Source organism: Cornus florida, unplaced genomic scaffold (assembly GCF_030987335.1).
Source record: "Cornus florida cultivar Cherokee Brave unplaced genomic scaffold, ASM3098733v1 CherokeeBrave_3.0.0_Hap2_Chr08, whole genome shotgun sequence".
Lineage (NCBI taxonomy): Eukaryota > Viridiplantae > Streptophyta > Magnoliopsida > Cornales > Cornaceae > Cornus > Cornus florida.
This window is the reverse complement of record NW_026775578.1, coordinates 71,369,386-71,513,564: the sequence shown is the minus strand read 5'-3', so window position 1 is coordinate 71,513,564 and position 144,179 is coordinate 71,369,386. Positions and strand designations below refer to the sequence as shown.

At 37.8% G+C, this 144,179-nt stretch overlaps 1 protein-coding gene across 1 annotated transcript; it reads right to left on the bottom strand.

Moving 5' to 3' along the window:
* Nucleotides 1-43,231: 43,231 nt before the first annotated feature.
* Nucleotides 43,232-115,372, bottom strand: LOC132268110 (probable serine/threonine protein kinase IRE). The gene is made up of 17 exons (XM_059768845.1): nt 114,471-115,372; nt 114,096-114,157; nt 113,804-113,980; nt 112,297-113,664; nt 84,960-85,132; nt 84,431-84,680; nt 68,905-68,997; nt 68,670-68,810; nt 68,479-68,571; nt 66,972-67,176; nt 66,770-66,855; nt 65,193-65,281; nt 44,994-45,045; nt 44,850-44,906; nt 44,596-44,766; nt 44,118-44,195; nt 43,232-43,653 (listed from the first exon to the last, which is right to left on the bottom strand). The coding sequence occupies exons 1-17, from the start codon at nt 115,012-115,014 to the stop codon at nt 43,564-43,566; spliced, it is 3,729 nt and encodes a 1,242-aa protein (XP_059624828.1). The 5' UTR covers nt 115,015-115,372; the 3' UTR covers nt 43,232-43,563.
* Nucleotides 115,373-144,179: the final 28,807 nt, after the last annotated feature.

Below are 144,179 nucleotides of genomic sequence, written 5' to 3'. Positions count from 1 at the left end.
TAATGATTAGATATGAGACAACTTTTAATGACCTGGAATTTGGAATTTTCTCAGGATTTGGGAAGTTCGATTGATTAAACTTGAGGTGAGATCGATCGAACATGGCTGAGATCTATCGAATTGAAGTTGGATCGATCCTCAATGGCGGTGCCTTTTTGGATAAAAACAAATCTGAAATATTTTGAAGATGTTTTAGGGAAAAGGACAAAAGTGGTTGGTAGGGTGGTACAGCTAGATAAGATCTGGCATGTGGATAAAGACAAGAAAGTTCAATCGATCAGAGAATGATGTTGGATCGATCAAACTTTTGGGATCTTTGAAGATGACATCATGGCCTGGATCTACCTTGAAGTGCTGAGATCGATGGAAGTTGGATCAATCAAACTTTTTTTGAGATCGATCGAAGTTGCTAAAATTCCACCTTTTGCTTCCTTTTGCTCTACTTTGGTCCTTTCTTTGATTCATCCCAGAATTGATTCAATTATGCTCTTATTTGGCTGAGTTAGCTTATTTTGGGGATAAGTACCTGAAAGTGGAAATAACACGAAATCAATACAAAACGGGGAAAATAAGATAGATAAAGGTTCTAGAATACCAAAGCTTAAGGGGTTTAAATACGCACTTTTTAGCGCTCATCACACCCCCAAACTTAAATATTACTAGTCCCTAGCAATGAACTAGAAAGTAAAGGAATGAAATGAAATGAACAACTATACAACTACGAACTAGAAAGCAATAAATGAATAACGCCACTTTCGTAGGGAACACGATTACATTTAGCATATGCAACAAGCCTTTTAAACCCCTAGGTTACCCCTAGTGGACGAGTGAAGTCTCATGAGGATTTCCATAAATGATACCCACAAACATTAAGCTCATTTTTTCAAAAGAGGCACCAATATTGCAAACAAGCATTGGGAGAAAACTACCTCAAGTATGCAATTTTTCAAACATTTCTAAGCAATCTCCCAAAATCTCAACATCAAGCAAGCAAGTATGGTCCTCAACATATCAAGAAAAATGATCATGCAAATTAAAACAACTCTAGAATCCTTTTTGAGTGGACCGGCATCAAGTGTGTTGCTATCTTAGCCAACTAAAGAATTAATCATATCCTCACCCTCAAACTAGCACACAAATTTAGTACTGATCATCAAGACAAAAAGTGGACCTTTTATTAAAACTTTATTGTTCTAGGTGTGCTTATTCTTTTCACTCAATTTTTTTTTTTTTTTTTTTTTTTTTTTTTTTTTTTTTTTAGGATTAAAGATGGAAGTATGGTGCAATGTGTTGATCTATTAAGCTTTCTAGCGATCTATGAGGTCAAGCGTTAGGTCAATGACTCCCAAACCAGATGGCTTTAGGACACTAAGTGTTCAAACACCCCAAAGGACTTGCAAGCTCAAATCAACTAGGCTACAAATCAAAACAACCTCCATCTAATCATTTCCCACTTCTCACCTTTTGGGAGAAGTCCTCACTTTTAATTGCTTTTGCAACTTTTTCTTCTTCTTTTTTTTCTTTTTTTTTATTGAATTTAATTATTAACCTAGAGTTTGGGCCCTCCACCTTTTGGCATGAGAAGTTCAGTGCTTGATGAGGCTAGAATCCCTGCTACTTAGTGAAAAGGGGTTGTTATCTACCTTTATCAAGAATGAAAGCTTTCAATGCACTACTAGCCCAATTGGGATATAACCAATTCAATAATCAACAAAGCATGTACCCCACAAATGAATGCTAGTGTGCGCTTGTGCTAGTGTAGAATCCTAGAGTGAATCTCAAAACAATCACAAAATTAGGATGATGTGGATCACAAATATAAATAAGATTTCAATTTTTTGAAAAATTTACACATAAATGGCATCCACAAGGCATACAAGGAGTATTGGACTCTCAAGTCAAGCAATTTTTAAATTTTAAGCAATATAGTCCTCAAAAGATCAAAATCATAGCTAACATGGATCTGAAATCTCAATCATGCATTTAAAGCACAACTTTAAGTAGAATGCAACAAAGACATCTTACCCCCAAACTTAAACCGCACATTGTCCTCAATGTGCAATGAGAACAATTGAAAAGATGGAAAGAGTATACCGTGGTGATGCAGACATGAAGCTCGACAGTGACCAAATTTGAAAGACGTCTCCCCCAAACTCGGAATCAACAACCTACTTGAATAACCATACTAGCAAATTCACATTAAATCTCAAGTGGGATAAGAATGATCAGATTATGCATTCTAAAGTAATATAACACAAGATAAAAGAGATATATGAGATCAAGCCTGATAGAAAAGTAGCATAACTACACATAAGGGCACAAGATAGATTTTTTTTTTTTTTTTTTTAATAAACAAAAAGGAAGAAAGCATGAACAATGATTGCTGAGTTTAACATCTCTAGCTAGACGTAATACTACTTTGGAATAAATAAGTTTGAAATCCAAAAAGAGAAGAAAAAGGTCCAACCAAAATGCTCAGATCGATCAAGTTCCGATCGATCGCAAAAAATTTTTACCAATCGAACATGCATGAACTTGCAGAAAAATTCGAACGATGAGATAGAGAGGTCTTTGGATGCAGGTGGATGTAGGTTCAAAATTTTTCTAAGTGTTGGAACTGTAGATCGATCCAAGATAAATTTGGATTGATCGAAGAAGTTTAGATCGATCTAGGAACAAGTTCAAACGATGGGACAGAAAGTTGAAATATGCAGGTTTTGTTCGAATGATTGGACAGAGAGGGACTTGGATACAAGTTTGATGCAGGCATGATATTCGATCGATCGAACTTCCATTGAGATCGATCGAACAGGAAAAAACTCTTCCATTTGCATTGCATCCCTAGATATCTTCATTCACAGGGTCTATTAGATGGGCAGCTTCAGAATGTCTTTAGAAGACCTGTCCCTCAATGTAGGGTTTTAGTTTCTGTCCATTAACCTTGAAAATGTTCCCCTTTTTCAAATTTTGAATTTCAACCGCCCCATGCGGTGCAACAGAGATGACTTCATAAGGACCCTCCCATTTGGTTCTCAACTTCCCCGGAATGAGTTTCAGTCTAGAGTTGAAGAGCCAAACTTTTTGACCAGGTTTGAAAGACTTCTTCACAATATGTTTATCATGAAAATCTTTAGTTCTTTCTTTGTAGAGTTTGGCATTATCATAAGCATTATGTCTCAACTCCTCTAACTCACTCAATTGTAACAACCGGTTCTCTCTGACCTTATCAAGGTCAAGGTTGAGCTTCTTAACCGCCCACAAGGCTTTATGTTCCAACTCAATTGGAAGATGGCAAAGCTTTCCATATACAAGTCTATAAGGAGACATACCAATGGGAGTCTTATATGCCGTCCGGTAAGCCCATAAAGCATCATTTAACTTCCGTGACCAATCTTTCCGGGTGGTGTTAACCATCTTCTCAAGAATATGCTTAATTTCCCGATTAGATACTTCTACTTGCCCACTTGTTTGAGGATGGTAGGGAGTGGCCACTTTATGAGTAACGGAGTACTTAAGAAATAAATGCCTTAGGAATTGATTACAAAAATGCTTTCCTCCGTCACTTATCATAGCCCTAGGCATACCAAAACGAGCAAAGATATTAGATTTGATGAATTAAAAAACCACATAATGGTCATTTGTTTTGGTAGCACATGTTTCCACCCACTTGGAAACATAATTAACGGCAAAAAGGATGTATTAAAAACCATAGGACATAAGAAATGGACCCATAAAATCAATGCCCCATATGTCAAAGATTTCTACAACAAGAATGTTGGTCAAAGGCATCATATCTCTTTTTGACATTAAACCCATCTTTTGACATCTCTCACATGACTTGCAAAAATTGTAGGCATCTCTATGGATAGTGGGCCAAAAGAGCCCACTTTGAAGAACCTTCAAGGCGGTCTTCTTTGCACTAAAATGCCCACCACATGCAAGAGTGTGACAAAACACTAGAACACCTGGAATCTCGCTCTCCGGAATACATCTCCTCACAATTTGATCCGGACAATAATGGTACAAGATAGGATCTCCCCAATAGTAATTCCGGATGTTGGAAAAGAAACGATTATTTTTGTTCTTTGACCAAGAAGTTGGAAGTTTGCCAATTGCCAAATAATTCACAATGTCGGCAAACCAAGGCATTTGTCCATTAGAAACTTGAAAAAGTTGTTCATCCGGAAAAGAATCACGAATTGGTGGACTAGGAAAAGGTTCTATCGATAACCTAGAGAGATGATCGGCAACCACATTCTCGGTGCCTTTCTTGTCCTTGATTTCAAAATTGAATTCCTGAAGAAGTAAAATCCATCTAATCAATCTAGGTTTTGTTTCTCTCTTTGTCAAAAGATGTCTCAAGGCAGCATGATCGGAGTAAACAACCACCTTAGAACCTAAAAGATAGGATCGAAATTTATCAAAAGCATACACTACGGCAAGTAATTCTTTCTCAGTAGTAGAGTAATTCAATTAAGCTCCCGAGAAAGTTTTACTTGCATAGTATATGGCACAAGGAAGCTTTCCTACTCTTTGGCCACTCCCATGGCATAATCAGAAGCATCACACATAATTTTAAATGGCAATAACCAATTGGGAGGTTGCATGATAGGAGCAGATGACAATCACATAATTTATGAAAAGTGTCTAGGCGTGCTTGATCAAATATAAAAGGAGTTTCCTTGGCAAGGAGATTGCACAAGGGTCGAGCAATTTTGCTAAAGTCTTTTATGAATCGACGATAGAAGCCGGCATAACCTAGAAAGGAGTAAACCTCTCTCACCGTTGAAGGTGGTGGCAATTCAGCAATAAGCTCCACTTTCGCTTTATCTACCTCAATCCCCCTCCTTGAGATGATGTGACCCAAAATGATACCCTCTTGAACTATAAAATGGCTCTTTTCCCAACTAAGAACAAGGTTTGTTTCACGACATCTTTTAAGCACTAGATCCAAAATTTTAAGGCATGCATCAAATGAAAACCCAAAGACAGAAAAATCATCCATGAACACTTCTAGATACTCTTCCACCATGTCCGAGAAAATTGACATCATACACCTTTGGAATATGGCGGGGGCATTGCACAAACCAAAAGGCATCCGTCTATAAGCAAATGTGCCGAATGGACAAGTAAAGGTGGTTTTCTCTTGGTCCAATGGGTCAAGGGTTACTTGATTGTATCCTGAATAGCCATCAAGGAAGCAATAGTACTGTTGTCTGGCCAATCTTTCTAGAATTTGATCAATGAATGGCAAAGGGAAGTGATCTTTTCTAGTGGCAGTATTTAATTTGTGGTAATCAATGCATACACGCCATGAATTGGCGGTACGCTTAGAGATTTCCTCACCCTTTGCGTTCTCAACCACGGTAATCCCCGATTTCTTGGGAACTACTTAAGTTGGACTCACCCATTTGCTATCGGAGATTGGGTAAATGATCCCGGCATCTAAGAGCTTGACTACTTCCTTTTTTACTACCTCTTTCATGTATGGTTAAGTTTCCTTTGGGCATCCCTAAAGGGTTTTGTATCCTCTTCCATAAGTATGCGATGCATACAAATAGAATGGTCAATTCCCTTAAGATCTGCCACACTCCATCTTATGGCTTCCTTATTTTCTTTAAGCATACTTAAGAGAGCGTCTTCTTGGTCTTTATCAAGACTTGAAGAAATGATAACCAGAAGAGTCTCTTTTGGTCCTAGGAATGCATACTTGAGATTGGAAGGTAGAGTTTTAAGCTCAAGAGTTGGTGGAGAAACTAAAGATGAGACCAGTGGAGTGCTAGAGAGTGGAGGAAGACATTCTATTAGAGTTTTCCAAGATGGAAAATCCAAGCTTGCAACAGATTCCATAAGATTGCTTACTTACTTCATCCATTGATTTTTCATCATCAAACCCACAATTTCCATACATTTCAAGAAGATAAGAAGCAAGAGGATCATCAGATAGGAGAGATGAAAGGTTGTCCTCAATTGGTTGTTTCATGACCATGGTAGGAATTGATCCCTCAACAATCTTATCCAACACATCTACAAGATAACACTCGTCTTCATCTATGGGATGTCGACTTGCGTTAAAAACATTAAGTTTGACCATCATGTTACCAAATGAAAGGTTCATAACCCCGGATCTACAATTGATGGTTGCATTTGTGGTGGCAAGGAATGGCCTTCCCAAGATGATTAGGATGTGGTTGGTGGGATTGGCAATCGGTTCGGTATCAAGAACTACAAAATCAACCGGGAAGTAAAACTTATCAACTTTGATGAGGATGTCCTCAACCATGCTCCTAAGTGTTTTGACGGATCTATCGGCCAATTGAAGCACCACCGAGGTTGGCTTCAACTCATTCAAACCTAGTTGGACATACACGGAGTAAGGAATCAAATTAACACTTGCTCCTAAGTCAAGAAGAGCTCTACGAACTTCATAGTTCCCAATCACACATGAAATGGTCGGAGCACCGGGATCTTTGAACTTAGGTGGAGTGTTTTGTTGAATAATAGAGCTCACTTGCTCTGTGAGGAACACTTTTTTAGGGCTTGGTCCCTTGCTCTTCCTCTTTTGTGTGCAAAGATCTTTCAAGAATTTTGCATAAGGTGGAATTTGCTTAATGGCATCCAAAAGAGGAAGATTTATGTTGACTTGCTTAAAAACTTCCATCATGTCATGTATTTTCCCTTCTTGCCTCCCATAAGGCGAAGTTTCTTTTAAAGCATAAGGGAACGGAGCTTTTGGCTCATGAGACTTTGCAATTTGAGGAGATGATGAAGATGATTGAGAATTCCGGTTAGGAACATTTTCATTCAAGGAAGTTGGAATGGAATTGGGAATTGGATGGGTGACAACTTTAAGTTGTACCGATTCACTATCTTCCTTTGGTAGTTCAACCCTATTATCCACTTGTTTACCACTTCTCAAGGTGGTGATGGCTTACACTTGAGCTTGGGAAAAACACCCCGATGTAGGGTTTGCTTCCACATAAAATTGGGCTTTTGGATTCCTCTCGAGTTGACTAGGTAATTTCCCAATTTCTCTTGCATTCAATGCATTAGCTGTGGTCCCAATTTGGGATTCTAGCTTTGATATGGATTGAGAATGGGAATGCGACAAGTTGGTATTCATCTCTAAGCTACCCAAAGCTACCAAAACCTTATCTTCAAATGGAGAATTGCTAGAAATTGCATGAGGATAATGAGAGCAAATTTGTGAATCATACATTTAAGGATGTGAAAAGTGATTGGTTCTTTGATGAGATGAAGAAGAAACAAATCCTTGGGAACCTCCTTCCCTTTTATGAGGTGGAATATATTTGCCTTGAAACTTTTTAGCTTGATAGAAATTCAAATTTTCATTCCACATTCGAACATATGCACTTGAGTAAGGGTAAGCGAACATAGCATTGACTTGTTCAAAGTGTTCATTGAATGCATGTCCATAGGGACAATTGAAAGTGGTATGCAAAACACTTGAATATGTCATGCATGGCTCACTACGATGAGAAATATGATGAAAAGAAGGTGATTTTATAACCAGTTTTTGACTCAACAAGAATTGATCAAGTTTTTGAGAGAGAGTCTTAACCTCGGCTACAATCTCTAATGGATTCTCTACTTGACATACTTGTAAATCTCTCTTCTTTTGATTTGAACTATGGTCAAAACGAGAAGTATAATATTTTTGCAATGAGTTTTCACTCATTTTCTCAAAGAGGTGCCATATGTCATCTTCATGTTTTCCAAAATATGATCCTCCACATGACGTATCGACTATGTCCTTATGAATGTCGGATAGGCTCTTATAGAAATATTGAACCACTTGCCATTTTGGAATGCCATGATGTGGACATTTGCTTAGCAAGTCATTCAATCTTTCCCAAGCCTCGTGTAACCACTCCCCTTCCTTTTAAGAAAATTCTCTAATTGAAGCACGCATTACATTAGTCAAACTTACGGGGTAAAAAATTTTCAAAAATTCATTTTGCATTTGTGCCCAAGATGTTATTGAATTCGCCCCCAAAGTATTGAACCAATGCTTTGCTTTATTTTTGAGTGTGAAAGGGAAGAGAAGTAGCTTAAGAACTTCCTCCGGGACATCCATATATCTTACGGTGGAACATATTTCAAAGAATTCATTAAGATGTTTGTAAGGTTCCTCATTATCTAAGCCATAAAAGAGTGGACACATTTGAATAATCTCGGGATTAATTTCATATTGATTTGCTTCAAAATTAGGTAACACAATATAAGTAGGTGCATGATATGCATGAAGATCGTAATGATCGTGAAGGACCATTGGAGGAATTGGAGCTTGAACTCCAGGGCCATGTTGATTAAGAGGGGGGTTTTGCATGAAACGTGGGTCTAAGTAGCCAAGATTACCCTCTAGATTTTCCATGTGAATGCCTAGGACAAATGATATGATAAAGACTACCCAAGACTTCTAGCAACACACGAATCACAATAAACATAAGCAAGCACTTCTCCTTCACAACAAATCAACAATCAACAAACTTCCTCTACGTACAATGTTCCCATACTCCCATGCTTTAACAATATGCAAGAAAAGTAAATTGCCTCCACGTGGGCTCACGATTTATCTAAGAATTGATATACAAGCCTCCACGTTGGCTGACGATTTAACTAAGGGTTTGAGTAAGAAAAAGCTCACAAAGGTCCTTTAGCACTTCAACTCCAAATTTTTAGCTTTTAGCTTAGCAATTTTTTTTATTTATGATTTTAGCCTTTTTCCTTTGCTTGCTTAGCTTCTTTACTTAGAATACTCCTTTAGTCACCTTCTTAGCCCAATGCTCCTTATCAAACAAGAACAAACACAATAAGTAACAAAAATTGAAAACAAAGTAAAGACACAATCAAAAGAGTACTAATTCCTAATTGATTCCACAAATACGACGTTGTCAATCAATCAATCCCCAGCAACGGTGCCAAAAACTATGGTGTCTCTCCGAGCGTGTACACAAAATAATGCATAAAACTTTAAGTTTGGAAATTAGTGCCAAATGGGCACCATAATTTAAATTTATAAACCGCTTAACACCTATACTATGTAGTATGAGTAAAAAGGGATCGTCCCAAGGGATTGAGGTGTCGTACTAGGTTGAATAATCAAGATTAAGGTTAGTAGGTCGAGTGATCAAAGTAGTGGTTAGTTGGTTAAATTAAACTAAGCAATAATGCAATAAGGAGAATAAAAGAGAGAGAGATCTTGAGGTTTAGAGATCACCACTAAGCATAGCTTTTCTACACCTTTAATGAATGATTAATAAGGGGAAAAATATATATTGCAACAAAGTGTGTGTGTGTGGTTGTTTCAATAAGCATGGATGACAAATTAAGCATATATTGTCTAAACAACATGGTGGATAGCACAACATATCAAATTAAGCCATTAATCCTTTCTTTAAGATCACAATCCCAACACATCACAAGGTTAGAAATATATGTTACTTGCTTTCATAAGTATGGAACATCAACAACAAGCATGGATTGTGCACTCATTTAATAACTACACTACAACTAAGCGAATGACATGAAATTAAACTAATTAAACTAAGGAAGAGGTACAATCCATCAAGAAATGAGTATGAACCATCAAATAAACCACAAGAACATGCCATTAAGCACTATGTCTTGATAATCTCTATATCTATAGCATCAATACATATAGACATGCATCAATAACACAAGAAATAGAGACAAACATATGAACATCTATTCTAGCATACATAAACATATGGATAGAATGAAATGATCAATTGGAAGCATTAAACCACATAAATCATTAAATAAACAAGATCTATATGTATAAAAGTGTCAAGACATGAATCATAATACAAATCCCCTCAAAAATACATAAATTAAGAAGTAGAAAGCATGCTTAGGGCTAACTCTAGCCCCAAGAGGATGTCTAGCCACTCATGGATGATGTCCTCCAACTCTCAAGGGCAAGCTCCATGGAAGAAATCTGCTCCTTGGTTGATGAAGAGTCTCCAATGGTGTTTCCAGCCTCCTCCTCTCTTTTACTTCCTCACTAAGTATTATATTCTCTGAGTATGTGTATATGTGTAAAAGTGGCTCATATTCCTTATATAGGTAGGTCAAAAATCATCCCAAATGAGCTGGGCTCATACACCAATAATCCTCTAATGATTGGATATGAGACAATTTTTAATAAGCTGGAATTTAGAATTTTCTCGGGATTTGGGAAGTTCAATCGATCGAACTTGAGGTGAGATCGATCGAACATAACTGAGATCTATCAAATTGAAGTTGGATCGATCCTCAATGGCGGCGTCTTTTTGGATAAAAACAAATCTGAGATATTTTGAAGATATTTTTGGGAAAAGGACAAAAGTGGTTGGTAGGGTGGTACAGCTGGATAAGATCTGGCATGTGGATAAGGACAAGAGAGTTCGATCGATCAGAGAATGATGTTGGATCGATCGAACTTTTGGGATCTCTAAAGATGACATCATGGCTTGGATCTACCTTGAAGTGCTGAGATCGATGGAAGTTGGATCGATCGAACTTTCCTTGAGATCGATCGAAGTTGCTGAAATTCCACCTTTTACTTCCTTTTGCTCTACTTTGCTCCTTTCTTTGATTCATCCCAGAATTGCTTCAATTATGCTCTAATTTGGCTGAGTTAGCTTATTTTAGGGATAAGAACCTAAAAGTGGAAATAACACGAAATCAATACAAAACGGGAAAATAAGATAGATAAAGGTTCTAGAATACCTAAGCTTAAGGGGTTTAAATACGCACTTTTCAGCCGTCATCATAATTTAAGAGTGTGAGTGTGCAATGTGGCCAAGTTTTAAATTTATAAAAGCCACTACTACCTCTAACTAAAAATATAGCTAGGGTGAGTAGGGATCGTCCCAAGGGATTGTGGGTGCCTTTGCAATGGAAACAATATATAAGGTTAGTAGCTCGAGTGATCAAAGATTGGTTGGATTGATTAATTAAGCTATTATGCAAATGAAATTAAAGTAAACAAAATTCAATGATTAATAAAGTAGAGAAAGATATAGAGGGGAGGACTTGGGGTACTAGAGCTCCCACTAAGCTTGACATCACTAGACACTAGCCATTGTATATTAATGGGGAAATTGACTTGTAACTTGTGTGTGTGTGTGTGTGACATTAATTGAAACTAGGCATGGATGGCAAATAAGTATAAATTGTTAAGCCAAATCAAATGGAAAGCACAACCTATCAAATGAGACCAAAATCCATTCAATCAAACCACAATTTATGCACACACAACTATTTAGAAATATACACCTAATGCATTCATAAGTATGGAACACCAAGGAACAAGAGTAGATTGTCCACCTATCTATGAATTTAAAGTAACTACACTACATCTACACTAAAGACATGAAATTAAACTAAGTAAGCTAAAGGTGTTGTACAATCCATCAAGAAACAAGTGTGAAGCATCAAATAAATTGCAAGAGTGTTCAATTAAGCTTTATATTTTGGCCATCTCTAGATTAACTTCATCCATACACATAGACATGCATAAACTTCACTAAATCTAGAGAAAAACACATGAATCATCGATTCTAGCATACATAGACATATGGTTAGAAGTAAATAATTAATTAAAAATTTTAATCCATACACATCAAGTAGAAACCACAAGATATATATATAAATCCAAGATCAAAACATTTGTTACAAATGAATCCCCAAAAATATACAAAGAACTAAGTCTAGGAAGCAAACTTAGGGGTTACTCTAGCCCCAAGAAGATGTCTGGCCACTCATGGAAGTAGTCATCCAACCCTCAAGGGCTATCTCCATAGTAGGAATGACCTCCTTCTTGATGGAAACCCTAGAAGAATGGAAGAACTCCAAAAATGTGTAAAAACTCTCTAATCTCTAGCCTCCTCTCCAAGATATGAGAAAAAAAATGAATAATATATCCCCTACATGAATTATGCTCTAAAAGTGGCTCTCAATCCTTATATAGGTAGGTTAAATGTCACACCAATGGTCTGGATTCATGCATCAAGGTCCCTCCAATGATTGCACCATGAGCCAACTTTTAGTGAGCTGGAATTTGTCTTTTTTCGGACTTGAGGAAGTTCGATCGATCGATCATCCTTAGCAACGCCTTTTTGAATAAAGACAAATCTCTGAGATATTTTGGGATATTTTTGGGAAGAAGACAAAAGTGGTAGGTGGGTGGTAGGTGTGGATAAGATCGAATCATTTTGATCGATCTGGGAAATGTTGGATCGATCGAACTTGTTGGATTCTTTTAGATAAGGACAAGGGCTTAGATCCATCTTAAATTGTTTAGATTGATGAACTTTCGATCGATCGAAGAAATGCTGAGATCGATCGAACATGCTGAATTTCCATACTTTGCTTCATTTAGCTTCCACTTTGCTCCTTTCTTCCATTCAGCTTGAGTTAACTTCTTTAATGCTCTTATTTGGCTTAATTGACTTATTTTTGGGATAAGCACTTGAAAAGGGCAATAACATGAAATTAGAATAAAATGGGAAAATAAGATAAATAAGGTCCTAGAATACTCAAGCTTAAGGGGTTTAAATGCGCATTTTTCAGCGCTCATCATTCGGTCCTAACATATACATACTTAGGGGCTCGAATATGCATATATTCAGCGCTCATCAGTATACTCAACAAGCAGGCAAAGACTATGATGAAACCTTTACTCCAGTTGCTAGAATAAAGTCCATAAGAATATCCTATCCTTTGCTAGTCACAAACAAGTCAAGGTCTACCAAATGGATGTAACGTCTGCATTTTTTAATGGAGAGTTGAATGAAGAATTTTATCTAAAACAACATGAAGGATTTCAAGATTTACAACATGCCTCCCATGTGTTCAAACTAAATAAGGCATATAGGCTTAAACAAGCCCTTAAAGCTTGGTATGAAAAGCTGCATCACTTCTTAATTGAGCAAGGTTTTCACAGGGGTAAAGTGGATAGCACACTTTATGTCAAGCAACATTAGCATCGATTCCTAATTCTTCAAATCTATGTAAATGATAATATATTTTGTGGTTCAAACACTTCATTAACCTCTGAATTTTCAAATTTAATGAAGACAAGGTTTGAAATGTCACTACTAGGGACTTTGAGATACTTCTTAGGCCTTTAAATCAAACAAACAGTCAAAGAAATCTTCATCTCTCAACAAAAGTATGCTACTGAACTGCTCAACAAGTTCAACATGACTGTCTATCAACACCATTGTGCCTTAATACCAAGCTGACTCTTGAGTGTACCATAGAAGTTATTCCTTCAACTCTTTTAGGTCAATGATTCAAAGTCTGTTATACCTAACTACTTCAAGACCTGATATCATGTATTCTGTTGGATTAGTGGCCAGGTTTCAAAGTAATCTAAGGGCTTCTCATCTCCAAGCTGTCAAGAGGATCCTTAGATATGTCAAGGGGACTTTATCTTATGGCCTTCACTACTTATTTTCACCCATATTGTCCATCTCAACCTACTAAGATGCTGATTGGGGTGGATCTTTACCTGACAGAAAGAGCACATCTGGCTGTTTGTATCTCCTTGACGTAAATGCAGTCTCTTGGTTGAGCAAAAAGCAAGACACTATGTCATTATCTACCTCAGAAGCTAAATATAACTGCCTCTCATGCTGGATCACAACTTCTCTGGATGCATACAACATTAGCAGACCTTGGTCTTCAATTCTCAAGTCCTCCCAAGTCATTCTTTGATAACCGAAGTGCCATTGTTATTAGTAAGAATCCAACTTTCACTGGAAAAATAAACACATTAACATCATGTATCACTTTCTCATAGATAAAGTTTGAAAAGGTCTTATTGAAATCACATACTTGCCTACTGAGGATCAGCTTGCAGATATCATGACCAAACCTCTTCCTCCTTAAAGATTTACAGCCCTTAGAGATCGTCTCAAAGTTGTTCCATCTCCATACTGAACCTTTCATTGTTGGTCCTGCTCACCTTTTGTCCTTCAATGTCAAAAAGGGGGAGAAATTTACTAAAATAAGAAGGAGAGATCTTTCCTTTTTGTGTGTCGTGTTGGGGTCTACTATCTGCTGTTAACATTGTGTGTGTCACTAAGACTAATGCTTTTATATTTAGCACTTATTAGGTTCAAAAATTATTATAGAGGTTTTTGTGGTTTGAACAAGGCTCAAACAAGTTTGTTTGTGGTTTTTACATCTACAGGAGGTGCTCACTTGTACAAAGTTGAGCTAAAGTACAAGTGTTTTGACATAATTACCCTTGAAGAGCTTAAAAGCTAGGGTTTCGTGTATTAAGGTTGTAGTGAAATGAAAATGTGATAACTTGCTACCTGAAGTGTGTCTTTCATTTAAGTAAGTTTACTTGGTTGATACAAGTGCTTGGGAGGCATTTACAGGGCAAAACTGAAGCTGCATTATGTAGTTACCTTTATACCCTTGATTTTAGGTTTTTGTTCATTTAAATTATAAATCTATGTTACCTTCCTATAATCATTGACGAAGACATCTTTACAAGTGTACTCTGACTATAAAGAGCTGTGGAAGTTAATTACAGACTATTCTTAGGCTGCATTGTGAAGTTACCTCATTACCCTTGATTTTAGGGTTTTTGCCTTTGGAAGCTATTATTGATCTACCTTGCTTCTCTAGTTGTGTACTTCATTCAAGCAAGTTAGTGGTGTTATAAAAAAGGCTGTGGAAACCTAGTTTGAGCAAACTTTTGAAGCTGTATTGTAGTTTGACAGTGGTATCCTTCTTGTGAAGAATAGTGAAGCTAGGGTTTCACTTTATTGAGTGTTTAAAGCTGTATATTCAATCTAATCTTATGGTGATGTGATATGTGGTGTGTTGACGCCTTATTATAAATGGAAGTGAGGCTTTGATACCTCACCCCATTGTTGATTAAGCTAGTGAGAGTTTTTGGTCCAAGCAAGGGTGCTTAGGACAGTGGGAGTGTAGTGTGCACTTGGTGAACTAGTGTGTGTATTGGTTATGAAAACTAATGTCTATTTTTGTACTTGGGTGTATGCAAAGAGTGAGACAATTGAGTTTGTAACAAGATACATACAGCTAGTAGTGGATTGCATATTGGCTGAGGCAGGCCAAGAACCAAGGTTTTTCCCTATTTGAAAGGGTTTCCTTGTATACCTTGTGTTATATGTTTTATATATAGATTATTGGCTTTATTGTTAACAAGTAAAAGGTTAAATAAACCAATTCACCCCCCTCTTGGTCTAACACTTTCCTAAATACAACATCACATATATTACCTAACATATCCATATAAAATTTACTTTTGCACTACTATAATGCATTACCATTCATGCATTTATTTTCTAACATGTGGCATGTGTTGCCATAACAAATACATCTAACATACTTTAACTATACACTACATATGCAAACAATTGGTGGAAAACAAAATTTTCCAATCACAGCACAAGATTTATATAAGGATTAAGTGCAAAAAAAACCCCCTGATATATAGGGTTTGTGCAAAACTAGTCCCTACTTTTTAAAAATGTGCATGTTAATCCATAAAATTCAAAAAAGCTGCAAATAAGCACCTTTGACCACTTTTTGACAAAAACTAAATATGAAAACTCTATTTTACCCTTTTGATTCCCATTTTACCCCTCATCGATTAGTACACTGAATGGCTTGGCTTGTCGGAGATGTGACGAGATTCTTGCCGGCAAATTCGCCGGAATCGAATTTTCGCCGGAGAAGACGCGTAGGGCGCTTGTCAATATTGCTAACACCTGGGATCTCAATTGGGGACTCGAAGCTCATAAAAATCCCAGCAATAACCCTTTCCTTTGGATCCATGTCAAGAAAGTTCTCGCCTTTAAACACGACACTACCTCCTGTAACTTCATAATCTGGATGGCCAACCAAAACCTATAATTATAAGGACCTCAATGAGAATTGGTCAATTATTATGGAATTCCCGTGGTGCTTTATCTAGAAAAAGATAGATAAAAAAAAATTGTCAAAAAAAATATATATATCACACTGGAAAATGTTAAAGCTATTTGGGAGAAGAAAATAAGGGACTAGTCAGGAAAAGGGGCAGGGATGAATTTATATAAAGATGAAATAATTTGAGATTCTAACCCACCAAAATAAAATGATCCAATGCCTCTATACATCACAAAAACATTGAATATTCGTATGAATAGATAATTATCCAAAATAATTCATTCAGCACCAAGACACTTTTTTTTGGCTTTTAAACTACAATTTGAAAATTAGTAAAATAAAATAAAATAAAATAAAATAAAAATAAAAATAAAAATTCATATGCTAACCAAATTAGGTTTTTCATAATCGTGCCACTAATTAGTTAAACTGAAGAATATGCTAAACATAAAAATAATGAAGCTGATATGTGCAATTTGCACACACACACATATTGATATATGTAAATGCATCATATGAGAAGAAGAAATTGAGATTAGAGACCTCTCCTTCGTAGATAGTGAGGTTAATGCCCTTAAGTAGCTCTTTTTTTTATTCTGCAATCACGACCTTAAGGTCTTTAACCTTATGTAGAAGCTTCAGGGAATCTCCAGCGTGGTCAACGCCGAAATTCGGTAGAGATTGAACGGTGACATTATATTTCAACTTAAGAGAGAAACCGTTCTGTGGAAAACGGTGACGTCAAAGTCGAAGGGGGATGGCAGAGACTATAAAAAAAAGGGAATTAGAGGTTGAATTTTTGGATGGAATAAGAGAATTAGATCGAGGAAGTGTCTGAAATAACAGGAATGGAGGAGAACCATTAGTAACCTTCTGATTTCACTGAAAAGATGAAAATGGAAGTAGAGAAGGGAACCCTAATCTTCCTCTATGGACCATCCCCAAAACCCTAGCTGACTCCACCACGTTTCTTCAGTCCAATTACGATAAATTATTATTATTTTTTTATTTTTCTGATAAGTGGATAAAATGGTAATTTTACATTGCCTTTATTTATAGTTATTAATTTATTCAACTGAAGTGAGGGTATTATCGTCATTTTACACCACACAGGGACCTATTTATAGCAAATTGACAGTATAGGGGTGTTTTATACCACACAGGGACCGATATGCACTATATCGAAAGTAGAAGGGGGTTTTTTGCACTTAACCCTTTATATAAAATATGTCATCACTTTCATAAATACATCATCACATCTTTCACCTAGCATATCCACATAAAATTTACTTGTACATTACTATAATGCATTACCATTCATGCAAGCACTTTCTAACACGTACCATATGTTGACAGATCAAATATATCTAACATATTTCAAGTATACACTAGATATGCAAACAATTGGTGGCAAACATAATTTTACATTCACAGCACAACTTTTCTATAGCATATGTCAACATTCAGAAATACAATATCACATCTTTCACGTAACATATCCACAGAAAATTTAATTCTACACTACTATAATGCATTAACATTCAGGCAAGAACTTTATAACATGTGGCATATGTTTCCATAACAAATAAATCTAACATAATTCAAGTGTACACTACATATGCAAACAATTGGTGGCAAATATAATTTTACATTTATAGCACAACATTTCTATAACATATGTCACCAGTTTAATAAATATAGCATCACATATTTCACCTAACATATCCACAGAAAATTTAATTTTACACTACTATAATGCATTAACATTCAGGCAAGAACTTTGTAACATGTGGCATATGTTGCAATAACAAATAAATTTAACATAATTCAAGTATACACTAGATATGCAAACAATTAGTGGCAAATATAATTTTACATTCATAGCACAATCTTTCTATAACATATATCACCAGTTTTATAAATACAGCATCATATATTTCACCTAACATATCCACATAAAATCTACTACTATACTACTATAATTCATTACCATTCATGCATCCAGTTTCTAATATATGGCATATGTTGCTAGATCAAATACATATGATAAACGTAAAGTTCAAGTGTACACTAGATATGAAAACAATTAGTGCCAAACATAATTTCACATTCACAACACAACTTTCTATAACATATATCAATAGTTTCATAAATACAGCATCACATCTTTCACCTAACATATCAATTAAAAATTAATTTATACACTACTATAATGAATTACAATTCATGCAACCATTTTCTAACATGTGGCATATGTTGATATAACAAATACATCTAACATAATTCAAGTCTACATTAGATATGCAAACAATTGGTGACAAACATAATTTGACATTCACAACACAACTTTTCTATAGCATATATTAACAGTTTCATAAATACAGTATCACATATTTTACCTAACATATCCATATAAAATCTACTACTACACTACTATAATGCATTACCATTCATGCATCAATTTTATAATATGTGGCATATGTTGCCAGATCAAATACATATAATAAACTTCAACTGTACACTAAATATGAAAACAATTGGTGCCAAACATAATTTGATTTTCACACCATAACTTTTCTATAATATATATCAACAATTAAGTTCATAAATACAACATCACATATTTGACCTACCATTTTCATTAAAAATTAACTTCTACACTACTATAATGAATTACCATTCATTCAACCATTTTCTAATATGTGGCATATATTGCAATAACAAATACATCTAACATAATTCAAGTATGCGTTAGATATGCAAACAATTGATGACAATATAATGACCCGGTCATTTTCCTTCCTTTCTTTTTTCTCAAATTTTACGGATATTTTTTTCCGTTGAATTTTCTTTTCTGAATTTGGTTACTCATCACTTAGTGTCATCTTAAGTGTTCAGAAATAATTTCCAGACTCTTTCCTTTAGATTGACAACTTCCTTAGCGTCATTTCCACAATTTCATTTTTTAAACACTATGTAATTTTTGTCTTTTTCCCGTTTGTCACTTTGTTGGCACAACCTCACTTTCCGTGTTCAGAGTTCGATTTTAACTTCACGAGTTTTCATTCCAGTTGATTTTCTCGAAACGCGTAGCTTTACTTTTGGAGAAGAGCTCGCCGGTTGTTTCTTTCTCCCACAGGGGCATGGATGAAAGGATTCTTCAAAATCATTGATATTTCTTGGGGTGTTTTTTGTAAATATCTTTTGAAGATATTTTATTTAAGGAATTTTTAAGAAAATATCTTTTCATTCTAGGTAGTTTTGCAGTTATCCCTTTTTGTATGGGTGATCGGTTGATCGGTTGATCAACTAAACATCAACCTTCGCAATAACACGAATCATTGTAAAATAGGGCTATTGGTCGGGTAAGTCGAACCACTGGGACTGCGCTAGTCTATGGCAACCTAAGTGTCTAGAATTGTTCTTAGAATGATAATGGGTTTATAGAGGGTTTTGGTTGTTTGTCACTTAAACTTAGAACTTAGAATGCATAAAATAGTAGTGCAAGTAAATGAGAGTTAGAGATAATAAAAGGGGAAACTAGAGAAGTGAATCCACCTACGCCCTAAATACATGCTAAATCAAGACTAAATTGGGGATAAACACTATATAAGCAATGATCAAGAATTATGTAACAACACATAGTTGCTTCATAACCAATAAAAAGCTCATGAGATTAAAACAAGAATGGTCTATCAAAAGACAACACATTTGGACTACCTAGACTAGGGTGTAGTATCAAATACATTAACTTAAGCAAAAGACCATCAAGCATTCAATCAAATGATGAAGCACATGAAAGTAAGAATCAAGCATAGTCCATCAAAGGAGGTACCTAAGCAATGGAATATCAAGTTTCAAAATTAACATGCCTTGAAAACCATTCATAGTTAATATCTTCATTGTCACTATGAAAATAAAAGCAATAAGACTAATGTAAGAATCATCAAGACAAGCTAAATAACTCACATCAATCATTTAAACATGAATATTCATTACAAGAAGTAATAAGCTCTTAAACTATGAAAAGACCAAAGTTTATACATTATAATCCCCAAAATAGAACCTAATCTAGAACATGAACATAAGGGGAGGCTTCATCACCTCCCTAGATGAGGTTTAGTTACCCATGAGTGAGCTAGGAGAAGGAAGAAGCTTGCCCTTTTCCTCCATTTTCGAGCTCCCTTCCTTTTGCTCCAAGAACCCTCTTCTTCTTGCTCTCTTCTCTCTCCTTTATCTTGCTAAAAATCAAAGATTCCTAATGTGTGGCCCTTGGGTAGCTTTTTATGCTCCAACAACACCCTCTCTCCTCCAAGGAACACCTCCAACCACTTCATAAAGAAGGAAGATGGCATTGAGGAAACCAATGTGCAAGTGGGCTGAAATGAGCCATTTCCGAAGGGCATTCTGCCTGATTTTCGAGCACTCGCTTGGTGATCTCGAGCACTCTAACTTAGTGCAATGTGCAACGTGCTCCTCTTGCTCAGCGCTGACCTATTTTGGGAAAACTGCTATAACTTTGTGCCCCGAACTCCGAATGATGATCTGTTTGAAGATTTGGAGATCTGATTCAGTGCTTTAAAAACTTCATGTTTTGATGAAGACCCAATTCTCAAGTCTGGTTGGTCGAAAATGGGGAGAAAGGCAGTACATCAGTGCTGCCAGGCAGTTCTGCGCACCTCTGTTATGAAGATCATAACTATCTGCTCCGAACTCCGAATGATGAACCACTTGAATATTTGGAAAGCTGATTCAGAGATCTAAATCTTTCATGTTATGATGGAAGTCTAGTTCTTGAGTTTGCTAGGTCGAAAATGGTGACAAAAGTCAGGATCACTGCTGCCAGAAATTCAGAAATGGCATCCTTTTTGTTCAAAATTCCACAAGGCCTCATTTTTGCTTCCTTTTTGCACTTCAACCTGAAAATGCATAAAAACATGCAAATGGAGTTAATCTACATAAAATAATTAATAACTGGACTTTGTTAATGTAATTTAGGGCACTTGAATATACAATATTCGGCGCTTATCACACCCCCAAACTTACATTTTGCTAGTCCCTTAGCAAAACTACAATGAAAAACATAATGAAAAGACAACCATGGGCATGCTACTACAAAAATATCATCCATGGTAAAATGAGATAGATACATAGCTCAAATACAACTTGAAATAGACAAAAACTGGAGATGGGGTCATTGGGAAAACTACCTTGCATATATGAAGCATTGATACAAAAAATGGGAAAAACCATTTCAACATGCATGCATCAACATCATAGTCCATATAAATAATTCAATTGTCATCTCTTAAATGGAAATAACTCAAACTCCAGTGAAAGTGAATTGGATTCTCAACATGCGGCTTTTACTTTCTTGTCCAATTCCAAGGCACAAGTTTTCAAATCAATGAATTCCCTTTTACATGAAGTCCCTAAGGCATGATTTTATTTTCAAGACAACTTTTGTTTCTTGTTAACAATTTATTTCAACACATAAGCGAAACATAGAATGGTTGTGCAATGCTAAAGTCCCTTAAGCTTTCTAACCAACCTATGTAGCAAGCGTTAGGCCAACAACTCCCAAACCAGACGGCTTTAGGGTGTTAAGTGTAGAGACACTCCAAAGGACTTAATAGCTCAAGTTGGAAAGGCTACGAACTTCAGCTAACCATGTTTATTACAATTTTTTTTGAATGACCGTGCAATGTTTAAGTCCTTTAAGCTTTCTAACCAACCCTTGTAGCAAGCTTTAGGCCAACAACTCCCAAACCAGACGGCTTTAGGGTGTTAAGTGTAGAGACACTCCAAAGGGCTTAATAGCTCGAGTTGGAAAGGCTACGAACGTCAACTGGTCATTTTTCATTTTTTTTTTTTTTTTTTTTTTAATGACATAAATCATGCCAAAGATATTCATCTATCAGGTCCATCAAATCAGATTAACTAGGCCAAGGTCAAGGTTAATCAGCTGCATGCCTCACAGTTAAGTTTCCAATGTGCATCTGTGCATTGTGAAGCATATAAGAGTGTAAATCCAGCAAGAATCTAATTGAAACATTTATACAGACTAGTTTTAATCTACATGATCATTTCAACTCAAATTTTTCTTTATTTTCAAAAATTTCAATTGCTTCTATACACAAGGTATTAAACATATGTTTCATCTCCGACAAGTGTCAAGTTATACTATCATTGCTTAGCAAAAATTATGGAACCAAAAATATGCCAAGAATGCTTTGATGCACCCCCAAACTTAAACTACACAGTGTCCTCAATGTGGGACATGGATGCAAGTTAGAGACAGAAAGGACAAAGAGTCTAAAAGGAACAACAATACCCAGGGGGAGGGAACGGCATTTTGAGACAAAAACCCCCAAACTTGAATTGGACTGCGCAACCTGGAGAGCAACATGAAGAACAAAAAGAAACAACCACAAACAGCATTAATAGCACAAGCATAAATACAGAAAAAGAATGTAGCGAAAGTTAGCAGAACATAAAGAATTTGCATTGCAAAAAGAGTTTACATGATGACAAAAAGAGCTGTACAGGGATCATATCGACCAGAGCAACCTATACATAGCAAATTCTTACAGTTTAAAAGGAAAACAAAAGATACAAGAGAAATAGTTACAGATGAAACAAAAAGAGAAGGTCCACACTCGCAACAAGCTACTGTCCAGAAGGTAAACGGGCGAGGATGGAATGGAGGAGAGATTGAGTCTTACGCCGTTCAGCGGAAGCCAAACGACGGTCCTCAGCAGCGACACGGCGGTCTTCAGCAGCAAGACGACGATCTTCTTCAGCACGTGAAGAAGTCTCACACAGAGTCTGAGTGCACGCGGACAAAGAATTCTCAAAACGATCTAGTCGCTCATGAATACCGACAATGGAAGCCCGGATGAAAGCCTGGTCCTAGTGAGAGTCGACCGGAGGCTCTACCTTTGCAGCGGCTGCGGCAGTGGAAACCGCCTCAGAAGGAGGAGGAGGTGGAGCGTGGATGAACAGGGGGGCAGGAGGCGGAGGGGTACTAGAATGGCTCAGAACATTGATCCACTGGCGCTGGGTAAAAATTTTAATTTTGTCGCCTTTTGGTTCATGGGGAGGAACAACGAAACCCTTGTGCTGAAGGAGCCGAGTGATGAAAAACGGCAAAGGCAATTTCCGATTTTCAACTCGCGGAGCCCGTGTATTATGAGCATCATGCCAAAACTTCATAAATGTGGTCCAAATGAGCTCTGGGATGGAAAACCATTTGCCTTGGTCCATGGCATATAAGGCTTGCAGAAGGAGGCCCCGACGTTCGGTGCTATGCACCAAAGGGCAGACATTGTGCTTGAAGACAGTGTCAATGAACCATAGGCGTTCCGGAAGATTGGTTTTGCGGATAAAAGACCGGGGCCGAGTAGGATCGTCAATAGTGCAAATGGCAGCAGCAATCTGCGCCACAGTTAATGTATCCGGCTCCTCATATAAAGGGAGATTCTCACGATTGACAATGTCATCGGGGCACTCAATGGGGCAACCAGAAACCTGAATGATGTCAGTCATAGTGAAAGCATAGGCGGTGCCATCAATGGATGTAGTGAGAGAAATGGGTGGCTCTTCAAGGCATTGGAGATTCTGGTAGAAGAGGCGCACTACACGGGGGTAGGCAACCCTGGCAAGGGGCGCACAAATGTGCTGCAGACGCCGGTTAGTCAATTCGGCTACAGCCCACGAAGTAGTGGGTAGAATGTCAAAGGCATCCGTGAGCGGAAAAGAAAGCTCGTAGTTGAGTTGTTTGCCAACCCAAGGATCACGTGGTCGCTCACGATTGACAGCACGGGCACCCGCAGAGGGTCTAGGATGGCGAGAAGGACCGGCACGAGACATTTAGAGAGGTGGACTTGGTTCAGGAATTTCAGCGAACACCTGGCGTGCACCACAAAAAGGAGAAGGTGAAAGTGAGTGGGATGGAGGAGCAAACCCAAAAATTTTGGCAAGAAAACAAGCTCTAGCTACTCCCAAACAATCACAAATCTCCATTACATGCAAGCCCATCCTCCATTTATACCAAAAATGTGAAAGAGAATGATAAAGAAGAAACTTACCAAAAAATGGAGAACCAAAGGCCCTTTGTGCGTGGGATAAGTGGTGGTGATGGGTAGGAGGTGGGTGATGGTGCTTGGGTTTGAGAGTTGGGCTTGGTAAGGTGGTGGGTGGTGTGGTTTGAGGTGGTAGGTGTTGGTGGTCGAATGGGGTGGTGGTAAGGGTGGGTGGGGAGTTGGAGCCAAGAGTGAGAGATGAGGGTGGCCTGGGGTGGCTGGGGTGGTTTTTTTAAAAGAGAAGTGGCTTGGTTCGAGCACTCGAAGTATGCCTTCGAGTGCTCTAAAATGTGGCAGTGGGCTCGGGGGGTTATTGTGTGAGAACTTAAGCAATGGCGAGCACTCGAAGCTTGGCTTCGAGTGCTCTAGAATTTGGCAAAGAGGTCGGTTGTGGGTGGGTGTGGGTTTTGTAGTTGGTGTGGGTTAGATGGTGGGGTGGTTAAGTGTGGAGGAAGGAAGGTGGTGGTTTTGGGTGGTGGGGTGGTTAAGTGTGGAGGAAGGAAGGTGGTGGTTTTGGGTGGCATGCATGCAGGAAGGTGATTGTAGGGGTGGTGTATGGTGTGTGAAATTGAAGAGAGAGATAGAGTGAGTGTGGTGGGTTGGTTTGGAATGGTGGGGTGGTGTGGGTTGGTGATGTTGGGAAATTGGCTCGTGATGGGGTTAGATAGTTGTTGGTTTGTGGGTTGCATGGAGGGATGAGGATGGTTCGAGCAATAGGCATGGGGTGGCTGGTTGGGGTTATTTTGCCGAGAGTGGTTGTGTGTTAGGTTTAGGTGGGTTGTGGGTGGGTTGGAGGTTGGTGGAGAGGATAGGGTGAGGGTGAGTTGGTGAGGGAGTTTGGTTTTGCATGCATGCATGGAGCTTGCATGCATGCATGCATGTCGTGGGAGGAGAGTGGAGAGTGGAGAGTGGAGAAGTGGTTGGGGGGGGTTGGTTGAGGGGCATGCATGCATGGGCGTGCATGCATGCATGCAGAAGGGTTGAGGTTGGTTGCAAGTGGGCTGGAGTTTGAGGAGATGGGTTGGTTAAGTGGTTGGCATGGTTAGTTTGAGAGGGGTAAGAGGGGCATGCATGGGGTGGCTGAGAGAGGTGGTGCCGAGAGGTGAAGAGGTGGTGATAGCTAGAGAGAGATGGTAGCATGCATGTCTTGGGGATGGGTTGGGTTGGTTGAGAGGAGGAAGAAAGGTGGTAAGGTTGGTGGTTCAATGAATGGTGAAGATGGTTGGGTGGTGTGGCTTGGGTTGTGAGGGATGGTTGGGTTTGGATGGTTCAGGCAAGATGCCGAGAGGGTGATGTTTGTGGTAGCCGAGATTGGTTTGTGGTGGCACCTGCATGGTTGCATGCATGCATGGTGTGTGGTTAGGTTGCTTGGGTTGCATGAGGATTGCATGGTGAAGAGGGAAGAAGAAAGTTGGGTGGTGAGAGTGAAGTTGCGAGAGAGAGAAGGTGAGGGTTGGTTTGGTGAGATGTTGGAGAGGCTCGAGCACTCTAAATGGGAGCTGGAGTGCTCGAGCTCTGGGCAGTGAGATTGGCCAAGATGTGGTAGGAATGTCGAGCACTCGAAATGCCAATTCGAGTGCTCGAAATTGGATCAGTAAGCTCGGGGAAATGAGGAGGATTGTGGGATGAAATGTTGAGCACTTGGAATGGGTGCTAGAACTTTCGAGCACTCTAAATGGGTGCTAGAGCTCTCAAACTGGAGGCAGTGAGCAGGCTATTGACGCATTGAAATGGACTTATGCAACATTGAGATGGAAGTTGTAAAGTGAGGAACATTATGTAACATAGCAACATTATTCAAATTGGATGGAAATCTCAAAAATGAAATTTTCAAGCTTCAAAACATTGCAACCTTATGCAAACTGGATTGAATTTGCAAAAATGAAATTTTCATGCATAAAGAATTTTTGAAAATGTGTATGTCAGTCCTAAATTCAAGCCATGCATGGAAAATTTGAAACTTTGCACATTATTCCAATCCAATGCATGGATGGATTTTTAGAAAAATTTTGAAAACTTTTCAACTTCTTTACAATGCATGGGAAATTCTCAAACTTTTGAACTTCAATCCATTCTAATGCAAGGAGGGAAAAATTGAAATTGCATATCATCTTAAATGCATGGAAATTATTTTTTATTTTTTATTTTTTTTTTTTGAAAAAAAAAAAACTTTGCAATATCTAATGCATGGAAAAAAAAAAAAAAAAAATGCCAACTTTCAGAACATCACACAAAGCATGGGTGGATGTAAGAAAATTTTCAAACCTTTGCAACATCACACAATGCATGAATGAAATTTCTGGAGAAAATTTTTAAACTTGCAAATTCATTCCATTCCAATGCATGGGAAATTGTGAAAGTTTTGTTTTGAAACCTTGCAATTTTTTAACTTTTTAAACATCTCAAATGCATGAAGAATTTTGAGAAAATTTTCAAACTTTTTAGTAAAAATGAGAAAATATGCACATGAGTCGCATTTGAAAAATCAAATGAAATTGCTAGAAAGCGATGGAGACTTCCGGGAATGAAAATTAGAGTTGAGAAGGTCTAAGAAAAATCAAATTTTTGGCTTTTCTAAACCGTTTCCCAGAAAAAATTTTTAAGGCACGAGCAATTTCAAAGAGAAGGAAGCTTGGAACATCGAAAGAATTTATTCCCTTGCTTTGCTAAATTTAATGTCGATAGCTAGACCAAGCTAGAGCAGGCACTAATCCTCATAAATTGGATCCGTCAAGAGGACTTCCTCAACTTTTCGGGTTAGAATTGTGCCGTCAATGCAAGGCTTAAGCCTTTGGCCATTTACCTTGAAGAGTGATCCACTTGCAGGATCATGAAGTTCGATTGCTCCATGAGGAAAGACGGTAGTGACAATGTATGGACCATCCCATCTTGACCGGAGTTTACCGGGAAAGAGTTTCAAGCGGGAATTGAAAAGCCAGACCTTTTGTCCCGGGGCAAAAGACTTTTTGACGATGTGTTTGTCATGAAAAGCTTTAGTCTTTGCCTTGTAAATTTTTGCGTTTTCATACGCGTCATTACGCAATTCCTCAAGTTCATTTAATTGCAACGCACGATTAGAGCCGGCTTGTTTGAGATCAAAATTGAACCTTTTTATGGCCCAATAAGCACAATGCTCTAATTCTACCGGGAGATAACATACTTTGCCAAAGACAAGTCGATATGGTGACATGCCAATGGGTGTCTTATAAACTGTCCGGTAAGCCCACAGTGCATCGTTTAGCCTTAATGACCAATCTTTGCGGTCCGGTCTAACCGTTTTTTCTAAAATGTGCTTAATCTCCCGGTTAGAAATCTCTACTTGACCACTCGTTTGAGGGTGGTAAGGTGTAGCAACCTTATGAATGACTGAATACTTAGCAAGGACGGATTTGAGATAACGATTTCGGAAATGAGATCCGCCATCACTAATGATTGCTCGGGGCGTACCAAAACGACTAAAGATGTGAGATTGAATGAAATGGATCACGACTTTATGATCATCGGTTTTGGTAGCCGCGGCTTCAACCCATTTAGACACATAATCCACCGCTACAAGGATGTACTCATAGCCATAAGAAGATGGAAATGGTCCCATGAAGTCAATCCCCCACACATCAAAAATTTCAACAATTAAAATGTTGGTGAGGGGCATCATGTCTCTTCGGGACATGGATCCAAGTTTTTGACATCGTTCACACGATTTGCAAAAATTGTATGCATCCCGGAACAAGGTAGGCCAAAAGAATCCGCTTTGAAGGATTTTGTTAGCGGTCTTTTTGGCACTGAAATGGCCTCCACAAGCAAGAGTATGGCAAAAATTTAAAATGCTTGTGGCCTCGGTTTCAGGAATACATCGCCGGATGATTTGGTCCGGGCAATACTTGAATAGTTCCGGATCTTCCCAAAAGAAATGCTTGACTTGGGAGAAAAACCGGTCCCTCTCTTGTTTGGACCAATGAGCTGGAATTTTGCCAACCGCAAGATAATTGACAATATCCGCAAACCATGGAAGAGCAGAATGTGAAACTTGAAGAAGTTGCTCATCCGGAAAGGAATCACGGATGGCTGTAAATTCTGAAGATTTCTCAATAAGTAAGCGAGAGAGATGATCGGCGACAACATTGTCGGTCCCTTTTTTGTGCCGGATGTCAATGTCAAACTCTTGAAGTAAGAGGATCCATCAAATTAAGCGGGGTTTTGTCTCTTTTTTCGCTAACAAATGCCTAAGAGCGGCATGATCTGAAAAGACGATGACCTTGGAGCCAAGAAGATAAGAGCGAAATTTATCCAAGGCGTACACCACAGCTAGCAATTCTTTTTCAGTGGTGGTGTAGTTCAATTGGGCATCGCAGAGAGTTTTGCTAGCATAATAAATGACATGCGGAAGTTTATCCACACGTTGGCCCAAAACCGCCCCTAATGCATAGTCGGATGCATCACACATGATCTCAAAGGGAAGAGACCAATTAGGGGGTTTCATGATCGGGGCAGAGGAGAGGAGAATGCGAAGTTTGATGAAAGCTTCCATGCAAGCGTCATCAAAATTGAACAGAACATCCTTGGCTAAGAGATTACACAAGGGCCGTGAGATTTTGCTAAAATCTTTGATGAAGCGACGATAGAATCCGGCATGGCCAAGAAAAGAACGGATTTGACGGACGGAATTCGGAGGAGGAAGATTAGAGATTAACTCAACTTTGGCCTTGTCTACCTCGATTCCCCGCTTAGAAATGACATGTCCTAAAACAATGCCTTCTTGGACCATAAAGTGGCTTTTCTCCCAACTTAGAATGAGATTCGTCTCTTTGCATCTTTGGAGCACAAGAGATAAATTTTTGAGACACGAGTCAAAGGAGGAGCCAAATACGAAAAAATCATCCATGAAAACTTCCAAGAACCTTTCAACCATATCGGAGAATATGGACATCATGCACCTTTGGAACGTTGCCGGTGCATTGTATAGACCAAAAGGCATGCGTCGATAGGCAAAAGTACCAAAGGGACATGTGAATGTTGTTTTCTCTTGATCTTGGGGGGCGATGGCCACTTGGTTATAGCCGGAATAACCATCAAGAAAACAATAGAAGCTTTGGCCGGCTAACCTTTCTAGGATTTGATCAATAAATGGGAGTGGGAAATGATCCTTCCTAGTTGATGAGTTGAGTTTACGATAGTCAATACACACACGCCACCCGGTGGTGGTTCGTTGTGGCACGAGCTCGCCCGCTGAATTTTCAACAACGGTGAGCCCGGATTTCTTGGGGACAACTTGTGTGGGGCTTACCCACTTGCTATCAGAGATAGGATAGATGATTCCCGCATCTAGCAATTTGATCACCTCTTTCATAACCACTTCCTTCATGTTTGGATTTAACCGGCGCTGGACCTTTCTAGTAGGCTTTGCGTCATCCTCCATATGAATGCGGTGCATACAAATGGAGGGGTCAATTCCTTTCAAATCCGCCACTGTCCAACCAATAGCTTCTTTATGCTCTTGGAGCACCGCTAAAAGGTTGGTCTCTTGGTCTTTTTAAAGGTCCGAGGCAATAATGACCGGAAGGGTTTGCTTTGGACCAAGGAACACATACTTGAGATGGGCCGGGAGCGGCTTAAGCTCAAGTTGTGGCGGAGATAACAATGATGGGACCGGAGGAGTGGTGGAAAGTTGGGGAAGTGGTTCTTTTGGAATTTTCCAAAGAGGTACATCCATGATAGCATTAATATCAAGCAAGGAATTGACTTCTTGAATGGCTTGATCAACATCAAAGTTTGAGAAGTCAAAATGGGACATGCAAGTTTCAAGGGGATCTTTGCTTAGGATGAAGGGGAGAGATTCTTCGACCACTTCATCAATGACATCCACAAGAAAACAATCATCCTCATTGGAGGGATGTTGAGTTGCATGAAAGACGTGGAGTTTGATTTGCATGTTTCCAAAAGTAATGTCCATCACCCCGGTTCGGCAATTAATTGATGCATTAGCCATGGCTAAAAATGGCCTACCAAGGATCACGGGAATGTGCTGTTTTGGGTCATGGACTGGTTCCGTATCAAGAACCACAAAATCTACCGGGAAGTAGAATTTGTCCACTTTGATGATAACGTCCTCAAGAATACCTCGTGGATGCTTGACCGATCTATCGGCAAGTTGCAAAACCACGGAAGTCGGCTTAAGATCTCCCAAACCAAGTTGTAGGTAGACCGAGTATGGAATTAAATTCACACTAGCTCCTAAGTCAAGGAGGGCCCTCTCGATTTTGCTGTCACTAATGACGCACGAGATTGTGGGGGCACCCGGATCCTTATACTTCGGGGGAGTGCTGTGCTGAATGATAGCACTAACATTTTCAGTCAACCTCACTTTTTTTGGCAAATGATTTTTAGAAGTGCGCTTTTGAGTGCACAAATCTTTGAGAAATTTTGCATAGGGAGGGATTTGCTTGATAGCATCCAACAGGGGCAAGTTAATCTTCACTTGCTTGAAAACTTCCCACATGTCTTGAATTTTACAATTCTTGTTCCCAAAATGTGTCGACTCTTGAAGACGTTGAGGAAACGGAGCTTTTGGCTCATAAGTAGTTTCCACATTTGGGGAGACATGTGTGGGATTTCCGTGAATGGTATTGGGACAAGAATTTGGATTAGAAGAGCTTGAATTTGGATTTTTCAACGGAGAAACTTCCTCACTTTTGTCTCCATCGACCTTGTTGTCAACCACTCTACCACTCCGAAGGGTGGTGATAGCTTGAACTTGTTCATGAGTCGGCCCACTCGGAGGAGGGGTTTCGTCAATCACATGCATTCCTCTAGGATTTTCAAAAGGTTGAGAGGGAAGCTTGCCCTTGTCCTTTTGAAGCAATTGATTCACCGAGTTAGCTATTTGGCCCACTTGATTTTCGAGATTAGCTATGGATTGAGTATGAGAGTGAACCATTTGGAGAGTAGGCTACAAGGATGTCAAGAGTTGCTTGTTGGCATCCATTATTTGCTTATTTAATGATTCCATCATTTGCTTGTTTGCAGCTACTATCTCGTCAGTTGGACACACAGGAGGTTAATTGGAGACATTTGGATTGTAAGGAGGACGGTAGCTTGAAGAGGCTTGGAAAGGTCTACCTTGATATTGAGAAGAGGGCTGATTTTGCCGCCCTTGGTTTTGGAATTGGGAATTCTGTGGGGCTTGTTACCGCCACGAGAAATTTGGATGATCTCGCCAACCCGGATTGTAGGTGTTGGAATATGGATTGTTCCCGGGCCGCGAGAACATGGCATTAGCTTGCTCTTGGTTGGGACTAGGAAATTGCTCCGGTGTGGGGCAATCTTCCGAGAGATGGAATGGACTAGTACAGGAAGCACAAACTGAACTTGCCGAATTTTGAGACAATGAAGGAGGAAGATGTGGTGCCATCAATTGGTAGAATTTATGAGCGATGGCATCCACTTGAGATGATTCCTCCCGTATTGACTTTGGTTGACAAGGGTTGGTGTTGTTTGGAGTGGTTGCGGTCGGAGCCCTACGAGAATTGTGTTGAAGTGAATTTTCACTCAAATTCTCAAGTAAGGTCCAAGCCACATCCGCATTCTTGGACATGAACATCCCACCACAAGAAGAATCAACCATGAATCTATGGGTTTCGGTCAAGCCAGCATAGAAAGCTTGCACTAATTGCCATTTTGGGATCAAATGATGAGGACATTTTCGAAGAAGATCTTGTAGCCTTTTCCAAGTCTCGTGGAGTTATTCTCCATCAACTTGAGAAAAGCTTAGAATGGAACGCCTCATTTGGTTGGTTTTACTCACCGGATAGTACTTCTTAAGAAATTCTTGTTGCAATTGAGCCCAAGAAGTAATAGAGTTGGGAGCGAGGGAGTTCAACCAATATTTTGCCCTATCCTTTAGGGAGAATGGGAAAAGATGGAGATGAAGTGCATTGTCCGGAAAACCTCTCAACCGGATGGTCGAACAGATTTCAAGGAACTCATCAAGATGCTTATATGGATCTTCATTATCAAAGCCATGAAATGATGGAAGCATTTGAATGGTACTAGACTTGATCTCATATTGAGCTGCATCTATGTTTGGCATCACTATACAAGAAGGAGAAGCATAGGTGGTAGGAATGAAATGATCTCTAAGAGTCATTGGTTCTACATTAGGAATTTCAACGCGTTCATTCCCCGGATTTCCTACGTTATCCCCCATTATATTGAATTCAGTTTCAAGGTCCCTTGTAAGAGTGGGTTCCCTAATATTCCGTCTAAGAGTTCTTTCAAGTGAATTTATATCAATAGGCGAGTCAAGTGTGGGAAGAGAGAGTGACCTACGGCCAAACATCAACAATTCACAACAACAGCATCACAACAAATCTTTATCATCAACTCCACATACGATGTTCCCTTTCTCCTCAATTATCAAGACAGAAAATAAATGGCCATGACAAGGACCGATGCTTGAACACAAAATTAAAACAATAATATAGCCTCAACAAGGGCTTGCAAATAAATTAACTACTTCTAAGCTTAACACATGCACAAAATATAACCATGCGAAACTAAAAGGTCAAGAAGCTTACCTAGGGTATTCTAGACTTACACTTTGCTAGCGTTCCCACGGCGAGAGTCATGTCCCTAGAATCTTACAACATAAAAATGGTTAAACCACACGAGAAATATGCACAAAACACAATATTAACAATCACACTAAGTTTAACCCTAGAACTTTGGTCGCTAAACCGTTTGCAATCCCCGGCAACGGCGCCAAAAATTGATCGGTTGATCGGTTGATCAACTAAACATCAACCTTCGCAATAGCACGAATCATTGTAAAATAGGGCTATTGGTCAGGTAGGTCGAACCACTGGGACTGCGCTAGTCTATGGCAACCTAAGTGTCTAGAATTGTTCTTAGAATGATAATGGGTTTATAGAGGGTTTTGGTTGTTTGTCACTTAAACTTAGAACTTAGAATGCATAAAATAGTAGTGCAAGTAAATGAGAGTTAGAGATAATAAAAGGGGAAACTAGAGAAGTGAATCCACCTACGCCCTAAATACATGCTAAATCAAGACTAAATTGGGGATAAACACTATATAAGCAATGATCAAGAATTATGTAGCAACACATAGTTGCTTCATAACCAATAAAAAGTTCATGAGATTAAAACAAGAATGGTCTATCAAAAGACAACACATTTGGACTACCTAGACTAGGGTGTAGTATCAAATACATTAACTTAAGCAAAAGACCATCAAGCATTCAATCAAATGATGAAGCACATGAAAGTAAGAATCAAGCATAGTCCATCAAAGGAGGTACCTAAGCAATGGAATATCAAGTTTCAAAATTAACATGCCTTGAAAACCATTCATAGTTAATATCTTCATTGTCACTATGAAAATAAAAGCAATAAGACTAATGTAAGAATCATCAAGACAAGCTAAATAACTCACATCAATCATTTAAACATGAATATTCATTACAAGAAGTAATAAGCTCTTAAACTATGAAAAGACCAAAGTTTATACATTATAATCCCCAAAATAGAACCTAATCTAGAACATTAACATAAGGGGAGGCTTCATCACCTCCCTAGATGAGGTTTAGTTACCCATGAGTGAGCTAGGAGAAGGAAGAAGCTTGCCCTTTTCCTCCATTTTCGAGCTCCCTTCCTTTTGCTCCAAGAACCCTCTTCTTCTTGCTCTCTTCTCTCTCCTTTATCTTGCTAAAAATCAAAGATTCCTAATGTGTGGCCCTTGGGTAGCTTTTTATGCTCCAACAACACCCTCTCTCTTCCAAGGAACACCTCCAACCACTTCATAAAGAAGGAAGATGGCATTGAGGAAACCAATGTGCAAGTGGGCTGAAATGAGCCATTTCCGAAGGGCATTCTTCCTGATTTTCGAGCACTCGCTTGGTGATCTCGAGCACTCTAACTTAGTGCAATGTGCAACATGCTCCTCTTGCTCAGCGCTGACCTATTTTGGGAAAACTGCTATAACTTTGTGCCCCGAACTCCGAATGATGATCTGTTTGAAGATTTGGAGAGCTGATTCAGTGCTTTAAAAACTTCATGTTTTGATGAAGACCCAATTCTCAAGTATGGTTGGCCGAAAATGGGGAGAAAGGCAGTACATCAGTGCTGCCAGGCAGTTCTGCGCACCTCTGTTATGAAGATCATAACTCTCTGCTCCGAACTCGGAATGATGAACCACTTGAAGATTTGGAAAGCTGATTCAGAGATCTAAATCTTTCATGTTATGATGGAAGTCTAGTTCTTGAGTTTGCTAGGTCGAAAATGGCGACAAAAGTCAGGATCACTGCTGCCAGAAATTCAGAAATGGCATCCTTTTTGTTCAAAATTCCACAAGGCCTCATTTTTGCTTCCTTTTTACACTTTAACCTGAAAATGCATAAAAACATGCAAATGGAGTTAATCTACATAAAATAATTAATAACTAGACTTTGTTAATGTAATTTAGGGCACTTGAATATACAATATTCGGCTCTTATCAATGGGCCATTATGTAATTAACAAAAGTTATTACAAAATGCCTCATTTTGATCCTAGATCCTCATACAGGATTCATTTTCACTTGTCATTGAGTCACATACTCTTAGAATTTTCTTCTGGTCATTTTTCCCAGTTTTAGGGTTTTCGGCCTCGGTTGCCGTCGAACTTGTTCGGGGCATATCTTCTTGCATGGGACTCGATTTTCGATGCTGTTTCTTCTGTTGTTCTTTTTTTTTTTTTCATTTCGGTTCTTTTTTATTCACGAAGTTTTACCGTTTGAGCAAGTCTACGTAAATTTCACTTTTCCAAACCTGGCGGGGCACTTTTAGGGTTTTACTATAAATAGGGGGCTATAAAATTAAAAAGTCATCTTCCTCTTCGCACACTACTACAGATCAGCCATGGTAGCCCAAGGGGGGCTGCCACCCTTCTTCTCTCAAATCGACCTTCTTCCTCTTTGTAAAATGTCGTGGTACCTTAGTGTTTAGCATAAGCCTTGCCGAGGCGTTCCTTTCCCCCTTATTGGAAGACGATTCCAACCATTTTTGAGTTCGGGTTTTAAGTTCAGGTTTGGATTTTCATGGTGCCTCAAGGGTTATTGTTGCTTCCCTCGTTGTCTCCGACATAACCTAGGAGTATTGTCGGATTCGGAGCGGTTTCCTTCTGGTGGGGAAAGTGAGTTAGGGGATGTCTTAAGTTTACATAATTATTGTATTGATTATTTTATAAGCTTATACAACTTGTATGCATGCCTAGGTATTTTATCTAGAATTTAATTTAATTATTTTCTTTGTATAAGATTTAATTCTCATGGTTGTATATAGCTCGGAATTAAACTATCGCATGCTATTAAATTAGACCTTGGTATGCTTGTTAACATATATTAAATTGGAAACATTTGAATAAGTATTGAAACTTTTATTTAATATTTCACTTGTATGAAAATTAAATTCACATGGTTGTAACTAGCATGGAATCAACTTGTAATGTGATATTAAATTAGGCCATGGTATGTTCTTTAACATACGTGAATTTGAGAATATTCGGAGTTGTTTTAAAATCTAGAGAAAATTAATTAATTAGGTGAATTAATTTTATTTTAAATGTTCTACTCACTTAAGTGGATTTTTAACTTGATATTGTTGATGAGTTTGGCATGTTCTATCATATTCATTAAATTGAGAATAATTGAATAGGTTTTGAGACTTTTATTTAATTACTTTTTTTGTATGAAATTTAATTCACATGGTTGTACCTAGCTCGAATGAACTTACAATGTGATATTAAATTATGTCTCATTAACATATATGAAAATGAGAATATTTGAATGAGTGTAGAGAACTTTATGTAATTATTTTCTTGTATGAAGTTTAATTTACCTAGTTGTGAGTTAGGTAGAAATAGCTTGTAAAGTGTTATTAAACTAAGCCTTGCTGTGACCTTTGACTTATATTAGTTTTAGAATATTTGGAGTTACTATGTAATCTTGAGAATTTAGTTATTTAATTTAATTAAATTCCATTATATGCTTCCATTGAGGTAGTTAGGTATTGAAGTTGTTTTCATGCTTAACTTGTAAATTTGGAACTTATTGTATGATTACATTATAGTATTTCATGAGTAGAAGTTATAGTTTAACTTGCTTATATACACATTATATATTTGACATGTCATATGCCATTGTAACTTGAAGACATATGATGAATATTGTATGTTTTACTTGACTTGTTTGTGCATGGTAATTAACTAATATATTGTGTATATGTATTATACCACGATGCACAACTTGTTGATTTTAGAAAAGTTTACAAGGCATTGTAATATGTTACGGCTAGGGCATGGCTCTAGTACGGGGGATGAGAGCTCCCCCTATAACATTTAGTACGCATTGGGTGGTTCCCTGAGGGCTAGTAACCCTAAAACACAAATATACGGTTTGATTTCGAGTTTAGTGCGCACTAGGTAGTACCTTACAGGCTAGTAACCTGAGATCAGCTTGTTTAGTCATTGAGACCGTATATCCTTGTCTTTCTGCCATTACTTGATTTTATATTCAATTCAAGTTTTTTTAATATGGATTATTTATAGCTTGTGATTTGGTGTTTGACATTTCGATTAGGTGTAGTATACATGTGCTTAGTATACTTGCATGCCTTGTTTTTCAATACAAGTTAATAGCACTAATTTGTTATAACTTGTTGTTTCCGTATTTTAGATTTCAAGTTGTTAACTTTAATAATTTATGCCTTGATACGTTGTATTAGAAGTTCTAATGTTGGTTACAATTATATTGATATTGTAATTTGGGTATTAATTGTTTAATATAGCCTAGGATGATTCCTTATACTCATTTGGAATATAGACGTTAGGTGGCATAAACCGTTTCGGTTGTTTTCACATTATAGGTTGCAAGTTGATAACTTTAAATACCTATGTCTTGTTGTGTTATACTATATGCTCCTATGTTGTTAAAGTGCATGAATAATGTGGTTTATGCTAGAAATGCTCTAAGGTAGCTTAGGATGCTCCCTAAATCTTTGACATAGACGCTTAGTGGCATGACCGTATGAATTGATTTATAGCAACTTAATAACTTTGTAAAATGTTAGGTCTTTGCATGCTCATCTCCTACGAGTAGCATTATGTTACTCACCCATGTAGTGGGGACATTTTTTAGGTACATGATTCAAGACTTGGGGCTTTGCATTTTCTTTGGGATGTTATGTAGACTTAAAGTATTTATTTCATGAAAATGTTAGCATGAAATGCTATTTGTAGCTTTATATGTCAAAACTTATATATTTGGTTCTAAATATGTAATGAGCACTTAAGTGCGTCATTTGGGATGTATTTGACATGTATGTAATGAGGCCATGGGCCAAGGACTTTTATTTTGTATTCTAAGTACTTTTTATTTCTAAGTGATTTTATTGAAAAATAGAAAAACGACATGTTTTAACTTCACTACATTTGCATGGGATATGGGAAGTGCGCTTTAGCACTTCCATAGGGTCTCTTTATTTATGCATGAAGTGTAGCCAAGAGCCAAACGGCCTTTTAAAACCATTTTATAATTTTTAGTTTCAACTTTCTCTTTTTGGCAAAATTTTTGGTTTTTGGCAAAATTTGAGGTTTAATAGGTGATATTTTGTATTTAGCGACCATTGAAGCCGTAGGCCATTGGAATGCATGTAAATATGTATATTACGTTTGCGTAAATGCTCACCTTGCACAAAATATCACATTTGTATGAAATGTATGCTTATTGGTCTCAAGTTTTCCATTTAAGACATTTTCTTTGCATTTTGAGGTTCGGATAGGTCGTATTTTGCATCGAGCATTATTAGGAGCTGCGGACCATTCCCACGTGCTTAAAATCACTAAATACATTTGCGTGAATGATTGTTTTAGCACACAACACCATTTAGGGTCAAATGAACACTTGGGCAAAGTTGTTTATTTTTTTTCATCGTTTTTTACCTAATCTGATCTAGGGGCATTTTGGGAATTTCATTTAAAAAATAAATTCCGGCCTTGACATGGTAACATAGAAAACGTGATTTTAGGGGGGGTTTCTTCACAAAATTTTTCCAAAAAATGCCTTCTCGGTCTCGAAAACCCCGCGTCAAATCTAATTTCCTGTGCACACATGCATTTTTTGAAAAAGTCTGTTGTAAGGGTATTTTGGGGATTTCACTTCAAAAATAAAATTTTATTTTGACATGATCAGCTCGAAAAAATTATTTTAAGGGGATTTTCTTATTCGTGTTTTTCCAGAAAATATCGTTTAGTACCTCAAAACGGTACACGAATTTTAGCATTTTGCCCACGTTACTATTCATTACCATCAAAACACTATTCACGGCCTCGGCAATGTCAAAACTTTGTTTTGACTTTTCTCTTCCATCCAGACTCCGAATCAAGTAATTTTTAAGTCTAACTTAATTAATTTTTCACTTTCTTTCCAATAGTGTGCTCGGTAGCACTAAGATCTTGCTGAAAATTACTATTTTGCCCTTAGGGCTAAACTTGTCCAGTTTTTTTTAAAAAAAATTGCTTCTGCTATGCTTTCTTATGAGTTCCGTGACTTCACGGAAAGTCATGAATGTGTCTTGGGAATGATGTATATTTCCAGGGACGTTGCTTCCATGTAAGAAAACTATTTTGGCCTTGGGGGCTTATTTGGTCTTTTTTTTATCTTTTCTTCTGCGGTTCTCGTGTAGTTTCATGGCTTCATAAAAGGTCACTTTGGTGTCCTAGGGATGTTGTATATCCCTAGAGACTTGTTTTCTATTTTCGCTTCCGTATTTCAGATCCGTTAGTAGGTCAAACTACGGTTCATCACAGGACGCACTGGCTTGAAAAACCAGGGCCGTCACAGGCAAACATAATTTGACCTTCACAACACAACTTTTTTATAACATATGTCAACAGTTTCATAAATACAGTATCACGTCTTTCACCTAACATATCCACATAAAATTTACTTCTACACTACTATAATGCTTTTTCATTCATGCAACCATTTCCTAACATGTATTATATGTTAACAGATCAAATACATCTCAAATACGGCAACTGTACACTAGATATGGAAACAATTAGTGGCAAACATAAATTCACCTTCACAGCACAACACAACTTTTCTATAACATGAGTCAACACTTTCATAAATACAACATCACATATTTTACCTAATATATGCACATATAATTGACTTCTACACTACTATAATGCATTATCATTAATGCAACTGTTTTCTAACATGTGGCATATGTTGCCAGATCAAATACATCTAACATACTTCAACTGTACACTACATATGAAAACAATTGGTACAATACATATTTTGACCTTCACATCATAACTTTCTATAACATATGTCAACACTTTCATATATACAACATCACATCTTTCAATATCCGGGATATACAAAAACTATCCTACAATTTTATTCAAACTGAAAAGTATTAACATTATTTGAACAAGGCTAAAACAGATAAATATGAACATAACATAGGCACAAGAACAAGCTTCAAAATGGTATATGCATATACAATCCTAAAATTTTATTATAACTGATGACTAATAGGGTTCATTCACAAATAAAGTTATTTGAACAAGGCTAAAATAGATAAATATGAACATATCATAGGCACAAGAACAAGCTTCAAAATCTAGTATATGCATATACAATCCTAAAATTTTATTATAACTAATGACTAATAGGGTTCATTCAGAAATGAAGTTATTTGAGAACAAGGCTAAAACAAATAAATACGAACATAAAATAGGCACAAGAACAGGCTTCCCAATTCTTTGGCTGCCTGAAAATCTGGTGTTACAGATGAATTGATGCTCATCAGGACTAATAACCCAGCCTTTAGATTTTTGGATTGCCAATAATCACCACCGGATTTGATATATCATTATGAATAAAGTTACAAGAAATTCAAAATAACAACCTAATACTTATAATGATTAGAGCTTCAGCTTCTCGCCAGACTGGATGATCGAAGCTTCAGCTTCTCACCGGAATGGATGATCGCCGGACTGGAAGATCGGACCTTCAGCTTCTCACCGGAATGGATAATCGGAACTTCAGCTTCTCGCATGGTGATTTTTTCGAACGGAGCTTCTGAGCAGTGACCTTCGCTTCAAAAATCTTTATCTTTATGTGTCTAATGTCTTGGTTGCCTTGTTTCTCGGTTTCCATTTCCCTTGGATTTCAGTTTGGATGTTTGAGAAGAGAGTTCTCAGTTTCCCTTTAGAGAGAGATATTTCAGAATTTGTATATATATATATATGTATATATATATATCAGTTTTGGGGGCAAGCTTAATTTTTGTTTTAAGGGGTATTTTAAAATGAAAATGGAATACAAGTACAGAGTATTGACAAGTATGGATAGAGTATAAACAATTATGTACAGTTGGAAAAGGTATAAGACAAACTACAGCAGATACACATTTTACCACTTTTACCACATCAGCTGATTTACCCCTCACTGGAAGTTCGTGAGAGGCGCATTGGAAAGGATTCATTTCCCTCTTTTGGATGTGAGATGGATAAGATAAGAAGAGGTAGAACACAGTTTTAATTTCGAGAAAAGGAAAAAAAAATGTCGAACAAGAGTTTTAATTTCAAAATTTTCCTGTTGGTCATTTGCTTTTTATTTTTGCTTAAGCAGGAAGTATTTCACTTCATTATAGAGTTCCAATATTGTACTAGAAATAATTCTCAAAATCATCATAGGATTTATTTATGTCGCTTTTATTAGAGGAAATGTTGTTCTAAAAGCTAATTCCAAGCCCCAAATAAACGGGTATAGATAACAACAAAGGCAACAATCATCCAACCCTCCCCTAAACACACACAGTACAAGATTTTCTAATAGCAAGAGTTAGGATGGCAATGGGACGGACCGTTTAAAATATCTATCCCTATTTTTGTTTTAAAGTCGTTTATTCAACGGGGTGGGCGAGTTTTGTAAAATATTTTCGTAATTATAATACGAATTTAACAAAAGTAAATAATAAAATAATTTTTCAACTATAATAATATATATTTTTTTCTCTTATGCCGATAAAACTAAGATTCAATTTCTCAATTGAAATTAAGACTAAAATTATTGTTAGAAATATAAAATTTCTCAAATAAGAATAATACAAGAGAATATTTAGTAATTGAAATTAGGGGTGGCAAAAATCTCCAACCCGGTGGGGAACCGCCCCGCCCCGCCCCATTTAAAGCGGGTTTGGAGAACCGTTTACTTAAATAGGGTGGGGATGGGGGTTAAAAAAAAAAAAAAACCGGTCGGTTGCGGGGCGGGGGCGGGGGACTAAGATCCCCGCCCCCGCAACCGCCCCCTTTAATATGTTAAATTATTAATTTACCCACCCATGTTAATATATTTACTAAAGTAACCTTCACTATATATATATATATATATATATATATATAATGGAAACCCTACACTTCATTACTTCCACTTTGCTATTGAGGCGGCACTCACACAATTCTTCTGGTTATGCCTTTTCCTCTTGACTTACTATATTCCCCTATTCAATGATGGAGATGGAGTACTTGGGATCCGCCAAATTCTCAAACTACATGAAGAACATCTATTTGATTCACAACCGAACGATGATTTAATGATCTAAAGGTGATTCCCAGAGAGATGTCTTTCCTTGGAGTCTATTAAGAGATCCAAGAACCTAGCAGCTGTGCAACTTTAAGCTCTCTCTCAAACCCATCATTGAATATATGGGTTTTGGCCTTCTGATTCTTGTAGATTTTGTAGTTTGCAATTGTAGAGAGAGAGCGAGAGAGAGGTCAAGTTCAAAGTTGAGAATGAGAATAGAGATGGGGGCGATTAGGGAGGCTGAAATATATGGGTTTTGACCTTCTGATTCTTGTAGATTTTGTAGTTTGCAGTTGCTAAGAGAGAGAGAGAGGGCAAGTTCAGAGTTGAGAACAAGAAAAGAGATGGAGGCAATTAGGGAGGTTGAAATATATGGGTTTTGACCTTCTGATTCTTGTAGATTTTGTAGTTTGCAGTTGCAGAGAGAGAGAGAGAGAGAGAGAGAGAAAGGGTAAGTTTAGAGTTGAGAACAAGAATAGAGATGGAGGCGATTGGGGAGACTGAAATATATGGGTCTTGACCTTCTGATTCTTGTAGATTTTGTAGTTTGCAGTTGCAGAGAGAGCGAGAGAGAGGGCAAGTTCAGAGCTGAATGATTTTCCCTAATCGGTTATGGGGCGGGGGCGGGGGCGGGGGCGGGGGCGGGGGCGAGGCGGGATGGGGCGGGGACGGTTATGGGAATTGGAGGGAAATAGTGAACCGGTTATGGGGCGGTTTTGGGGGTACCAAAATTAAATGGGGGCGGGGATGGGGAATGAAAAACCCGCCCCATTACCATCCCTAATTGAAATAGAATAAATTAAGATTTACTTAATATATATCTAATATTATTGAATATAAAATAAAGTATAAGGACAAAATTATAATTTATCACTATAAACGAGCCGTGGCGGGAAACATTTCCCCATCCCAATCCCATAACGGTACGGGTTTTCAATCCTAACTCCCATCGCCATCCCTGCCCCCAAAATCATTTAACCCTCTCCATAGTCATTCTAAGCGGGGCGAGACGGGTACCCGACAGTATGGGGGTATTTTGCCATCTTTAGGCCAGAGGCTGTTCCAATCATTCCACAAACAAACTAATAAACAAGTTTCCATAAAAATAAAAATTAAAATTAAAAAAACAAAAACCTAAAAGAAATAAATAAAAGATATTGCTTAGGTAATCAACAATCTCGTAGTTGCCCTAAACTGAGGTAAAATTGGAATTTTCATTTTGAAGGAACATAGTAACATCAAAACCACGTTATAATGAATAATCAAGTGTAAAACAGAACATGAAGTTAGTTTCTTAGGGGCACAGGGCGTAATAGTATCTTCACTCTTTTTAGAGCGATAGATGGAGGATTAAAATCTCCACCAGAGCATAGTGAGAATTGTTTGCTAATATATATATATAGTTCCATTTGATCATTCTTTATGTAAAACCCAATTCTTCAGGAACAAAAACAAAACCATTTCTCAAATTGACCCATGAAAGTTATACCATAATAGTATCATTTATAAGCTCCTATACATCGTTAAACTAATGAAAAGAAGCAAAAGAGAGAGGAAAACAAAATTTCTACTACAGAAAGAGCATGTATGTATATACAGAAAAAAAAATGAAAATATGGTTGAAGTCAAAATGTACTGCTGATGAAATGACCTTCGATGAACACATCTTTCCATTAGCCGTAATTGCTAATCTAGAAATAAAAGCTAACAACAGCCACCGAACATCTTTCCTTAGTTTTCATGTCAATTGTAGTATTACTCTTCAATAACCAGATAGGAAACCGACAGAAATGTAGAAGCTAATCCGAGAGCAGAAAGAAGTGCAATGCTCGCATCAGGAGCACGAGTGAGTGGATAAATTTGCAGGAGCAACCACACAACTTATGGAACAGATGGTTTGGAGGCATCTGGTAACTCCTTTGCACTCCTTACAACCAAATCATAGTTGATAGAAGCCAGTTGAGGCAAGTTCTAAAAATAAAAAATAATAAAAATAAATAAATAAATTCCATGATCAGATTGCAATCTTTAAAATGGTAAGTTACATGTTAGAGACATATGGAAATGAAATCTTTCCACTGTCATCCATTTTCACAGTACATTTTGATGGATGGATGGATTTGCATTGAGAAAAATTGAGCTTAAATAATGTTCCATTTGGATTATGGAATTTAAAATAAATGAATTTGAGCTCAATTATTTAAGGACAACAATTTAAAATTTCATCAAATAATTGAACCAAGACCCATTCATCTTAAATTCTTCCTTCCAAACGGAGCCTCATGCTTAAAACTAATTTTTTAAGATAATTCATTCATTCACACCAGTAATTCCTCTCCATCCAAAAAAAGAAGATATAAACAAGTGAAAGGATTTCTTGTAACTAGTGTAACCTCCAAGTGTAACAGCAAATATCTAGTTTTTTCAAGTCTTACCTTAAATGAGAAATTACTAAAGCACTTCACGTCAAGGACTGGGCCACTGAACTCCGCCAAATTACCGCATTCATCCCCCTGCTTCCAAGACACAATGGTTAGTACAGCAATACATCCACAGGACTGTAAGTTTATCCAATATGATTTAAATACAAAAAAGAAAAAAGGTTTTTGGATTATTATCAGCTTTGTTCGCTTTAGATCCAAATCAGTAGTAACCTAGGCACCATGTCCACAGTCTTTGATAAGATTCAGGTGCCACTTAAACCTTCATACTTGTGTATAATAGTCTAGTTGATTTAAGGAAAAAAATCAAATCAATTCAATTCATCCATATGCAATTGGTTTTAAAAGCAACCAGTCAGAAAGCTAAATTTTCTACGCAAATTACTCAAATCATTTCAAATTTGGATCATGATCTGTTACATTTCGACATCATGCCTACAGACATCCACATATTATTGTAATGCATACTTACATCTTCATCCAGTATATTGCTACATGAACCACTGCTGCAAGAGCCACTGCCTGTTTCGGTCATGTCTTCAAAGTCACTACCTCCGGCTACATGTTCATCTTCTGGATTCCAAATATAACGGCTCATAAAATAACTAGTGTCGAGTGCTTCAGCTGAAGGTATGAACAGAGCCTACAGACAATGAGGGAACTTTTGTGAGTTCTGCAAATTCGGCTGCAATTAGAGAAATTAAAATAAAATTCATATGAAATTACCTTTTGCCTTGCAAGTGTGTTCCAGTTCATATCCTTGAAAAAAGGATGTTGCTTTACCTGCCAAAAATTATTTATAACTCTGCTTAATTCTTTTCTCATGATTATTTGAAATTAGCTATTCACTAAAGACACAAAACTGTGTACCTCTCTAGCCCCTGTTGCACCTAATCTTTGAACTGGATTTTCAATTAGCAACCTGAAATGAAGCAATACCTAATGAGATGAAGACAGGCACTACCTCTTTATATTCAAGGACCGGAATGAGTAGTAGCAAAACAGATATTGATGTGGTTGGCAGTTTTTGGTTGTTACAGGTAAACAATGATCTTGCCTTATAAAGTTGGAAGTTGTCATCTAGACCATGTTACCAGTACACAATTTGAGGGAGAATATATGCAATTTTATATCTTAATGAGATCAAAAGACATCACAAATGATCGGCTTTAGTTGACCTAATGAAAATGTTATCTGGAAAATAGTAATTGTAACACACCAGCAAAGCAAATGGGAATATGAAAATTCACTTTGGTAAATATTGCTCTCCCAAAGCTAGGGCTCGAACCTGCAGGATTTTGGTGGGATTGAAACCCTAACTCAAATCTTATGCAGAGCTTCAGCTAGCAGCAATTCTTGTACAGATCTTCAGCGCCAGCGACTTCCCCAAACCAGACCTCCAGCAATCTTCATCCTCATCTCTGCTTTACTAATACACTTATAAAACTGCCTATTTACTTGAGGTAATGTACACAATCAGGGCATATCCATAGAGGTTATTTACAAATCAGTATATAGCATTGCTCATTTACATAGACTGTAATTGAATTTATTGCTGAATATTTTTTTATATTTTTATATTGTCATATATACATTGTTGCATAGTTTCTAATTTTTATTGCTTAATACATACATATAATTTTTACATTGTCTTGTACATATTGCTGATTGCATTATTGATTATTATTACTGTTATTGAAGTAGTGGTTTCCTTGGTTGTGTGCATTTGTGAAACTGTTTTTCCTATTACCGTTAATCATAGGAATGAGGTAGGTATAGTGCTATACCAATATATAGGATGTAATGTTGTAGAAATTAGAAGACAATGAGCATTGAATGAGAATGCAAAAAGGATATTTTGGGAAACACTAGACGTAAATACAAAGTATACCAAGCCATGAAAGTATATTTATTGGTGGTGATTTTAATGGTTATGTAGTAGTTGAGAGAATAGGATATACATTAACCCATGCAGGATATGGTTTTGGGGTAAGAAATGAAAAAGGAGAAACACTTTTCAATTTTGCAAAATCATATGATTTAACTATAGTAAATACAATTTTTTTGATAAAAAAATAAAATAAAATAATGAAAACATTTCAAAGTGGTACAAATAAAACACGAATTAACTATAACATATATTAGTAGAAATACAATATAGAAGGAAAATGAGAGAATTGTGTAAAGGCTTGAATGAGATAATCACTCATTCACAACTCTAGTATTTATAGATAAAAAAGAGCACATGCTCATTTTACAAGAAAGGAAATCAAATCAAATCTAAATCAAAGAAAGGAAATCAAATCAAATCTAAAGTAGATCACAAAATATTCTATGGCATATTCTATAGCATAATCAGATCTATACTAATACGGTAAGTCATTCTATAAATCGTGACTATCCTATTTGCTAACACTCCCCCTCAAGTTGGTGCGTGGCTATCTGCGATGCCCAACTTGGACAATGCATCTTCAAACACGGTCTTGCTAGCACCCTTCTTCAGAATCTACAAGTTGCAGAGTCCAAATCTGACTAGCAATGATTTTCTCTCAAATGAAGTGCCGATCAATAAATCAAAAATGCCTCCTCAAACCGTAAACAACCAATCATACCTCCTCAGGCCATAAACAACTAGCAATGTCTCCTCAGACCATTTTCCTTCATACACATGTTTAAAACATGTAGATGGAAGAATCAACAATGTCTCCTGAGACCATTCCACTTCATACATATGTTTAAACAAAGTAAATGAAAGAATCAACAATGTCTCCTCAGACCAAAAAAAAGAAACAACTATGTCTCCTCAGACCATTTCTGAATAAGTGGTGTCAAACTCGCAACACCCTCATTGAGGTCAGATCACACTGCGTACCCGACACCTCTCGGATGGGTGATCTCACCTTAAACCATTCCCGAATGGGTGGTGCCGAACTCGCAATGCCCCCATTGTAGTCGGACCACCCTGGCTCTAATACAAAGTAAAAATACAATATAGAAGGAAAATGAGAGAATTGTGTAAAAGCTTGAATGAGATAATCACTCATTCATAACTCTAGTATTTATAGATAAAAAATAGCACATGCTCATATTACAAGAAAGGAAATAAAATCAAATCTAAATCAAATCACAAAATATTCTATGGCATATTCTATAGCATAATCAGATCTATACTAATACAGTAAGTCATTCTATAAATCGTGGCTATCATACTTGCTAATAATATTGAAGAGGGGAATGGAACTCACGTAACCAACACAAGCAATTAAAATTAGACTTGCCAATCAAAGGACTTGAAATTGAAAAGCAATAAGAGGCCAACAAACCATAAAGGGGAGAGAATTGAAAGGAGATAAAATGATGGCATATAGAAAGCAGCTAGTACAAGAGAAGCAATGGATTTGGAATGAAAATATAAATAATTTAGTATTGAGTAAGCAAGTTTTGATAACTCACTCTCATAAAGGGCGATTTCTAGAGTTCTAATACCTGCACTACGGTTTCGCGTGTAAGACAGCGTTCTTCTTGCATGGAGGAAGGTCAAACCTCCTCCTTGCCGACAAGGCTTTCTCCTTCCTGTACCCAGTCTACTCCGCGAATACCATGGAGAAATTTTTTCACTTCTGCATCGAAAAACTGAATGGTGAACCTTTCTTTTCTTCCTGATTGTAAGAATCTAAAGACGGTGCATATTGATGATGAAGACGTACAAGAGAAGATCGATTAGAGAACGTCTGTTGTTGGCTATGTGATGGGGAAGAAACCCTATTTTACTTTCCTCAAATCTTTCATCAATAAAAGATGGGGTTCGTCTATCAAGGTGGTCCAATTAAAAGATGGATTCTTCCAAGCCAGGTTTAATACTCTAGAGGACATGGATCTGGTGCTATAGAGAGTCCACACCTTTGAGGGGCGACCGATTATTCTCAAGAAATGGAAAAAAAATGTTCATTTAGAGAGAGATATGCTAGAATCGGTTCCAACATGGATGAAATTACATGGACTGCCAATACTTGTGAGAAGTAACATGGTGATTTCCAAGATCTGTTCTTATTCTCAAAGCCTCTACATATGGATAAAGCTTCTATGAACAGAGACAGAAGTATGCTTGTTATGGTTGAACTTGATGTTCATGGAGAGTATACAGATGAAGTGACAGCCTTTATCCATGGAGAAGAATGCAAGGTAGAGGTGGAATATGATTGGAAGCCGCAAGTATGCTCTCTCTGTAAAAGGGTGGATCATCTTGTGGACAAATGTCCACAACAATACAAACAAGCCAAGAATGTGAAGAAAACCACTGAAAAGTGGGTGATTAAGGAGGAGGGTAGATTAACTGAAGTTGATGAAGATACTGTGAGGCTGTCAAGGCTCCAGAAGCTGTTATGACTACCTCTCCAGTGGTTGAGGCGACCAATCCTTTTGATGTGTTACAACAAAACAATGAGGATATGGGAGCAGTTTCTGCAGCAGAAGAGGATGATGGGACAGACTCTTCAAGGATGAATTGTGGTTTTGAAAATCGTGTTAGTGAAGGAAGAGTATCTCTTGCCATTGATGGGGATTGTGTTACTGTGCAAAATGTACCTGAGCAAAATGCTGAGCTTGCAGAGTCAGGTGACAAAGAATTAATAAGCCAAGGGGGAAATGATAATGTAGGTGTTGCTGGATATTTGGAGGGTGAAATTGATGTGGATGTAGAGCAGATAGCTTCTATGGGTAATAAACAGCTTCACTCAAAGCTCAGGTGACGAAGAAGAAAGGCAAAGGGCAAGTGAAAGGAGCAACTTCTGGTAGAGTGACTAGAGGAATGGTAGCAGGTGGGGCAATCCCACCATCTCAGCTTTCTCAATGATTGGGAGCTGGAATGTAAGAGGCCTGAATAGGCCTAGAATGCAGACGGCTGTGAGTAAATGGATTAAAGATCATAACCTATGGATAGCCTATTTAGTTGAAACCAGAGTTCAAGTTCATAAATTTGATAGACTTACTAAGAAGTTGGGTAGAACTGGAAGTGGTTTGCAAATTATCAATCTCATCATGGTGGAAAGATTTGGATTGGATGGGATCCCTCTAAAGTTCATTTAAATGTGCTCAAGGAAGATGTTCAATCTACCTTGTCTGAAGTCAGAATTCTGCCGTCACAAAAGTACTTCTTCTTGACATATGTCTAGGCAGCTAATACTGTCAGAGAAAGGAAGCAATTATGGGAGAATTTACACTATCATGGCAGTGTGGTCTGCCCATGGCTGGCTATGGGGGATTGGAATGTGGTGAGATTTCATGGGGATAAGATAGGTGGATTGAAGATGCCTCACAGAATCATTGATGAATTTAACTCTACTATTAAATGTTGTGGGATTAGATTACTTGCCTATCGGTAATGGGGAGTGGACATGGTCAAACAGTCAGTTTAATACGAAGAGGATATGTGAAAAGTTGGACAGAGGGCCGTGCAATGCTCAATGGATCCAAGTTTTTAGAAACTATAAACTATTTCTTTCTATTCCAACCTTTTCTGATCACTATGCGATGGTGGTTCAGTATGATACCTTTTGTAGTATGGGAGCTAAACCTTTTAAATTCTTCAAAATTTGGTGCTTAGACCTAGAGGTGGAGCAGTTGGTGATGTCAATCTGGCAAGAGCATACTTTTGGCAACCCTATTCATAGATTTATGAAGAAGCTCAGACTAGTGAAGGAGAAAATCAAAGAGTAAAAGAATAAGGGCTCTATATTTGATCAGTTGGGGAAGGCATCTAAAAAGCTGGAGGAACTACAGATGACTTTGGGCCCAAAAGTCCAGTGTGCAGTGGCTCTCTGAAAATGATAAACGCTAAGTTTTTCCATCACAAAGTAAAGCAGAGAAGGGCTGTCAATTCCATCTTCAAACTTGAAGATGAGAAGGGGTCTTCAGATCAAGAAGTGATTAAGGAGTGGCTGGAGGAGTATTACAAGAACTTTTACTCTGGCATAGAGGGTGGAAGAGAGGATTTACAGCTACAGAAACCTAGAAATGTTCTAACTGAAGATCAACAGATGGATTTCGAATTTATGCCTACAGAAGAGGAAATCAATATGGTGGTGGTGAATTTTGCTCCTGATAAGTCCCCAGGTCCCGATGGATTTCCTGCCAGGTTCTATCAGAAGTTTTGGGGTATCATCAAGGATGATTTAATTCAATCAATCCACTACTGGTTTCAAAATGCTGTTATGCCTAAAGGTATGAATGCTACCTTCTTAACCTTAGTGCCAAAGAAGACTGGTAGTAGCAAGCTAACTTACTTCAGGCCCATCTCTTTGTGTAATACCTTGTATTAAAATGTTGCAAAAATCTTAGCTAACGGACTGGTGGGGGTGCTTGATAACCTAGTGGGCAAGGAACGGATGGCTTTTATTAAGGGAAGGAAGATTCAAGGGAATATCATCCTGGCTCATGACCTCCTCAAGGGTTTTCCAGCAAGAAGGGGGTGCATCTATGGCTTTGAAAATTGATCTACAGAAGGCATACGATTCCATTTCTTGGGATTTCTTATTTAAGGTTATGCAAAGTTATGGCTTTGGCAATCAATGGATTGACTGGATGAGGCATTGTGTAACCACAGCAAATTTTTCTGTCCTTGTCAATGTTGTCCCTGCAGGATTCTTTGCTGCTGGGAGGGGCATTAGGCAAGGATTTCCCTTGTCTCCATTGCTTTTTACCTTGGTGTCAGAGTATTTCTCTAATTTGATGCACAAGAAGGTGAATGAAGGCCACATTGAGCTATGTAAAGAGGTCAGTAAAGTTGGGTTGAAAATTAGACATTTTTTCTTCGCTTATGATTTGTTCATGATTGTGAAAGCCAGTCTGAGAAATGCTTGAGCTGTGGTGGATACTCTCCAAGAGTTTCAAGTAGCTTCTGGTCTTAGGATCAATACGGATAAGAGTCATGTATTCTTCTCAGGAGCAGTGAGAAGGAAGAGCAGTTTGATTAGAATAATTTAGTTCAAGCAGGCTGTATTTCCCATGAAACACTTAGGTCTCCCCCTAGTTGATAGAAACCTTAAGAGAAGCCATCGTGCTGCTCTCATTGATAAGGTTAATTCCAGATTGACGGCTTGGAACACTTTGAACTTATCTATGGCAGGTAGAGTTTCACTTACTACTGGTCTGTATTTAATCTTCCTCGAACTGTGAAAAAGGAGTTCTCTTCAAAGCTAAAGAGGTTTGTCTGGGGTTAAAGGACGCTGGCCAAAAGATGCATCTGATTAGCTGGAACAAAATTGATCTGCCTAGACAAGAGGGAGGTTTTGGTATTACAAGATTTGAAGACACTAACTTTGCAGCTCGATGCTCTCTTGTTTGGGATTTCATCCAGAATAAAGATTCTCTATGGGTTGCCTGGCTGAGAATGAAATATACCAACAAATCCAATTTCTGGAATTACATCCGTAGGCCTTCAGATTCATCAATCTGGAAACCAATGCTGCAGACCAGAGACTTTATGCTCAATAATGTTACTTTTTGTGTTAGAGACAGTGCTTTTAATTTCTTGATGGATCCATGGGTAAATGGCATTCCTTTAATTCAGCAGTACAGCTTCAGATTTTGGAGATCATGTGGTGTGGATAAATGAACGATGGTGAAGTCTTTCATTCAAAACAGACAATGGTCTATGCCTATTACTATTCCATCTTTTATAACTGATTTGCTGAAATCTAAAAGAATTAGTGCTGTTGGGGAGGACATCATTAAATGGAACCATGGCCCTTTCTCCTTCAAGTCTGCGTGGACATCCTGCAGAGCCAAAGCATTAACTATTCCTTGGTTTCCATTGGTAAAGAAGAATTGCAGACCCAGGGTGGCCCTCACTGCCTCTACTATTTTACAAAATGCCATTCCTTCTTATTCTAATCTAAAGAGAAGAGGGTTAATTTTGCCAGGTGTTCGTCACCTTTGCTGGTCTAATGAGGATGACACAGATCGCTTGTTTGTGAAGTGTAGTTATGCTGCCGCAGTGTGGGATTGGTGGTGTTCTTTGCTGCATATCTCTGTTCATAGGGTAAGCTCTATCCTGGACATGGCTGATTGGGTGAATCAAGTTGCCAGAGGCCAGTCACTCAGAGCTAAGATTATCAAGTCGTCTTTTGCTACTATACTTTGGAACATATGGATAGAAAGAAATAGTAGGGCCTTTGAAGATGCGCTCAGGGGTGCTTCCCAACTTGGCATTGATGCCATCATGGAGACTACTGCTCTAATGGTCTTGTCAGTTGAAACTTTTGTGGACCTATGTTTGTGAAGATGATTTGCTCTTTATGCTACACCTTTAATTCATTTTTGTACTGGAAATGGTATATTTCCATGAGCAGTAGATGTGACTATGGCTAATAGGGGGCTTGTCCCTATGTGATTCTTTTGTACTCTATTTCTATATGTTTTCATTTATAAAATCATCCAATTCAGGAAAAAATAAAATATCTATAATTTCTGGTCAAAAATCGTGGATCATGTTAGGAAGGTAGCGAAGGAGATTCTAGGAGAGACTAAGATAAGAAACTTATCAAGAAGGAAATTGGTGGTGGGGTGATGAAGTACAAATCATACAAAGTAAAGAAGAGCTTTAAAGAATGGCAAAAAAAAAAAAAAATGAGGATTTAGCAAAATAGAAAAAAATTAAAAAGTGAAGCAAAGAAGTTGGCAAATAAAGCTAGAGAAAATGCATTAACTAGTGTGTGTGTGTAAAATTGGGTTCATTTGTAGAAGGGTTTCCATTTTTTCAAATGAACGATGTGAACACCTATTGATTCTAACAACTGATTGCAGAGTTAATCATTCCGACCTTTCAATTCATGAATGTAGATCTCAGACCTATGAATGGGGATATTCTTTCAAGTAAGCAAAAAAGTAGAGATAGGATGGCTGGGGACATGTATAAAGTTAGATGCATTAAGGATATGGTCAAAAAATAATAGTGAAAGAAAAGGACATATTAGATATATGGAAAGAATATTTCCAACAGCTCTTGAATGAGGGAACATCCTTAAGAAAAAATTACATGTGATGGACATAATATAAGAATGATAAATAGGATTAATAATTGAAAAATAGAGGATGCACTTTAAAATGGGTAATAATAAAGCAATGAGACTTGACAACATACCAATAGAAGCTTGGAGAACTCTAGAAAACATAGGAATTAAATGGCTAACAAATTTATTCAATAAAATTCTAAAAGAAGGAAAGATACCTAATGAATATAGAAAAAGTATGACTGCCCCAATATATAAAATAAAAGTGATATACAAATTTGTAGTAATTATAGGGAAATTAATAACGAGTCATGCAATGAAATTGTGGGAAAGGGTTACTAAATAATGATTAAGAAATGAAAACCACTGTGTCTGAAACAATTTGGATTTATATCGTAGAGATCTACTATGGAGGTCATTTATTTACTTAAGAATTGATAGAAGAATGTAGAAGTAAACAAACACATCTACACATGGTTATCGTAGGATTAGAGAAGGCATAGGATAGAGTTCTAAGGAATATAATTTGGTGGGCTTTATTTAGTGTTGTACAGTATTGTATGAGTTGTCACATGTGTACAGTTTAGATTACATTGTCTACTAGGGTTTACTAGTATTTTTTGTATCCTGTAACAACCTTCACCTACCCCTCATTATAGCATTACCATGTACAGGATTTACTTGTTCTCCACTCACCTACTCCTGTTATGTAGCCGCTTTCACCTACCCCTCATTACCATATAGAGCATTACCATATATAGGGTTTACTTATTCTCCACTCACCTACTACTGTAACTTCTCCTATATAAACACCATTGTATTATTGCATTACTCACGCAATAAGATATACGTTTTCATATATTCTCTCTCAAAATGGTATCAGAGAGGAAATCAATCCCTCTTTAATTTTTATTTTTTTTATAGTCTTATTCAGAATCCGATCTTGATTCCATCTCGGCTTTCTCTCAACAATATCTTCTCGACGATCTCTCCTCGATGATCTCGGTTTTCATCTCGGCTTCATCTTGGTTCTCTCATCTCGGCTCCCTCACGCTACTTTTATCTCATTTGTTCGGCATCCCTCATTATAGATACCAAGGACTCTCATCTTCTCGGGTTAATTACCAGCACCAAACTGAAAGGCTCAAACTACCTTCAATGGTCTCGAGACGTAGAGGTGTTCTTACAGGCTCGAGGAAAACTGTCCTATCTTCAATCAACCAAACCCATCATTGATGAAAAGATTATTAAGGCTTAGGAAAAAGAAGATGCTCAAATTATAACTTGGTTACGGAATAACTTAGAGCCCGAGATCTTCAACGTGTCATTCCTAGAATTTGCCAAAGATATCTGGGAAAATCTCAGGGACATGTATTCTTCGGAGAAGAATATTTCTTGTATTTATCAGTTATACCAGGACAGTTTTAATCTCCAGTAGGGAGATCGTTCTGTTGAAGATTATTACTTAAAACTGAAGGGTATGTGGGAAGAATTGAATGTCTACTAACCATTGACTATACACGTAGAACAACAAAAATAGCACAAGCAGGAGTTTCGAGTGGCAAAAATTTTTTGATAAGTAAAAAATATATTAGAAAAATGTTCAAAAGGGGAATGCGTCCCTAATACACAAAAACGAAAGAGCAAAAGCCAAGCCTACGGACCAACAGAGTCCAATAGAACAAAAAAATCATCAATCGAGGAGCAAGCGCTACCTCTAACATAACAAAAAAGAGAGCGAAGAATAAGAGACTTTAGGTTTGCAAAAGACGATTCCTTTCCTTCAAAATTTCTGTTTTTTCTCTCTCTCCAAATACAGCACCAAACACAGTGTGGGGCGACCCTCCAAAAATCACGAGCATGACCAATAACAGGGTATCTTCTCCAAGCGTTAATTAATTGGAAAGAGTGCTTAGGCATTATCCACTGAACACCAAAAATACTGAATATGAGATCCCAACAATCAGATGCAACAGGACAATGCATAAGAAGATGGTCCACAGACTCACCATCAGTTTTACAGAGACAGCACCAGTTAACAATGGTATTACCTCTCTTACGCAGATTATCCAATGTTAGAATTTTTCCCTAGGTAGCAGTCTAAACAAAGAAGGCGACTCTAAGAGGAGCTTTAGAGCACCAAATACACTTCCATGGGAAACTATGTCCAATAAAATTAGACAAACACAAGAACATGGATTGAACTTCGTATCTACCATAAAGAGAGGGGGTCCACAAAATGTCATCACAACCTCTGCCAACATCCTTCTGTCTATACAATAGGTCCAAAAAGACGCAAACTTCTGCTATCTCCCAATCCTGAAAAGAACGCCTAAAACGCACATCCCACGTAACTCCACTGTTATCAAGATGATAACAGTCAATTACGCAAGCATGCTTATTCTCGGCAATGCAAAAGAGACGAGAAAAGGAAAGAGACAACAACTGATCACCACACCATATGTCTTCCCAAAATCTAACATTCATACCATTACAAACCTTGAACCGAATATGGGTCGAAAACACATCCCAACCTTTCCGAATGAACTTCCAAACGTCAACACCCCCAGTAATATAAACAGGACGAGAGGACCAACCTCCACTCTCCTCCCCAAAACAACACGAGATAACTCTTCTCCATTGTCGATGACGCTTTTTACCGAACCTCCATAACCACTTCCCCAATAAGGCTCTATTAAAAGGGACCAACTTTCGAATACCTAAATCGCCAAACTTCAAAGGTTTGCAAACCAGCTCCCAATTAACAAGATGAGACTTAAACTCCTCTCCTTTTCCACCCCAAAGAAAATCTCTCTGAATTTTTTCAATCCGTTCAGCAACAGAGCAAAGGATTTGAAACCCGAACTCGCTCCGATTAGTTCGCAGATTTTGTCTGGCAAGGAGATACCCACAGCTAGTGAGACTTTTGCTCGAGTTTGAAGAGCATCTATTCATGCCCTTGTGATTGAGAAGGAAAATCACTCTGCTCTTGTTTTTCCTACTGAGCGACATGATACTTTCCTCGGAAGATGAGGGGGAAGAGGTCCTTCCAACCCAGGCCGTGGTACTCGTGGCGGCAGAGGGGATTGCAGCAGCAAGAAGTGTACTCATTGTGGCCGAAACAATCACTCTGTTGACTTCTGCTGGGCTCTTCATGGGAAGCCAGCTTAGGCTAATCAAGCTTCGGTTTAGGAGGAGACTACTCCCACTCCTGCAAATGAACAAGTAGTTCTCTTCAAAGCCGAGTATGATTCTCTCGTAAAGTGTGAACTTGCAAATCAACCCTCCTCCTCCACCACTACTATTGTTACTTTAGGTAATACCTATCTCCATGCTTCATCTTCTGCCCTTGGATCATTGGTTCAAGGGCATCCGATCACATGACAGGTAAGCCATCTCTTCTTTCTAATATTTCTCATGTTTTATCACCATCAGTTGTTACTATAGCGAATGGAGCCAAATCACCTGTTCATGGAATTGGTACCTTTCGCACTTTGGGTCTCACTTTTTCATCAATTTTATATATCCCTCAATTTTCATTCAATTTATTGTCAGTTTACAAAATCATATCAGATTTAAATTGCTCAGTTAATTTTTCTCCTTCCCGCTATGTCTTTCAAGATCTCAAGATGAAGAAGACAATTGGTGGGGGGTTTGAGAAGGATGGTCTTTACTACTTCCAACAGACTCATGCTCTAATAGCTCTACATTCCACCTCCTCTTCAGTTTATCAGTGGCATTACCGCCTTGGACATCCCTCTTCAAATAGTCTTCGAGTCTTAGTCCCTTCTTTAGTTGAATTGTATTACTTGCGAACTTAGTAAACATCGTCGGGCTACTTTTAAGTCTTGTTTTGATAATAAGAGTATGGAACCTTTTGAGTTAGTACATTTGGACGTCTGGGGACCAATTCATACTACTGGTTTATTTGGTGCTTATTATTTTGTGTCATTTATTGATGATTATTCACGTTTAACTTGGGTTTATACTCTTAAAGATAGATCTCAAGTGTTCTATGTTTTTCAATCCTTTTATGTTGAAATTCAAAATCAGTTTGATGCAAAATTATTAGTTCTTAGAACTAACAATGCCCTTAAATAAAAAGTTAATATTTTTCAAAATTTTCTCAAGTCCAGGGGCATTATCCATCAAACATCTTGTGTTGATACTCCTCAACAAAATGAAATTGTTGAACGAAAGAATGGACCACTCCTAGCTATCGCTCGTGCCAATGCATGTTTCAAAACATTTTTGGGCAGATGTAGTTTTGGTTGCTACTTATCTTTTAAACCGCATGCCTTCTAGGGTCCTTTAAGGAAAATCACCCTTCCAAATGATGTATTTTGATAAAGACCCTTTTTCCATTCCTCCAAAGGTGTTTGGGTGTGTCTGCTTTATTCATAATTTAAGCCCGGGACGAGACAAACTTGATCCTCATGCCCACAAATGTATTTTCTTAGGTTATTCTCGCACTCAACAAGGATAAAAATGTTATAGTCCAACTCTTCGTAAACAATTTGTGTGTGCAGATGTAACTTTCTTTGACGATATTCCTTATTATTCCCAGGAAGGCAATCATTTGGAGGACTCTATTCTTTAAGAGTCTATTCTTCCAACTCTAGTTTTTTATTCTGACATCCCACCAACTCTTCGTGTCTATGCTTGTCGCCGAAAAAGAGTAGTTAATCATGTTCCAATGACTAAAGTAGTAAACACAACCTTGCCACTTCCACCAGTCGCTTCAACACCTAGAGATTCTTCCATCTCTCCAGACTTTGATCTTGATCAACCTATTACTATTCAGAAAGGTAAAAGGTCTTATACCAATCACCCAATCTCTAATTTTGTATTATATAATAAATTGTCCTCCTCCTCTCAAGCGTTTTCCTTTGTCGTTATCCTCTATCACTCTTCCTAAGTCCCATAGGGAGGCACTTTCTCATTCAGGTAGAAGAAAAGTTATGGAAGAAGAAATAAACACTTTAAAATTAATTCATACTTGGGAGCTTGTTCCTAAGCCTGCTGATACTCAGGTTGTTGGTTGTCGTTGGATTTCCACTATTATACAGAAGCCTGATGGTACTGTTGACCTTCTCAAAACTCGACTTGTTGCTAAAGGCTACACTCAAACTTATAACATTAATTACACTGAGACATTTTCTCCTGTGGCCAAACTGAATTATGTTTGTGCGATAATCTCTCTTACAACTAATCTAGACTAGCCACTTCATCAACTTGATATTAAAAATGCCTTCCTGCATGGTGACCTTACTGAGACAGCTCAACCACCTAGGTTTGAGTCTAAGGGGGAGTGTGTGTCATCTAAATAAGTGTATCTATGGCCTCAAACAATCCTCTCATACATGGTTTGATAAGTTCAATGAAGTAGTGGTAACTCATGGTATGATCAGAAGCCAAGTTGATCACTCTCTTTTTTAAGAAAACGAAACATGGAATTGTGATTCTTGTAGTGTATGTAGATGATATCGTTATCACCGACAGTAACAGAGATGGAATACAAGTTTTAATCCACCACTTGAGTTCTAGCTTCCCTACTAAGGGTTTGGGCAAACTTTGGTATTTTCTCGGAATTGAGGTGGCTCGGTCAAAACAAGGCATTACTCAGAGGAAGTATGCTCTTGATCTCTTACAGGGTATTGGATATCTTGGTTCAAAACCTATAGCTAAACCCATAGAGACTAATATATAAAACTTAAGATGGATGATGGTGACCCACTCGATGATCCAGAGATGTATTGAAGACTTGTAGGTAAACTTATTTACCTCACAATCACTCATCCACACATCTCCTATGCAGTTAGTGTTATGAGCCAATTCATGACCAGTCCTTGGGTACCCCATATGGAGGCAGTTGTATGCGTCTTGAAGTATCTCAAGAGTGCTTTGGGATGTTGTCTGCTTTATCGATCTTTTGGACATCTTCGGATTGAGGGATACACAGATGCAGATTGGCCGGTTCTCCTTCTGACTGACAATCCACCACGAGTTACTGCACCTTCATAAGATGAAATCTAGTAACTTGGGAGTAAGAAATAGTCAGTTGTGGCTCATTCTAGTGCTGAAGCAAAGTATTGAAGATTTTAATGGGGGAATCAATGGAGGAAAATCTCAGTAATTGATGTTGTTTCCTATTATTGAAGATTTAGTGTTACTAGATGAATCAGTGGAGAAAAAACCTCCTTGTTTCCTATTTTCTATCTCTTTCCATTCTCATAAATTCTTCTCCTATATAAAGGAGCCTCCACCATTGTATTGTGTATGATTTGAGAGAGTATTATAAAAGTGATGTAACCATTTGGGCTCTTTGTGCCGTGGATGTAGGCCTTAGTGGCTGAACCACATAATCTCTATATGTTCTACTTGTTTTATTTATCTCTTCACTTCCGTTTTATGCTTTACAACCCAAAGTATCGTGCCATGGTGCACAGTGCCTATAAACTTATTTGATTGAAGACTCTTTTACAAGAACTTAACTCGAATGAGATTGTTACACCTTTTGTTCCTTCTGGCAAATAGCTGGCAAACATCTTCACTTAGGCACTTCCCAAGAACTCTATTGATTCCATATATAGCAAGCTGGGAGTTGTTGACAATTATTCTTCAGCTTGAGGGGGAGTGTTGTACAGTATTGTATGAGCTGTCACACGTGTACAATTAGATTACATTGTATACTAGGGTTTACTAGTATTTTTTGTATTTTGTAGTCACCTTCACCTACCCCTCATTACCATATATAGCATTATCGTGTATATGGTTTACTTGTTCTCCACTCACCTAATCATGTTCTGTAGCCGCCTTCACCTACCCCTCATTACCATATATAGCATTACCATGTATAGGGTTTCCTTGTTCTCCACTCACCTACTTTTATAGCTTCTCCCATATAAACACCATTGTATTATTGTATTACTCACTGAATAAGATATACATTTTCATATATATACTCTCTCTCTCTCTCTCTCTCTCTCTCAACATTTAGAAAGCGAGTCCCTTTAAATCTTAGAAAGTTTATCAGAGCAATACTATGACAACCAACCCCCCACCCACGAGGTTCTTCCTTATTATCTATTAGAATGTATATGGGGTATTTATATTTCTTGTGCGGCATATTAGTCATTTGTCGAAATATCAATTCTCCTATATAAACAAGGGAGAGTAGAGCGTAGAGGAACTCTCAAATAGAATTTTAACATGGTATTAGAGCAGTGATCAAATCCCTAGATCGAGGGTTGTCGTCGTTGCGCCTAAGTCTTCCTCGTCACTGTGTGTGCAGTGGTCATCGTCACTGTGTATTGGCAGTCACTGATCTTCGTCTTGATGCCGATAGTGTTGTTTGTTATCAAGTCTCAGACTGTGTTGGTCGTTTCTGATTGCCGTCAAGTTATCGACTATGTTGTGGCTTGGATTTTGGATTTTCTATTGTCGTCATGCCTATGTGTTGGCTTCGTCATCACTAAGAGAGTGAGTTGCTTTCAGATCGTCATCTTCTGTACCCAAACGACCAGTGTTGGTCGCATTTGTCATCATTAGGGTTCGTCGTTGACCATTGTTCTTCGTTGTCGTCAGAGCCGTTGGAATCGTCACAGTGGCTAAGTCTCGCTCCATCATTGTTGCACACAAGACGCAGTTGTCATTTCTCTTCAAGCCCTAAATATCAAACAGGACTTTGAAGAAGACAAGGGCTGTTTGGTTGTGAAGGTTAGTTGTTCCAAGTCAGTTCGACCTGGTATCTAACCCGAACCTTCTGAAGTAACCTGATTTGACCCGATTGGGACGACCCAGTTGTTTTGGCTCGATTGAACCCATCCAGAGCATTGTTGACCCAGTTTGAATAACTTTTTCAGATCACGTCAATTACAGATCAGTGCTGTTCAGTTTGGTTTTTTGTTTCTTTCATCTCTTCTCAGTCAGTCCAACCAGCTGGGTTCAGACCAGTCAGCTTACGATCAACCAGGATCCGGCAAGACAGTTTTGTATCTACTAGCAGTCAACTTCTGGTAACTCAGTTTTGGGCGAACTAGCTTCCATCCAATTTCTTCTGTCTACTGTTTGATACTCTTCTCTTCATCTTGTATGGCTGCAACTGATGTGTAAAAGTACAAGGCAATTCATGTTCAGATGAGGAGAGGACAAGATCAAAGTAGAAAACCATGGAATGGGGAGATTGTTAGGATTAGAACTTATTGTTGGCAAATTTCGTAACAAAAGCCGGAGTTTGTATTTTTATTTTTAGATTTTGATTAGAATTTAAATGGTAAAATCACATATTCAATAGCTGATTCACTATTTAATGTTTCATGATCATGCATTCTCATTTTAAGCACAATGCACACATTTTGATTCATGAAAAAGACATTTTGACTGCATGAAATTATTTCTGGAATACATATATCTAAACAGGAACTTTTCACAAAAACAGTATGCCTTGACCGATACATCCGTTGATTAAAATTTTCCATGAAAATTATATCAAAGATGAGAATGGTTCAATCAAATGCTCAATCGATCAAACCAGTGCTAGTGTAGCTCGATAAATAGGTTGTTCGATTAAACTGTGTGGGAACAGTTTGTAAAAACTTCTCTAAGACATAACACAAGGTTTAGGTTCCTTTTTCTTATTACAACTAAGTAATCCTGATTCTTTTGGACTCAAAGCACTATATAAAGACTTCTAGGCTCTCATAAACACATAAAAAGATATGCTGAGAATCTCTACACTCATTATTGAGAGGTCATAAATTTTAGAGAGCATATTTTTGTTCTTGTCATGTACATCTTACATTAGATGGTGAGTTATTATCCAGAGTGTTGATCATCATATTGTGGAGTTTACATCGTTATCAAAACCAAAGTGTTTTTGATGACTAGTGGCTGAGATCGAATGACTAGAGAAGCAGGTTTATGAAGAGTTAACGCTGTTGACGAGCGCAAGAGAACTTATCACAAAATTTTAAATACTTAAAACATACTTTCTCTTATTTTGTCAGTAGTATGTGTAACTCATAATTTCTCCCTAATATATTAATTATTCATCTATCTTTTCCAGTTTCTCCTATAATCCATCTAAACATCCTTTCCAAATACATAGGCCTTATAACTGTAACTACAGAATTCTCTTTTTAACTTATTTGATATTCCCTCATCAAATTCGTCGGTCCTTTTCAAAAATCCCCCATCAATTTGCAAACATTAAGAATCAATCTACAATGATCTTAGTAAATGGACAGTGGCATAAGACAATTGCCGTGAATTGTTTTTGAGCCTCTGCCGACTCTCAGTAAGGCTGTTGACCAAGAAAGGAATTTATGTCGATGCAAGAAAAGGGATGGAAGCAAGTAGGCTCACTTCTAGTTCGGTTGGTACGGACCCACTCTCCGTTGGTTCACCAAGCCCATATGTTATTGAATATTAATCATCTGACTCGATAGCTTGAGCTTGTGCAATAAATACCTTCTGTGTCTCATCGGTCTTCTCTTAAAGTAAAGTGGGTGTGCAAAGTCGCTTCCACGGAGAAAGTCTGGAATGGAGATTAGAAGATTGACTTCCATGCGAACATCGTTCTTCATGGGCTCAAAGAAGGAAGACTAAGATCAAGAAAAAACAAAAGAATCAGTTATAGTTGTAGAGTTAGCCTTGAATTAATGATACCAACAGAAAGAGATTTAGCAGGAGTTTTTTACTCAGCTAGAAGCCCCATTGTTAATGGTTCCTTAAACCTGAGAGAATGGTGGCTTTTTTATAATTGAGTTACCACAAAGGGGATCAGGGATCATCACATAAGCAATTCTTGATTAGGCGCTTTCTTGTTTCTGATGATGGGGCAAAGCCAACTATGTCTGATAAGGGGATGAATGTTACGCAGAAGGTGGTCGGAGAAAGGCTTAACCAAAATATTGATTGGAATTTAGTTCAAAATGATTGGAATTTAGTTAAGATGGTGATATTTTGGAATTTAACCAAAATAGACAGAGAAAATGATTGGAATTTAGTTAAATGTAAGATCAATAATAGAAAAAGACAGGGACATTGATGATGGTGTAATAAATTATAAGTACTGTGGGCCGATGTTGGGCAAAGTGAAAACAAGCGGATAGAACCCTGTCCTGCGATGTCTCTGTCAATACAGCCTATTCTGCATCCTTCTTGATCACACTGCCGAACCCAATCCGTAAACAGCACCAGATTGACCTGATATAATATCACCAGCACTTCTTCTGGTCAATAATACCATCAGAATAACTACAAATGCATACACATCAGCCTTGAATGATGGAACTGGTTTTGCTGCAGTAGCAAATTCTGGAGCACGGTATCCAAGGAACAGTAATCGACGTCCAGGTCTCAGAGTGTTACAAAGTAGGAAGCAACCTGCTTTAAAGACCTAAGGGATCTATATTTCTCCAGGTTTTCATTTTTATTGTTAGGGCTTCCTTATCTAACAATAATATATCATCGGCAAACATATACTACGGAATGATTTCTTGAATATCTTCATTTTATCATCCAAAAGTATCATGAAAAAATATGGGATAATCCTTGGTGTAATCCTACTTTTATAGAAAAACCCACTAATATCTCCCCATATCATGAATTCCAGACTTTGTATTCTTGTGACAGCCTAAATAAATTTAAGAATTCCTTTCTTTGTAACGCCAACCAATTTATATCTATTGGAACCCAATTGTATATCTGATTTAACTCTATAAAATTATGTGAATCTTTGATTTTACTTTTTAAAAAGTAAATGGCTACCATAATAGATTTGTTTTGCATGAATCCAAATTGGTTATAAGATTTTGTCGATCCTTTTCTTAATAGTTGTCCTCTTATCCTTTCCTTTTATATCACTTTTGTTTTCATGAATTCGCACTATTGTGTTTTTTTGCAATTAATTTTGTTTTGTGTCTATTAATTTTTGTTGAATAAGTTTGATAGCTATTCAATTCTTACATTTTCTAAAAATTTCCAAGTCTCCATAGATTATCATGTGACATGTTTCTAATGGTCTGTAACTTTTTAAAATTTTCTTCCACATCTTTAGGGTACATTTAACTTATCATTCCTATATTAGGTTCATTCCTAAAGTGATTTTTTTCATCAATATAAAAAATCTCTCTTTAACTAACATTGATTTGTCCACGCCTTTAATGCATCTAACTTGATCCATATCTCTCTAGTGCATTGATTTTTTTTTTTATTTCCTTTTTGTTTTTTATCTCTATGTTTTCTAATTTATAAATTTTTTCACCCCTGTTTTAAATGTACCCCTTTTTTCTTTATATATAAATCAACTAATGCAACTTGTTTTACTTTTTTACAATTCTTCTTGATATCATTTTTAATTTCTTGTAACTTATTAAATCCTCTTATTTTTTACTCATTTGTCATTCTTTGAACCTCTCTCTATTATCTTGCGTTACTTGTATTTCATTAATTCACCATTATGTTTCTTTCTTAATAAATTTCTTCCCTTTGGTCTCTCCCAAAGTTTCCTCGGCTATATTTCTTATTCAGCCTGTTATTTCTTTTCTTTTATTATTATTATTATTATTTTGGTTAAAAGCTGAAGTATTATTCAGCCTGATATTGTTTACTATAAATTGCTAATATTGTCATTCCAGTTCCATTGATTTTTTTTAACAATCTCTCTAACTGTCATCTCTTTGTCGCCCTTCGGTTCTCTCCCAAAGTTCCATCGATAGATCTTAAACTGCATAATCCAGATGAGGCCAATCATTAAAAAAGTACATAACTTGTTACAGAGATCTATGATTATATGACACCTGGCCATATGATTGAAAGTTTTTGAAAGGAGCAAGTTACAATCATTGACTTCTTAACTGATTTTTTTAAAGCAACCATGCAACAGAAATTTTAATGATTTCAAGAACCAGGCAAGTACCTGGACCTGTGACAGACAGAAAATTCTCCTTGAGAGAACACCCAGAAGGATAACGAATTTGCATATGTGGTCACTAATACTGATAGGAACAACACATTCATTCAGAAAAACATATAGAACTCTTCTCCAAGAACTTACTTGTTGATTAAATCATGTGCTTCATAGCTCATTTCCTCTGGTACCTTAGGCCAGGGAATGTCTCTGTTCATAATATTATCAAAAATTTGCTGCAACAAAGTAGGACCCATTAATACTTCCCCTAGATAATGACACGCAAAATAGAATAACTACTTTTCCTGATATTAGGATCAACAAATTCCATTTAGATGTCATGAAATAATAGTATCCAATATCACAAAAGTTTTGCAATTTTTTCCCTCCAAGAGGTTGAAGTAAAGATCAAGCACAAATAAGAGCAAAGCAGAAACTTCATGTTGCAGAGACTTCAAAAGAAAAAGAAAGTGATGCTGTTGTGGTTATACATTTAGCTTCCAGCAGTCTAGCCCACATGTCATTCGATGGACCCGCAATTAGTAGTGCTGCAAGCTAAAACTGGAGTATGAAAAAACTAAATCTGTTATAAAAAAAAATGTCAGGTCATACTCGGAAGTCTGAACAATTGCATGTATTCCTACAGCCTGAGTGGATTGCTATATTTGATCTCTTGCTTATTTTCTAATGTAAAAGATGGCTTAAAATGGATGTTCCCTAGGGAATATAAACCGCTGTAGGATTTAACAGTATCAAAAGTAGATTGAAGTAACAGTATGTATGTGCAGGGACATTAATGTTATTCAGTATGCAAACATATTTCCTCAGAAATCGGGTTCTCTAGATTTCATCAAAACCTATGAGCTTATAAATATTTCTTTATATAATTTTTCCACAGAAATGGACTCAACAACAGATGTCAAGCTTACACCCTCCTCTACTTACAGTCCCCTCTCACACATCGAGAGGCAAGCAAAGAGACTAAACAGAATGCAAACAGAACAAAATGAGAGAACATATGCAAACATGGAGACTTGAACAACTATATCTTAGATCCAGGACTCGTGTAGGGTTAAAATATTACTTGCCCCAAAAAAATTTACTGTTAAAAAGAATGGAGCCAACAAAGGGCAAAGGTAAGCCCAGTGCATGAGGCTCCCGCCGTTGCAGGGTCTGGGGAGCCAACAATGTACGTCAATCCCTTGCATTAAAGGACAAGTAATCAGAGTAAAAGGATAATCATGAGATTAAAAAAAAAAAACACTGACAATTTTATAGTTAGTTCTTCAAGCAACTGATCAAGGACAACCACTGACACGAGATGACTCAGCTGATTTTCATTATACTCTATCAAGTAATAACAGATGGTATGTATCGAATTGTCAGGTGTGAGAGGTTGGCAACAAATAAATATGCGCTGTTGTGTCAAATGGTTATTTTGAAGTTGTAATTTCCATCAACTAACTTTTAGAGTAAAATAAATCAATAGAATTAAATTTAATGAATCAATAATGACAATGAATTAATAATGACAACATAAGCAAAAAATATACTTCCATGTTGCTGCATGATGTCCACAATAATTGCGCAGGCTTTAACAAATAATTTTGACGCATAAAGCAAATTTTAGTAAAGAAATTAGTTACATTTTCTAGAAGAATATTCCACGTGCATATGAAAGTAAAAAATCATACTTTGTCCAGAATCAAATCCAGATGGCCTACCTGTGGATGTTCTGCATTAAAAGGTGGAATACCCACAAGGAGCTCATATAGTATAACACCCGTAGACCACCAATCTGCTGTTGCACCTGCAAGAAGAACATTTTGGGAAAGAAGTAAAATCCCGAAAAAAGTAAAAGAAAAAAAAAAGGGTAGTCACAAGTTCATAAAATATGTGCTATCCAAGAAGGAAGTAATTTCGAACCATGACCCATGCCAAGAAGTATCTCAGGAGCCAAATAGTCAGGAGTGCCAACAACTGAATGCTTCTGGCGCTGTTCTCTTTTCAGTGATGATTGAGCTGCAGTTTTTCGTTCATCCCCAAAAGAAGCAGAACTGCTGAATGCTGGACCTGATAAATCATCTGTGCTGTTGATCAGACCAACCTTGGAAAGCCCAAAATCTGTCAACTGTAACAGAAGGAATTAGATTTGTGAGAGGTTATAAGCAATATCATCAAGGAAGCACTTGGAAGTACAAAGAGCTAAACAAAGAGTGGAAGATGGGACAGTAACAGACAGCAACAAGAAATTTCAATAAAACAATGTAGCACAGAAGTTGAACTCATATGCACCATGATTTGCAGAGTCGAGACCCCAAATCTTAGGAAATATAGAGTCATTTGTGACAGACTAAGCCCAACATGCTTCACTTTAGCCAAGCAAGTATGATCCAGTACTCTGTCAAGACTGAAAAGTTAAATGATCACCCACTTGAATTCCCAAGAATTCCAGTAGAAAAAATTGAACATCAAGGACGTTTCCAAGTCATTTCAGAAGTTTCTTGATGTTATTACTTTGCATACTACAGTTCTCCTGAGTCCCAGAGGAAGGTCAAACTTGTTCTTGAGGTGCATAAGACATAAAATTGAACTTGCATCATCATATCAAGACTTACCGCACCTCTTAAACTGTGAATGAAGACTTACTGCACCTCTTAAAGTGTAAATGAACAAGTATTAGAGGACATTTGTAAGCATAAAATATCGCACATCGCGATCCACTACTTCCAAATTCACACAATTTCATCAAACTAATTATACCAGTGGGCCATGGGGAACCCCAAGAAAGAAATAGGAGGCTCCACCTACAAATTCATATTGAAGGTCAAGCCTGCATAACCTCTTCCAAGTAGCCAGCATCACAAAATCACAAAGCACACAAGACAAATCCTTTCAAGTCCCTAAAGAGAGGAAAAGGCAGTTAATTCTTGTTTCTAATAACAATGATATCCCTTTAAGGTTCTTTCATTATTGATTTCCTTTTTACTTAACAATAATTTAGAAAGCTCAAAGTGTAAAAGATGGTCTCCCCCGCATCACATATGTCGAGTCCTGAGGAACTAAATACACTGAACAGACTAGAAATTCTTTTTTCTTTTTTCTTTTCTTCCAAATAAGTAATCAATCATAACATCAAAATTTTCCATGCTCTAGTAAACGAGTAATTGAATTTCACAAGGGAGGTGAACAAAAGGCATAATTTCCACAAATAATGACAGCTTATTAACAACAATTCTTCAATTGAACTTTCTAACAACAAACTTCCTAAAGGTACTCTGTTCAGCTGCACAGATCTTTAGTCTAAAGCACTGCTACAAATTCTTATTTTGTTGTATATGTACCTATAATATATTGCCAAAATCATCTTTCATCTATATAGACATTATTGAATTATGGAAACAATAAAGAAGTAGAACTACCAAATATTGACCTTGATGTGACCATCTGGGCCTAACAACAAGTTGTCGGGCTTCAAATCTCTATGAATGATACTTAGGGAATGCAAATATTCCAATGCAAGGACCTGAAAATAATATATTGAAACCATTATGAAAGGTATAGTAGCAGAAACAAAGCAGTAGCCATTTCAAGGTAAAAGAGGGGCTATCAACATTTTCTTACAAGTTCTGCAATATATACACGTGCCATGTCTTCCTCTAAGCAGCCTAGATTTCTCAGCAAAGAGTAAAGGTCTCCTCCATTTAAGTACTCCATGACTAAATAAAGATTTTCCCTACATGTGAAGGAGTAGAAAAACCGGACCTGTTCATCATGAGTATGAACACATTATAAAAGTAATTCTAAAGTTCTAAACACAATGTTTCCTTCGTGAGTTTAAATTTCCAAACATGCTCACCACAAAAGGATTCCGAACTGATATTAAGATATCACGCTCAGCCAAAATACTTTCGACTGAATTTTTACGGATCATATCAGCCTTTTTTAAAACCTGTATAAATTTCAAAACATGAGTCCTTTCTGGGCAAAGATTTTAATCAAACCATCCACAAACAATTGACACTTCTATACTATAAACATATTAATATATGATGCATGTAATAGTTAATAGCAACAGATGAGAAATGATTCAAACTGTCCTTTTCAATACTCAGCTCAACCATCCAAAAGTTGTAAGGAAGTAACTACCACAAACCCCAGGAGGTTAGTAAAATGAAGAGTTCTTATTTATATGATTGGGAAATGTTCGAGGAAGAGAAGTGGAAATGCAATCAAATATGACTTCAAATCTAAAGCAGAGAGGAAGTCCAAGGAGCATGAACAAAATTCAAAAAATAACCTTCATCTGTCTAAATTAGTAATGCTTTTTTATTCATACAATATTAGTTGAACAATAGCATTAATTTTGTTGTGATTGTAGGGTAAAAAACAATTGACCATAGTAAAATTTCTAGAAGTTTTGATAAAATATGAATACCTAAAAGAACCTGGAACACAATGATCAAATCACAGGTTAAACTAGAAAGTTAATCATCTTAATCCATACACTGGCTTTCTTCTCGGCTGACTTTACTCATGGAAATTGCAAAAAAAATCGCAAATTAATAAAGTGGAGAAAGAGCATACATTGCAGTTGTCTATTTAAAGGAGAAATGAAGATCGTCAACCATACAAATCAAATATCTTATTTTCCAAGTTACATTGGACTTTTCACACTCTGCAACTTCCAAACTAGGAGGCCCAACTGAGATAATCAGAACTTCTTCCCTTTTCTTTTTCAAAATTCTCACTACTCTCATGTCTTATTCCATATCAGTGTTTTCCTTCTAGACTGTTTGGCTAGAAAGAAAAATAATGCTAGAAAGCAGTAGAAAATGCAGTGAATGAAAGCAAAATAAGTTTTTATGCATGTATTACATTAGGGAAAAAATTTTATCAAGAAACTTGTAGGAAAATTCCAGCTTATGGTATTTTATTGTTTAAAGAAAAAAGTCCAAGATAATTATTTTAACTACCAAGATTGCCGTTATTTATATTAATTGAAAAGCAAGCCTAAATGGATATGTCCCGAGTCAATTCTCTCCCACCCAATTGTTTTATGCTCCTCTATTTTTTTTTTTTTTTTTTTTTTTTTAAGAATTAAATAAAAAGGCGTTCAAAAGGGGAACGCATCCCTTATACAAAAGTGGAACCGGGAACTAAGGCCCCAAAGAATCCAAAAAAATGATTAAATCATCGGAAGAGGAACAAGAACTCCTCTTCACATAACTGAAAAGAGAGCGAATAATATAAAGTTTTAGCGTCGCCGTAGACGACTCCTTTCCTTCAAACATTCTACTATTCCTCTCCTTCCAGATGCACCACCAAACGCAATGTGGGACAATTCTCCAGTAATCGTGTACACCACTTCTCACACGACATCCACTCCAAGCATGAATCAAATCCTTAGAAGAACGTGGCATTACCCAACGCATGCCAAACAACCCAAGAATAAGATTACAACAATCGTATGCCACATGACAATGCACGAGAATGTGATCAATTGACTCACCATCTTGCTTACATAGGCAACACCAATTAACAAAACAGTTACCTTCTTCCTCAAATTATCAGTCGTCGGGATCTTACCCCATACAGCAGTCCATACAAAGAATGCCACCCTAGTTGGAGCCATAGAACGCCAAATGGTCTTCCACGGAAAGTCAAGACTAACAAAATTAGATAGACATAAGAACAAAGATCGCACTTCAAAACAGCCATGGGAAGAGGGAATCCATATTAGATCGTCACTACCTCTGCCAACTACCTCCTGCCGATACAACAAATCCAGAAGAACACATACCTCGTCCAACTCCCAATCCTGAAAGGAACGCTTAAAGTGCACATCCCACGTAATCCCACTATTATCAAGCCAATAACAGTCAGCTACGTAGGCGTGTCGATCAATTGCAATACTGTATAATCTGGAAAATGTAGGAGATAATGGCTGGTCACCACACCAAAGATCCTCCCAGAAACGAACGCTTCTGCCATCACGAACTTTGAATCTGATGTGAGAAGATAAGACATCCCATCCCTTCCAAATGGATTTCCGGACCCCAACTCCTCCTATAAGAGGAACCGGACGGGTAGACCAGACACCATTCTCTTCCCCAAACAGACATGAAACTAGCCTTCGCCAAGGGTGATGTCTTTCCCTCCCGTATCTCCACAACCATTTACCCAAGAGAGCTTGATTAAAAGGAACCAATCTTCTAATACCAAGACCACCCAACTTCATGGGCTTGCAAACTTGCTCCCATCTGACAAGGTGATACTTAAACTCTTCGCCCCTTCCGCCCCAAAGGAAATCCCTTTGAATTTTTTCGATCCTATTAGCAACGGAGCATGGAATTTGGAACATAGGAGGCTCGATAAAGTGCTCTTTATAGGAGTAACTTTACCCCCCTTAGACAAGTATTGCTTCTTCCATCTTGCCAATCTCTTCGCATACCTATCAATCTCAGGGTCCCCACTCCCCACTCTCCTGGAGGAAACCCCTAGGGGCAAACCCAAATAAGGAATGGGGAAAGAACTCACCCTACACCCGAGGACTGCAACTAAAGAGGAAATATCCTGAACATCCCCTACCAGGACAAGCACGCTCTTAGCCACGTTGACCTTCAACCCAGAAACCGCCTGAAAACATGCCAGGATGCACCTCAAATATCTAAGTTGAGACACATCAGCATCACAAAAGACCAGGGTGTCGTCCGCAAAAGGTAGATGAGAAATCTCCACCTTATGGACTAGATCTCTTCCCACTTTAAAGCCCTTAATAAGACCAAGATCCTTTGCCCTTCGCATAAGTCTGCTTAAGCCCTCCATAACAATTAGAAAAGGGAAAGACGACAAAGGATCTCCTTGTCTTAAACCTCGAGTACACCCAAAGAAACCAACAAGAGATCCGTTCACAAGAACAAAGAACTTGACAGACGAAAGACATGTCTCAAACCATTTCCTCCATCGACTTCCAAACCCCATTCTTTGTAGCAAATATAGAAGGAAATTCCAATTCATATAATCATACGCTTTCTCAATGTCAAGTTTGCATAGGACTCCAGGGACACCACTTCGCAATCTGGAATCCACACATTCATCTGCAATAAGAACTGAATCTAGAATTTGCCATCCTCTAACAAAAGCGTTCTGGGAATCCGAAATAATCCCAACCATTACTTCCCTCATCCTAAGGGTTAAAACCTTAGCCATGAGTTTGTAAATACAACCCACTAGGCTAATTGGTCTAAAGTCTTTAATGTCAAAAGCGCCTCCCTTCTTAGGGATAAGGGCAATGAATGAGGCATTTAGCGACTTCTCAAAAACGCCAGTAGAATGAAACTCCTGAAATGTACTTATCACCTCGTTTCTCACTACCACCTAACTTTCTATTAGAAACCGCATAGTAAACCCATCAAGCCCCGGAGCTTTGTCCCCATTACAACTTGATAAAGCCTTTAAAACTTCGTCTTTAGTAAAAAGAATCTCAAGCCCATCTCTATCCAACTCAAAAATAGCCTCAAAATGGAGACCATCAAGTTTGGGTCTCCAAGCTAACGGCTCGAAGTAAAGCTTCTGATAAAAAGAAACGATCCCATTGCGCACCTCTTCCTCCCTCCATAGCTCCAAACCTTCCACCCGAATTCGTCCTATGTGATTACTCCTTCTGTGAGCATTAGTGAGTCTATGAAAAAATTTGTGTTACAATCTCCCTCTTTTAGCCAAAGAGCCCGGGATTTTTGTCTCCACGAGATCTCCTCCATACTAGCAATCTCAGCAAAAACTGCCTGACAGGAGACTCTCCTAGAACGTAGTTCCTCCACATCCCCGCCTGCCTCTTCAAGACAATCAATGTCAGAAAATTCGGCAAGGACTCTATTCTTCCTCCATTCAAGATTCCCAAAAACATCCTTATTCCACTTCTTAAGATCAAATTTGAGAGCTCTTAACTTCTTCGTTAACGTGAAGCGGGGCGAACCTGTAACTAATGCTCCCTCCCACCAAGACCGAACTTTCCCTTGGAAGTCCTTCGCCCTCAGCCACATATTCTCAAACCGAAACGAGGATCTTCGAGAACACAAACCCCCGCAATCCAAAACCAAAGGAACATGATCAAAGGTGACCCTTGCTAAAACTGCCTTAACGACATCCGAGAATTTTTCCTCCCACTCCCTAGAAACCAAAAATTGATCCAGCCTTGAAAAAGTGACTGGGTCCCTGCCATTTGACCAGGTATAGGCTGCACCTTCCATTGGTAAATCAATGAGAAAATGCTCATCAATAAAGTCAGAAAACTGATCCATATTTGAAGACCTCTCTAACGGGGATCTAACAGAATTGAAATCCCCACCCAGACACCAAGGAAGAGACCACAATCCTTGAACATAGCAAAGCTCCTCCCAAAAAATAGGTCGATCATTATCAACAACCGGTCCATAGACCCCCAAAAAAAACCATCTGAAATTGTCCTCTTCCATCTGAAACTCACAAGACACGAAGAATCTCCCCATCCACACGTCCATCCTAGACAGCCATCTACTATCCCACATAACTAAAATTCCACCCGAAGTACCTGTAGCATTCAAGGCCTCCCATTCCACAAACGTTTCACCCCACAAACTCCTAACCACCCCATCATAAATGGATGCCAACTCGGTTTCTTGCAAACAAACAACCTAGGCCCCCCACTTCCTTAAAGCTACCTTTACCACCCTCCTCTTGTTCAGGTCGTTGAGACCACGAACATTCCATGTAATGATTTGTAGCTTCATTAATAACCAGATAAGATTATCTCCCCTCGTCCCATCCTTATACTCCTGCTTCTGGTCCTTCCCCTCTCCCTCACCACCCCTCTTTTCCCTTTATAATTGACATAAGAGATAAGATTCTTGACCTCCTGTGCCCCTTTCCAAGACAATAAAGGCCTCATGTTCACGACTTCATTAGTCACTGCAACCTCTCTTCCTTCGACTATTGCTTGAAGGATGGATAATGTCTGGTCATTATTACCCTCTGAAGAGACACCCAACAGCTCACTAGTGACTCTTATATTATCGACTACCCAATCCTTTCCCATATCAGCAGCCGCATAACAGCCAGGTCGCACAACAACCAGTGGTTCCTCCACTAACACATCAGAATCATTCCCCAGCCAAAGGGCAAGCTCATTAGAGCAAACCTGTTGGATGGAACCCAGGTCATCATTCACCTCCTCTTCAATGTCTCTTCCATTCTCAAGCGTCGTATCTGAATCTGTAGCGTAGTCGCTCGTTCCATTACACACGAATCTAACAGACTCGTTCTCCTCAACCCCTGCAAGTGGCAAACAATTAAGGCCTTTCAAGGCTACATGCAAACGAAGCTCTTCAAACAGAGCCATAGCCTCATCATTAGACAACTGAAAATGGAGATCTCTCCCCACGCAGACCGTAACCCTCAGGCAAGTCCTTAACTGCACAATCAGCTAGGTCAACATGCTTAGAAATAACAAACTCGTAGGCTTCCTTCCCTTCCGTATTCAAACCATACTCAACTTCAGGTGCCAAAGGCATAATTGATAACCCCCCAACTCTTCTACGTTGCCGTCTCAACAACAACACTCCTCAACACCTCACAAGGAGTAGAAGAAGAAGAAAGAGCAATAAAAGAACTCCGAGGGTGTAGAGCTGAGGACATACCTGGATCATTAGTGGAAATCCACTTTTGTTTGTCTTTTCTAGACCATTTATAGCCATGGCGATGTCTATAAGAGTCCCGAGACGAAAATCTAAAGATTCTTCCCTTCGGCAGTGCAATGTCGGGAAAGGACGTTTCTGATATATCAGTGCAACACTAAGTATGACCAAAAACCTTCTCATCAATGCTTACACCGGCCTCGTCAGCACTGAGTTTCATCCATCTCCTTTTCTCCGGCGAAGTCCATGAGATTGCAGAGGTGTCGTGAGGAAGACGACGCTATGGATGATCAGAATTGCTGAGTTCTGTAAAGATAGGTGGGTTGGGCTTGGTGTTAAGAATAAAAACTGAAATTAGGTTATTGGCCCCCAAGTAACCTTTCTTTTTAATCTGTGCACGCTTGTGGCCCAAATCGTGACTTATCTTCTTCGTAACTGGGCTAGGACATAGTGTGTAGGCTGGGCTTGTCATTTAGAAAGGAGATGGATAATTGGTTGCTGGCCCCCACGTAACAGTCCTCTTTAAATCCTTTGTAGCCTGTGGCCCATGATGTACTAACAGCCCGATATTCATGGGCTTAGCAGGCGCAGAACACGCATTGGGTCCATACTTAGGCCCATCAGAGGCCACTGCATGAGAGGCACCTGTGATGCCACGTGCCTGTCCACGTGGTTGGTAACTGTTGAAGCAATCATTATGAAGTAATGAAGGGCACTGATTGAGGGCGTAATTCATACGGCTCTTAGTTCTGCCTTCCCTACTCGCGGCCGGCGTGTTGACATACACTCACCTCTTTCCTTGGGGGCAAGATGGAACTGCAATTTCCAACGACGTCCACTATTGATCGTTACATCATACGTGCGGTAGGGACTCTCACCAACACCACAATAGGACTTCGGGAGGATGCAAGGTGAGACTTCCTCTATCAAGTTGACCTTAAAGGCCACTCACTGGTCTTCAACGAAGGCAAACTTCGGCATCACATCTCCGGCGGAAACATAGAGAAGAATTCTCTTGCCACTTGCCGAAACATCCGCCTCCACGCCTCTAAATCCACCACATAAGTCTCCAATTGCTTCGTACAGCTTGTGGCACCAAAGATGGAGAGGCAAGCCAAACAGCATCACCCTTCGTATTTCTCGATCTTTCACTGCAGAACAACCCACCGCGAAATACCAAATATCAATGGATAATATAGCATCGCCCATCTCTTCCTCCCTTCATCCAGAACCCTTAGTGCCTCAGCCTCTGATGGTAACCTGAACAGAAATAGGCCATCAGTTAGGGAGGAAACTTTCACCCCACACGATACCTTCCAAGACTTCGTCACCCACGCCTCGATCCCTTCAATACACCCCACATCTCGATCAAAACGGCCAACCAAACAAGATTTCAGAACAGATTCTCGTTCCGTTATGCTTTGGCGATGAACCCTAAAAACCATATCATTGCTCATAGAGCAACTTTTGATCTCTTCATGGAGATTGAGGTGTGGTAGAGTCGCCACTTTGAGATAGGATCGTTGCATGTCACAAATCCTTGCCAAAGAAGCCAGAGATCCAACAACAGAAAGCGGAAAAACAATAGACACCGGAGTAAAAGACTCCGACGTCAAAAAGGGTAGAGAGACAAGAGAGAAAAGTCAATCAAGGGTCAACTTCAAAAATTTTATGCTCCTCTATTTAGAAAAACAAAATTCAAAATTAAATAACAAAATTCAAAATTAAATAAAAGTCAATATCGTCTTATTTAAGTTCAATCAAAACTGACATGGTTAAGAAAGATATGATAGCATGTTATTTAACTTTATCATGCCTTTGGATAAATGACAGAACAAGATTCATTAAGCGGACCATGAATAGTTGGGAAAAAGACTTTGTTGAGCTGAATTATCTAATCAAAAATTAAAAAATATAGAATCCATAGATGCACTTGGAATCTCATAGGCATTTAGATAGAAAAAGATTAATGAAAAAGAAATCACAGTATGAAATACATGTCTAATCTTCTGAAATGGACGAGAAAAGTGATGGAGGCTGTAACAGGAAGCTAAAATATCTGGCACCATTTTCCTAGAAAATAAATATTTTTATTGTTTTCCTTCTTTTTCTTTCCAAGGAAACTGAAGACCACACATTTTGAAATAGTAAGCAGCTATAGGAATCCTACTTTCCCAAAAAATTTCTTTTTAGTGCTTCCCAAACTTCTAAAAAATAAGAATACTCTTCATTTCCAACACTTTCAAGAACTTTTTAACTAAACTAAGCCTTTCAAATACCTATGTTCCTTTTGAACAGCCTACTACTCTGATGTCATGTAATCTCATTGTGTATGCAAGATGCTTTGATAACAACAAAAATGTTATGTTCAATAAAAAATTTAAGTGTATATTTCGTAAGGCGTGTCTTCATTCTTTCAAAACAAAAACATGATACATAAAGCTTTCCTAAACCCCAGGGACACCTTACTCATTTAAAATATTAGTTCAATGAAAGAAGAAGACTTCGTCAATCATCCTCTGTACATACGTATATCAAGGCTGTTCAAATCAAGATTGAATGTTTGACTGATGAGGTCTTCATGATTGAATCAAATCATAAGATTCTCTAAAATATATATAGAGAGAGGTTGTAGATATTTGTACACCTTAAGGATTCTTAAAAGTACACAATGAAAAAACTTATAACGCAAAAAGAGTATAATAGGAAAGATCAAGACAAACATTTGGAGCATCTGAGCTTAAACGAGTCTTCATAATAATTTTGAAGCAAAGTAGCCCTCACATAAAATAATAAAGTTATTAGCACAAAAGGAATTTATATTAGATAGCACTGACTATAAGAGGACATTTCAAAGATAGACATAATCTATAAGATGAAAGATTCATTGATGACTATCAATGATAAGACACGCCATGGCATTCTAGGAGCTCCCATGAACTGACTTACAACACTAACTGCATATGAAATATTAGGTCGAGTGATAGTGAGATAAATTAATTTCCCAATAAGGCGACGAAATCTGTCCGGGTCATTGAATAGATTACCCTCATCAGACACAAGTTTTGTATTTGAATCCATAGGAGAATCAATCGGACGACCACCTAACATACCCATTTCTTCTGGCAAGTCTAACACATATTTTCGTTGAGATAAACTTATACCTTCCTCATATTTAGCAACTTCAATACCCAAGAAGTACCTAAGTTTACCCAAGTCTTTAGTGTGGAATCGATTTTGCAGAAACAACTTCAACTTAGCAATGCCTGCAGAATCATCACCTGTGATCACAATATCATCTACATACACCACAAGAAAATGAAACCAGCTTTAGTGTGCAGGTGAAATACCGAATGATCAGTCTGGCATTTGTTAAGACCAAATTCTAATGCCGCCTCAAAGAATTTTCCAAACCAAGCCCGTGGAGGTTGTTTCAGTCCATACAAGGCCTTCTTAAGGCGACAAACAATGTGACGATACTTCCCCTGAGCAACAAACCAAGGTGGTTGCTCCATATAAACTTCTTCAACCAGGTCACCATGTAAGAAGGCATTTTTGACATCCAATTGAAACAACGGCCAGTTAAAATTGGCAGCAATGGAAATAAGAACCCGAATAGAAGAAATCTTAGCAACCGGGGAAAAAGTCTAATCATAATCAACACCATAAGTCTGAGTGTACCCCTTTGCCACTAGACGAGCCTTCAACCACTCAATAGACCCATCATGAAGGTATTTAACTGTGTAGACCCACTTACAACCAATTGTTTTGGAGCCCGGAGGTAAGGGATCAAGATCCCATGTTCCATTACGGTGAAGGGCATCCATTTCATCCACCATAGCTTGACGCCAACCCAAATTAGAGAGAGCACCCTGCAAAGTCTTGGGAACAAAAGTAGCAGATACTTTGGATAAAAAACAAGATAAAGAGGATGAAATATGATGGTAGGAGACAAAGTTAGAAATGGGATGTGCAGTAACACACGACCGAATACCTTTACGGAGAGCAATAGGCAAATCATCAGGTAAAGGCGTCAGATCCAAAGACTCTGAAGGAGATGGAGGGAGCGAAGTAGGCGGTCAAGGTCGTCAAGTATAAACCTACAATGGGACAGCAGAGCGAGGAGGTGCAGAAGCAGGAAACTGAGAGGGAACCGTTGGCATAGGTGGCTCAGAAGTAAAATCAAGAGGAGTAGTAGAATCAGAAAAATATGGGAGAGACTCAGAAAATGTTACATCAGCACTAGTGAAATAGCGTTGAAAGTGAGGACTATAACAACGATAGCCCTTCTGAGTGCGAGAATAGCCAAGAAAAACACACTTAGTAGCACGAGGGTCGAGTTTATCAAGACCGGGTCCAAGGTTATGGACATAACACGCACAACCAAAGACTCGCGGAGTCAAATTAAACGATACGGAGTCGGGAAATAGAACAGAATGAGGAGATTTACCTTTTAACACTGATGAGGGCATCCGATTAATAAGATGACATGCCGTAAGAATGGCATCACTCCAAAATTGTTTGGGAACATGCATATGAAATAAAAGGGCACGACAGACTTCCAGAAGATGACGATTTTTACGTTCAGCTACTCCATTTTGTTGCGGAGTATAAGTTCAAGAGGATTGATGAATGATGCCTTTAGCATGAAAATAAGTCTTAAATGGGTCCGAGAAATATTCTTTGGCATTGTCAGAACGTAAAACTTTAATGGAACACCCAAAATGAGTTTTTATTTCTTTGCGAAATATTTGGAAAATAGAAAACAACTCAGAACGATTTTTCATTAAAAACAACCAAGTCATCCGAGAATGATCATCCACAAAGGTCACAAAATAACGAAATCCATTAATAGAAATATGTTTTATTGGTCCCCATACATCTGAATGAACTAATTGAAAAGGACTAGCAACACGATTATTAGCCCTTGGTTTGAAAGATACACGACAATGCTTACTAAGCTGACATGTTTCACAAGACATGGACTCAACACGACTAAGACCGAGGACTGCTGCAAAACTGATAGTGATGGATGGCCGAGACGACAGTGCCACTTGAAAGAAGACAAAGATGATTCAAAAGCCGTAGGAGATGGTGCAAGATCGAAGTAATACAAGCCACCTACTTCATGTCCCGTACCAATCCTCTTCTTCGTCTTGAGATCCTGAAAAAGACAACATGTGGGATAAAATGTAACAGAACAGTGAAGAGATTTAGTAATTTTGCTAATGGACAACAAATTAAAAGGGAATTGAGGAACAAATAACACAGAGGAAAGGGACATAGAAGAGGTAAGATGAATAGTTCCCAAACCCAAAACTTTAGTTGATGATCCATTAGCAAGAGTAACACTTTGGGAGGAAGGAACAGACTGAAAATCAGATAAGAGATGAGAACTACCGGTCATGTGATCGGATGCGCCAAAGTCAAGAATCCAGGGACTCTGACTAGAGGACAAAAGACATGTAGGGGCACTACCTGATTGGACCAAGGACCCATGGAAGATGAGGTGGAAGGCCGTTGTTGAGACAGAAACTGAGCATACTCATCGCGGGGAATCATGACCATAGCATTCTCAACAGCCACATGTGGAGTAGTGGGTGTGGCAGAGAGAGAAGAATCTCCATCATTAGAAGTCACTTAATGTGCATAGGAAGAAGGTGGTGGTTTCCCATGAAGATCCCAACAGTAATTGACAGTGTGATTAGTAAGACCGCAGTAAGTACAAAGTTTTGAGTCTCGGCCTCTGCCTCGACCACGGCTACGGGCACGGCCACGAGTAAAACGACCACCACCACCACAAGAAGACTGAAAGCCACCCTGGTTCACAACTAAGGCAAAATGTTCACTGCTAGGAGGAGCAGTGACACCACTGAAAGCACCTCCTGAAGCGCCACTAGATAAAGTGGCACGCTGGAGTCTAGATAACATATCAAGTAGAGAGGGAAGTGCAGGGCTCCCCAAAATCTGTGCACGAGCAGGTTCAAACTCTTGTGACAATCCTGTGAGAACCCGAACTACATTAAAATCCTCACGTTGCTACTGCATGCTTTTCACATCAGAGATGATGTGTTGATACATATTCATTTCTTCACAAAGTCCCATTGCCCGTGAGAGGTATTCTTCTAAACTTTGAGTCCCTTGCTGGAGGTCAAAAAATTATCTACACACCTCATAAATTCTGGTTATATTACCAGCACCGGAATATAACTATTGGAGTCGGGTCCATATCTCCTTGGCAGTGTCCAGATATAACAAGTTGGAGCTAATATGAGGTTCAATACAATTCAGCATTAAGGAGATGATCTGATCATCCCTTTGTTCCCATGAACTGAAATCAGCATCAGTGCTTTTGGGTTTATCCTTAACCAAATGAGCACCAAAGCCTTTGGCTTTCAGGAAAATGGCCACTGACTTGGACCATAAAATGTAATTTTTGCCATTAAGCTTGACTAAAGTCATGGGAGGATTGAAGGAGCTAGAAGATAACAGGTCTGAATTGGAAGCCATGGAGAAGGTAAAAAAACAGACGAACTTGGGGAAAAAAAAAAATGCAGAATCGGCAACCGGGTCGGATCAAAACCAAGTCTCTGCTATCCCGGTTTTAGTAAACCAGGGTTGGAATAGCATAGCCGCGTAGCCAAACAAGGCTGTTCTTCTTCACAACCACCAACAGACTCCGGCAAGCACACAGCAACGACACCACACCGAATCAGAACCTCAGCAACTTCCGACCAAGAAAAAGGACGAATCTACGAAGCCTCACCTCTGCAAACAACGACGGTGGATGTCGGCGAGCTTGCTGACGATTAACGCAGCAACAACACAAGCGGCCAAGGGGCTTCAGATCTGAAGGCAACGAAGGAGACTGCAGATCTGATGACGACGACTACGGGCTTCAGATCTGACGGCGACGAAGGGCGATAACGACTAAGAGTGCTGTTCTCAACCTACCGGCGACAAAAACTTCCGGCAAAGACACCAACAACACACTCGCGATTCCAATCGCGAGTCCAATCTCATACAAGGGCAACACGTTTGTCGTTTCCCACACCCATAAATCTATATTGCTATGATACCATGTTCAAATTCATGAGAGATAAAGAGAGAGAGAGAGAGAGAGAGAGAAATGTATATTCTGTGTCCCTTATTCAGCCCTCTCAATGAGGCTTATATAAAGAACAAGGGTTATACACCCTAATTACACAACATTGCTTAATTACACAATAAGCCTAACTACTATGGGTAATTACATAATGACCCAACATTATGGAGGATACAAACATTCTAACACATACGTATATCAAGGCTATTCAAATCAGGATTGAATGTTTGACTGATGAGATCTTCATGATTGGATCAAATCATAAGATTCTCTAATATATATATAGAGAGAGAGGTTCTAGATATTTGCACACCTTAAGGATTCTTAAAAGTACACAATGAAAAAACTTATAACGCAAAAAGAGTATAGTAGGAAAGATCAAGACAAACAATTGGAGCATCTGAGCTTAAACAAGTCTTCATAATAATTTTGAAGCAAAGTAGCCCTCACATAAAATAATAAAGTTATTAGCACAAAAGGAATTTATATTAGATAGCACTGACTATAAGAGGACATTTCAAAGATAGACATAATCTATAAGATGAAAAGATTCATTGATGACTATCAATGATAAGACACGCCATGGAATTATTCAATTTACATGAAAATTTATTTTAAAATAATCGGTCATTTGGCCATGAAAGGCCATGTAACAGAGCCTATAACAAAATGGAAAGCATGTGAAGCATTCGGGTCTATTTGGATATGAGACCATTCATTTAAAACAAAGTTATGGACTTTTATAGAGAGAGCCAATTGGCCTGAAGCAATGCATTTGAAGCCTCTTTTCTGCTACACGTGGGGCAACATACAAACCCAAAGAAAAAGAAAAATGAAGTAAAGCAAAGTCATAAAACATAAAAACGAAAGCGTCAAAAAGCCTAAATTAGTTATTAGAGTAATTGACCAGTCAAGTTAGAAAAGTTATTTGAAGTTGAAAAGAGAAAAAATTAGGACATTTTTTTATTTTTTAAGGACATTTAAGAGGGTAAGGACTTACTATTTGGATCTGAGTTAGATAGATTCAGCATTTCTAAACTGTAAGATCCAGATCGAAATTTAACAACCAACATATATTTAAAGATTCTCTTATATAAACTTCTTCACCTCTGGGTATACAAATACATAACGGATCTCTTCTTTTGGCTACTCACATGCTTCACAGTCTCTGTGAAATATACAAAGCCTTTTTCCTTAATACCTTCTGGTATCCCAGCTGTTAGACAAACCAAACTAGAGACCTTTCCTTGGTTTCATAATTAAGGGTGCAACTCATTTTAGTCTGGAAGTCAGTTTAGCATCAACCTAGAATTTTAATCAACTTCTAATTGTATACCCTTCTTTTCTTTTCTTTTTAAATTCGAAACCAGCCCACAAACTATTGGAACCAAACTGACCCAACCAATCCAAGGTTCGGTATGGTTAATAAGGTTCAGTTCCATAAAAGATTTTGCTAATTTTCAATTGTTGGCATCTTCAAATATTTTCTAATAAAATTAATAACATGAAATGGAAGTCATTTACTTGAGCAAGATTCTTGCTTCATCTGTATGTATAACTTTAATATGCATGTCACCAATGTGATAACATACTTCCCAATGCATGCAATATTATATCATATTCCTAGCAAGGCCCATGACATCATTAATACAGGTTCAGGTAGATGGATCAATCCTAAAATAATGCTTTGTTTCTATATCAATCTGCAACCTCGTTTTAACAAGATATCTACATGAAAACAAGAATAATATAAATGTATATATAGTAAATAAAAGCAAATGGTGTATTCTTAGATTATATTGATATACCCCAATAATCAACCAAAACTAAACCAAATTATATCGGTTTTCTTATTTTCCAATCCAAATCAAACCTGAGACATCCAAAAACTGAACGAAACCAAACCAAACCAAAATGGGTTGGGTCGTTTTGGTTCTTGGATTCTTGAAATGTAAAATGGAAGCATCATAAATTGTACAATCATGAACCAGGAAATTAAGTGCAACCATTCTCTTAGGAAACATCACACCAAAGTGAAAGTCTATATGCTGCTAGCTTTGGGGAGGAATAAAAGAAAAGACCCTAATCACATGCCAAAATAGTTTTAGCACTGTCTTTTCAAACTTTTTTGGCTTGGAATTACTCCTCGACTAAAAGGCAATAACAAGACAGGACCAGCCTGTACATATTCACTTTATGGAATAGCCTCAAGATCAAGGTCTTAAAACAACCCTAATACAAGGGAAAGAACTCTTAGGTTGTACCTGAGGCCTTTGGATAGAGAGAGTCAAGCTTATAATTGCATTTTAATTCCCATTAAAAAAGACTAAAGAAGAAGAAGACCAATAAGGAATAATCCATTATTTAACAGGGAATGTGTTTCGTTCTAGTTAATGCTTAGCAGATATTAGAGGATCAACTCCATGGATACATGCTATTTAGGGGTTGATATTCATTTGCTGTTTATATTATATTTTCTAAATTCTAAACAGAAAACATACTAATTCTTTAAAAATCATGAAACCAGAAGATAGAACCTTCTAATTATCAATTTCATAAAAAACAGTATACCACTCATCGATTTCATGGGAATACGGATTTTTAACCTTTATAGCAAATAAGTCACCAGTTGCCCTTTTTCTGGCGAGGAAAACTCGTCCAAACGCACCTCTGCTGATTGGTTTTACTATTTCAAAGTCTTCTATAGATGTTCTGTCCTTAGAAGACGGATTTATAGGGCTTGCACGCAAACTACGAACTGCATCTTCTTCCACGGAACTCTCTTCGTCAGCCATGGTAATTGATGATTCTACTTTTTCATCTTCTATCTGCCCACAAAGATGAACGTATTTCTCCCTGTAGAGTTTGGGGACATATGGATATCATAAATAAGATAGAGAGACGTAAATACTAAACCAATCATGGAAAAAAAAACACCTAAAATTTATTCTAGGGAAAACAAATCATATCTGGCAGTAGTTTACAGAAATGTTCCATAAGATAATATACGAAAAAAATAAAAATAAGAAAAAAAAAAAAAAATTTTAAAAAGAAGAAGAAAGGCTATCAACTTCATATTCTGTGAGATCACAAGCAACAATTAGTAATAAGTTTTACATTGAAAATAGAACTCACTGCAATAGTTTCTCTATACGTCTCCCAAAGGTCTCAACAACTAGGGCATCCACCTTCCTGTCCTGGATGGCATATTTCAGGTCTTCTAGGCGGTCGAGCATATACTCCAAGGAACTGTAATCATTAGCGTTTACATTTGCTATTGATCGAGCGATATCCAATAGCTTGTGTATCTACCATTCCATGATATTAAAGAAGAGTTCCAATAAGTTGAGCAACAAAATGATTAAGTAAATTGTGCAACAAACATTAATAAGATCTTGAAAGATGAAAACAGCAGCTTAAAGGTAAAATCAATTGTCATTTATGTACTCCTAAAAATTGACAGACCGAAAGATGATTCAAAAATTGAATTGCAGATGATATTAGAGCACTGATGGATTTGTATATCATATAAAGCAAACCACAAGAGTCAACAAGTTTATGAACAATACTGTTCCAAAAATGTCTGGATTCAGCCAAATTTCATTTACATAGAGCAAATTATAAGCTTTAATTGAAAATTTTATGCAATGCAATGCAGAAAGAAAACAAAATATGTCCCGTCTCATAGAAATTTAAACTATAACACCTCCCTCCATCCTTGTAACCACCAGTTGCTCGGAAAGTTTAAGCTATTAAGGGATGAGCCTGACAATATGCATTGAGCTCTTACGCCCTCTCTCAGTTGTGACCCCTCTCACATGCGGAGATACAAACAGACGTAAAAATAGAGTACAAACTTGCACAGACAAACAAGATATATAAATTAATTTAAATCAAGATCTCCTAAAATTAAATCTCTGATACCTTGTAAGACAAGTTGTTATCTCAGAAGCTTAAATTGCTAAGAAATGTGTGCAACAGTGCATATTAAGCTCTTACAAAATTAATATATAAAAGCCGCATGGCAATTGTAAGTGGCACAATTGCTATTTCTTTATGAGAAAGAACGATATACTTAGCTGTTCATAATAGAAATAAGACCACACTAGCAAATACATAAAGCAAGAGTATAGCATTCTTGATATATAACCTTTTAAATGAATAATGCCTTTCCTAATTCCAACATATGGAAGCGCTGGGTGATAAACAACTGGCAAGTGATAATCTGTCAAAATTTATAGAGAAGGAATGTAGTTTCATAATCAAATATCAAAGTTTCATCTAATGCACTCATGAGATATTTCCATATCTAGAAAGTAAAGAGAAATATTTGCTAGAACGACGATGGAAGAAATATAAAATCATCTAAGATAATTCCACATATGAGGTTGTGCTATGTTACAAGCATTAAGGCATTAAGAGAAGCTATATGAAATCTTCTCCAGATACAGAAACTGTTAGGTTATGATCTATTCTTCAAAATGTCCAATCTGAACCAAACACTCGAACGGTTTTAAGTTAAAAAGAAACACCTTCCACCATTTCCCATTTTAATATTTACAACACAGCCCAAGCTTTCTATTAAGTTTTTAAAAAGCCTAACTAAGTCTTTTGAATAGATTTTCATGCAAGTGAACTTTTATCGCAATCGAACATGAGCTGAGGAGAAATTGCAACTATCTGCAGCTAAACCTCACCTCCTCTCCAAACAAATATACGAATATATATGATAAGTGCTGAAATATGCATTATTCAGCCCTTAATCTTCATTAGTTAGCAACTTGGTCTATCTCTACTCCTCCGTATTAGTCTTGATTTGTTTCATTCTCTATTTTCAGATACTTGAGATCCAACAGGGGTAATTCCAATGCCTTAAGGGTTTAAAGATGCCAAGCCTCGGAGAACAATGGAAGAAAAGTTTAAAGGTCTAATTCAAAGAAGACCCGATCGATCGGATTGTCTGTTCAGAATCCGATTGATCGGAATGTCTGTTCAGAATCCGAGGGAACGGACTTTTGATCTGATCAATCGGATACTGGCCTGGCAGTTGCGAATTTCAGATTATAAGCCTTCTTCAAGGGAGCCCGGGAGGAAGGGAACCAAGGGTCCTTGTGTACGGGGTCTGACCTCATGTGGAGCATTAGAGTCACCTATAAATAGAAGATCAAGCCCATTTGACAAGGGGATTTTTTGGTTTGATTTACAATTTTGGGGATCAAATTGGAGCTCTCTCTACTTTCTCTCTCTAGGGTTTGCTCTCAAGTTGGAAGAAGAAGATGAAGCTAAGCATGGAGATGGGATTTGAAGCCATGAAGATGACATCCATCGTCTCTATGACCAGCTAAATCTTCACTTAGGGCTTGGATGAGCCCTAAGCTTATGAAATTATATCTCGTCTTTCATTTTTGGGGATTTCTAAGTTATATATGTTGTTTGGTCTTGTGGATTCAAACTTGGTTGTACCAAGCTTTGTATTGACTAGTTCTTCCAATTAATCTTCTAATTGACTATATGTTGTCTTATATGTGGTTGATTGTTGATTGATCTCTACATTGAGTACTTTTTGTAATTGTATTCAATGATGGCCATGCATTATTTTCATTGGATACAATTTTTTTTTAGATAAGTATTTTCATTAGATACAATTGTTCTTAATTTGATGAATTATGCTTAGTCTTGATAGGTTGTTCTACACCTTAGAATAATCGTAGTTAGGTAGACAATTCATACTTGAATTTGATAATTCATGCTTATTCATTGCAATTGTAGTATATACTTGTTTATTTATGTGTGCTTGTAGCCACATCTTCATTACAACTTGTTTTCCCCATTAATTGAAGGCATTTGGTGCAATTACATGAATTTAGTGGTAAAATCCATACCCTAAGTCCCTCTCACTATTACCTTACTCCAATTTCCATTTCATATTATCTCATTTGCAATTTCTACTTAGTTTAATTACATTAATAGTTCAAACAAACCAATAATCATCTTTTTAATCTCACGCTCAATGTTAATTTCAATCCAAGCCTATAGTCCATATGTTCAATCCCTACTCCCTATACTCCAAATATAGTTGTGTAGTGGCTTTATTAATTTAAAAATTGGTGTTTCTCAATTGTCATATTCTACACATCTAAATTCATTAATCGTGAGAACGCATCAATATATTTATGAGAGAGAGATTTCCATTCTGTAGCCATCAATATGTCTACCATGCTAATAGAAATACTAGCCACATCTACATTACCCACAATGGCACCCCCCCACCCAACACAATTTTTTTTATAGGTTTCTTTTACTCCCTCCCTCTCAAAATACTTGTCCCAACTCAGCCGGTGCCATGCGGTATGGTGCCATAGCATCTTTCTATTTTGATATATCCCAAAATACATGTCTCATTCCAAAAATGGTTGTACTATTTTTTATAACATTCCCAAACTATCCTCTTGACATTGACTTGATTAAACAAGTGCACTAATTACAGAGTCGTCCTTTGTCTTTTACCAAGGATAAATTTGAAAATTCACTCTTATCAATACAATAAAAAAATACTAAAAATCCACTACCATAAAAAGTTGGGTTCCCCAAACACCCCAAGAATTTTGGGACAAAGGGAGTAATAATTATTGATGCCGAGTTTGAAAAAAACTTATTTTGGCCCCTCACACATTTTCGGAAAGCCTTGCTTATAGGCCTCTTAATAATTATTAATGTTGAGTTAGAAAAATTACATGTGCCCCCTACAAAGTTTATTGATACCTTTTTATTCTTTTTTAGAAAATCCTAATCTAAAAAAAGTAATTCCATTGTAGTGATAGTCCTAAATAAAGAATATTAATATATACACACACACACACACACATTATATCTATTATCCATAGAATTCGAGAGAGAAAAAAGGGAATGTCCGGCACTTGACAGCCTCGTTTATCGGCTGGCAGCTTCTTTCTCCTTTCTTTTTTTTTTTCTTTTTTTTTTTTTTTTTTGACTTGTAGTATTAGTTTTCTTGTTTTACTTATTTAAGAAGTTCTTTCATAATTTTTCTGGATTGTATGTGTTGTCTTTAAAAGATAATCAAAGTAGCAATAAAGTAGAAGAAGATGAAGAAGAGAAAGGAGAGGAGGAGAGAAAAAGAGAGAAAGATGGGGAAAGAGGGAAAGATTGAAAGAATACTTTCATCCTTCCACCACATTGTATTTAGATTAAGAATTTTTAGAAATTACACATAACCCCCCAACATTATATGAGTGATAACAAATAAGCCCCTGACAACACTCCCCCTCAAGTTGGTGCAAAGATATCTATCATCCCCGTCAAGTTGGTGCAAAGATATCTATCATGCCCAACTTGACTGACATATTTTGCAAGCAAGTCTTGCTCACACCCTTAGTCAAAACATCAACAAGCAACCTGATCAAGTGTGTTAACATATGGAGTACAAATCAGCCCAAGACGAAGATTTTCCTTGATGAAGCGCCGATCAACTTCGATGTGCTTTCCCTATCATGTTGAACTAGATTGTGGGCAATACTAATCGCTGCCTTCTTGTCACAATACAAATTTATGGACTTGCGAACAAGATAACCCAACTCATTCAACATACTTCGTAGCCATAACAACTCACAAATTCCATGTGCCATGGATCTGAACTCAGCCTCTGCACTAGATCTAGCTATTACCGATTGTTTCTTGCTTCGCCATGAAACAAGACTCTATCCAACAAATGTGCAATTTCTTGAAGTAGATCGTCGATCTGCCACAAACCCTGCCCAATTAGCATCCGTATAGGATTCAACACACAAGTGGCCACAATATCCCCTTACTAGGTGAACCCTTGAGGTAGCGAAAAACATAATGAGCTGCCTCAAGATAAGGTGTACGTGGAGCATGCATAAACTGACTAATCACACTCACAGAGTAGGCAATATCCGAACGTGTAAGAGATAAGTAAATCAGTCACCCAACCAATTGCTGAAATCTTCCCACATCATCTAATGGATCGCCATCCACATCATTAAGCCTATGGTTCTGCTCAATGGGAATACTAATAGGTTTAGCTCCAAGCGTGCCGGTTTCAGCCATAAAATCTAACACATACTTCCATAGAGAAATGAACACCCCTTTCTTGGATCTGCACACCTCGATGCCAAGGAAGTATCTCAATTGTCCGAGGTCTTTAACCTCAAACTATGTCCCCAAGAATGACTTCATTCGATGAATCTCTTCTGGATTATTTCCAGTGATAACAATATCATCAACATATACAATAAAGGCAGTGGTGCGGTCCTTGTGCTTCTTGATAAAGAGAGTATGATCTGCCTGACTCAAGAGTATGATATGCCTGTGTACCCCACTCTCTTCACAACAGTGTTGAACCTCTTAAACCAAGCACGCAGCTACAAGGCTTTATTCAGCTTGCACACTTAATTTTGACCATTGGCAAGCTTAAACCCTTGTGGCATAGTCATCATATACACCTCTTCCTCCAAGTCACGATGAAAGAAAGCATTCTTTACATCCAGCTGACGTAAAGGCCAAGATAAATTTGCTGCCAAAGAAAGAAGGACACGTATAGAGTTCATATTGGCAACTGGAGCAGATGTTTCCTGATAATCAATCCAATAGGTCTGAGTGAGCCTTTGCAACTAATCGGGCCTTATATCTCTCAATTGTTCCATCTGCATGATACTTTATTGTATAGACTCATTTGCAGCCTATTGGTTTCTTACCCCTAGGTAATGAAACTATATCCTAAGTACCATTCTTCTCAAGGGCCTTCATTTCCTCGACCATAGCTTCCTTACATGGAGCTTGACTAAGAGCATCTGAAACACTAGAAGGAACAGAAACAGACGAGATAGAGGAAGTGAAAGCACGATACGTTGGAGATAAGGCATCATAGGATACAACCTAAGATATAGGATTTTTTGTACAACTACGAACACCCTTATGAAAGGCAATAAGAACATCAAGATCAACAAAAATGTTACTGGGAAAATAATCAGGAGTATCAATGTCAACTGAGCGATTACCTAGATCGAGGTAGACTTCTTGGTCCTAGGTTGAGTCAATGACTTGTTTTGCCCTCCTAGTATAGACAATTAGCTGCTTTCCCTGCTGCAAATCATTAGTTAGGAGAAGGAGACACGGGAACCTTAGTGAGAAGCTCCCTATGAATGGGAACAGGCAACGGAAGAAGGCATTCCTATTGAATAAAAGACGGATTCTCTACATGAATAGTAGTCCCCCCTATAGAGAATCCCGAACACGGGAAGAAACGGAATAGACTTGAAGAATGTAACATCCATGAAGACAAACCGACGACGAGTGGTAGGGTTATAACACCGATGCCCCTTCTGAGTGGCGGAGTATCCAAGAAAGACACACTAGATTGCCTTAGGGTTCAGTTTGTCCTTGCGATGATTAATGTGAACATAACAAACATAACAAAACACTTTTAAAGGGACAGTAAACAAGGCAGTGTCATGGTGTAAGATAGAGAAGGGTGATTTATAGCCAAGAACCCTAGAAGGAATGCGATTGATAAGGTATGCAGCCATCAGCCCAATAACTTTTAGGTACTCCAATCCCAATTAGAAGAGAACGGGTGACCTCCGTAATATGAAAATGTTTTCTTTCAGCTACACCGTTCTGTCGTGATGCTCAGATCATCTCTGTGATGATAAACAGTATTGAACCCCAAATTAGTTCAACGTTACTTTATTTGGATACAGCCAAGGAGATATGGGATAGATTGCAGCAGTTATATTCTGGGACAGGTAATATCACCCGTGTTTATGAGCTATGTAAATAGTACTTCAATCTTGAACAAGGTACTCAAAGTATAGAAGAGTATTATTCCAAAGTTATGGGAGTCTGTGAAAAGTTGAATATGTATCAGCCCATTACTGCTGATGTTCGCAGTATGCAACAACAGCGTACGGACTTTAATGTTGTCCGTTTTCTTACTGGTTTATCATCAGCATATAAGCCTTTTCGTGCACAGATTATGAGCAGTCCAACACTTCCATCTCTTGCTGAGGTGTTTTCTCGACTTCAGCGTGCTACACTAGCAAGTGATACCTCAAATTTGAATACTGAACAGAGTGGTGAGCGTTCAGCATTGGTAGTTTCAAAGGGTGAACATAATACTTACCGTGGAGGTCGTTGGGGACGCTCCACACGAAGTGGTCGTGATTCACGTGGAGGACGTGGCCGCGGCAGGGAATTAAGAAAGTGTACTCATTGTGGTCTTTTGAATCATACTGTGAACTTTTGTTGGGACCTTCATAGGAAACCATCTAGTTATACAAATCAAGTTTCCTCTTCTCCGAATGATGTCGCTTCTGGATCGCACAATGTAGCTGAATCAGATACAGTTCATGTTCCACGGGATGAGTATACTCAGTTTTTGTCTTATAAGCAAGCATCTAATTCATCTTCCATGGCTACCTTTGCCCAGTTAGGTACTGCACACACATGTCTATTGTCTTCCACTCGCAGTCCTTGGATCATAGACACTGGAGCATCTGATCATATGACCGGATGTTCTTCTCTTCTATCTGATTTTCATTCTGTACCTACTTCTCAAAGTGTTACTCTTGCTAATGGTTCATCCATTCAGGTTTCAGGTTTGCGGACAACTCAACTTAGTGATTCATTATCTCTCTCATCTGTTTTACATGTTCCGCAGTTTCCCTTTAACTTAATGTCTATCAGTAAGCTTACTAAATCTCTCTAGTGCTCTGTTACATTTGATCCTACTTCTTGTGTGTTTCAGGATCTCAAGATGAAGAAGATTGGTACAGGGCATGAAGTAGGTGGCTTATATTATTTTGATTTCGAACCTTCTCCTGTGGCTCTTCAGTCTTCTCTGTCTCCATTCCAGTGGCACTGTCGCCTTGGTCACCCGTCACTTCAAGTTTTGAAGCGTCAAGTTCCTAGTCTTAGTTATTTGAAATTCTTGTCATGTGAAGTTTGTCAACTTAGTAAGCACTATCGCGTGTCTTTCAAGTCTAGGGTTAATAATCGTGTTTCTAGTCCTTTTCATTTGGTTCATTCAGATGTATGGGGTCCAATAAAACATTCTTCAATCAATAAATTTCATTATTTTGTGACATTTGTGGATGATTATTCTCGCCTGACTTGGTTGTTTCTAATGAAAGATCGTTCTGAGTTATTTTTAATTTTTCAAAAATTTCGCAAAGAAATCAAAACTCAGTTTGGATGTCCAATTTGTATTCTACGTTCTGATAATGCTAAGGAATATTCTTTAACTCCCTTTGATACATATCTTAGTGATAAAGGAATTATTCATCAAAATTCATGTGTTTATACTCCACAACAAAATGGAGTTGCAGAACGTAAGAATCCACATCTCTTAGAAGTAACTCGTGCTCTTTTGTTTCATATGCGTATGCCTAAACGGTTTTGGGGTGATGCTGTTCTTACAGCCTGTCATCTTATTAACCGTATGCCGTCATCTGTATTAAATGGCAAATCTCCACTTTCTATTTTATTTCCTGATTCTCCCTTATTTTCTCTTCCTCCTAGGGTTTTTGGATGTGCATGTTATGTCCACAATCTTGGTCCTAGTTTTGATAAACTAGACCCACGTGCCACAAAGTGTGTATTTCTTGGCTACTCTCGCTCTCATAAAGGTTATCGCTGCTATAGTCCTGTTTCTCAACGATACTGTATTAGCGCGGATGTCACATTTTCTGAGTCCATCCCATATTTTTCAGATACTGATTCACTTCTTGATATTAATCTTGAGTCGCCTCCTTCTGTAGTTCCTCTTCCCTCACCTTCTCTTCAATCTGAATCTTTGGTTCCTTCATCTGCCCCATTATAGGTGTACACTCGAAGACCAAAGCCATCTGCTGTCGTGCCTCCTCCATCATCTTCAGAGTCTTTGGATCCGACAAATTCCACTGTGTCTGATTCCTTGCCGATTGCACTTCGTAAAGCTCCTCGCTCGTGTGCTACTAAACATCCCATTGCTCATTATGTTTCTTATAATTCCTTGTCACCATCATTCTCATGTTTTTCCTCTCAGTTGTCTACTACATTTGTTCCTAAGACTGTGCAGGATGCTTTGTCTGATTCGGGTTGGAGGAAAGCAATGCAGGATGAAATGGATGCTTTGTATACGAATGGCCGTGGACTCTTGTTCCATTACCTCCAGGTATCAAACCCGGTGGTTGTCGCTGGGTATATACTGTGAAGTATCTTCCAGATGGGTCCGTTGAGCGTTTAAAAGCACGTCTTGTTCCCAAAGGTTATACCCAGACTTATGGTATTGACTATGATGAGACGTTTGCACCTGTTGCTAAGATTTCCTCTATTCGTGTTTTGATTTCTCTTGCTGCTAATAGACATTGGCCACTGCATGGTGACTTAGCAGAAGAGGTTTATATGGAGCAACCACCTGGGTTTGTTGCTCAAGGGGAGTATCTTCACACTGTTTGTCGCCTTAAAAAGGCCCTATATGGCTTGAAACAATCTCCACGGGCTTGGTTTGGAAAATTCTCTGAGGCGGCATTAAAGTTTGGTCTTCAGAGGTGTCAGACTGACCATTCGGTATTTCACCAGCGCACTAAAGCTGGTTTCAAAATTCTTGTGGTGTATGTTGATGATATTGTGATCACAGGTGATAATTCTGAAGGCATTGCTAAGTTGAAGTTGTTTCTGCAATATCGATTCCACACTGAAGACTTGGGTAAACTTAGGTATTTCTTGGGTATTGAAGTAGCTAAATCCAAGACAGGTATAAGTTTATCCCAACGAAAGTATGTGTTGGACTTATTAGAAGAAACAGGTATGTTAGGTGGTCGTCCGGTTGATAATCCTATGGTTTCAAATACAAAACTTGTAGCTGATGTGGGTGATCTATTTAGTGACCCGGGCAAATTTCGTCGCTTTGTTGGGAAATTAATTTATCTCACTATCACTCGACCTGATATTTCATATTCTGTTAGTGTTGTAAGTCGGTTCATGGGAGCCCCTAGAATGCCACACTGGATTGCTGTTCTTTGGATTCTCCGATATCTCAAGCAAGCTCCAGGTTTTGGGTTACTATATAAACCAAATGGTCATCTCAGGGTGGAAGGTTTTACAGATGCCGACTGGGCCGGTTCTCCTTCAGATAGGAGATCTACTACCGGCTACTGCACATTTGTAGGAGGAAATCTAGTTACATGGCAAAGTAAAAAGCAACGGTGGTAGCTCGATCTAGTGCTGAAGCTGAGTATAGTGCAATGACCCATACCACTAGTGAGTTGACATGGATACAACATTTTCTAAAAGAACTTGGGTTGACAGTTGAAGCTCCTACTCCATTGTTCTGTGATAATCAAGCAGCAGTTCACATTGCATCAAATCCTGTGTTTCATGAGAGGACCAAACATATTGAAGTTGATTGTCACTTTATTCAAGAAAAAATATTACGTGGGAGCATCTCTATTCCATTCGTGAAGTCTGAAGATCAATTAGCTGATATGTTTACCAAAGCATTGGGTCATAATCGATTAAGAACTATCTGTTTCAAGCTGGGATTATTTAAAATATATTCTCCAGCTTGAGGGGGAGTGTTAGAAGTTATATATATAATAATGGGTCGTTATGTAATTATGTTTAGTTGATAGGCCGTTTGTGTTATTATGTAAACCTTATAACATATATAAGCCTACATAGGCTTGTTAGGTTTAGTGTGTTGTTATTGAATACACAGAGAATACGCTTTTGCTCTCTCTCTTTCTCTTTTGATTTTGAACAGATGGATAATCACGTTATCAGCAAAAAAGAGGCAAGACCACCATACATAAACTCTCATCCATTATCAGATCGAAGGATTTTGAGGGGACAACCAAACTGAGTACATACCATCTTGTGAAAGGTTTTAAAGATGGAAAGAATTTCATCTTTGGTTTTTAGAAGATAAAGCCAAATATAATGACTAAAGTCATCCACAAACACAACAAAGTAGCAAAAACCAAGTAACGAAGTAGTAGATTCAGGACCCCACACATCAGAATGAACAAGCTGCAAAGGAGTTGTACTTTTATTAATACTAGTAGGATAAGAAACACAACATTGTTTGGCAAGAACACATATTTCACAATTTAACTCAAAAGATTCAACAGAAGCAAACTGGGGAAGCACAATGTTTAAAACAGGAATAGGTAAATGACCGAGTTTATTATGCCATCGCTTGAACATATCTTTATTAACATTACTATTCCTAACACTAGATTGATTGGCAACATATTAAGACGTTGGCCTTGCGTCCAGCAAATACAAGCCATTGTCCTCATGTCACTCCCAATCATCTTCCCCGTGTCCAAGTCCTGAAACACTCTGTGAGATGGAAAAAAAGGTTACACTATAATTCAAGCCTTTTGTAATGTGACTTGCTGAAAGGAGATTATTGGTAAACTTTGGGACATGAAGGACAGATGATAAGGGAAGATTAGGAGAGGCAGAAATAGTGCCCTTCCCCGCAATAGAGGAGAAGGTGCCATCAACCACTCTAACCTTATCCCTACCCGAACATAAAATGTATGAAGAGAAATCAGATGCCATACCAGTCATGTAATCAGTGGCTCCTGAATCAATGATCCAGGGTGTCCCACGAGATAATGTGGACACATGGTGTGCCGAATGAGAGGTACATGTATAAGCAAAGTTAGAGGTGGAGATGGAGGCATTCTAAGCTAGTAGATGTCGAAGAGCATCAACTTTAACCCCAGACAAGGAGCTCGGTGACCCTAAGAAGGCATGACTAATAGAAGCAGTCTCTTGCGTTGTAGTATGTGCCGTAGATAACCCCCTAAATGGACTAGGCCTTGGCCTAGCATTCGCATGAGCAAGAGCTGGAGTAGGGCGACCGTGTAGATTCCAGCATGTTTCCCTAGTGTGGCGCGTACGCCCACAGTGATCACACCTTAACTTGCTCTTATCATCCTGCTTCCCTCATTTTGGGGGATTGGGTTTGTTCCATTGTTGTGTGGCAAGAGTAGACCTTTCAGACAATGGTACTTCTCGTTCAAGCTTAGTGTATACAGGTGCAAAAATAGCTTTCATACTACTCTCCTCAGCCTAGATATACAAAAACACATCTCAAACAGAAGTAGGGGCTGGATACCTGCCTAACACGTGTACCCTGGCATGCTTGTATTTCAGATGCAAACCACCCAAGAACTCATAGATTCGATTCATTTCTACCATAGCCTGATATGCTTTAATATTAGCTGCACACACAGGTATGTAGTCTTACTAGTGATCTAACTCTTCCCATTTACCATGTAGAGTTTGGTAATATGTAGCAAAACTCTGGTCTTCCTGCTTGAATCTTGAAATCTCTTGTTGGAGCTCATACAATTTTGAAAAATTACCAACCGACGAATACGTCTCTTCCACAGCCTTCCATAGCTCTTTAGTTGTTTTCACAAACAGAAACCCCTAGCTGATTTGTGGCTACATTGACTGCAACAACCACGTCATAACTAATGCATTATTTGCACTCCACTCTTTGAATTCAGGATTACTCTTGGAGGGATACGTGACAGTCCCTTCGATATGATCGATCATCCTCCGACCAGTGATATGCATACGAGTAAATTGAGCCCAATCCATATCGTTCATCTCATCTAGCCTAACAGTCGTAATACAAAGGCCTGGATGGTGATCACTACTACCTCCCAGCACTAGAGTCAGACTAGGAGAAGACCCAGCTTCTGTTGAAGTCACCTCTAAGCCAGACATTTTATCAAATAGTTTCTAGGTATGCACTCCTCATAAACAAAACAGCAACAAAATATGTAGAGAACCACCTCTCTAATACACAAACAACTGCAACTAGAGAGATTACCGTCTTCTAAGATGCATAAAAAAGCGACCACACAGTCACCACACAAACCCTAGAAAGCAACAAAATAGACCATACCAAAAGTGTGAATGACAAAGAAAAAGCCGTTGTTGTAGAACCACGCGAACGCGAAAAAAACCACCGATCGAGACTGCAATCGATTAAAAATGGGTGGATGTAATTTACAGTACTTCCTTGCAAACAAATCCCATCTTGGAATCTCTTCAAAACCCTTCACACCCACTAGGGTTTACACAAACTTTCCCTAAGGTTTCAACTACACACCCTAGAGCTTTACAAACCATGCTCTAATACCATGTTGTCTTTAAGAGATAATCAAACTAGCAATAAAATATAAGAAGATGAAGAAGAAGAGAAGGAAGAGGAGGAGAGAAAAAGATAGAAAGATGGGGAAAGAGAGAAAGATGGGGAAAGAATACTTTCATCCTTCCACCACATTGCATTTATATTAAGAAGTTTTAGAAATTACACATAAGCCCCCAACATTAACAAATAAGCCCCTGACAACAGTATGTTCCTCATATTCAGGGCCACCTGTGAGATGCCCAAAAATTTGAGAGGCCCTAGGCGAACTTTCAAATGTGAGGCCCTTTATAAGATTTCACGAGTGCAAAAAAATTATAAGCGTGCTAATTTTTTATTAAAATGAGACTATAAACACATAAAATATATTAGATTTGTGATTTTATAATGAATTAGGTGGTTGTTTATTTGGCTAAGTTGTGTGTTTTAATATCGGAAAGAGAGAGAAAATAGTAAAACTTATTATTGTAGAATCCAAAACCTAATTTAACTCAATAATTTGAATTCAATTCTGCCTATATACGTTGGTTTCGAAGACCCTTTTTATCAAATCTTCAAATAATTAAAACTAGAAGCTAAATTTTTTTACAATGAATAAGTGATCTCTTTCTCGTAAATAAAAACCCTAATTTACATAATTTACTTTAAAAAAAATTATAATTATATTTTGATCTGATATTTTCTGATTACGGTTAAATTTTAAAGAGATACCCAACAAAGAAGATATATATATATATATATATATATATATATATATATGAAAAATATTAATACAAAAAAATAAATTATAGAAAGAGAAAGAAACCAGTGTAATTGTTCATTCTTACCTTTTCCTTCAACAGTCAATTTGTTTAGTTTGTTAAAATATGAAACACAAATGTAGAAAGAAATAAAGTGTAATATGTATTAAAACAAAGGGTATTCATATCTTTTTAGTTATCGCCAATGTGTAGCACTGCTCTATATAAATTGATTTTATAAGTACGTGTATTTATTGCCAAAATATATAAATTTTTTTAAAATTATTTATTGTCATAAATTTACATGATATATAAGTATGTATTGTCTTTTAATTATGGAAATTATGGCCTGAATGCTAGACATATACTACTATATTTACACCATGGTCCTAAATTTGAGGCCCTTCCAAACTGGAGGCCCTAGACGACCGCCTTGGTTGCCTTGCCCCAGGGTCGGCCGTGCTTATATTTAGGTTATATTAAGAATATGGAAAAGTTATAAAGAGGGTGCTCTCACTAAACTTACTTTAATCATTATAATGCAAAGTTGTATCAGTCAATCTCTCAATTTAATAGTTACAAGGACACAACTAGTGAAAGTATCCTTATGATAAACATTCTCTTAATAAATATATAGTAGGAATTCTATTTCAAATATATATATTTATAATTTTAATTATATAGTGCTACTTTGGCCCCTTAACCTTGTATTTCATACTCCACCCCTAATGGCAACCACAGGCAATAACCCCTAAATTTCGGTGAGCTAGGAAGACATATAAGAAGAAATATTGTTACTAAATAGCCCAACATATTCATGAACAAAAAAATAAAAACTACGGCATGAACATTGAAACTCATGAATCATAATCAAGAAATCTGATTGTACCATAGGTGTTACGCAAGGGACCACTTTTAGTACCATGGTAGAACACTTTTAGCACACGTGTATACCACTTTCAATGCGAGAATACACCGATTTAGCATGCACATTCACCATTCCAAAATTGGGATATAAATTATGAAAAAAACTGCAAGATAGCTTGTTAACATTGATTTTGAGACCTAAAACTATCAAGTGGGTGATAAAAAGTGACCCCTGTAATAACAACACTCAATTATGCATGACACCACTTTTGGTACAGTGGCACACCAATTCCTAAGAAGCACAGACACTTCTCTATGGGGTGTCGGACACCGCCACTCAATGGACACTCATAGACATGTGTCTGACACTTCATGGCCTTGTCCATTATTTAAAAAAAAAAATTATTATTTTGGATAATTGACCAACACATCTTGGACACTTGGTCTACGCATCTTAGACACTTGGTCAACACATTCCGGACATTTGTCCAACGCATCCTGCACTCTTCGTCTTATATAAACCAAATGCACAACAATCTTGGAAACAACATTATGAACATACAATGAAATGTTCAACATTTAACAAACAAAATCATAACTACAGTGACAAGATAGGATATATATATATATATATATATATATATATATATATATATATCACATATTCTATTTTATTTTCAAATAACATCATCTTCTAACATATGTAACTTTAGTATAGAATTTATAAATTAATTAAAATTCTATAGTTGTCTAATTCAATAGATATACAATGAAAAATTTATATTTATATTAGTCGTATCCACGCCACGCCATGTCCATATCCTACTTTTTTAGAATTTCATGTGTCAGTGTATCCGTGTCATAACGTGTCCATGTCCAGTGTCCATAGGCTAAAAAAGTGAGCTTGCTCTTCATACACCTATTTGGTCCAATCAAAATGATTCTATCATTTCTGTATCCGCAATTAATTTGCTCTTCATGTCCACATGAACACTATTGTTTTACCATATTTGTGCAAGTATTTTCCCTAACTTGGCATTTTCATATTTAGCACTTCACTTTTTCATATATGGGTATTTTAGGGTTCCTAATTTTACATTTAATTAGAATTTATCTACTTTATGTTGTGGACATTTTCTATAGCTAAAACAAACCAAATATGAAATCTAAACTATTCATATTGTACATCAGTGTTCTAGTTTCAATATCAACCAAAATACCCCAATCGGATTATATTGAGCTTGTGGTTATGGGAAAGAAAGCTATAACCTATTAGTCACGAGTCACTTCTAATTAGTGATAAAATGATGGAAGAAAGTTCGAACACTACTAAGAATGCGTGCAAACAGTGTCATATTAAACAGTCCAAAACCAAGATGGGCAGACTAATTAGACAGTCTAAAACTAATATGTGACCTAAAGTCTAAACAACTTTCTGCTTACCTTCTTCCTTTAATCAATCTGAATTTAGATTCAACTTAAGGTTGCCCTTGCTCTTGAAAAAATAAGATTTATGCAGGCTTTCTCGTCTGAAAGATAACTTGAAAATACTGTTGAAAAATTCAGGAAAAAATATGGAAAAATGTATAAAACAAAAACATCTAACAAATGCTCAGATCTGCATAAAAGGAGAAGTGTGCCAAGTAAAGGTAAAATGAAGAACAAAAGACTAGTTCAAGAGATCAAAACAGAAGTTTAAAAGAAAAATAATCAATTCATTGAGCTCTGCCTCAGGCAAAAATAATTTTAATAAAGAACACTTTTACAGAGCTTGCACTGTTCCACTTTTATGAATCTTGTAAACACTCTTCAAGTATCATTCAGGGTAACAAGTGAATTCATGTAAGGAAAATTACATATAAGAGGCAAGTGCCAAGTGTTAGTCCTGCAAATTTGAGGTGCATGGGAAGTATACTTGGAAACAATCCTTAACTTCTCAAATTCAAACAGACATACTTACCCTAGACGGGCCAAACTTGGTACAATTGAATTCTTTTGACTAAACTGGACTTTTTTTTTTATTTCAATTGAAACATTTGATATTAATAGTTCTATTTCATGGATTAGAAGGTTTAAATAGTGCAAAGCAGGAGAACAAATCCATGTAAGTGAAGCAGTATGCCTATAGTTTAGAAGAGTGAAAAAGTAACTACTGTGTTTTGTTAGTGTTGGAGAATTACGTGATTTATGTAATTATTAGATAAATTTGGAAAGTATTAACTGTCTGATTTTGTACTAATTACAGGCTAATATAGCTGGTGTATTAAAGTTTAGGTTGACTTATTTTATTTTCTGATCTTAGGGATTTGATTGTATATTCCTTAATTTACCGGATTCTGATCTGATTGTATTCAGCCTATAAAGGTCAGGCTGCTTTGTATTAGAAAGCTATGAAATATACTCCAGTTTTTCCCAATTTCTGTGTTATGGTATCAGAGCACTAGGTACTCTTTCTAGGATAAAATATTTCATCATTTACAGATTTCATAGCAGCTTGGAGTTCAGTTTTTTACAGAAGAAAAAAGAGATGTCAGAGGTTACACAAACCAGCTCTCAATCGGAGGAACCTACAATCCAACAACAGGTTCCTGGAGATCTACAGAACATTCAAGCTGCGTATAGGCTGAATGGAACGAACTATTTAAAGTGGTCTCAACTTGTTCAAACCTTTCTGAAAGGGAAGGCCAAGCTCAACCATCTTCTTGGAAAAGGGCCTAAGAAAGAAGATCCAAAGTTTGCTGCTTGGGACGAAGAAGACTCAATGATCATGTCATGGCTATGGAATGCTATGGTACCCGAGATAAGTGATACTGTCATGTTTTTGACAACCGCTCAAGAGATATGGGAGGCGATCAGACAAAATTATACGAAAAATGATGCAGCCCAGGTGTATGAGATCAAGGTGAAGCTAGCAGCCACAAAACAAGGGAATAAGACTGTAACAGAGTATGCCAACACTCTGAAAAATTTGTGGTACGAGTTGGACTATTACCAGGTTCTCGAGATGAAGAACAGTGAGGATGCTGCGTTGTTGAAGGCTTTCATAGAAAAAGACCGAATCTATGATTTCTTAGCAGGCCTTAATCCGGAATTCGATACTGTAAGAGTTCAGACTTTGGGAAAAGGATTATCCTCCCTAAATGAAGCAATTGCAACTATTCGTGCTGAAGAGAGCAGGAGAGGAGTTATGTTGGATTCGCAGCCATTGGAAGGATCGGCACTCCTTACAACCGCAGCTAGTGAGCGAACTTTGGAGAGGAAGTCTTCAGCTATTACTGATTATAAGAAATCTGACCCGAAGAGGACATTCAAAGAGAATCTGGTACGTAACTATTGCAAGAAAACTGGTCATACGAAGGACACCTGCTATAAGCTACATGGAAGGCCACAAAACATGAATCAGTCAAACTGGAATTCCGGAGGAAGAAGCTGGCAGCAAAAGGGAAAAGCCCACGTTGCACAAAATAGCACTAATAATACCATTGATCAACCGAATTCCAGCAGCAGAGAATTCTGTAAGGAAGACATTGATCGCCTCCAATCCCTTCTTAATTCACTCGAAGAACCTACAGGTGCCTGTTCATTAGCACTTTCTGGTATGTATTCTGGTTCTCATGCTCTTAGTGTCTCAGATATTGTTTTAATCCACCCACACTCTTGGATTGTCGACTCAGGCGCAACCGACCATATGACCAACTCATCCCAATCTTTTTCTTCTTATAAACCATGCCCAAGTAATAAAAAGATCACCATAGCTGATGGGAATTTAGTCACTGTTGCAGGACAGGGGGACATATCCTTAGGACCTTCCTTGTGTCTTAAAAATGTTTACATGTGCCCAAATTGACAACCAATCTTTTATCTGTCAAATAAATCACCAAGGATATGAACTGCAATCTTATTTTCTCAGAAAATTTATGTGTGTTTCAGGACCGAGCTTCGGGGAAGACAATTAGGCATGCTAAAGAAAAGGATGGTCTCTACTGTCTCGAGCCCATGAGTGGAAAAGTGAGTACTGGAATTGGTTGTTCATCTGTGCTTCTGTCTGATTCCTCCACAAATAAAGACAAAATTCTCCTTCATCATTTTCAGCTTGGTCATCCTTCCTTCAGAACTCTTAGTCTTATGTTTCCTTCTTTGTTTAAAAATGTTGATTTGAAACAACTTCATTGTGATATTTGTGAAATTGCCAAACACAAACGTGTTTCCTTTCCTTTGAACAATAATAAATCATCAGTTCCTTTTTATTTGATGCACAGTGATGTTTGGGGTCCTTCACGGGTTGCTAATTATTCTGGGGCATGTTGGTTTGTCATTTTTATAGATGATTGTACGCGGGTAACTTGGACTTTTCTCATGAAGCAAAAATCTGATGTAGCCAATATCTTTCCAATATTTCATAACATGATAAAAACACAGTTTGGGGTGAAAATTAAAAGGGTGAGGACAGACAACGGGAGAGAATATTTTAACCAAATTCTTTCACCATATTTGAATCAGGAGGGAATAGTTCATGAGTCCTCATGCATTGACACACCCCAACAAAATGGGGTGGCCGAAAGAAAGAATGGACATCTTCTTGAAACTACCCGTGCTTTTCTTTTTCAAAGACAAGTTCCAAAATATTTTTGGGGGCAAGCCGGTCTTACAACCACTCATCTCATCAACCAATTACCTACCAAAGTCTTAGATTTTAGAAGTCCTTGGGAAACACTTTCACATCATTTTCCAGACTTCCTTACTCCAAACAGGTTGTCTCCTCGGGTATATGGTTGTGTTATCTTTACTCATGTTCATGCTCACAATCGAAGCAAACTTGATCCCCGAGCACTTAAATGTATTTTTATAGGTTACTCTTCAACTCAAAAAGGTTACAAATGTTACCATCCGCCTACTCGGAAAACCTACATTTCAATTGATGTCACATTTGTTGAACATGAGAGTTTCTTTCATCATCCTTCTCCTCAGGGGGAGGTAACAAGTGATGAAAAGGATGATGATGCCGATGTCCTCGATTTCGATCTTATGCCCAAATTGTCACCACCATCTTTGAGTCCAAGTTCTGCAACCATTCCTGCCTCGGTTTCCTTTGGTTCCCCTCTTACCGCGGCTTCTCCAAGTCCGGATCACATTCATTCCCAGGTTTCACTACCTACTTCCGATCCCAGTTCTGATATTCCTCCGCTTCAAAATCCAAGTGTGACATCTCTTGAATCTCAACCACAATCTCCTCCTAAAAATCCAACTCCATCAATCAATCCAGTAGTCACTAAACCACTTCAAGTTTTTTCGAGAAGGAAGGGAGGCAAGACTAATCCGAAGCAAGCCCAAAAGTCAGAACCTATGCTTGGGAAAGAAACCACTCAGGAGAAAAACACTACTCAGGTAAACAATTCCACTCTTGTGTTTGATGAGACTGATTTAGAACTACCCATTGCAGTTCGAAAAGGTACCCGAAGGTGTACACAACATCCACTCTCTCATTTTGTTTCCTTTGAAAAATTATCTCCCTCACATAAAGCCTTCCTTACTCAGCTAAACTCAATAGCCGTTCCTAAAACATTGTCTGAGGCATTAAACAGCAGGGAATGGAAGCAGGCCATGAAAGTTGAGATGGACGCACTGGAAAAGAACAAGACTTGGGAGATGGTCGAATTACCGAAGGGAAAAAAAACTGTGGGATACAAATGGGTGTTTTCAGTAAAATTCAATGCAGATGGATCTCTTGAAAGGTACAAGGCAAGGCTAGTAGCAAAAGGATATACCCAGACCTTTGGTGTTGATTATCAAGAAACTTTTGCCCCAGTGGCAAAAATGAACACAATAAGAATTTTATTGTCTCTGGCTGCTAACTTTGATTGGACTTTGCAGCAGTTTGATGTAAAAAATGCATTTCTGCATGGAGATCTTGAAGAAGAAATATATATGGACGCTCCTCCAGGATTTAGTTTTCCGAAGAAGAATAGGGTATGCAGACTAAGGAAGGCACTGTGCGGACTGAAGCAATCCCCCAGGGCTTGGTTTGGCAGGTTTGCAAGAGCAATGTTAGCAATGGGTTACAAACAAAGTCAAGGTGATCATACTTTGTTCATAAAACACTCTTCTTCAGGGGGAGTTACAGTCCTCATTGTATACGTAGATGATATTATTGTCACTGGCAATGATCAAGCTAAAAGGGAAACTCTTAAAGCTAAACTGGCCACGGAATTTGAAATAAAAGACCTAGGCAAGCTGAAATACTTCCTGGGAATTGAAGTTGCTTGCTCCAAAGAAGGAATTTTCATCTCACAACAAAAGTATGTTATTGATTTACTGAAAGAAACAGGAAAGATAGGCTGTAAGCCCGTGAAGACTCCCATTGAACCGAATCATAAGCTTGGGGAAGCTGTTGATGATGAGCCAGTTGACAAAGGAATGTATCAAAGACTTGTTGGAAGATTAATCTACTTGTCTCACACCAGGCTTGACATCGCCTATGCAATTAGTGTAGTGAGCCAATTTATGCACAACCCAAAGGAAGTACATCTCCAAGCAGTATACAGAATCCTGCAATATCTAAAATCTAGTCCAGGTCGAGGCATATTGTTCAAGAGAGGATTGTGCTTGAACTTAGAAGTTTACACAGACTCAGACTATGCAAGTTCAGTGTCAGATAGAAGATCGACCTCGGGTTATTGTGCCTTCCTATGTGGGAATCTTGTTACATGGAGGAGCAAAAAGCAGCCAGTAATTGCAAGGTCAAGTGCAGAAGCTGAATTTCGTCCCATGGCTTTAGGAATATGTGAATTATTATGGTTGAAAATAGTCCTGAAGGATCTTGGAGTTTCAGTTAAGAGGCCGATGAAGTTATATTGTGATTCAGCCATCAATATTGCACATAATCCAGTGCAACATGACCGCACCAAGCATGTGGAAGTTGATCGCCACTTCATAAAGGAAAAGCTCGATAATGGACTAATTTGCACTCCGTATGTCTCAACAAGAGGACAACTAGCTGATGTACTAACCAAAGGGTTAGCCAATCCTGCGTTTCAAAGAATTGTCTGCAAGCTGGGGATGGAAGATATTTATTCCCCAGCTTGAGGGGGAGTGTTGGAGAATTACATGATTTATGTAATTGTTAGATAAATTTGGAAAGTATTAACTGTCTGATTTTGTACTAATTACAGGCTAATATAGCTGGTGTATTAAAGTTTAGGTTGACTTATTTTATTTTCTGATCTTAGGGATTTGATTGTATATTCCTTAATTTACTGGATTCTGATCTGATTGTATTCAGCCTATAAAGGTCAGGCTGCTTTGTATTAGAAAGCTATGAAATATACTCCAGTTTTTCCCAATTTCTGTGTTAGTTAGAATATTTTGGGTCATTATGTAATTACATATAGTTGGTAGGGTCATTGTGTAATTAGCTTAGTCTTGTATCTTTATATAAGCCACTGTAGTAGACTTAGGGTTTGATATATATATGAAATACACATTGTGTAGCCACCATTTTCTCTCTCTCTCTCTAGAGTTTGAACATGGTATCAGAGTGGTACGAAACAATGAGAAAACTAAGATTGTGGTTGTGATTGCATCTGTGGTGTTCTTCTACAAATCAAAATCAAGATCGAAGTCGATTCTGTTCTTCGCGAAAGGTTTGGCCGTCGTTCTGGTTTAGCTATCGTTCTGTTCGAGCTAGAGGTTTTTCATGGTGTTATGGTTTCAGCGCTTCTTGTCTATCGTTTTCAGATCTGAAGCCCTTCGTTTTGTAGGCCGAGGCTGCCTTGGCTGTCGCAAGTTGCAGAGGTTCCATCATCGCGAACCCTCTCTGCTTGGTTGTTAAATCGCGCTTGTGTTGGGTTGCCATCATCACCACTGCAAGGGCTAAGGTGTGTACTAGCCTTGATTCTTCATTGCGAACCTTGGGTGATTGGAGTTTATGGTCGGTGGCATAGATCTGGTTCTTGCCGGCGCTGATTGTGAAGGAGAAGGGTGCTGCAGGCGTGAAGTTATCCCAACCTTGGATTTCTAAAACCGGAATAGCAAAGAACTGGTTTTGATTTGGCCCGTTTGCCCAGATCCGGCCCGTTTGCCCAGATCCGTCCCGCCTGCCCAGATCTGGATTCAAATTTTTTTTTTTTTCCCAGGTTCGGTTTTCTTCTCTCTTTTTCCTTCTCCATGGCTACCGGTTCAGACCTATTTTCTTTTGCTTCTTTCAATCCTCCCATGACTTCTGTCAAGCTCAATGGTAAGAACTATATTTTATGGGCCAAGTCCGTAACTATTTTTCTAAAAGCCAAAGGCTTTGGCTCTCATTTGGTTAAGGATAAGCCTAAAGACAGTGATGCAGATTTCAGTTCATAGGACCAAAGGGATGCTCAGATCATTTCCTTAATGCTGAATTGTATTGAACAATATATCAGCTCCCACCTGTTGTATTTGGATACTGCCAAGGAGATATGGAATCGCCTCCAACAGCTATATTCAAGTACTGATAATATCACCAGAATTTATGAGGTGTGCAGACAATTCTTTGACTTCCGGCAAGGTACTCATGGTCTTGCAGAATACTTCTCCTAGTCAATGGGAATTTGTGAAGAAATGAACTTGTATCAGCCTATCACCTCTGATGTGAAGAGCATGCAACAACAACGTGAGGATTTTAATGTTGTTTGGTTTCTCACGGGGTTGTCAACTGAATATGAATCAGTTCGTGCACAGATTTTGGGTAGCCATACACTTCCCTCTCTTCCTGATATGTTCTCCAGACTCCAGCGTGCTACTCTATCTAGTGGCACTTCCGGGGGTGCTTCAAGTGGTGTCACTGCTCCTCCTAGCAGTGAACGTTCTGCATTAGTTGTGAACCAGGGTGGTTATCAGCCTTCTCGTGGCAGTGGCAGTCGGTTTACTCGTGGTCGTGGTCGTAGCAGAGGCAGAGGTAGAGACTCAAAACTCTGCACTCACTGTGGTCTTACTAATCACACTATCAATTACTGTTGGGATCTTCATGGGAAACCACCACCTTCTTCCTATGCACACCAAGTAACCTCTAATGAAGGGGATTCTTCTTTCTCTGCCACACCAAATGCTCCACAAGTGGCTGTTGAGCCTGTTATGGTCAGCATGACAGTTTCCCGCGATGAGTATGCTCAGTTTATGTCTCAACAACGGCCTTCCACCTCATCTTCCATGGTTTCCTTTGCCCAATCAGGTATTGCACCTGCATGTCTCTTATCCCCTCATCAGAGTCTCTGGATTCTTGACTCTGGCGCATCCGACCACATGACTGGTAGTTCTCATCTCTTATCTGATTTTCAGTCTGTTCATCACGAAGTGTTACTCTTGCTAATGGCTCCTCCACTAAAGTTTTGGGTGTGGGAACCACCCAACTCACCTCTTCTATATCCCTTTCCTCTGTATTATTTATTCCTCAATTCCCTTTTAATTTGATGTCCATTAGTCAAATACTAAATCTCTTAATTGCTCCGTTACATTTTATCCCTCCTGTTGTATTTTTCAGGATCTCAAGACGATGAAGAAGATTGGTACGGGACATGAAGTAGGTGGCTTGTATTACTTTGATCTTGGACCATCTCCCACGGCTCTTCAATCATCTTTGTCTCCTTTCCAGTGGCACTGTCGTCTCGGCCACCCATCCTTATCAGTTTTGCAGCGTCAAGTCCCCAGTCTTAGTCTTAGTCGTGTTGAGTCCATGCCCTGTGAAGCATGTCAGTTTAGTAAGCATTGTCATGTATCTTTCAAACCAAGAGCTACCAATCGTGTTACTAGTCCTTTTCAGTTAATTCATTCAGATGTATGGGGCCCAATAAAACATATTTCTCTTAATGGATTTCGTTATTTTATGACTTTTGTGGATGATCATTCTCGTATGACTTGGTTGTTTTTAATGAAAAATCGTTCTGAGTTATTCTCTATTTTTCAAATATTTCGCAAAGAAATAAAAACTCAAATTGGATGGTCCATTAAAGTTTCACGTTCTGACAATGCCAAAGAATATTTCTCGGACCCGTTTGAGACTTATTTTCATGCTAAAGGCATCATTCATCAATCATCTTGTACTTATACTCCTCAACAAAATGGAGTAGCTGAACGTAAAAATCGTCATCTCCTTGAAGTATGTCATGCCCTTTTATTCCATATGCATGTTCCCAAACATTTTTGGAGTGATGTTGTTCTTATAGCCTGTCATCTTATTAATCGGATGCCTTCGTCAGTGTTAAAAGGGAAGTCTCCTCATTCTGTTCTATTTCCCGACTCCGCCTCGTTTAATCTTACTCCTCGGGTCTTTGGATGTGTGTGTTATGTCCATAACCTGGGGCCCGGTCTTGACAAACTCGACCCCCGTGCCACTAAGTGTGTTTTTCTTGGGTATTCTCGCACTCAGAAGGGTTATCGTTGCTACAGTCCTCATTTTCAGCGCTATTTCACTAGTGCTGATGTCTCCTTTTCTGAGTCTCTCCAATTTTTTTCTGATTCTACTACCCCTCTCGATATTACTCTAGAGCCACCTATGCCAACTGTTTCCTCTCTGGTTCCTGCACACACACCTCCTCGCTCTATTGTCCCCTTGCAGGTTTATACTCGACGACCTCGACCGCCTACTTCGCTCCCTCCATCTGCTTCAGAGTCTTCGGATCCGACGCCATCTACTTTGCTTGATGATTTGCCTATTGCTCTCCGTAAGGGTACTCGGTCGTGTGTTACTGCACATCCCATTTCTAACTTTGTCTCCTACCATAATGTTTCCTCCTCTTTATCTTGTTTTTTATCCAAAATGTCTGTTACGTTTGTTCCAAAGACTTTGCAGGATGCTCTTTCTAATTCGGATCGGCGCAACGCCATGGTAGATGAAATGAATGCCCTGCACTGTAATCGGACTTGGGATCTTGTTCCCTTACCTCCGGGCTCCAAAACGGTTGGTTGTAAGTGGGTCTATACTGTTAAATACCTTCACGATGGGTCTATTGAGCGGTTGAAGGCTCGTCTGGTAGCAAAAGGGTACACTCAAACTTGTGGTATTGACTACGATGAGACCTTTTCTCCAGTTGCTAAGATTTCTTCTATTCGGGTACTTATATCCATTGCTGCCAATTGTCACTGGCCTTTGTTTCAATTGGATGTCAAGAATGCCTTCTTGCATGGTGACTTAGTTCAAGAAGTTTATATGGAGCAACCACCAGGGTTTGTTGCTCAGGGGGAGTATCGTCACACTGTTTGTCGCCTTAGAAAGGCCCTGTATGGATTGAAACAATCTCCACGGGCTTGGCTTGGAAAATTTTCTGAGGCGGCATTAGAATTTGGTCTTAACAGATGCCAGACCGATCATTCGGTATTTCACCAGCGCACTAAAACTGGCTTCATTTTTCTTATGGTGTATGTAGATGATATTGTGATCACGGGTGATGATTCTGAAGGCATTGCTAAGTTGAAGTTGTTTCTGCAAAATCGATTCCATACTAAAGACTTGGGTAAACTTAGGTATTTCTTGGGTATTGAAGTTGCTAGATCCAAGAAGGGTATAAGTTTATCTCAACGCAAATATGTGTTGAACTTGTTAGAAGAAACAGGTATGTTGGGTGGTCGTCCAGTTGATGCTCCTATGGATTCAAATACAAAACTTGTGTCTGATGAAGGTGATCTATTTAATGACCTGGGCAGATTTCGTCGCCTTGTTGGGAAATTAATTTATCTCACTATCACTCGTCCTGATATTTCATATACAGTTAGTGTTGTAAGTCAGTTCATGGGAGCTCCTAGAATGCCACATTGGGTTGCTGTTCTTCGAATTATCCGATATCTCAAGCAAGTTCCAGGTTTTGGGTTACTATATAAATCAAATGGTCATCTCAGGGTGGAAGGTTTTTCAGATGCTGACTGGGCTGGTTCTCCTTCAGACAGGCGATCTACTATAGGCTACTGCACATTTGTAGGAGGAAATCTTGTTATATGGAAAAGTACAAAGCAAACGGTGGTAGCTCGATCTAGTGCTGAAGCTGAGTATAGGGCAATGGCCCATACAACTAGTGAGTTGACTTGGATACAACATTTTCTAAAAGAACTTGGGTTGACAGTTGAAACTCCTACTCCATTGTTCTGTGATAATCAAGCAGTTGTTCACATTGCATTAAATCCTGTGTTTCATGAGAGGACCAAACATATTGAAGTTGATTGTCACTTCATTCGAGGAAAAATATTCAGTGGGAGCATCTCTACTCCATTTGTGAAGTCTGAAGATCAATTAGCTGATACGTTTACCAAAGCATTGGGTCATAATCGGTTAAGGACTATCTGTTCCAAGCTGGGATTATTTGATATATACTCTCCAGCTTGAGGGGGAGTGTTAGAATATTTTGGGTCATTATGTAATTACATATAGTTGGTAGGGTCATTGTGTAATTAGCTGAGTCTTGTATCTTTATATAAGCCACTGTAGTAGGCTTAGGGTTTGATATATATATGAAATACACATTGTGTAGCCACCATGTTCTCTCTCTCTCTCTCTAGTCATGTTTAATCAGTGTACACTGTCTGCCATTTTTCATACATCAAGTGAAGCCTTTATTATCCATACAACAACTGAAATTAAATGACTGATCATGAAGTAATTATAGAAAATACGGGAGAATGAGAAGTCATTTGGTGGGTGGGGTTGTACAATTCATACCTGCTGAAAATTTTCATGCTCTGATATTGTTCTCCGTTCACTCAACAGCAATTCAATCTCGCCCATTCTTGGAGTTGATAATGGTGATCGTGGTGTCAAGCTTCCTGCTGAGGAGGCTTTATTACCTAGATCAGTTGTCCAAAGGGCCTGTGTTTCACCTGAAGTGTCCGGCAATATGTTCAGATCACCCATTACAAATGTATTATGAGATTCAAAAACACAATCGAGCATGTCTTCTGAGCATCGAAGAGGCAAGCTGGCTTGCTTAGGTGACAAATCATCGAACTCTTCAGGCATACTTGATGTAGACATTCTTGTGGCCTCAGGACTTCCCACTGCAGTATCTGAGCTTTTTGGTGTCCACGATTCCAGTATTTGTTCAAGAGATTTCACAACTCTATGAAGTCGTTCATTCACTGATTTTCCATTTAAATCACATCCATCAGCAACTGTACAGATTCTAGAGTGCTGCTCTACATACACAATTGGTATTTCAACTTCGCATATTCGACAAATCAACGAGTCCTCAAATGTTAGGTTTTGTTGATCACCCCATCCCCAGGTACCTTTACGTGCTTTCAAGGATGTCTCTGAATGTTCGGGAAGGTATAAGGGAGTATCTGGATTTTCAACATTAGTGTCAATGCCAGCTGTTTCACCTTTAAGATGCAAGCTATCAGATTTATCCTTAGGCTGAATGTCAACAGCATCAGCGCCTTTTCGGTTTTTCTCAGCTGCAGATGGAAGCTTCTTCCAAGATGACATCCTATAACTGCCTGTAGATGAAGCAACACTTTTAGCAGTGCTCACCTCCAAAGTGTCACCCACACTACCTAAGTGCAGATTTATCTGATCTTGTTCAGTAGCCTGATTGCTTGGGTCCTGCTCGTGGGCCTTCATGGTCCGTCTCTCACTTGCTTCCTTCCCCTCAAATGAGCTATTGAAGTCCTGGTTTGCACGCCCGAAGAGTTTTTCTGGATAGACCCCAAGGTCACTAAGTTGGTGAAGACCCAAAATGTGTTCATCATCATAGCCACTCTCTTTCTGGAACTGCACAAGCCGAGTGCATCGAGTGAGGATAAACAAAAGGCGCGTATAGGCTTGTTTTAGTGTACCCATTGGTATCTCTTGGCGTTTGTCATCCAGATTCTGAACAATGCCTTCACACTTCAACCAAAATTCATTAGGTGACATTTTTGCGCACTGCCTGGCTATGACTAACAAGTCCTCCAAACCCTCTTTCCATTCAGGATTGGTCTCTGAAGTTTTCTCAAGTATACCCACCAAATCTCCCGCAAATATACCTAAATCAGCATTAACTTCTTCTTTTAATTTGCCAAACCTTGCCCTGATCATTACCATGATCTCCTGGAAAATAATCAACATTAGGAATAAATTGAACTATTAGAATGGGAGCAAATAATTACTCAACGAAGCACAGAACAGAAAGAGGAAAAGCAATGTGATTTGACAATGAAAATAGGAACTTGAAGTGAAGAGTGAATGCCTCCATGTGTCCAAATGCACGGGACTTCCAGAATGGGAAAGGCCGTACTCCTTTGGAATTGAGTTCATGAGAGAAGCTCTTGATATCTGGGGCTCTCTTTCTACGTCCGCTTGTAACACGCAGTATAGCCTGGAATCGTGGAGATTGAAGTTCCTTGGCAAAAGCTGCATGATGACCCTACAATAAGCACAATGACATTAACCTGAGTTAGCTAATTCCCCAACTAACTTCAAGGGGCAAGAACTTGAGAAACAAAAGAAAATAAAAAAAGAGAATTTAACAACTAACTTACCTCCAAACAGCGTGGCGATGGGACTCTTAAGGATTTAGATTGAGTCCAGTGCACCTTTTTGCCTACAAAGAATTATACACCATTGAAAATAAAAACACCTCCAAATTTCATAATAAAGGCACAAATCAGCAACTGGTGACAAAACACGGGGTTTAAATCTTGGCATAATTCAAAATTGGGGTTTCACTCCAGTTTCAAAATTGATGGCATATATAAAATTCAAAACCCTAATGTTTACATTTTGTCCTATTCTACTTCTTCATACCAACAAAACATAACTCAAATTTCAATATTTTACATCAACATCTCTTGCCAATACACATATACAGACATAAAATAAATAAATAAATAAACAGGGAAAAGGGAATTAAGAACCTTCTTCCATGGATGCTGCGTGCTGAAGCGGACTGCGCAACCTGGGCCGAGAATTTACTCCATCTTTTCCCCTGTTTGCCTCATTTCCGAGATTAGTTGAAATGTTTTCATCGTTTATTCCAAAATTATTGGAATTGTTTGTATCATTTAGTCTGATAGTATTGGAATTGTTTGCCTCTTTTATTCCAAGATTGGAACACGTTCCCGCCGAAGACGAGAACCTAAGGGGCGAAGGCAAAGGAGCCGAGCGGGTCCGAATGTGATTGAGGCCGAGAGACGAAGCAAGAACAATAGGCGGTGGTGGTCGTTCCTCCTCCTCCTCACGATGTGTCGATTCACCATTACCATTATTGCGGTCTTCATCTGAAATTTCTTCATCTTCTTCTCCAGTTTCGACTCTGCTCTGGCTTCGGCGAATCGGGATAGGAGGTATCTTTCTGAGCTTGGCCTTGGACGACGGTGTCTTGGGTGAATCTTTCTGGTCAGACGTGAGCGCCGGTAATGGCGGATTCATAGGGTTTTCCTCTGAAGAAGGAGTCGACATTGATGATAGGTAAACATATGGAGATCTGCTTCTTCCTCATCGCATCGCGAGAAAGAGTAATTGCAGTAAAAGAAACAAATCATTCGAAGATGATTGGAAGTTTAAGAAGAGAGAGAAAATAGGGAATTTTAGAGAGAAGGAAAAAAAAAAAAGTAAGTTTAGATATATACATATATATAAAGGAAGAGAGATAGAGAAAGAAAATTTGAAGTGTGATGTAGAAAATCTGAAGGAGAGAGATGGAAATTTGGAGAGAGGATTGAGGGTTTAGAGAGAGAGAGTGGTTTTCGCGGGAAAGGGAGCATTGCACAACGACACGCAAACCGCTTCAAATGGGGGGACACAGTTTAAGACTTCTGGAACGTGCTCCCCTCGACGCTCGACGTGTATACAACAATATATATATACACACATGCATTACACATATATATGTACGGTATCTAACTCTTCGTGCCAGCCGTTTAACGGTCAAGCTCGTCCACGCGCTGTTGCTTCGTTGTACTACCTCCGTTGCATAATAGTTGTCCATTACAAAAATTTTGATTCACTACCGCATTTAAGTTTATTTTTAGTCATATTCATTTTTTATACTTTTATCTATATTTTATATTAGATATCTATTTCGGTAACTTTAATTCACAAAAATTATAAATCAAAATTTTTTATACGAACAACTAATATGGGACGGGGGAGTAGCAAATAATCCACTCATATGTGTGAGCATGACCTTTGTTCGTGGACAATGATCTGCACACCCACCAACCATTGCTATATTCGGATCCCTCTTATAATTTGCCGGAATAAAAAAATAAAATATTATCTCATGGGTGAATCACTTGAGTTAGCGAAGTCCCTCCCCATTTAAAACAAAATAGGGCAAAGTGAGAAAAACACCCTATTGTTTTAATAATTTTGGACAATTAACATTCTTACCATTTTTTTTTTTTTTGGCATAGAAATCCGTTAAGTTTTCAAAAAAGAACACAGAAGGGCTTATGTAGTGTATATAAGTCCCTTATGATGAGTGCTCAAATGTGACGTATTTTAGCACATAAGTTAGAGTATCTTAGTCCATTCATCTATCTTACTTTCATGTCTTAGATACTTATTTGTGTTTTTACCGATTTCAGGTTAATAAAGTTCAAACAGGCTAACAAGAACCATTTAGATCAATTTTGGAGCTAATGAGCAAAGTTGGAAAGAAGTTAAGAAATTGCACCAGAGGAGCTTCGATCGATCGAAAGGAATCCCAATCGATCGAAGAGGTCTACAATCAATCGAAATGAGGCAGTGCGAGCTCAGTAAAGCGGATAAGGCCCAGAAGATATTTTTGATACCACGTCAGCTTCGATTGATTGAAGCTAAGTGTTGGATCGATCGAGAATATTCGATCGATCGAAAATACTGCTGGCAGTGAGCTATTTAACTCCCGAGCACGCCGATTTCTACTTAACTTGTGTAGCTGTGAATTTTCTCCAATCATAGGCTATAATTCTGACTTGGTCCTTACTCAAAAGAGTATGTAATTGATTTACTGAACCATATTGTATTATATCATCATATATAGATATTACCAATTATAAGAAAAAAAAAATATTCATCTCTCTAAAACTAGGGTTTTAGGAAGAAAGCAATAATGGAGATGATGATACCAACCTTCAAGGTAGCCCTTGAGGGTTCCATGACCACTACAATGAGTGGCTAAATCATTCTCTTGGGGTTAGAGATAGCCCCTAGCTAGGCTTGCTTCTCAAACCTAGCTTTTGTGTATTTTTGGAGATTTTAGTTGTAATAGATGTTTTGACCATGAATACATATAGATCTTATAATTTCTACTTGATTTATATGGATTAATGTTTTCAATTGATCATTTGGTTCTATTCATATGTCTATATATGCTATAATTGATGTTCATATTCTTGTCTCTAAATTTGATAAAATTGATGCATGTCTATGTGTATTGATGATGTTAATCTAGTGATGGTCAAAGTATGGTGCTTAATTGAACACTCTTGTAGTTTATTTGGTAGGTCATACTTATTTCTTGATGGATTGTGCCACATCTCTAGTTTAATTAGTTTAATTTCCATGCCTCTACCTTAGTTGTAGTGTAATTGCTTCAATTTCTTAGGGAGGTGGACAATCCATTATTATTGTTTGATATTCCATACTTGTGAATGCAAAGAGTGTATGTCTCTAGATATTTGTGTGTGCATTAATTGTGGTTTAATTGAATGGATATTGGTCTCATTTGATGGGTTGTGCTATTCATTAAAATTGGCTAGATAATCCATAATTATTTGTCATCCATGCTTAGTTTCAATTAGTGAGAACACACACAAGTTACAACTTAAATTTCCCCATTAATATACAATTGCTAGTATTTGATGAAGTAAAGCTTAGTGGTGACTCTAAGTCCCAAGACTCCTTCTTTATATATTTTTTCCTACTTTCTAGATTGCTACTTATTTGCATTGTTTTTAATTGCATTATAGTTCACTTAATCAACCACCAATCATCGTTGATCTCTTGACCTACTAATCCGACATTAATTTCCAAGTACAAATACACCTCTTTTCACTTGGGATGATTCCTACTCACTCTAGCTATATTTTATAGTTAAAAGTGGTAGTGGCAATCTCTAAATTTAAACTTGGCCACACTACACACTTCATCTTGCTTGTTGGCTCGACACCACACCAAGTTTTAGCGCCGTTGCCGAGGATTGGCACTATCATATTTTTTAAATTAATTAAGAATTAGTACTCTTTTGATCTTGTCTTTATTTTTATTTTATTTTATTTTGTTTACTTATTGTGTTTGTTCTTGATTGGCTAAGTGATTGAGTCAAGAGGATGAACCAAAGGAAAAAGCAAAAGAATCAAGCCAAGTAAAGCTAAGCAAGAGCATAAAAAGCTCAAAAAAAAAAAAATTGCAAAGCAAAATAAGGCAAAAAAAAAAAAAAAAAATTTGAAAAAAAATTTGAAGTTGCTTAAGGACCCTTTGTGAGCTTTTCTAAACTCTTTCTCTAGTTAAATCGTTGGCCCGCGTGGAGGCAAAGTCTTTATTTTCTTAGATAGATCGTGAGCCCGTGTGGAGGCACTTTATTTTTCTTACATATTGTTGAAAGTATGGGAGTATGGGATCATTGTATGTGGAGGATTGTTGATTAACTTGTTGCAAATGAGAAGTGCTTATTTTGTGATTTTATTGTTGCATTGCTTGAATTTTGTGCGGTCTTAGCCAACCCTTCATCATAACCATATCAATGGAAAATCTAGAGCGTCATCTTGGTTATCTAGACCCAAATTTCATGAAACACCCTCCTCAAGCTCCAATTCATCCAATGATCCTTTGTAATCATTACAACTTTCATGAATACCATGCACCGACTTTTATCATGCTTCCTAACTTTGGGGTCGATCAATATGAAATTAAGCCCGAGACTATTCAAATGTGTCCATTTTTTTATGGCTTAAATGATGAGAAACCATATAAACATCTTGATGAATTTCTTGAAATATGTTCCACGGTGAGATACATGAATGTCCCGAAGGAAGTCTTTAAGTTACTCATTTTTCCCTTTTACTCTTAAAAATAAGGCGAAACATTGGTTCAACAACTTAGGGGCAAATTCAATAACTTTTTGGATACAAATGCAAAATGAATTTTTGAAAAAAATTTACCCCGTAAGTTTGACCAATTCAATGAGAATCGCCATTAGAGAATTTTCTCATGGGGAAGGAGAACTTTGGCTTGCTAAGAAAATGTTCACATCATGGAATTCCAAAATGGCAAGTGGTTCAATATTTCTATGAAAGCTTATCCACCACTCATAAAGACATAGTTGATACATTATGTGGAGGTTCATATTTTGGAAAGCATGAAGATAATGTTTAGCACCTTTTTGAAAAAATGAGCAAAAATTCATTCCATAAATGTCACATTTCAAGGTTGAGTCATGATTCTAATAAAAAGAAAAATTTGAAAGTGTGTCAAATTGAAAGTCCAATGGAGATTGCAGCCAAGGTCAAAACTCTTTCTCAAAGACTTGATCAATTTTTATTAAGTCAAAAACCGATTATCAAATCTGTAACGACCCGGGTTTTTAATCAACCCGGTACTACAGTGATGAACCGAAGATTGATCCATTAACGGATCCAGATGCGGAAGTAAGAAATAAGACAATGATCTCCCAAGGCATAACACACACGGAACCCAAAGGAATAAAGTGCGGAAGCAAAATAAAGACAAGGGTATGAAAACCCTACCGAAGGAAGGACCAAGGGTAAAATGGTCATTTTACCCTAAGAGGAAGGAATTTGACAACCAATAAGTCAAATGAGATCAAAAAAATTCAAAAACAACCTTTGGCAACTTCACATGAAGTCCCAAGGCCAAAGGAAGAGAAATCTCAAAAGAGCCCAATCCCGATTCGAACCAAATCCGACACCCTCTCACTAAAACGAGGATATCTTGAGTTAGGAAAATAATCTGAAGCTAAAATTAGTACCATTGGAAAGCTAATTTCGACGCGGTCAATTTAGACTCAAGAACGGACCAATTCGCAGTTAAAACGAAAAAGTTACATTAGTTTGAAGTTCAAAGTCCAAAACTGAAAACTCTGGAAGACTTGAACCGGTTCAACATTTCTTGAACCGGTTCAACTTTGGTAGTATGCCCAAGCTGAACCAAAATGAAACCTTGAACCGGTTCAACTATTCTTGAACCGGTTCAACTTGAACAGAATGCTAAAAATGCAGCAGAAACAAAGTTTTTGCAGAAAAATGAGTTTAGAGCACGATTTTCAAGATCAAGATGACATTTTTCAGAAAAATGTCGTGAAGAAACTCTCTTTAAAATCACATTTTCTATGTGACAAAGTTGAGAACAGAATTTATTTCCCAAAGAAAATCCCCAAAATGCCTTTGGGACGAGTTTTTCAACAAAAAGGTGAAATGAGTCCATAGGAGGCTCAAAACACAAACGAAATGGTTTTTCATGGAAACGATTATTCACGCAAACGTAAATGATGATTTTGAGCACGCGGGAATGGTCCGAAACTCCCCGAAATGGCCGAGTCAAAATCCGACCCCCCAACGGCCAAAACGGCGAAAATGAACTTGAAACGGAAATTTTGAAAACTAAAATTATAAAACGGAGTCAATGACTGTTTGGCCCTTGGCCATACTTCATACAAGATTAATGAGACCTAGTGAAAGAATGAAAATGGAATTCCCACACTCGATGCAACCATGGCAAAACATTAACTTAACATTTCTCAATATATTCATAATATTTCATGGAGTCGAAAATTACATGGGATATAAATTACATGTCATTGGCCTCCGGCCTCATCTCATACATGTAAAATACAATACGAAGGGTGTACTTATGTACACATTACATATATTGAGTCAAATAATACAAGTTTGACATATAAGTTTACAAAATGATGTTTCATGCTCACATTTGCATGAAATGGAAACTTGAAGGCAACGAGTCACCCAAGGAATGATAAGCATCACGAGCCAAGTCTTCGTACCTGAAATATGCCCCAGTAACTTTGGGGTGAGCAACATAAAGCTACACGTAGGAAATAAGCATGCATCGACCTAGCATTTTACAATTTATCACCTTAAGGTGAAACATGTCAAAGGGCTCATGCCACCTAACGTCTATGTTAAATTGAGACTCAGGGAGCATCCTAAGCTACCCTAGAACATAAATCAACAAGAATCATGATATACATACGTATATGAAATGAATCAAGATTGGGATAATCCAAAGAACACGAAAGAAGAATGCTTGAACATAGATTAACATGAATTGCATTTTCAATACAATTAAGCAAGATTTGGAATAATCCATACAACACGACAAGAAGATACTAGAATACATGGATCACATAAAGCAATGCAATTTACAGGATTGGAACATACCAATTAACACGATAGGGATAATACGCGAAATCAAGAACATGGCACAATATCTATGCAATTAACAAGATCAGTACATTCTGATTAACACGATTAGAGTTATACAAGGATTCAAAAACAAGGCATAATGTCTATGCAAATTAAACACGAATTCAAGAACAAGGCATAATGTCTATGCAAGTTAAACACGGATTCAAGAAGAAGGCATAATGTCTATGCAAGTTAAACACGGATTCAAGAACAAGGCATAATGTCTATGCAATTAACAAGGATGGGACATTCTATTAAACATGAAAAGAGTTATACATGAAATCAAGAACAAGGCATAATATCTATGCAAGAACATGACAAAAAATCTATGCAAGTAAATAAGATTGGAGCACTTGACATACACGACAAGTTTAAATCTTCAAGGAATAGCAACTTGAAATTTAAAGAGTGAAATCAAACAATGTAGAAACTTGGATATCGCCCGGATTAAAACCGTACTCTTGGGATCACTTTAGGGTTACCAACCCAAGGGTACCTTCCCCTGTTTTTGGGATCACTTTAGGGCTTTCAACCCAAGGGTACCTTCCCCCATTCTTGGGATCACTTTAGGGCTTTCAACCCAAGGGTACCTTCCCCTATTCTTGATTGATATCCCAAGTCCCAAAATCAACAAGTTGTGCAACTAAGATTGTATCACATACAAGAATCCATTAACCACGTTTCATGCACAAGCAAGATTTTGGAACACACAAGTCATGCCCTAAGTTCATCAACTGACATGGCATGTGAAAATGTCAAGAATTCATAGTGTGCATCTATATAGACTAGAAATAAGATATATAACACATGAAATTCATTGAAATAGATATACCACAAGTATAAGATTTATGATTCAACTACTTACTAAGCAACGCATGAGTAATCAAACCATTCCAAGATAAGGGTGCAAGTTCATTAACTACATTAATGGAGTCAAGTTGTAACAAGTCATGATACATGATAAATAGGTAAAAGCTCTATGAAATAGATGTCCCTATCATTAGAATACTAAGTGAAAATTAATTAACCTAATTAATCAATTTATCTAGAAATCAAAGTTGTCCAAAAATTCTCAAATTTATATATGTGAATGTCCATTCCATGGTGATTGCAAATATCACATTAATTTCACAAAGGGAGCAAGATATAATCATGTGGAATTTAATTAATTTAAATTAATTAAATCTCTAGATTTCAAAAGTTGTTCAAATGATCTCAAATTAATATATATTAAGGATTAAGTCATGACTATGCCATATATCAAGTCAAAAATGGAAAACAAGCAAGGTACAATTAACTAGAATTTAAATCAAATTAAATTCATTAATTCTCTAGATTTGAAAACTAATTCAAATGGTTCCAAATAATTATATAACGAAGATCAAGTGAAGGCCATGCCATATACCAAGTCAAAAGTGAGTTATATGCAAGTTACAACAATCATTAATTTCTCAAATTAATAAAAGACATACATACAACTTGAATAAGCATCAAAAACATGCAAGACAACAAAATATAAACCTATAACATCCCCTACCTCACTAGAGAAGCGTCTCTCTAGAATCCAAGGCAAATCAACACAAAATGGCAAACCCTTCTTTGGTTATGAAGAGGAGAGTGAGAGGAACAAAAAATGTTCCAAGCTTTATTGTCTAAGGTGAGTGGAAGGCCCTCTAAAATCAAGGTCAAGGCTTAAGGCTCTAAGCTTCATCCATAGAGGCTAGGGTTTTCTTTACAAGAGAGGGAGATGAAGAAATAATGTGTGATAGAATGTGAGTGGAGGAATTAGAAATCCTCCACTCACTATGTGGTCTTATACCATGGTCAACACACACTAGTTTGGTCAATTACACAAAAGTCCTTCTTAAAAACCATAATCCCAAAGTGGCCCAAAAGGAATTGCAAGACTAAATTTGGAGCATACACTTGTCACAAATCAATGGCTCCTTCCTAGGCTTAATCTCAAGCCTACACTTGTCAACCATCCAAGCTAACAAGTGCACCAATCCTAGGTCAACAAGTGGATGAATCTCCACCCTCCACATGTCATCATCCAAGGCATCAAAAGTGTCTCCACACAAATGTCAACAAGTGGACCAATGAGAGTGTGACACTTGTCACACTTTTTCAGAAATTACAAAAAGGTCCTTTTTGACAATATCTTCCAAATTAAATTGCAAAATGGTCCCTAAGATGAAAAATAATTACTTTCAGTAATTACACTAGTGACCCCAAAAGAAAGGAAAATTCCAAGGAAAGTGTGTATCCACACCCCTAAGAAAGAAAGTGCACAAATGGCATGCATTTCTAGGAAAGTAAAAACACACGTCTCTAAGAAATCATATATCATGAGTGCATGCAAAAGTGGAAGCAAAACCGAACACGAAAAGCGAGATTATGCCAACAAAGTGACAACCGAGAAAAAGACGAAAGATGAATAGTGTAAAAAAAAAAAAATGCGGAAATGACTCGGTCCTCAAAGGAAGTTGTCAATCTGCACGAAAGAGTCTCAGAAACCAATTCCAAGCACTCGAGACGACACTAAGTGACAATAAACAAAACTCGGAAAAGGAAACTAAACGGAAAAAAAAAATTATCCGTAAAATTTTAGGAAAAAGGAAAGGAAGGCAAATGACCGGGTCGTTACAACCTACCCTCCTTAAAGGAATTTCATCCCCGAAATTAAAAACATACAGGAAAGAATAGAACAGGGACTGAACAAAAGGTGAAACGAAGGTCAGCTCATAAAGCATCGAAGGATAACTCCAGAAGTCTCGAGACTAACTGAAGGAACATGAAACCACGAACTGAGAGACAAGACCTCAAATGAATCGGCACGTTAACTCAACATCAACCACCGAGAGAATCCCAAGACAATGAGACGTCGAAACACGATACAAGAAGAGAGTGACAAGGCAGTATGAACAGCGACCAGAACCCGCCCACAATGTATTCAAATGTGTGGTAGCAATGACAGTGCCTAAAGCCTGCCGACACTTACTCGTCAGTAAGGTAGCATCGACGGCAACTAGCACCCACCCACAACACACAACTTGTGCATGACAGTATAAGGCACTAATTCATAATCTGTCTCGAACCAGGTCAACTCTGAAAAACCTATCAATACGGATGATATCAATGTCAGAAACGATCATTACCAAAAGCACTACGAGAACTAGGCATCTGTGAGAGTGGGGTATGGTCCAATAATGTCTGGCCAGACCATTTTGGCTAATCCCAAACTCTGACAACAATGTCCTAGGCACCATTACGCTTAAGGCCTTAGATCTACAAAGGAAATGGAAATGAAACGGTGCCTCCCTGGCGCACGTCTCACTCCGCCAGATAAGGAAAAGGAAATGAATTGCAGTCCCCTACGCTCACATGAGCCTTACTCGCATCAATCGTCAGACTAAGGTCTCGAAACACCCAACCAAGAAGACAGACAAGAAGGTTCCCGACATGGGTCCTTACAGAATGAATTTCTCCTATCCAAGGGAAGAAACTAGTAAAACAAGAATGCATCCAAGGGATACGATAGATCCTAAGAGACGACGTCAAAACCAGACATGAAAGAAGACAGTTAGTATGCAACAAAGCAACGGGCTATCTACTCAAGGTGCCGTATAAGCAAACAGATCAAAATATGTTATCAAGAAGCACGTAAGTACATGGTATGACAATACATGTGAATGAAAAGCGTAAGGTATGCGTCGCATACGGTCATGCTAACAAAAGCACACAGACATGTTATAACACTAGGACATGATAGCTACCTAGATCATGTTATCAGGAAGCATATATACACATAAGACATGCTTAAAAAATAATAGGCATCTCAAAACTTCTGAGCATTTGAACAAGTCATCATACAAGACATATTATCACACAAGACATGTTATCAAACAAGGCATGTTATCAAGAAGCATTTAAACATGTAGAGCATGGCAACACAAGCATGATGTGCACCCAAAACCCGTCGTCCAAGGTATTCGAACCCGGACGCTCTGATACCACTTGTAACAACCGGGTTTTTATTCAACCCGGTACTATAGTGATGAACCGAAGGTTGATCCATTAACGGATCCAGATGAGGAAGCAAGAAACAAGACAATGATCTCCCAAGGCATAACACACCTTTAAGACCCTTTGATAACCTTCCATGAGGTCACGAAACCCAAAGGAACAAAGTGCGGAAGCAAAACAAAAACAAGGGTATGAAAACCCTACCGAAGGAAGAACCAAGGGTAAAATGGTCATTTTACCCTAAGAGGAAGGAATTTGACCACCAACAAGTGAAATGAGATAAAAAACATTCAAAAACAACCTTTGGCAACTTCACATGAAGTCCTAAGGCCAAAGGAAGAGAAATCTCAAAAGAGCCCTATCCCGGTTCGAACCAAATCCGACACCCTCTAACTAAAATGAGGATATCTTGATTTAGGAAAAGAATTTGAAGCTAAAATTAATACCATTGAAAAGCTAACTTCGACGCGGTCAATTTCGGCTCAAGAACAGACCAATTCGGAGTTAAAATGAAAAAGTTACATTAGTTTGAAGTTCGAAGTCCAAAACTGAAAACTCTGGAAGACTTGAACCGGTTCAACATTTCTTGAACCGGTTCAACTTTGGTAGTATGCCCAAGCTGAACCAAAATGACACCTTGAACCGGTTCAACTATTCTTGAACCGGTTCAACTTGAATAGAATGCTAAAAATGCAACAAAAACAGAGTTTTTGCAGAAAAATGAGTTTGGAGCACGATTTTCAAGATCAAGATGACATTTTCAGAAAAATGTCGTGAAGAAACTCTCTTTAAAATCACATTTTCTATGTGACAGAGTTGAGAACAGAATTTATTTCCCAAAGGAAATCCCCAAAATGCCCTTGGGACAAGTTTTTCAACACAAAGGTAAAATGAGTCCATAGGAGGCTCAAAACACAAAGGAAATGGTTTTTCATGGAAACGATCATTCACACAAACGTAAATGATGATTTTGAGCACGCGGGAATGGTCTGCGGCTCCCCGAAATGGCCGAGTCAAAATCCAACCCCCCAACGGCTAAAACGGCGAAATGAACTTGAAACGGAAATTTTGAAAACCAAAATTATAAAATGGAGTCAATGATTGTTTGGCCCTTAGCCATACTTCATACAAGATTAATGAGACCTAGTGGAAGAATAAAAATGGAATTCCCACACTCGATGCAACCATGGCAAAACATTAACTTAACATTTGTCAATATATTCATAATATGTCATGGAGTCGAAAATTACATGGGATATAAATTACATGTCATTGGCCTCCGGCCTCATCTCATACATGTAAAATACAATACGAAGGGTGTACTTATGTACACATTACATATATGGAGTCAAATAATACAAGTTTGACATATAAGTTTACAAAATGATGTTTCATGCTAACATTTGCATGAAATGGAAACTTGAAGGCAACAAGTCACCCAAGGAACGATAAGCATCACGAGCCAAGTCTTCGTACCTGAAATATGCCCCAGTAACTTTGGGGTGAGCAACATAAAGCTACTCGTAGGAAATGAGCATGCATCGACCTAGCGTTTTACAATTTATCACCTTAAGGTGAAACATGTCAAAGGGCTCATGCCACCTAACGTCTATGTTAAATTGAGACTCAGGGAGCATCCTAAGCTACCCTAGAACATAAATCAACAAGAATTATGATATACATATGTATATGAAATGAATCAAATTGGGATAATCCAAAGAACACGAAAGAAGAATGCTTGAACATAGATTAACATGAATTGCATTTTCAATACAATTAAGCAAGATTTGGAATAATCCATACAACACGACAAGAAGATACTAGAATACATGGATCACATAAAGCAATGCAATTTACAGGATTGGAACATACCAATTAACACGATAGGGATAATACGCGAAATCAAGAACATGGCACAATATCTATGCAATTAACAAGATCAGTACATTCTGATTAACACGATTAGAGTTATACAAGGATTCAAGAACAAGGCATAATGTCTATGCAAATTAAACACGGATTCAAGAAGAAGGCATAATGTCTATGCAAATTAAACACGGATTCAAGAAGAAGGCATAATGTCTATGCAAGTTAAACACGGATTCAAGAACAAGGCATAATGTCTATGCAATTAACAAGGATGGGACATTCTATGAAACATGAAAAGAGTTATACATGAAATCAAGAACAAGGCATAATATCTATGCAAGAACATGGCCAAAAATCTATGCAAGTAAACAAGATTGGAGCACTTGACATACACGGCAAGTTTAAATCTTCAAGGAATAGCAACTTGAAATTTAAAGAGTGAAATCAAACAATGTAGAAACTTGGATATCGCCCGGATTAAAACTGTACTCTTGGGATCACTTTAGGGTTACCAACCCAAGGGTCCCTTCCCCCGTTTTGGGGATAACTTTAGGGCTTTCAACCCAAGGGTACCTTCCCCCGTTCTTGGGATCACTTTAGGGCTTTCAACCCAAGGGTACCTTCCCCTATTCTTGATTAATATCCCAAGTCCCAAAATCAATAAGTTGTGCAACCAAGATTGTATCACATACAAGAAATACGTTAACCATGTTTCATGCACAACCAAGATTTTGGAACACACAAGTCATGCCCTAAGTTCATCAACTAACATGGCATGTGAAAATGTCAAGAATTCATCGTGTGCATCTATATAGACTAGAAACAAGATATATAACACATGAAATTCATTGAAATAGATATACCACAAGTATAAGATTTATGATTCAACTACTTACTAAGCAATGCATGAGTAATCAAACCATTCCAAGATAAGGGTGCAAGTTCATTAACTACATTAATGGAGCCAAGTTGTAACAAGTCATGATACATGATAAATAGGCAAAAGCCCTATGAAATAGATGTCCCTATCATTAGAACACTAAGTGAAAATTAATTAACCTAATTAATCAATTTATCTAGAAATCAAAGTTGTCCAAAAATTCTCAAATTTATAAATGTGAATGTCCATTCCATGGTGATTGCAAATATCACATTAATTTCACAAAAAAGCAAGATATAATCATGTGGAATTTAATTAATTTAAATTAATTAAATCTCTAGATTTCAAAAGTTGTTCAAATGATCTCAAATTAATATATATTAAGGATTAAGTCATGACCATGCCATATATCAAGTCAAAAATGGAAAACAAGTAAGGTACAATTAACTAGAATTTAAATCAAATTAAATTCATTAATTCTCTAGATTTGAAAACTCATTCAAATTGTTCCAAATAATTATATAACGAAGATCAAGTGAAGGCCATGCCATATACCAAGTCAAAAGTGAGTTATATGCAAGTTACAACAATTATTAATTTCTCAGATTAATAAAAGACATACATACAACATGAATAAGCATCAAAAGCATGCAAGACAACAAAATATAAACCTATAACATCCCCTACCTCACTAGAGAAGCGTCTCTCTAGAATCCAAGGCGAAGTAACACAAAATGGCAAACCCTTCTATGGTTATAAAGAGGAGAGTGAGAGGAACAAAAAGTGTTCCAAGCTTCATTGTCTAAGGTGAGTGGAAGGCCCTCAAAAATCGAAGTCAAAGCTTAAGGCTCTAAGCTTCATCCATAGAGGCTAGGGTTTTCTTTACAAGAGAGGGAGATGAAGAAATAATGTATGATAGAATGTGAGTGGAGGAATTAAAAATCCTCCACTCACTATGTGGTCTTATACCATGGTCAACACACACTAGTTTGGTCAATTGTACAAAAGTCCTTCTTAAAAACCATAATCCCAAAGTGGCCCAATAGGAATTGCAAGACTAAATTTAGAGCATACACTTGTCACAAATCAATGGCTCCTTCCTAGGCTTAATCTCAAGCCCACACTTGTCAACCATCCAAGCCAACAAGTGCGCCAATCCTAGGTCAACAAGTGGATGAATCTCCACCCTCCACATGTCATCATCCAAGGCATCAAAAGTGTCCCCACACAAATGTCAACAAGTGGACCTATAAGAGTGTGACACATGTCACACTTTCCGAAAATTGCAAAAAGGTCCTTTTTGAAAAAGTCTTCCAAATTAAATTACAAAATGGTCCCTAAGATGAAAAATAATTACTTTCGGTAATTACACTAGTGACCCCAAAAGAAATGAAAATTCCAAAGAAAGTGTGCATCCACACCCCTAAGGAAGAAAGTGCATAAATGACATGTATTTCTAGGAAAGTAAAAACACACGTCTCTAAGAAATCATATATCACGAGTGCATGCAAAAGTGGAAGCAAAACCGAACACAAAAAGCGAGATTATGCCAACAAAGTGACAACAGAGAAAAAGACGAAAGATGAATAGTGTAAAAAAAATAAAAAATGTGGAAATGACTCGGTCCTCAAAGGAAGTTATCAATCCGCACGAAAGAGTCTCAAAAACCAATTCCAAGCACTCGAGACGACACTAAGTGACAAGAAACAGAACTCGGGAAAAGGAAACTAAACGAAAAAAAAAATTATCCGTAAAATTCCAGGAAAAAGGAAAGGAAGGCAAATGACCGGGTAGTTACAAAATCATCTCTTTTTCATCATTCTCATCATTCTTGTAAGCCTTGCATGACATGTTCTAGTGTTTTACATTCTACTTCCAATTGTCCCCATTGACATGTGTTTAATGAACATTTTGAATAAGTCAATGCTACATTTACTCACCCTCATTCAAATATTTATGTTCCGATGTGGAATGAAAATTCGAGTCCTTCTCAAGCTAAAAATTTTCAAAGTAGATATGTCTATCCTCATAAAAGAAATGAAGGTTCTCAAGGATTTGTGTCATTTTCTTCTCATCGTTAAAGAATGAATCAATATTCTTATCCTCAAGTGTATGATTCTCAAATTTGCTCTCATCATCTTTCTGCACTCTCTAGTAATTTCACATTTGAAGATAAGGTTTTGGTGGCTTTGGGTAGTTTGGAATTGAACACTAAAATGTTGCATTCTCATTCTCTATCGATATCAAAGCTTGAATTCCAAATCAAGATGATAACTAATGCATTGAATGCGAGAGAAGTTGGTAAACTACCTAGCCAACCCGAGAGAAATCCAAAGGCCCAATACTTTGTGGAAGTAAACCCTATGTCGGGGTGTCTTTCCCAAGAACAAGTGCAAGTTATTACCATTTTGAGAAGTGATAAGCAAATTGACAATAGGGTTGAGAAACCAAGTGAAGATAGTGAACCGTGCAACCCAAAGTTAGCACTCGTCCCATTTCTAATCCTATTCCTACTTCATTGGAAGAACATGTTCCTTTTAAGAATTCTCAATCTTCTTCATCATCTCCTTAAGTTGAAAAATCTTACGAGCCAAAAGCTCCATTTCCATATGCTTTGAAAGAGACTTCACCTTTTGAGAGGCAAGAAGGAAAAATCCATGACATGATGGAAGTGTTTAAACAAGTTAACATAAATCTTCCTCTATTGGATGCAATTAAGCAAATTCCGCCTTATGTAAAATTTTTGAAAGATCTTTGCATCCAAAAGAGAAAGAACTGGGGACAAGGCCCTAAAAAAGTGTTCCTTACGGAGCAAGTGAGTTCCATCATTCAATATAACACTCTACCTAAGTTCAAAGATCCCAGTGCTCTGACTATTTTATGTGTGATTGGAAACCATGAGGTTCGTAGAGCTCTTCTTAACTTAGGAGCGAGTTTTAATTTGATTCCTTACTCCGTGTATGTCCAGCTAGGTTTGAATGATTTGAAGCCAACCTCGGTGGTGCTTCAATTAGCCGATGATCCATCAAAACACCTAGGGGCATGGTTGAAGACATTCTCATCAAGGTTGACAAGTTTTATTTCCCGATTCATTTTGTGGTTCTTGATATTGAAACGGTTACGAATCCTACCAACCACATCCCAATCTCTTAGGAAGGCCATTTCTTGCCACCGCGAATGCAACTATTAATTGTAGATCCGGGGTATGGACCTTTCTTTTGGTAACATGATGGTTAAGCTTAATGTTTTCAATGCAAGTCGACGTCTTATCGATGAAGATGAGTGTAGCCTCATAGATGAGGTTGTGGAGGAGTCCATTCCTTCTATGATTGTGAGAAAACCAACTGAAGACAATCTTTCGTCCGTTCTCTTCGAAGATCCTCTTGCATCTTGTCTCCTTGAAATGTATGGTAATTATGGATTTAATAATGAGGGTTCAATTAGTGAAGTTAGTAATTTAATGGAGTCCGTTGCAAGCTTGGATTTTCCACCTTGGAAAGCTCAAAAAGAACCTCTTCCTCCACTTTCTAGCACTCAACCGGTTCCATCTTTAATCTCTCCACCCACTCTTGAGCTTAAAACTCTTCATTCCAATCTTAAGTATGCCTTCTTAGGTTCGAAAAAGACTTTCCCGGTCATCATTTCCTTAAGTCTTGAAAACGATCAAGAAAATGATCTCTTGAATGTGCTTAAAGAAAATAAGGAAGCTATTGGATGGAGTGTGGTCGATCTTAAAGGAATTGACCCTTCTATTTGTATGCATTGCATTCTTATGGAAGAGGATGAGAAAACTTTTAGAGATGCCCAAAGGAGATTGAACCCAAATATGAAAGAAGTGGTTAAAAAATAAGTTATCAAGCTCTTAGATGCAGGTATCATTTATCCAATCTCTGATAGCAAATGGGTGAGTCCAACTCAAGTAGTTCTCAAGAAATCGGGAATTACGTTGGTTGAAAATTCAAAAGGTGAGGCAATTTCTAAGCGTACCGCCAATTCATGGTGTGTATGCATTGATTACTGAAAATTAAATGTCGCCACTAGAAAAGATCACTTTCCTTTGCCATTTATTGATCAAATTCTAAAGAGATTGGCCGGGCAACAATATTATTGCTTCCTTAATAGCTATTCGGGTTACAATCAAGTAGCCTTTGACCCTTTAGACCAAGAGAAAACCACCTTTACTTGTCCTTTTGGCACATTTGCCTATAGACGAATGCCATTTGGTTTGTGTAATGCTCCAGCCACATTTCAAAGGTGTATGATGTCAATTTTCTCGGACATGGTGGAAGAGTATCTAGAGGTTTTTATGGATGATTTTTCAGTCTTTGGGTCTTCATTTAATGCATGCCTTAACAATCTATCTTTGGTGCTTAAAAGATGTCATGAAACAAACCTTGTTCTTAGTTGGGAAAAAGCCATTTTATGGTTCAAGAAGGTATTGTTTTGGGTCATATCATCTCAAAAAGGGGTATCGAGGTGGATAAAGCAAAAATTAAGCTCATTTTTGAATTGCCTCCACCTTCTACGGTGAGAGAAGTTCGCTCCTTTCTAGGTCATGCCGGCTTCTATCGTCGTTTCATCAAAGACTTTAGCAAAATTGCTAGACCCTTGTGCAATCTTCTTGCCAAGGAGACTCCATTTGTCTTTGATCAAGCATGCCTCGATACTTTCCATACACTTCGTGGTTTATTGTCATCTGCTCCTATTATGCAACCTCCCAATTGGTTATTACCGTTTGGAATCATGTGTGATGCCTCTGATTATGCCATGGGAGCAGTGTTGGGGTAAAAGGTAGGAAAACTTCCATGCGCCATATACTATGCAAGCAAGACTTTCTCAGGAGCTCAATTAAATTACTCCACTACCGATAAAGAATTACTTGCCGTAGTATATGTTCTTGATAAATTCCGGTCCTATCTCTTAGGGTCAAAAGTCATTGTCTATTCTGATCATGCCACTTTGAGGCATCTTTTGACTAAGAAAAAAACAAAGCCTCATTTGATAAGATTGATTTTGCTCCTTCAGGAATTTGATTTTGAGATCAAAGAAAAGAAAGGCACTGAAAATGTGGTTGCCAATCATCTTTTAAGGTTAATGGTAGAATCTTCCCAAGCCCACCAATTCACGATTCTTTTCCGGATGAACAACTCTTCCAAATTTCTAATGGAAAAATGCCTTGGTTTGCCGACATTGTGAATTTTCTTGTAACTGGCAAACTTCCAACTAATTGGTCAAGGCAAGAAAAGAACCGATTCTTTACCAACATCCGAAAATATTATTGGGAATATCCCATCTTATTTCGATATTGTTCGGATCAAATTGTGAGGAGATGTATTCCGGAGAGTAAGGTTCCAAGTGTTCTTGTGTTCTGTCATACCCTTGCATGTGGTGGGCATTTTAGTGCAAAGAAGACCGCCTTGAAGGTTCTTCAAAGTGGGCTATTTTGGCCCACCATCTGTAGAGATGCCTACAATTTTTGCAAGGAATGTGAGAGATGTCAAAAGATGGGATCAATGTCAAGAAGAGACATGATGCCCTTGACAAATATTCTTGTTGTGGAGATTTTTGATATTTGGGGCATTGATTTTATGGGTGCGTTTCCTATGTCCTATGGCTTTCAATGTATTCTACTTGTCGTTGATTATGTTTCTAAGTGGGTGGAGGCTTGTGCTACCAAAGCGAATGATCATTCCGTGGTGGTTCAATTCATTAAATCTAATATCTTCACTCTTTTTGGTATGACAAGAGCTATGATTAGTGACGGAGGAAAACGTTTTTGCAATCAATTCTTGAAGCAATTATTTCTCAAGTACCCTGTTACTCATAAAGTCGCCACCCCTTATCATCCTCAAACAAGTGGGCAAGTAGAGGTTTCAAACCAGGAGATAAAACATATTCTTGAGAAAATGGTGAACACAACTCGAAAAGATTGGTCACACAAGTTGAATACTGCTTTGTGGGCTTACCGAACGGCATATAAGACTCCCATTGGTATGTTTCCTTATAGACTTGTATATATAAAGCCTTGCCATCTCCCGGTTGAACTAGAACACAAAGCTATGTGGGCGGTTAAAAGGCTCAATCTTGACATTGACAAAGCCGGAGAGAATCGGTTATTTCAATTGAATAAGTTGGAAGAGTTGAGACATAATACTTATGATAATGCCAAACTCTATAAAGAAAGAACTAAAGCTTTTCATTACAAACATATTGTGAAGAAATCTTTTGAACCCGGTCAAAAAGCATAGCTCTTCAATTCAAGGCTAAAACTCTTTCCTGGGAAGTTGCGAACCAAATGGGAAGGCCCATATGAGATCATTTTTGTTGTGCCTCATGGGGTGGTTGAAATACAAAGCTTAAAAGATGGAACTACATTCAAAGTGAATGGATAAAGGTTAAAGCCCTAAATTGAAGGGCAAGTGTTCTAAAGTCATATGGAGTCTGCCCTCTTGGTGGATCCAGTCTATGTTGATATTTGAGACCATTTGCATGTCGACTAGAGACGTTAAACCTAGTCCCAATAGAGTTTCCAAGCTCTATTTCTCCATTTTCTGTCTCATCTTCCATTTTTGCAACATTCCAATAATGATATCTTATTGTCTCATTGAAGTTTTCCAGGTATGTTGTGAGTTTTCCAAAATCTGCATTCTTAAAAGTTTTAAAGCCTGGGAAACTTTGATCGATCAAACTTCATCTCGATCGATCGAACAAAGTCTTCAATCGATTGAAATTCATTTCGATCGATCGTTCTTGCGTTAGAAATTTTTGCTCCCAGGACTCAATATTTTAGAGATTTTCGATCGACCGGGGAATTTTCGATCGATCAGGATAGATTTTCGATTGATCCAAAAAAAAAAAAGAAAAAAAAAATATTTCTTGCACTTTCTTCTTTATTCTATCCAATGCTTTATGTCACTTATATGCTACATATCTTTCACCTCTCATTTATATCATTGATGCATATGCTTTGACAAGTGTTCAGAATCTAAGTTTGGGGGTGCACCTTCCAATGCTAAGCTTCCGTTGCCGGATCCCTTTTGCTTCACCTATTTGTTATACTCTTTCCATTTTCTATTACTTCTTTGCACATTGAGGACAATGCACAAATTAAGTTTGGGGGTGTATTTGCATACTTTTCATATCGCACTTACTTTCTATGCATATGGTATGATTTGAGAGTTTTGAGCTATGATTTTGATCTTTTGAGGACCATGATACTTAGGATTTAAAAATTGTTTGACTTAAGAGTCCAATACTCCTTGTATGCCTTGTGGATGCCATTTAGGAGTAAATTTTTTGAAAGATTGATATCTTGCTTGCATTTGTGGTCCACATCATCCTGATCTTGTGATTGTTTTGAGATTCACTCTAGGATTCTACACTAGCACAGGCGCACACTAGCATTCATTTGTGGAGTACATACTTTGTTGACTATTGATTTGGTTATATCCTAATTGAACTAATTGTGCACTGAAAGCTTTCATTCTGATAAAGGTGGATAACAAATCCTTTCATTAAGTAGCCGGGATTCTAGCCTCATCAAACACTAAATTTCTCGCGCCGAAAGGTGGAGGGCCCAAACTCTAGGTTAATAACTTGATAAAAAAGAAAAAAAAAAAAAAGGGTTGTTGCAAAAGAAAATAAAAAAAGTGAGGACTTTTCCCAAAATGTGAGAAGTTGGAAATGATTAGATGGAGGTTATTTTGATTTGTAGCCTAGTTGATTCGAGTTTGTAAGTCCTTAGGGGTGTTTAAACACCTAATGCCCTAAAGCCGTCCGGTTTGGGAGTCATTGACCTAACGCTCGACCTCATGGATCGCTAGAAACCTTAATGGATCAACACATTACACTATGCTTCCATTTTTTATCCTTAGGATTAAACAAAACAAAATATTAAATGAGTGAAAAGAATAAGTTCACCTAGATGAATAAAGCTTTAATAAAAGGTTCACCCTTTGTCTTGATGATCGGTACTAGATTTGTATGCAAATTTGAGGGTAAGGATGTGATTATTTCTTTAGTTGGCTTAGATAACAACATATTTGATGCCGGTTCACTTAAAAAGGATTTTAGAGTTGTTTTGATTTTCATGATCATTATTTTGATGTGGGGAGGACCATACTTACTTGCTTGATGTTGAGATTTTGGGAGATTGCTTGGAAAGGGTTGAAAAATTGCATACTTGAGATAGTTTTCTCCCAATGCTTGTTTTGTATATAGGTGCCTCTCTTGTGAGAAAGAGCTCAATGTTTGTGAGTATCATTTCTGGAAACCCTCACAAAACTTCACTCATCCACTAAGGGTAACCTAGGGATTTAAAAGGCTTGTTGCATATGCTAAATTCAATCGTATTCCTTATGAAAGTGGCATTATCTTTTTATTGCTTTCTAGTTTATAGTTACTTAGTTGCTTGTTTCTTTATTTTCCTTGCAATTCATTGCTAGGGACTAGCAATATCTAAGTTTGGGGGTGTGATGAGTGCTCAAATGTGATGCATTTTAGCACCTAAGTTAGGGTATTTTAGTCCATTCATCTATCTTATTTTCATGTTTTAGATATTTATTTGTGTTTTTGCCTATTTCAGGTCAATAACATTCAAACAGGCTAACAAGAGCCATTTAGCTCAATTTAGAGCTAAGGAGCAAAGTTGGAAAGAAGCCAAGAAATTACACCAGAGGAGCTTCGATTGATTGAAAGGAATCCCGATCGATCGAAGAGGTTTATAATCGATCGAAATGAGGCGGTGCCAGCTCAGCAAAGTGGATAAAGCCCAGAAGATATTTTTGATGCCATGTCAGCTTCGATCGATCGAAACAAAGTGTTGGGTCAATCGAGAATCTTCGATCGATCGAAAATACTGCTGGCAGTGAGCTGTTTAATTCCCGAGCACGCCGATTTCTACCTAACTTGTGTAGTTGCAATTTTTTTCCAATCATAGGTTGTAATTCTGACTTGGTCCTTACTCAAAAGAGTATGTAATTGATTTATTGAACCATATTGTATTATATCATCATATATAGATATTACCAATTATAGCAAAAAATATTCCTCTCTCTAGAACTAGGGTTTTGGGAAGAAAGCAAGGATGGAGATGATGATGCCAACCTCCAAGCTAGCCCTTGAGGGTTCCATGACCATTACAATGAGTGGGTAAATCCTTCTCTTGGGGCTAGAGATAGCCCATAGGCTTGTTTCTAAAACCTAGTTTTTGTATATTTTTAGGGATTTTAGTTGTAATAGATGTTTGACCATGAATAAATATAGATCTTGTAATTTCTACTTGATTTGTATGGATTAATGTTTTCAATTGATCATTTGGTTCTATTTATATGTCTATGTATGCTAGAATTGATGTCCATGTTCTAGTCTCTAGATTTGATAAAATTGATGCATGTTTATGTGTATTGATAATGTTAATCTAGTAATGGTCAAAGTATAGTGCTTAATTGAACACTCTTGTGGTTTATTTGATAGTTCATACTTATTTCTTAATGGATTGTGCCACATCTCTTGTTTAATTAGTTTAATTTCCATGCCTCTACCTTAGTTGTAGTGTAATTGTTTCAATTTCTTAGGTTGGTGGACAGTCTATTCTTGTTGTTTGATGCTCCATACTTGTGAATGCAAAGAGTGTATGTCTCTAGATATTTGTGTGTGCATTAATTATGGTTTAATTGAATGAATATTGGTCTCATTTGATGGGTTGTGCTATTCATTAAAATTTGCTAAACAATCTATACTTATTTGCCATCCATGCTTAGTTTCAATTAGTGATACACACACAAAAGTTACAACTTAAATTTCCCTATTAATATACAATTGCTAGTGTTTGATGAAGTAAAGCTTAGTGGTGACTCTAAGCCCCAAGACCTCTTCCCTATATATTTTCCCTACTTTGTAGATTGTTATTTACTTACATTGTTTTTAATTTCATTATAGTTCACTTAATCAACCACCAATCATCTTTGATCTCTTGACCTACTAATCCGACATTAATTTCCAAGCACAAATACACCTCCTTTCCCTTGGGACGATCCCTACTCACTTTAGCTATATTTATAGTTAAAAGTGGTAGTGGCAATCTCTAAATTTAAACTTGGCCAAACTACACACTTCATCTTGCTTGTTGGCTCGACACCACACCACATTAAGTTTGAAAAATGAGTAAAGAAAGGCTTGAAGTCACTGTTAAGATATAAAATTTTGAAAACACCCTTGCCTCTTCTGATAATACCCTTATATATATATATATTATATATATATACACACAATGAAGACTACTGGGTGCTGTATCTTTTTAATGGACTGAAGTTCACCGAGGTTCATCGGAACTAAGGCACGCCAGATTGAATGACAATAGAACTGATGCTTAAGTTCATCAATTGTGTCTAAATGTGGCTCGCCGGACAGAACTACCAAACTGAAGATGAAGCTTTCTGATACTACTAGGTCTTGAGACTTGGACCTTCTCTCTGTTTTTAATGAATGTTGTTGCTTGAAGCTTGCCGGTGTTAATGGTATGTTGCTCTCAGTTTGGTCATCGGTGATAGCGTATGCAAGTCATGTAGCATGGATGTCTACAACTTGGGTTTACCAGATTAAAGTATCTTAGAGTTCAGTTCTGAGTTTGTCAAAATCAATGGACATTGTTGCTCAGTATATTATTGCGGAAGTTTTTAGTCATCGTCCATGTGCTCACTATGTCGCGCTAAGCAATGGTAAGCAATGACCAGTTCGGCAACCTCACTTAAATGAGAGGAAGTCGGCAGAGACTTGGTTTGGTCGCTGCCAGCGGCGATTGGTTTCATTGTCGGCAGTAAGCATGCTGTCGGCGATGATGATGAAGTAAGGAAAAAAAAAAAAAGGAACACTTTAGTCATTTCATAATTAATTAATTTTCTTAGTTATTTTTTATTCAATTATAGAGGGGCACTTTAGTCTTTTCAATACTCAGGTCCTTGTTTGCTCCAAAATTGAATGTTATGGATTTTTTAGAATGTATAGGGTGTTATATACTCTATATGAATACCATATGGGTGTTTTTCACTCGCGACCCAACAAAATATGAAGATGGAAAACATACTAACTACAAGGTTTGAGAAATATTCAAATCAAATAGAAATTGTTGACATCAATGAAATCCAATCAATACTTAATGGCATTGCACATGATGAAAAATATTTATAATTCTTTTTCTCTTAATTATTCTCATGTTTAACTCATCATAATAATTTCATTTAAAATACAAACTTTAATTAAAAAAATAGTATTAGATAACTTTTTTTTTTCTTTTCAAAGAGTTATCACCAATTTAAGACGCCTATTGTGTTAAATTCTTCTCTTTTTCCTATTGAATTACCTTTTTAATGATTGACATTGTTAAAATAGAGAGAATTTATGAATCTATATATTAAATTTAATTAACAATGTACACAAAACACCTATATGTATGTAACGCCCCAAATCCCATGATCCGGTGCATTAACAAAGTAGATCCAAACCTGACCTGAGAACCTAGGCAACAAAAGTGGAAGCTAAGGTCAAAACAATCATAATGTGGAAGCTAAGGTTAAAATGGTCATTTCATGAAAAATATAGAAGATGGTATGTGAACCATTGGATAACTAACTCAAAATCCTACAATTTGGGCTCAAGAATGACTAAATTCAGGTTTATAACGAAAGAGATATGGCAATTACATTGAAAAAAAAATACTCGAGCACAGAAATGTAGTGCTCGAGAACTAGGAAAGTACGGTGAAGAAATTCTCAAAAAATGAGAGCTCGAGCTCAAGAGGCCAATGCTCGAGCTCTTAAAGAAAATGCTCGAGGACCTAAAGTTAGTGCTCGAGCACAGAGGGTAATGCTTGAGCAATAAGGTTAGTGCTCAAGCTCAAGACCCCAGAAAATGCAGCAACTAAATAATGATGCATAAGGTCTCGGACATGCACCTTCTTGGTACTCTACAAAAATATAAACTAAGTGTAAAAACCACTCCCAACCCTCATGAAACATGAACCATGGTATAATTATCATGAACGAGAATGTGCACGAAAATACATACATAGTGTGCAATTGATGACGAAACATACATATTGACATTGAATTATCTTCATGGCCTCATAACATAATTTATACGAAAGGAACCATAAATTTCAAGTGAGTTTACACTTAATCAAATATAAACCTCAACTTGAATTACAATATCCAAATTAGCTTCAACATAAGATGGCAACAAATACACATATACATTAACTACATCATCTAAAAACAAATATGAGAGGCGTCATCCTCAGGGTCTTGTCTTAACTTGAAAAGGGAATCAACGAGGGGTGAGCTTATAATGCTTAGTAAGAAATATGCTAGGTACATACACAAACTATATTCCTTTGGCTTTACCAGAGTAGCCTATGTCAACAATGCAAAGGGACATACTCCCTAACATCTAATTCTGGGGAAAATCCTAAAGGCATCATCATAATCAATATATGAACCTCATCAAATATACATCATCCTTTTTTATTTCTAGTAAGCATATACATAGCAAATGAAATAAAACAAGTACTCAAGTTACAACTATACATGGATGCCAACTTGAAAATAGATTCGAAATCAACAACAGAGGGATATCTCATTACACATGCAACTTGGTGTGGACGGGACCGTAGCCTCAAAATGATGTAAAAAGTGTGAGTGTGAGAAGTGGCCACCATATTTAAAATTTATAAAAACCACTTAACACTATACTATGTAGTATGAGTGAAAAGGGACCATCCTAAGGGATTTGCAAGATACTATGGAATCGAAATTGGATTAGTAGGTCGAATGATCAAAGAGAGTGGTTTGTTGGTTGAATTATGCTATAATTAATTAAAAATAATGCAATGTAAAACAATCCAAAGTAAATGAGGTGTAGAGAATGAAAGAGGGGTCTTGGGACATAGAGTTCACTACTAGGCTTTACTTCACTAAACATTTAGCATTTGTTAAATTAGGGAGATTTTATGTTGTAAAACAAGTGTATGTGCCATTACTTGAAATACTAAGCATGGATGGTAAATTAAGCATAAATTGTCTAATCGATCTAGTGAGTAGCACAACTTATCAAATTAAGCCGTTAACCATTCAATAAACCTGCAATCAATACACACACAAAAATCTAGAGAAATATACTACTTGCACTCATAAGAATGGATTGTCTACCTATCTAGGAAATTAAAGCAACTATGCTACAATTACACTAAATGGCAAGGAAATTAAACGAATAAGATAGCACAACCCATCAAGAAATAAGCATAGTCCATCAATAAAATGCAAGAGTAATCAATTAAGCACCATGCATTGACCAACACTAGATTCATCATTTTAATACACATAGACATGCACCAAATGTAAAGAATCATGTGTGAGCACATAATCATCCATTTCATCACATATAGACATATGAATAGAATTGAAAGATTAATTGGAAACATTAAACCATACAAATAATTTAAAAACAAGATTTATATAAACATGAGATCAATACAATATTTACAACACAAATCCCCACTAATTACAAAGTATTAAAGTTTAGGAAGCAAACCTAGGGCCATCTCTAGCCCCAAGAGAATGATCTAGCCGTTCATGGTTGTTGTCATCCAACCCTCAAGGGCTTCTTCATGGTTGGATTCATCTTCCTCCTCTTGGTGTTCTTGGTAGAAACCCTAGCAATTGGAAGAATCCTCCCCAAAATATGTATATTCTCTCTCTTTAATCTCTAGCCAATATCTAACTAACCAACCCCTTTATTAAAATTAACCAAATACCTTATATAGGTAGATCAAATGTCACACCTAATGGTCACACCTTGTGCACTAGGACCTCCCAATGATTGCACCATGAACACACCTTTAATTGGGCTTGAAATCTGTTTTGTACGAATTTTAAGGCAGTTCAATCGATCACATTGTTGCTTCGATTGATCGAAGCATGGCGGTGCAATTATTTGGATAAGGACAAAGGCTAAGATATTTAAGGGGAAAAGGACAAAAGTGGTTATAAGGATAAGATCAAAAGGTTCGATTGATCGAAGAAAAAGTTGGATAGATCGAATAGGAAATTTTTCTAAAGATAAGGACAAGGGTTCGATTTATCAAGGTAGGGTTGGAACGATCACAGTGTGATCGATCATAGCATGGTTCAACCGATTGAACAAGGAATTTTCACCACCTTGCTCCTTCTTTGCACTAGACTTTGGATTGCTTCTTCCAATGCTTTAATTCAGTTGATTTAACTTATTTTGGGGATAAGCACCTAAAAAGGAGAAAAATATGAAATTAGACTAAAGTAGAAAAATAAGATAGAATAAGGTCCTAGAAAACTCAAGATTAATGGTTTAAATGCGCACTTTTCAGCATTTATCACACCCCCAAACTTAAATATTGCTAATCCCTAGCAATGAACTATGAAGTAAAGCAAGACACTAACAACTATACAAGAATGAACTAGAAAGCAATAAAAAGATAATGCCATTTTCGTAGAGAACATGGTTGCATTTGGCATATGCAACAAGCCTTTTAAACACCTATGTTACCCTTAGTGGACGTGTGAAGTCTCGTGAGGATTTTCAGAAATGATACCCATAAACATTAAGCTCATTCTCACTAAAGAGGCACCAACATTCCAAACAAGCATCGGGAGAAAACTACCTCAAGTATGCAATTTTTCAACCATCTCTAAGTGATTCTCTAAAATTTCAACAACAAGCAAGCAAGTATGATTCTCCACACATCAAGGAAATGATCATGCAAATCAAAACAACTCTGGAATTCTTTTTAAGTGAACTGACATCAAATATGTTGCTATCTAAGCCAACTAATGAAATGGTCACAACCGGCCTCAAGCTAGCACACAAATCTAGTACCGATCATCAAGACAAAGAATGAACCTTTTATTAAAATTTTATTCAACTAGGTGCACTTATTCTTTTCACTCGATATTTTTTTTTATATTTTTTTATTTATTTATTTTTTTAGGATCAAAGATGGAAGCATAGTGCAATGTAGTGATCTCTTAAGCTTTCTAGAAAATTCATGAGGTGAGCGTTAGGTCAATGACTCCCAAACCGGACGGCTTTAGGGCATTAGGTGTAAAGACACCCCTAAGGACTTACAAGCTCAAATCAACTAGGCTACAAATCAAAACAACCTCCATCTAATCATTTCATACTCCTCACCTTTGGTAATAAGTCCTCACTATTTATTATATATATATATATATATATATATATATATATTTAACCTAGAGTTTGGGCCCTCCACCTTTTGGCGCGAGAAATTCAATGCTTGATGAGGCTAGAATCCCGGCTACTTAGTGAAAAGGGTTTGTTATCCACCTTTGTCACGAATGAAAGCTTTCAAAGCACTATTAGCTTAATTGGGATATAACCAAATCAATAATCAATAAAGCATGTACCCCACAAATGAATACTAGTGTGCGCCTGTGCTAATGTAGAATCCTAGAGTGAATCTCAAAATAATTACAAAATCAAGATGATGTGAACCACAAAGGCAAGCATGATATCAATTTTTTGAAAAATTTGCTCCTAGAAGGCATCCTAAAGGCATACAAGGAGTATTAAACTCTCAAGTCAAGTAATTTTTAAATTCTAAGTAACATATGCTTCAAAAGATCAAAATCATCGCTAATCAAAGACCGAATAATAAATCTTTCAAATGCACAAGTCATGTTTAAAATCTTGAATTAAATGCAAAGAACACACATTACCCCCAAACTTAAACTACACAATGTCCTCAATGTGTAATGAGAACAAAGGAAAGAGGAAATAGTATACTAGTGTAAATATGGCGAGAAATGGTTGGGACATAAGTATCCGAAGTGGGTGGTATAGCCCCCCCAAACTTAGGATTAACTGTGATCCTACAAAGATGGCACTAGGATAAAATCTCATCAAATAACAAATGGGATAAATAATGGTACACAGTGGGCATACAAGTGCAAGTGGGATAGTAAATGAAAGAGAGAGAGAAGGGTAAGAATGGTCCTGAAAAATATAGACTGCACTCTCTCATTGAAATCACTGTAATGCACCTGATAATGGAGTCAACATCAACAAATATATCAAAATATGATCATGACATCCAAAATATCCAAAAATAATGAAAGTATCACAAATATCAGGAGTTTTGTGGGCTCTTATCTGGTGATTTATGAAAATAGTCCTCTCCAAAATAGTGGACCATCCTATAACAATTAAAAACTTTTATATTGAAAATCATGAAGAAATAAAAATGTTATTGCCCAATATTCCTTTGCTATTGAACATGAAGAAATAAACCATTTTAAAGTGATTTACTACAATGTGGGTAAAACTTCATGGGTGAGTTCATAAAGAACTTTCCACTGAATTTTCGAATAATA

Excerpts from the sequence above, each read along its gene's own strand:
- LOC132268110 (XM_059768845.1), bottom strand. The coding sequence starts at position 115,014 with ATGTCGACTCCTTCTTCAGAGGAAAACCCTATGAATCCGCCATTACCG. Across the intron at positions 67,177-68,478 it reads GCCCAGATGGTCACATCAAG|TTGACAGATTTTGGGCTTTC; the intron begins GTCAATATTTGG and ends CTTCTGTTACAG. Across the intron at positions 44,767-44,849 it reads ACACACTTGCAAGGCAAAAG|GCTCTGTTCATACCTTCAGC; the intron begins GTAATTTCATAT and ends CATTGTCTGTAG.